This window comes from Chamaea fasciata, unplaced genomic scaffold (genome assembly GCF_029207755.1).
Source record: "Chamaea fasciata isolate MVZ Bird 193981 ecotype frontalis unplaced genomic scaffold, bChaFas1.0.hap1 SCAF_20, whole genome shotgun sequence".
NCBI classification, from domain to species: Eukaryota; Metazoa; Chordata; class Aves; order Passeriformes; family Sylviidae; genus Chamaea; species Chamaea fasciata.
In genome coordinates this window covers 4,340,883-4,484,389 of record NW_027094105.1, presented here as the reverse complement: position 1 = coordinate 4,484,389, position 143,507 = coordinate 4,340,883, and the positions used below count along the sequence as shown (strand labels likewise).

Here is a 143,507-nt window from a genome sequence, read left to right as displayed (position 1 = left end):
AGAACAACAACCCTAACGAAGGGTTAAAATAAAGTTTTGTCTTTATAGATGTTTCCTTCATTTGAAAGAATAAAAACCCCTCAAACTTGTGAGAACTTTCCTGGCATCAAATTCTTATTTGGGCACTTGGGACTTTAATGAGGGGCAGGATTTGCCTTTTCAGAGACAGGGATGCAGGAATCAGTCTCCCAGCACTGACAACATCTCTGTGACAGCCAGGGCAAGCTGGGCTTTTTCTTCTTTCCTTCACACTAATTTCAATCTGCCTTTCAAATGTTGAGAGAGGGTTTTCTTTATTATTTTTTTCCTTTCACTCTTTAGATTCTCTTCTCACCTTTCATGCTGGTTCCTTTGTCGCCTCATCCAGCTTCCACCTGCTGGTCACAACTCTTTGATTTTGGCCTTGAGCTGGTCACTTGAAACTGAAATGTGCTGCCCCACTGAGCACTTCTTCTCCCAAACAGCCTGTGAGGAGCTGAGCCTGATGCTCCTGAGCTCCCTGGGATACAATGCTGAAGCATCAGGTGACCTTAATCACATGGTGCCTCCTTATTTCTCATCCAAAATCTTGGTTTAAGTTGAAACCTTCTATGAAGTTAATTTTTTTGCTAAAGTTTTGTTTTGGAAACAGAACCTACTATGGGGAAATTGGAGAATTTAACCATGTCACACTAGCTCTTTCAGTGTTTTCACTGCCAGATTTATGTTAGAGTTTTTGAAAACCTTACCAATTCGAATTGCATTATTATTATATTACAAATAGTATATACTGCATGTTGTTGTTGTTGTTGCTGTTGTTGTTGTTGTTGTTGTTGTTGTTGTTGTTGTTGTTGTTGTTGTTGTTCTTCTTCTTCTTCTTCTTCTTCTTCTTCTTCTTCTTCTTCTTCTTCTTCTTCTTCTTCTTCTTCTTCTTCTTCTTCTTCTTCTTCTTCTTCTTCTTCCTTCTTTGTCTCTTTCTACAGTTTTGCTGATTGAAGAATAGAAACAAAGATTTTTCTGAAAATAATCCATTCATCCATCCGGCTTCTGATATGTTATTTATGTTTGTGTGGGTTTTTCTTTTGGTTTTTTAATGCCTTAGCTCCACAGAGAATTTTCAAACACTTGTTATTTTCATGTAATTTGGCACTGTGTTGAACTTTAAAGTGTAGATGTTCTTGGCAAAGCTGAGTTGTCCCAATGCTCCACCAGTGACCTGAAACATTTTCTTGCCACCCTGAGAGGACAAAATCTCTGCTCCCCCAAATGGTATTCCCTCAGCTCAACACCACTTTCTTGACTGTATCCAGAAAGCTTCGCTTTTCCACTGCTGAAACACCAGGTTTTTAAAGGAGTTGTTTTAAGGTCAAGTTTGCTCTGTTCTGTTTCTCCTGTGTAAATCGAACCAGACTCATTGGTCCTCGCATTGTTCACCACTCCCTGTTTACTCACCTCACCACCTTGGTCCCTCCTTCCTGGGCCAACCTTTTTTTCCAGAGAAGGAACTCACAAACATTTTACTGTGCATTTTTATGAGTCAGTCTTTGCTTTGATTGAATTCAACAAGTTAGAGAACAACAAGCAAGCTCTGTGGCCGGAACAGACAGTGGGGTTGGAGAGAGACAGGGCCAAACAGTGTGGCCTCCCCATCCCCTACCCACTGTGATAACCCCCAGCAGGATTACTGCAGCAAGTTTAGTCTACAATTAGAACAAACCCTGTTTTCTCCCATTGTTCCACAAAAACAAAAAGATAATTCTTTCGAAACAAAAGCATGCCTGAAACGCTTCCATTTCCATCCCATTTCCAGCAGAAGAAAATACAAACACCCAGTGTTGCTTTTCATTTTGTTAAAGTGGGATTTTTTTCCCTTTGGCTGTGGTAGAAACGTTCATTTTGATGATATTGTTGAAGTCACACTCTTTAAACACATGGCTTATGTTGAAACAATGAACAAATATTATTTGATGTTTTCTGCTATGTTCGCTTTTCATTATAATGGCTCGACAGTGCTGGAGTTGGAGATGTTCATAAAAATCAAACATCGTGATGCTTCCCGATAATATTTTGACAGTTTTGATCTGGGGGTAATTTTGCATTTGAATTTTGATGTATAACAAAAACAAGTGTTAAAATTTCAGGAAATCAGCTCTGCCTGCTCTACTCCAGGGGATGGAGTATATCCCAGTGATGATGTTTGGACAGTGACTGTGAGGAGAAACCCTCCTTCAACTGATTAAGAAAAAGAGGACTTTTTTTTTCTATAATTAAAGAGGGTTGGCATTTTAAATTTGTGATGATGAAGAACTAGAGATTAACACAAATAAAACCACTTTAGAAATCAAATAAAACATTATTTAGCAAAAAGAAGAGATTTAAGGGTGAGGGAAACCGGATTTTTCTTCCAAGCAGTTCTTTCTCCATTTAAATTGGAATGAATAGCAGGGGAAGAGCCCTACATCCATCACTCAGCATTCCTAAAAACACCGATTTAAGAAAACAACCCTGACTCGTTTCTTAAATTAAGGTATTAGAACCTGTCTCTCTGCTCATCTCTTCTTCTCCAGGCCAGGATTAAGTTTTGATTTGTAATAAAATTTGACACAAATCTGACATTATTTTGACCAGGCGTTGTGTTCAGGAGATTAAAACGAGCAGCTGAAAATGGCACTGACATCCCTGGCCTCGTCTCCTTCCCACTGCTCCCCTCTGTCTCCTGCATCCCTGAGGCCTCTGTGCATTGTCACTGCATTCTGGCCAGGTTCACTGAGTGTCCTTGGTCCCTTCCTTTTGCCTGAGTCCCTCTGGTCACCTCCAGGAGAAGGATTTTCACCCACTGCTGTGTCCCCATGTCACTGCAGCACCATGTGGGTGCCATCCCTGTCCCTTCCATTTCCTCACAAATTGAATTCATCACCGAGGCAGGAACAAATCCCCACGAGAATAAAAGTTCTCGGAGGTAATTGAATCACACAAGAGTGATGGGGCTTGGTTTTTTTTTTTTCTTTCCCCTTCCCTTGACTCATTCCCAGCCGACGTTCAATCAGCATTCATTACTCCCACCTCCCTCTCGCTGAAAGCAGCAGAAGAACCGGGGGAAGGAGGACTCTTCTTCTTCTGATTAAATCTTCCAAACATGATGGCCTATCAAGCTCAGTAATTTGGGAGCCAGGAAACACGAGATTTTAATTCAACCCAGCTAAAAAGGCACGACCCGTGGAACCAGCTGAGAAGAACACAGCAAAGGAATTGTGCCAAGCTTACGGTGCCTTAAAATTTTCTCTTCAAAGAACAGTTTGATTAAAAAGTGTTTAAAAATATTTTCAAACCTAGAGGCACTTGCAGTGTTGAAACAATTTCCAATCAAATGAAAATCTTTTGATTTGACATTTTTGCCCTCTGATTTGATTTTATTTCACATTAAGGAAAATATTAGAGAAAAAACCCTAAAATTGAATTAAAATAATAACAATATTCCACACATACATGTCACTTGATTAAACATTTAGATTGCAGCGTTCTGACATTCTCCAAATGAAACATTTTTGACGTTATGAAATGGAATTTTTCAATAAGCTTGTTTTGATCTTCCTAGATCAAAAATACCCGGAATTCTCTATCAAAACAGCGTTTCGGGGAATTCCCTTTCTGGGGCTGATTCTAAGGGAAGGCGACATGCTCCCTGCGGCTGGCGAGGCGGCGGGGTGCAGGGGCACATGCCATCCATCCCCCGGCTCGGAGGTGGCACCGGGGGATGTCACACACGGGCACAGCCGGGATGTGTGTCGGGAATGTCCCGCTGACACCGAGCCAGCCTTCACACGGCACCGGAGGGCTCGGATGTGTTCACCTGTGACCCGCAGCGCTGCCGGAGCGGGATGGAAATGTTCCGCCGCTGCCGGAGAATCCCGGGCTCGGCGGAGCTTTTCCCCACTAGAGGGAAGTGCATTCCCACGCTCAGGGGTGAGCGGCCAGGACAGCACACGCCGCGGCTCTGAGCAGCCAGTCCCCAAGCCTGGACCTGCCGGGAATGCTGCTGGAACCCTCGGCTGCACATCCCAGCATCTCTGCCCACGGCAGCTGAAGGCGAACGGGAATTGCTGAGTGCCTCCATGCACACGCCGAACTGGTGCCTTGGAAGGCTGACCTGGAACAGAGACTGGACAGAGCTGGAGAATAAAGTAGATGTTTATTGAAAGGCCTTTAGGATACACCTTGGGCAGGACAGGACCCTGACCAGGGCTACGCCCAAGGTGGACCCAAAATGGTCACAAAATGGCTGACCCGTCACAAGAACTTACATTTTTTAAAGTTTTGGTCCATTTGCATCTTGGGGTTTAATTGTCCAATTACAGCTTCAGGTTGTGAGGTTCCATCCTTCTTGTTCCTCCTGTCAGCCCACCCTTGTTTGTGCTTTTGGGGCTGAAGGTTGTCCTTGGTGTGCAGCAGGAAAAGGATTTGTTTTGTGTCCCTGCTCTGTGCAGAGCTGAGTGACACTGACTGTGAGCTCAGAGCTGCACCCCTGGGCAGCACAGAACCTGAAATACATGAAAGCTAAAGCTTAAGGCATCAAAAGCCCTTGCTCCCTTGGCAGATTTTTGTCCAGCCCTGGCACAGCTTCCCAGGCCATTGGTGGAGTCACCATCCCTGAGGGATTGAAAAGATCTGTGGATGTGTTGGGGACATGGCTCTTCCAAGAAACTTGTGATAGTGCAAGGGAAATGGCCTAAGTTACACTACGAGAGGTTCAGGTTGAATATTGGCAAAAATTTCTTCACTGGAAGAGTGGTTAAGCATTGGAAGGAGCTGCCCAGGGAAGGGGTGGAATCACCATCCCTGGAAGTGTTCAGACAATGAGTAGATGTGGCACTTCATGGTCAGGTTTAGTGGGCATGGCAGTGTTTGGTTGAAGACTGGACTTGAGGACCTTGGAGGTCTTTTTCCAACATTAACGATCCTATATTTCTGTGGTTTAGTCACTGACCTGGCACTGCTGGGTTAATGGGTGGACTCAAAGATCTGAAAGGTCTTTTGCAACCTAAATGGTTCAGTGGTTCCGTGTCCTCTTAGTGGATGAAATCATGAGCCAAACTCCAGCTCTGCAGGGAAACAAAGGGTTGAGCTGCTTGCTGACTCGAAGAACATTTTTTAAAGCTGTGCTTGAGCTGGTGGAGGTGACTGAGGATCAGGCGCTGAGCCATTTCAGCACTGTCTGCACTTGGCAAACCCCTCAGTGCACAGCTGTGATCCGTGCAGATGGGCTGGAACCCACACATCCCAGGCAGTGCAGCAAAGTGCAGGCAGTGACAGCGTGGGGATGGGAGCAACCCAACCCCGGCTGCACGGAATGATGGATATGTGACCAAATCAATGCTGGGCTGGCTGTTTGTTCAGCCGGAAGGGCTCACAGATCTTCTCCTGAGCAGACTGGCTTTTAAAACAAAGCCCCTACGTGTTAATGAAGATGTAAGAAAAGATGTGTCTCCATGAACACAAGTGCATCTGTGAGATGCAGATTTAAGTGAGCTGCACACACCCATGGATATAAACTACCTAATTACCTGGGTAAAACTGGGAATGCTGACATGTAAATACCCACAGAAACCTGGGCAGCACTCCTGGGGCCTTTATGGCTGTGCTCTATGGATGCACAGGCTGTTGTCTGCAGGAGTGCACAACCTCCCTCCCTTCACAAAACTGAGCTCCAGGTGGGAGCAGCCCTTGGGAAAGGAACAGGTAAAGCCAGTCAAATGTACCTGCAAAAATCCCAGACTTTGGGTCTGAAAAAACAATGAGCAAAGCAAGGGAGAGAGAACACAGCTGGAGAGGAGGGGATGAGGGATCATGGTAAAGAAACCTTTAAATGGTCTGAGGAGCCATGTGCCCCCAGGATGCTCAGCAGCAAGTGGACATGAGTGTCTCTTCTGGTGGCTCTGGAGCTGGGGGATGTGGTGAAATGTGTCCCTCACACCTTGAGAGGGGAAATCACTTTATCCCTGCTCCCAAGGAGCCTCTGCCTCCACATGACTTCATTTCCTGAGAAGGTCAGTGATGCTCATGGACATATTGCAGACAGAATGAGCCCAGAGGTCTCCAGCATGTAGTAGAACACCTTGCTCCTCAACTTTCAGATTAAAATAAAATTTTGGGCAAGAGTGAACATCAAAATTAACCCATTGGTTCCTCCTACTCTTCCCAAGAGTACAAACTTCTGTGGGCTTTAACACTTCAGCTGTTTTTTTCTTTCCTGCTGCCTGAAGAGCTGTCCCAGTCTCCTGGGGGAAAACCATTTCTGCTTCTGTTTTGGCATTTTTCTGCAGAACCCGATAAAATGTATAATTTTCACCTGGTCCACTCCAACGGTTCTCGAGAGCAAAGTCTTCAGCCAATTTAAATTTGTGATACCCTGTGGAAGGCAATAGAGATTTAATGGAGCTACTTTGTGTTAAAGCATCTGGCCCCAAATTCTCCAGGGAAGCAGAGTATCGTGTACCAGATCAAAGGGCCAGGTTGATGTGTGCTGCAAACAGGGAATGGGCAAATTTGTTAAGATAGAAAATGATTTTGCCACCTGCTTTCTCACCTTGAGCATGGCCTAAAACAAGGTCATGGCAGGGCTCCTAAATGGAGCTGTATTACAATAATTAACAGGAATATTATTACTCTAGTAGTAGTTTTTGTTTTACAGTTTCAGGTTTGTTCTTCACTTGTTTCATTCTTTTGCTGCTGAAAGAAAGAAGCAGCAGACTATTATGAGATGAGGCTGTCTGATGTCACGTTTTAAAAGCATTTGACAGCCAGAAATATGGAAAACCCATAAAGGAAGCCTGTCTGAATGTAGTGAAATTTCCAGGGTAATTTTTCTCTGATCTAGATGAAATGCTGAAAACTCAGCTCAGATTTAGGCTGCTCCTCCAACAAGAGCATGTTGAGTATTGGTCTTGTCTCAGATACCAAGTTGTCTCTCCCTGCTGTATCATTGATGTGGGATCACTGCACAAATCCAGAAGTGGAAGATGTTCTTATCATTGTGTTAATCCCACACAATAAGAGCAGACACCATCTGGGACATGAGGAGTGGTGCTGCTTTGTGGCCCGGAATTTTTCAATTCAGGAACAGGTACTAAAAGATAACTGAGTGTTTTCTTTGGGTACACGTTTCAAGGATGAAAAGAACAACCCTAGACACGGGCAACAAAACCTAGGCATGAGTTAAAATGTCAAACTGAGCTTTTAAAGATCAAAAGTAAAAGAGAGAATTCATCCTGGACTATTTAAAGTGACTCATGGACACTGTGAGCAGCAGGTCTGGAGTAAAAGAGATCCCATCTTGATGTAATTTTGTGGTCCAAACCCCCCTTTAGACACCTGAAACATGGCTCATCTCCTCCATCAGTTCAGCAGAACAGGTTATGTTGGCCCTGGGGGGGAATTTCGTTCTCACCTCTCTCTCAAGTCTCTTCTTCCCTGTTTTCTGTCCTGCTGTGGGAGCAGTTGCCAGGTCTCCACTCTCATTCTGTAACTGGAAGCCCTGAGGAGCAGCCTGAGGAAGAGCCACTTTATTTCCTTTTCAGATGCACTAAGCCCTGTCCAGCTGCTCTCCTTGTCTTGGTGGCAGCACAGCCAGAACTGCTGCTGTCTCCACATGGCCTCTGCCAGGGTGAGCAGCACACAGAGAATCCACCAGGGAGCAGCCAGGACAGATTCCCTGATGCTCTGTTTGGGAAAACACACCTTTACAAAGGAATGGGTGCTAGACCTGCACTGGGGTGTGTGGGCTGATATATAAATGTACACTAGCAATCTACCTGATCCTCAAAATTCTGCATTCCAAGGTTACCTATGGGAAAAACACATGAAGATGTTCCACAGGGCAGGAAATATATCTGTTTTATTTTTCTGACAAGGTCTGTATTGAAGACAACAGGACAAGCACCAGAAACGGCAGAACTTTAAGTCCTGTGCAGGGTTAACAGGCCACCAGCTGAGACTGTGGCAGAGCACAAGGTATTTCCAAAAACTCAGGGAAGCTGCCTTTTCATTAGCTTTGGGGGGTAAAGTTCTGAGGCTGCTGCTACTGGTCAGAAGATTGATCCTGGTTGGCTCCCACCCAGTGAAAACCTTTTATTGTATCTGTGCTATTACCAGAAACAAAGTCAGTAAAAAGCATTTTAGGATGTATTTTTTTTTTTCTGATCTGAGTATCTTGGGGCTTAATTCTTAACTGCTGTGTGGCCCTTGGCATGGTCAAGTCAGCTTTACAAAAGATTTCAAGTGGTAAAGAAAATAATGCCTTCAGTGGTTCTCAGGAGGTCTTGCAGAACCAAAAAAAACCCCCAAAACAACAAAAAAACCCCACATTTGGACCATTTATTTCTCTATTTATTTAACTTCCACATGTATTTTTAAAAATTCTTCCAACCATTGAACCATCTCTGTGAGTCTTATTCCATCTCCCTAATGTGGCAAATCAGACTGAAGGGCAAAAAGGGCACGATGTGGTCCAGGCTCAACTACAATGTGAAGTTTGCAAGCTGGGATCAAGCTGGCACAAAGGCTGTGGTTGGGTGAGGACTCAGCTGCTCCTGGGGGGTATCTGAGGCTTTTTTTAACTTCTAGTCCCTAATTGTTTGCCAAAATGGATGGGCAATATCAGCAGAACAGGTTTTCTTCTGAATGTTTGTCATTTTTTTTCCTCTCATCCTTCAGAAACGCTGCCAGAATCAGCTTTGTTTCTTGTATTTCAGCACATCTGCATCTGATTCCAGGAGGATTCAGAATGATTGGAAAACATTGAAATGAAGAATGAAATGTTATTTTAATGAAAAAGAAGACTCTTGAGTAGAAGTTAAAGTCTAATTTTATTTGTTCATTAATCTGAACCAAGATCCTTCGATCCTTAGATCTCAACCACCATCTTTATCCTACCCAGGAAACCTGTCCCAGTAGATCCCCACCTTGGCAATGCTTCTTACCTAAGGTCTGCCTGAAGTGGAGGAAAAGTGAGTGCATCAGTTTGGGTTTCTTTTTTCTCAGTCCTTTTTTGTTTTGTTCTTCCTGTTTACTCAGGCTAATGACAAATTAAAGGGATAAACCAAAGGCCTTGCTGGAACAGCTGTAAGCTCCGAGCAGGAAGTCATTCAAAGCCTCCAAAAGCTGGCTGTGCAATGCTGGAGGAGTTAATGATGAAGAACCAAATCCCCAGTTGGAGCAGACTGGCAGAGCAGGGTTGGAATCCCTGAGTTTCCCTGATTTACAGCAGTTGGGAACGTGGCCTGAAGTGTCTCCCTCTGCTCTGCTTTGTTTGTGTTTTGAAGTGATCTCTGCTGGTTTTTAATGGTTTTGTCTCCTGTTGATGCATTTGTGGGATGCCAGGAGCCAAGAGGGTCTCCAGCAGGCACAGATGGTAGAGAATGGAGAAGCACTCCCTTGGTTTCCTGGGAAAAGCTTTTTCTAGGAATTTCAGAGCAGCACCGAGGCTATTCCTATCCCTGCAAAGGTTTCTGTGGGCTGACAGCTGGTGCTGCCAGAAGATCGAGGATCTGAGGTTCCTCCCTGCTCTTCTAAACTTTGAGCCACGCCAAAATTAAACTCTCAAGTTTAATTTTGGCGTGGCTCAAAGATAAACTTGTGTTACAGAGGATATTTAGATTGCCCTTCTGACACTACTGAGAGTCAAGTGCTGGAAAAAATAGCCCAGGAAGGTCGTGGGATGATGAGAGTTTAAAGGCCAGATTGGAGGACACCCTTTGGGTGCTGCACTGTCAGGGCTGAGCCTCCTTTGGAGGAGTGGGATTGACTTTGAACACCAGTTGTGTTCCTTTGTGGCATCACAATTCCTAAAACTAAAATTAACCCAGCTCGAAAGAGTTCTAAATTTACCAAGAAGAAGAGGGAATAAGCAATGAGCTCTGCATTTACTCTTGAGCAGAGGCAGTGCTTTATCAACCAGCCAAACCAAAAGTTTCTTCTCTTGACCACATCACCCAACGTTTGCAGCAGCATCTGGATCTCCTCCAGTCTTCAGAGGGAAAAACTGTCAGCAGTGGCAGAAAATGTTTTCTTAACACTTATTATAAAGGGGTTTTAGAGGAGGACACGTGAGCATTCAGCTCGGGTTTTGCCTGAAAATGAAAGACTTGAAAATTGGAGGAAACAACCTTGTTGCAATTAAGCACAGGCAAAATTGCCCACAGTTACTTGCAGCTACTGAACTGGAGGCCACTCTCTGAAAGCCAGGCTATCAGAGGGAGCAGCTACTTCCAATTACATCCTACTGGAGGGGACTTCTAATCTGCCAAGATTCATGGAGTAAAGCCATTAAAAAAAAAAAAAAATCATGACAAACTTCTCCCCCTGGAAAGAAAAATAGGAAAAAAAAAACACCACAAAAATTGCTTTATTAAAGTCTAAACATTCCTTGGAAACGTTCCAAGTGCACAAATATTTCCATAAGGAAGATTTATGTGATCCAAAGACAAATTTCAAAAAGCAGGAGAGGAAGAGAGACAAACAAACAAACAAAATGACAGAGGCTGATTTAGAAAGTGTGTGGCTGGGGAATAGAGCTGGGCTGAGGAGAACAAGGCTGAATCTCCAGAGCCCAGAGAAGGAATCTGAAAATGAGGGTCCCTCACCCAAAGTAACTCTGGGCAATGCTGAAGGGTATCAGCTTTGCTGCAGATTGGATCAAAAATGTAAATACACTCTGCATTTCATCCTTCCTCCCCAGCCAGGAAAAAGGATCTGTCTGCTCTGTCTGTTAATTGGATTTGATGATCTCAGAGGTCTTTTCCAACCTAAATAATTCTGTGATTCTGTTTTCCAAGTAGGGCAGCCCCCTCAGTCTGTGTTATCTGCTGTGTCTGGGGTGTCACAGCCCAGTTGTCAAAGAGCTGGAAGGGATTACCAGAACCCCAGGCACCTCTTTAACGCGCAGATAACCAGAGGAACCCAAATATCCTCCCCTCTCCGGGGGGAAGGTGGACCAAGTGCCTAGCTGAAGCCTTTGGGATTTAAAATCTGTCAAACCACGAGAGTGACTAGCCAAGATGTGGCACCTAGATACAGAAAAGAGGGCATGCACCTGTAAAAAAAACAGGAATTTTTCATTTTGATTCTTTTTTTTAAATTTGCTAATTCAAGGAGGGCAGGAAGACAAAATTCTCAGGGTGATATGTTGTGGAGTATGGTTGGAATTTGCTGTTTTTAGTCTAATTTGGTTCAAAGAGAGTTTTAGTATCAAAAATAGGATGTCTGCGTGGATATATTGTAAAAGATGATAGCAAGAAGAGTAGGAAGCAAGAAGTCCATGGGGAGAGAAAAGAGAAGTCATTGCAACAGATTGCTTTGTACAACTTGTTCTGAGTGTTTCCCCCGAATTATTGGTTCACACTGCCCTTAACATTTAGATTTTCATCTGTTTGCTTCTTTTTGTGAGAGGAAAACTATGTTAGGCATCTCATAAATGCTTACATGGAGATGTTTCCCATCTGCTTGCAGATGCACCATGCCTGCTTTCTGCAGGGACCTGGCACTTCTCAGCGTTTAAATGAAACTGAACCCGCTCCATTTGCTGGATGGGCACAATCCAAGGAGCAAAAATGAACATTTCTCAGCGCTGATGATTCTGTTACAGTGCACTGAGCCCTGAAAATATCTCCCAACATCCGCTGCAGGTAGTTTTCTTGAGGAAGGACCCCTTCAATTAAGGCCAACAATTAAGACAGACAAAGCCATTCAAGACACACACTCTCATTTCTACTTGGTGCATGAACAGAATTATGACTTCCATTTCCTTGGCCACCTTCCAGCTCGCTCTCCTCCTTCCCTGTGTGACAGATCCATCTCCTTCTGGTCATGCAGCACCACAGAACTTCTCTGTGTGCCTCCTCCACCCCGGGGTGGTTTCATTCCAGCAGTGGGTGGGCAGCCCCTGCCTGCTGCCATCCCTGGGACTCTGCTCTTGGCTGGGCAGGGTTAGTCACTGCTTTTGGCACGCTCAGAGACGCTCAGATGTGGAGGGCTCTGCTCTACCCTCTCCTCCACAGGCAACCTAGCCAAAATCCGAGCAGCTCCATCCAAACCCTCCAAACCTTTCCTCGGTTTGCTGCTCTCACAGATCTCATCTGTCTCCTTCCAGAGGATCTGCCTGCCTCCGAGAGGTTTGTGCATTTTGCAGACAGCGTGGGGGCGGAGGGCGGGGGTGGCAGGGAAGATGAAGCGCTCGGTGATATACTGAGTATATAGAACAGTGTATAATGTACTGAGTGATGCAACAGCCAGAGAACTAAGTGGATGCTGCTGCCTTTTGATTTACTGCCTGCAAATGGCTTATCTTCTTCTGAAATACTGTTAATTTAATAGACAAACATCCCAGGATAAAGGCTCGCCAGAGACGCAGCTGATGGGATAAACATCGAGAGATTAAAGACCTGTGGGCAAAGTGTATAATTCTGTTATTAAAATCCCAAAGTGCTCCCTTAAAATTAGACCCTAGTAAAGGAAGAGGAGTGGAAAAACCTATGCTTAAAAGGGGGAGTGATTGTGTTGAGCACTTCAGAATCATTTGCTAAGCAAAGTTAAAAAGGATAATAGCATCAAGCTTGGTCTTCTGCTTGTTTTCCTCCTGCTGTCCCTAACTATCAAAGTGGTATCAAGGAAACCTACTTATTAGCCATGTGTTGAGAACATTTTCCAGAGGCAGCCAGAAAGCCATCAGTGACAGCATTTCTGTGACCTCCTAATTGCACCCCACACAATGTGTGGCTGTTAGGCCCAGGAGGCAGCTGCATTTGCAAAGTGAGTCCCAAGACATTATTTCCCAGCTCAGGAGCGAGCCTGGCGTGTGAATGATGCCCTTTAGGGCTCATTTTTGCAGTGATTGCAGCCAGGATCAGGCACACAGCACAGTCACTGCTGCCCAGGCTCTGGCACACGCTGTACCACTCTGCTGTGCTTTGAGACCACATAAAAGGATTTGTCACCACCAAACTGGACAGCTGGTTGAAGCTGAGTCCTGGGGATCCCAATTCTCTGGAAAATCCCAATATGAGCAAGTCCAGCCCTTAATTTGTTGCAAAACATCAACTGGTTTCACCATATTCCCTAAATAATGATCCGAAGTGGTTGGCTTGAGCTTCCCCAGCACTGAACTCCCTCTCTGAACAATTTCCATGACCCCAGAGCTGATGTGCAGACCATGGAGACAGCGAGTTTGGTTTTCCTGGATGAGATTCAGTGCAGACCTGAGGGAGGGGAAACGCTCAGTGACTGCAGTGACACCCAGGAGGAGCTGGGGGAGGAGCACTGCAAAGCAAGAGAGGTCTTGTCACATCCCCTAAAGGGACACTGCTGCTGTTGGTGGCCAGGGCACGGAGCCTGGGGGAACATGAGCACTGGGGACACAAAAACAAAGGCAGGGACAGCCATAGCACCTGGCTCTGCTCCTGCCTGAGAGGCTCTGACTGCTGCCCTTGGAGGAGCATCCTGAGGGTACAGGAGGCCAGTAATGGATGAGGATTTAGCTGCTTTTGTTGTTCTGGTCAGTAGAGTTGGGTAGAGAGAACTTTGTGACAGGAGGTTTCTCTGGATACAACTGCTGGTTAGCGGAGCCTTTTGCTCTGGAGGAATTGTTAATGCTCTGGTTAAAATTTGGAGTTTTTCTTTCAGCACATATTCCAGGTTTTGAACTTTTTTCCCTCCAAACTCCCAATATTTTCCCATGACCGATGATGTGAAAATTATGAAGAAAATAGTGTTTTATGAACCTCAGTCTTCCCACAACACACACGCTTGTTTGTTTTCTGTTGTTTGGGTTTTTTGCGTATGAGAATTATCGTTTACATTAAGGGGAAGAAGATTCTATAAGACTGAAAGAAATCAAATATCTTATTATCACAAACTAAATGGCTGCCTTCAACTGAAATTTTACTTAAACCAGTGTCTGTTACTGTACCACATTCTGATTCTAAGAAATGGATCTTTTCCAGTGGGAGAACATCCCATCGAGGTGCCAGCTACTTCTGTGCATGGAAGCGAAGCTTTCCATGCATTGGCATACTGTGTTTGAATCCTTGGGTGTGCAATTACTTAGGAGCTCCAACAGAATTGGCTTCTTCATGAAACCTGTGAGAACTTAATATTTCTGAGGCTGTTAATCTCTAGATCACATTTGATTACAAGTGGTCAATCAGCACAAAAGTTTATGGATGGGATTGTGCAGTGGGGTGGATGGATAAAGGAATTCTCATTACTTGGTACATTCACAGAGCATGATTTTGTTAGGCAATCTGACCAGTAGTGCAACTTTTAAAGGTTAGTTCAGCTTTCACTCCACTCAGGATGAGTTTCAGGCAACGATGTTGTGCCAGGATGTTGTTCAAGACACAACCAGGGCAGGAATCCCTCCAGACTCATCTTTTGGAGCTGCATGAGGAAGAGAACCCCCAGATTAACACTTGCCAGTGACAGATTACTCCGAAATCAACCGATTGCGACCAAATGCACTGTACTCTGTATTAGTCACATACCACTGGTGGCAATATTAGAGTCCATAAACACGCTTTTAATAGTCAAATAGTCTTTAATGTGTGCCGAGCCTCCCAGTAAGTGGAAATTAAATGGACAGTTTAGTGTATCATCTCCATGCACAGGCTCGGAAGCATTTCTCCAGCAGATAAACACTGACAGCAAAGCTGTTGTTCAACAGAGAACTACAGCTGCCAGATGTGAAAGGTTTTGGCTTTTGATTGTCCTGTCCCAAAGAAAAAGGCTGACATTTGCTGTTGTACTGATGTGTATTCTGGAATGAGATAAAAGGAATTCCAGGTCTATTCTGATGGCAGGAAGGGCTGGTGGGTAAACGGGAGGACCTGAAAGACCTAAAGGTCCCTGTTTCCAGGCCTGGTTTTGGTCAGCAGAGTGGTTCATCTGATCTTTTTCTCCCATCCTTGTCTTCTGTGCAGCACCTTACTCACTTCCATATCTGCAGGGTACACCAGCAGCTCACTCAGGTACCAGCCCTGAGATTAAAATTGATCTCCAGCAAGAGGAAAACCTATTTATTTGAGTTTTCTTGGCATGACTCTGTCCATCAGTAGTGGTATGACCCCCCCCCCCCTCCTCACCTCAGGAGAGAAAGTTTCTATGTGTTTACTCTTGTAACTTGTACCAGTCCTGCAAAGAGACACATAAAAAGTAATGAAAAGTATAAATTAATTTGGCATGCATGACAGAGCACCTGTTAACTCTCTGGTACCACACTGCATTTGCAGAGGAGGTTGTTAAGAAAATTTCTTTTTTGAATTGTAGACTGAATGAATTTAAACTGGAGTCCTTGAACACAGTCATAGACCCTCACTGTGCTTTTTTTTTTTTTTTTTTTTTTTTTTTTTTTTTTTGTTTTTTTTGTTTAAAGACCATAAAAAGAGACTCCTTTCACAAGAAAATGTTTTAAATACAATGAGTTCCCTGCAATTCTGAAGTTCTCTCAGATTCCAGCATATAAAAATGCTGTTAAATTCACATAGTCACACGATGTTGAAGATAGAGGTCTTGGTGTACCTGTTCACATTGAAATAAATCAGGGGAAAAATTGTAGGTGGGGAAGGAAATGAAAAACATACTCAGACAAAGTGCCAAGAATGTCCTTGGACAGACTCCATCCACATCTGGATTCCTGCTCCTGGAGGGGTTGGGATGGACATTTAAAACTCAACCAAATTAAGGACCTTTGGCAGGTGTCCCCTATTAAAGGAGTTTCAGTTCCCAGTCCCTTCCTTTTCTATCTGTGCTGTGATCTCAGTGTACTATCAAAGCTAGAGCTTCCAGTGGGAAAAAATCTGCAAAAGAATTCCTGCAGACACAGTGAGCAAGGCATTCTCCTCTGGGGAGAATATTTACAACCCCAAATCAAAATAACTGACTTGAACCATAAAACTCCCCAACTCAAGCTTCACCTTCAACCCTGCAAATGCTAAAGGTGGCGCATGATGCATTTCCCACTCTCTGACTTTCAGAAAATCCATTTAAGATTCTTTGAATAAATGTCCAAAGAGAGGGCACAGGAGCCACCATTAACTCCTTGTGCACCCTGGTGGCACCTGCACAGGGTGATGCCTTTAGCCCAGGCCTTATCAGAGCAGATTATTAAATCCTTCTGATAACCTGCTCTCAAATAAACTCACAGGAGTCTTCCCTCTGTTTGCACAGACTCTTTTAGGCAAATCCTCGGTTTATCCATAAAATCACAATGATGAGCTGCAGTAAAAAAAAAAAAAAAAAGAAAGAAAAAGAAAGAAAAAGAATTGAATTTTTGTGCCTCCCATCTTAATATTTCAGTTTGTCCCTCTGCACAGACTTGCCTTCATGCAGAGGAGCCATAAATCTGGCCTGTCACTGTTATGATTATTAGTGGTTAGACCTGATGAATATTGATATGTGGCAAGCGCTCTTTCGACGTTAAATACATTTGCCAATTTTCCTCCTCCAAACCCCACCCGTTAATGCTTCATCCAATATGAATCAATATTGGTTTAATAATTAACATGTTTAAACATTTTTTAATGTATATTTCATGATGAGAAGATCTATGTTTATTTTATGATGATAAAATATTTAGAGCCCAGGGAATTTTACTGTGCTGTCATCACAGCATTCATTGGGCCCTTTTCACTCTGCCTGCGGGGGCATCTCTGTCTCCTCTCAGCACAGCCCAGGCTGAAATGGTTCCAGCTCCTTCTGCAGAAGGGCTGTTTATGGGGTCTGAAGATATCTGAAATATGTGGTGGGACTGGAAGGGAAGGACAGTTGGAGGGACAGTGCCCACTGCCAGCTCCAAACAGCCATGGAGGTGTTGGGGATCTGACCTGGAGAGACTTGGAACATATTCAGCTTCTAAAGCAGGTCAGATTCCTGGAAAACATGCTCAAAAGTGGGGAAGGAAAGAGAGGGACTCGGTGCATAAGTGGGCACTCTTCTTCTTGAGGGCAGTGAGTTTGACTTCCCAGGCCTGTTTCTGTACTGGGAAAAGCAAATTGAAACAAGTTCCCTGAGTGGGAAGCTTTGGTGGGAGTTATAAACCTCCCTGGTTAAGTGAAGGGGTTATTCTTCAGTGCCTGTGAAGCATGCACAGGGTCTTGGCATCCTGACAGAGAAGAAAAACACTTGTAGGGTGGAAAAGGCTTAAGAAACAGAGATTTGGGGGTTTTGGTTGGTCTAGGAGGGGTCTGTCTCCTCAGATCCCACAGGACCTCACCACCACTTTGCTTTGCAGAGGATAAATGCAAAGAGCACAGGCTGCAGAGTCAGGCCAGTGGCATTCAGGGGATCCTTTGACTTTGCACTGGCTCTGACACGAGGGTGAGTTCTTCTCCAGCTGCCCAGGATCACCAGGGAACCAAAGCTAAGAGAATGGGCTCTGAATTCACTAAAATCCAGGTGAAGGTTTCCTGCGAGGCTGTGATTAATGCGATAAGGATGGTTATGTTTATTTCCATGTGTTTGTTCAGAATTATCCAACTGGTCACAGTCCAGTGGCTCCTGATGTTCCACTCCTGGGCAGCAGAACAAACACCTTGTAGTGCATCTGATCTGATCTGGCAGATGGGCTGGGGGAGTGCTGCAAGCAGGGCTGCTGATTGCAGGAAAACACTTTCCTTGCAAGATTTGCTGTGGAACACGTTTATTCCAGAAATGGATTTAAAAATGGAGGGAAAAAAAAAAAAAAAAAAAAAAAAAAAAAAAAAAAAAAAAAGGAAGAACGTATCAAAGTCATGATGTCTCCTGGGAAGAGATTTCCCTGTCAAGGTGTGTTTGCTTGATAGCACATCCAGAAGGTAGAAATGTAATGTGGTTTCACACTTTGCTTTTTGAACCCGTGTAAACTTCTGGCATTCACAAAAAAAAGTAGAGTTTTACAGCTTAAGCATGCATTTTGTGAAGCTGTTAGACACTTCATGGAAGAAAAAAAATCCATCAAGGGCATTAAACTGCAAGATAACACCTCTGACTCTGGCAGTGCCTGAGCTGCTGAGCACTGGAGGCTGAGAAAGACAGGGAGAGAAATAGTGCCACGTGCTCACCCGTTTTGCACAGCCTTTCCTAGTGGCAATTTTTGGCCACTATTGAATTTCTAATTCTGGATTAGGTGGACTTTTCCTTCCATCTGACCAAACTTCTTTTATTCTTATGAAATGAAACATGAAACAGAGCTGGAGGAAGGCCAGTTGGGGTGTTGCTCCCTAAAATTATCTTGTTGTTTGATTTGAGCTTAAAAACCTTTCTGAAAAAGAGGCAGGAGAAGATGAATGCTTGCACATCCTGTTTGATATCAGGGAACTTCCTGCGAGATTTACAAAATAAATACATTTAAAAGATTAAAAAAAACAAAAAACAAACAAACAAAAAAACCACAAAAAAACCAAACCAAAACAAACAAAAAAAAACCAACCAGAAAACCCACAACCATAACACGACCCTAAATCCCTAACAGTTTTCGAGCGTTTTGTTTAACTTCATTGTGATTATTTTCCACAGCTCTGGTTAGGAGTAGCAATTATATTAATCCGTCTCCTCCAGGTTGTTAATCCTAGTAAAGTAACCTGTTGCTTGGAAGATTGTATGTTGTTAAGGATCTCTCTAAGAACATTTATTCATGCTTGGGGAGTGCACTCCTGATGCTCACACAAACTGTTCATTTAGGCTGAAACTCACCCCTAGGAAGGGGGGCTGAGCTCAAAGCCAAGGTATCACTTAATTCACACTTGGACCCTTCAGATCAGAAGATAATATCAAATCCAATGAATTTCATTGGATTTCATTGAAAACTCCACTTGTGTGATTTGGAGACCTCAGCAGAGAAATCAGTGGGGCTTTGGGTGAGAGAGCAAAGATCACTGAAATTAAAATCACTTCCTCTGAATCTGATGAATCTGAGCCAGTGTGAGAGAGGCGAGACAGAAGATGTTCTCATAGTTCTATGAGCTGGGATATTTATGCTCCAGACCTGAGTGCATGGCGTAAATCGGATGAGACAAGTAAATTGCACCCAATGAGCAGTGAAAGCAGGCAGCAGCATCCATGTGGAATCTCAATTTACACCGCAGCTGGGGTCTGGAGGAGCTGCAGTGACAGAGCAGGGCTCTGAACTACAGTCTGCTTTTCCTTCCCTCTTTTTTTCTCTCCCAGTTCCAGTGGATGTGCTCCTGCAGGACACAGCGCTGTGGACTGCCAGCCACTCACCCAGGGCCCGAAAATCCCTGTCCCACACCCTGCTAATAGCCTTGGAAAGATTTACCCGGGCCGTGCTCTGACACGGATTGCTGTCATTTCCATGTTAATACTCTGCTGTTCAGCAGCCAGTAACCTTTGTCCTTGTGAAATGCTCCCGTGGCTTTGTCACTGCAGAGGGCCTTGGCCGAGCCAAGCAGAGTCACTGCCCAGAGCAAATGGTGAGCTCTTCCCTGGCTTTTCCTTTTTAACCTCCTGGAAAAAAAAAAAAATCTAATTTTGGATGCTCTGAGCCTGTCCAAAACTCTTCGTACTTGGCTGCATCCCTGCTCCTTGCAGACCTCTGCAGCACCTCTCTCCCAGGAGATGTGTGCCCTGCTGCTGGATTCTCTGGGGATGGAGCCAGGAATGGGCTCCTAGGGATGAGGGCAGACCCTGTGGGATGGTCTGTCTGCACACTGGGGATGGGCTTGGAGCAGCCTGGGCCAGTGGAAATGTCCCTGCCCATGGTAGGGGGTGGGAATAAGGTGATCTTTGAGGCCCCTTCCAACCCAAGCAATTGAGTGATTCTGCGGTTCTGTGATTTGTCTCTTCTTACTTTCAGCGGCTCAGGCACAGCTCTCCTCAGCCCAGCCAGCTGCCTCAACTCCCGCTGGAGCTGGGAAACAGAAACAACCAATTCCACAGCACAATTCATCTGACTTGTTTTAGACGTCTGCCTCAGGAGGAGATGGATTGAACCTTGGAAGTGACAGGTTCTGTGCTTTGATCACAAGGGGAGGCTCTCCAGCCTGCAGGGACGCAGACCTGGGAGCTCCACATACCTGTGCAGAGCCAGATAAATCCCAGAGCACATTCCCTGGTGTAGCCCAGGGTCCCTCCACCCTGGGGTGTGGAGCAGCACCCGCTGTTGTCCCCTCCCCATCTCCTGTGCCCTGAGAAGTGTGAGGTCCCAGCTCACAGTGCCCCAATTCTCATGGCCACGGTGGTTTGCTATGACAGATATTCCGATCTGTCCCTGTATAAATCTCTTCTGAAAAGCTGTCAGGACACGTAAGAAAGAAAGATGGAGCTCCTTCTTGCAAAGTGCTGACAGGGTGTTGCCTGTACAGCAGCAGAGCTCGGTGCATGAGACAGCCACTTCTCTTTCCCCACCTCTTGTCCCCTTCCTCATCTCCTCCTGCCCCCAGCTGAAGCACAAGAAGGATTTGTGTTTTGATCTTTTAGTTCATCAATTAAATGCCTTTTTTTCCTCCTTCTTGTCATATTTAAATCAGTGCTTGATTCAATTCTGTTCCTGACAGGTGTTTGTTTATTTTCTCAAATCCCTGACTGCAAAGATATTGTCGCTCATGGACATATTTCCAGGGGAGGTTTCATTCAGTGGCAGCAGATGTCTTCCCCTGGAAAGTGCTGGTGCAGGTATTGAGGGCAAACTGTCCTTGGGTTAGGAGGCATTTTAGACCAGCTCTCTACACCCTGCTCTTCATAACTGTCCCCAGAAAGTTCCACTCCCAGATTCTGCTGCAGCACTCCCCAGGAGTCTCAGCTGACCAGCTCACTGACCCCTTCACCAGAGCTGTCTGCCATCTGACAACACACTCCTAAAGAAAGAAGCAAGAGAAGCCCAGGAAGAGAGAAAATATTTTTAAAAATATTCTTCCCTGTGAGGGTGGGCAGGCCCTGGCACAGGGTGCCCAGAGAAGCTGTGGCTGCTCCTGGATCCCTGGAAGTGTTCAAGGCCAGGCTGGACGGGGCTTGGAGCAACCTGGGACAGTGGGAGGTGTCCCTGCCCACGGCAGGGGGTGGCACTGGATCAATTTAAAGGTCCCTCTCAGTCCAAACCATTCTGTGATTCTATCATTTGATGAAATATGTGAACATCAACCACACACACAGAGCAGGGAGACACACAAGAAGGGGAGAGCCATGCACAGAATCACAGAATTATTGGATCATGTACTCACTAGTACACACACCTACACACACACCGACATATAAATGCAGGGAGAGACATTACATGAGCAACCAGACCATAATTATTTACTGCCAAGTGGTCCTGCAAAGATCCACAGCACCCCCAGAGCCTCAGTCTCATCCCCTGCCCACCTGGGCAGGCACAACCTCCTTCCCCTGGAGCTTTGTGCTGTGCAGTCTCCAGGAGTGAATGTACCTGCTCTGTCTCCCAGATCTATCACATTCCAGGGCTTTATCCAGACCACTTCAATGAGGTTTCAAAGGTTTCTGTGCATGTTTCAATCAGTTCAGGCATGTCAGACGAGTGAGTGCTGTGGAGGTACCTGCAAATTACACCATCTGGCTGCTTCAGTGAGCCAGACAAGAGGCAGACTGCAGGCAAAGGGAGAATCCAGACCTCAGTGGAACGAGGGGAACATAAACCCAGCCATTTGCGGAGGAGGAACATTTAAAAATCACTCCAAATAATCTTGCAGTAAAGGTTTACCCATTTTATTAAGCAAATCTGATAAGCGGGACAGAATTTTCTTTGGCGTGAACTCAGTTTGCTGGAAGATTGTTTCCAGCTTTGAGTAATGCCAGAGAATGTCCTGGGTGGCAGAATCTGCAGATTCCTAGGCCTGGGCCTCTGGGGGTAAGAAATGCTTCACAATGGGATGGCAGTGGGCTCAGTTCAACTGATATAAATGCATAACTCCACAGGTAGATAACAGGCAACTGAGCCTTTTTCCTCCATTTAAGACCCATTTAAAAAGTGTATGGGTTAATTTTTATGCATGAGTCTGCATGAAACAATGACATTTCCAGCTAAAGGATGAGCTGGACAGGCTTTTTGTCTTGTGTACAGCAGTTCTAGTTCTCGTTAAAAACAAAACTCCTCACCTTTGCAAGGTGGCTTTAAATCGGAACTGGAGGATTATTATGGGAGGAAGGGGTATTTTCAGGGGAAAGAAATTATTTTCAGACGAAGTAGACTTTTACTTTCAGATAGTTTAAAAAGGGCGGGGAAAAAACAGTTTTCTGGTAGAAAAATAAAACGAGTTCAGCTGGCTCAGACTGGGAACAGGGGTCAGGGTTAGGATTGAGGACAGGAAGAGCTGGTGTCACCACAAATCCAATTGTACCTAGTCAGGAGGTAAATCAAAGATGCTCCTCTGTTGTGATGCTGATCCACCCATTCCTGATGCCTTTTTGGGACTACCTAAAAACAGAGGCCAGACAAAATTAAGGGAATAAAAAGCAGGTGTATTTATTGAAGGGACTTCAGGTACATTTCAGGCAGATGAAGCCCCCCAGAGACTACACCCAAAATGGACAAAGGGTCACAGGTTTTCACACTTTTATAAGTTTGGTCCATTTGCATATTGGGGGTTCATCTTCCAATTACAGCTTCAGCTAATTAAGTCATTTACCCCAAGTTTTCTCCCCCCAACTCACTTTTGTTTTCATCTCTCAGGGCCTGAGGCAGTGAGGTGTCCTTGATCCCCAGGCCTGGAGAGGAATTGTTGTGTCTGCCCAAAATGGGGAAGCAGCAGCTCACACTGTGTGGGGAGTTTAAAGTTCTACACTAAAGAATTACAAGATTACAAATATATGAAAAATACAGAAGCTAGAATCTTAAAGGATCATTTCCTTCAGCAGAAAGCTCCTGGTGGGAAGAGCAAGGAGGGGGAATAACAGTGTTTGTTTGTTGCAAGGGAAGCATGTTCCTGTTGACTCAGGCCCCATTAAATGGCTCTCATCATTGCCCAGGGTGAGCTGCTGGCACTGTCACCCCATCGGGGAAAGGAGGGGAAGGAAAGCAGGGCAGGAGAGCCTGGGTGTCTATCCCTCTTCCCAAACCTCCTCCCTGAGCTTGTCCCGATGTGAAGGAGCAGAGCAGTGCCGGGAGGAGCCGGGAGCCCCGTGGCTGAGCCATAAATCTCACTCAGTCAGGGGGAAGATTGATGCTCCCAACCTGGGAACGCCGCCCGTGGCGCTGGCACACACGCACCCTGACACGCACATGCATTCCCGCCCGGCAGAACCCAGCAGCTCTGCCAGAACCCGGGCTGGGGAGAAGGTGCAGTCCCAGGGACAGCTGAATTGCTTTCATGACTTTCCAGCAGCATTTGGAAGACAAATTGGGGGCTTGTGTTTTAAATGTATCCCGAATTTGCATTTTGATTGGCTAACAGGCCATGCAGATTCCACTGTGAAGTACTGATCTGTCAAAGGCATCTGACAGTTTTCAACAATTGCTGAAATGGCTTTAAAACAGACCTGGGAGAGCTGGGGAGAGAGAAAAAAAAAATCAAAAATTCTCTGCCTGATGAGTGAGTTCTTTCATCTGCTAAAAGCTCTCCAAGCCCACAAGCCTGAGGCTGACTTTAAATAGAGTCAATGGAGAAATATCTTCTAGACAGGGAGATGATGAAGCTCTCCAATAGTTGTTCTCCCTTTCATTCCCTTTGTCCCTCTCTCTCTTACACTTATTTACCTTTGCTCTCTCCCTCCCTCCCTCCCTCTGGAAAAAGTCCTGTCCAGGCTGGTGCTAGGTGCCCTCACTCCTCATGGAAGTCAGAGGTGAGTCTCACAATCTGCATCTCATGGGACTGAACTACAGGATGGTCCTGTAACCACAGGGTCATTGGATCTGGTCCAGCTGTGAGTGACGTGGATAGTTTAAGGTAATTCCTGTGATAATAAAGGGATTTGTCCACTTGTGGTATCTTTAAATGAGCCACAGGGGATTTTGCCACTGGCTTACTGTTCAGACACAACCTGTTTCTGGATTCAACCAAGAAACAAGATATTTCCTAAGGACATGTCCCAGGGAGGGATGAACAGCCCTGAAATAGCACTTGGCAGTGAGAGATGGAGTCAGTTGCATTTACAAGAATGATGGATTCTGAAAACTGGAGTTTCCAGCTACCAAGACTCCAAAGTGTTTCTGACTCCAGAGATTTAAAGATTTCACCCACTCCTTTTCCATGTGAAAGAAGCGAGCTCATCTTTGGGTGCCTTTCAATGGATCAGCCTGCTGACCTCAGCAGAGCCTTTGGGCCATCCCCGTGCAGAGTGACATAATAATGATGGATAAGCATCATTTACCATTTTGGGGGAGAGACAGAGAAAAACATGGATGTTTCCCAGGCCTGTTGCAAACTGTGGAGCCCAGCTCTGCACCGACCTGCCCCCTTTCCCAGAGCAGGGAGCAGCTTCTCAACCCTACAGCACATTCCTGTCCCTGCCCTGCAGCTCAGCCCTGATATCCCAGCACTTCTATCCTTTTGACCTCCTCGGCATTGCACAACCAGCCCACGAGCCTGTTCCTCCTTCTGCTTCAGCTCAGCGACAGCAGCATCAGCCTTAGGCAAAACTCAGCTGTGAAGAAATGATTTTGCCTTGAGGCTGCAAACCTTTGGAGACAGAGGCAGGCTCTGCAACCTCCAAAAAGACACATTAACCTGCTTGGTTTGCTTCTGCTTCTCTGAGTGGAGCTGGCCTTGGCTGGACAACAGGTGCCCACCAAGCCTCTCGACCACTCCTCAGCAGGGTGGAGGGGGGGTGGGAATAAGATGGAAAAACTAGAGGCAGTTTAATTAAACAAAAGCAAATGCCCCAAGCAGCAGCAAGGACAAAGAAAAGAATTATTCTTTACTTTCCATCAGCAGGAAGTAGGGGTTCAATAAATGTAGAGGATTCTCTGGAAGGCAAATATCACAGCAAATGATTTCTCTAAGCTTTTATTGCTGAGCAGACATCATATAATATGGACTATCCATTTGGTCAGTTTGGGTCAGTTGTTCTGGCTGTGATCCCTCCCAAAATTTTGCCCATCCCCAGCCTGCTGCTGAGGGGAAAATGTTGGAGAGGCTGCCTTGTTGCTCAGCAGAACCAATGCACCAGTGTGTTAGCAGCACCTTCCCAGTCACCAATACACAGCCCAGCACTGTGAGGGCTGCTGTGGGGAAAATGAACTCCATCTCCCAGCCAAACCCCACACACTCTTAGTCATTTCAGGTGGGGAGCACTCCCTCTGCATGGTTCCTAGCACAAATCCTGCTGGATGCTGCTATGTGTCATAAAGTGATGTCTAAAGTCATCATAATGTGGTGGCACATGGAAAGAAGGTTGGCACCGAACTCATGTGGGCTGGGAGAGAGCAGTGCTACCCCTGGGTTAGCCATAATGAGGTAATTGGCTGCAGGACATCTCAGGGTGTGAATTACAGGCTGAGAGGACAGCAGACTGTTGGTGTGACCCCCGAGTGATGCAGGACTCGGGCCCTCCGTGTGTGTGGTGAACGTTCCTTTCATGCTTGTTCCAGGAGATATCCCAGGATGAGAAGATAAATGAGCCTGGTGGAGGTGCAGAGGAGGAAGAGCTGCAGCCAAGGGGCTCCATCCCAGAGCAGATATCCCCAAAGCAGCTGATTCCAGCCCAGCTCTGCACGGTGATGCGTGCCTTTCCCAGCCTGTGTAAGCCTGGCATGAGCAGTGACTGATGAATCTCTGCACCACTTGTCTTTGCACGCTGTGGGTGAGGCCTGGGCAAATCACCCCAGTCATCCACTTCTCCTGCACACAACTCTGCTTTCTCTGCATCTGTCTGGGCAGCTCTGCCCCTCTCCTTCTCAACAAACAGTCCTGTCTTCCCTCATTCACTCCTTCCTCTGGTCTTCTTTACCACCTAACCGAGGTATAATTAGGGACTTGCTCATCTGTTTAATCCCTAGCTAAGGCCATTGCAGTTGTATCCTTGAGAGAGGAAGGTATTTTTCTCACTGATTTTCCCCTTTCCTCAGGCCTCCCTCCAGAAGGATTTTCCTTTGACCTCAGCTAATGAAATGATCCAGATCAGTAACTGGGGAAAGCAGCCTCAGGACAAAGTTCAAGCCTTTTTCTTCTCGACAGGCTCTCTGTGACAGTTCCTATTCAGCATTTAGCTGGTATTTATTATTAATTTCCCTTCTCTATCAGAGATGGATGACCTTGGGGCTCAGAGACATTTTCCACTTGGGAGCAAACTGGACATCTCCACGGGTTAAACACAGAGACGAGGAGGAGTTTGGCAGGAGAGGACAATGTGACTCACATGTGCAAGTCAGCAATTACAACTGGACTGCCCTTTTCATGTTCTTTCCCCTTCTCCCCTCATGCCTTGGTACGGTCACTGGTAGCAATTTGTGTCACGGCATCCTGGGCTCCCAGGTTCCACAAATCCATCCATTACCCGCCCCCCGCCCCGAAACAAATCCCATCAAATCACCAGCATATAAACTGTGTTTCAGACATGTTACATGAGCACTGATTGCAAATCTGAAGACATTTCCAGTTTGCCCGAGGCCAAGTTTTTTAATTTAAAAAAAAAAGAGTCCCGTCAGGGTCTGTGCAAAAGGCTCTTTAGACATTCCAACCAGCAGCGTTTATTTAAAATTCAATAAGGCAATTTTCATGGCAGCAAGGAAATAGAAACAGTGCTGGGGTCTGCACACCCAGTGAAGAGGAAGAGGCAGCCAGGATTTCATCTCCCACATCCACTCAAGCCAGTCTTTGCTGCTGCCTGGTTCTAACAGCCAAAAACTGAGGAACCCTTCCTACTTGACAATTAGATTTTCTTCAACAGCAGAACAAGGATTAGGGAGTGACGAGCAGGAATGGCCTTTTTAGAACAATCTGCTGCCCAGGAGTCCCATCAGCCAACACAGAGCAAGTGTTATCAGCCCTGTTTCTGGACTTCATGAGGATGGAGGGAACATACCTTCCTCTCTCAAGGATCCTGGGGTTTTTGAGGCACCTGAGCAGATGGGGAAGGGTCATTTGTTTGGTGAGGGAGGTGTTAACAAGGTCCCAGTGCAAGGGCTGCTCCCAAGAACAGAGCTCCACTCACGGTAGAACGTAGTAGAAGACAGAACCCCAAAATGCTGAATTCTTCCCACAGTGACTGCAGCCTCCTTCCCCTGAGAATGCTGAGAGAGCAAGAGAGGGCTAGCAGCTACCCCAGCCCTTTTTCCCAGCCCAGTTCTCAGGTATCTCTGCCTGAGAAACACTCAGATAAGGGGAGTGCAGCCCAGGGTTAACTTTGCACAGACACAGCCCTGGGAAGAAGACAGAAGGGAAGCAGGGTGAATATCAAAAGTGGTTGTTCTCTGCTTTCTGTGAACCACAAGGGCTCCTCGGGAAGCAGAGACAAAACTGAATTGCTGTTTATAGACCAGAGGTGAAAAAGCATTCCTGGCTGCTCTAGACCAGTAGCAAAGGCACTTCCTGCTGCCTTATGGCCATTGCTGTCTTCCAATCTGTCCTCAGCCAGGCACAGAGAACCATTCCATCCCCTTTCCTTGGCATGGCACCAGGACACAGCTAAGTCCAGGCTTTGGAGGTTTGGAAGGTTCCCATCTCATGGGGAAAAGGAGCAGCCAGAAATTGTCGGTGCTTGGAGGAGAGCAGAGACTTCTGTGAGCCATCCATTCCCTGGAAACCTCAGCCCCAAAACTCACCCCAGCCCAGGAGCAGAGGCACCTCTGTGACTTCCCCCACCTTAAGCATTCAGGTCCCAGCCTGAGGAGCCAAAGGACTTTCTGAGCCTGCTGCTAAGGAGATCATTAAGGCAAACACATGAACCTTTCCAGTCAGAAGGATGAGGTGGGGTTTTAATTAAGGCAATTATACTCAGCTGGATGGGCTATTTGCAGAGGCATTTAAAGTCTCTAGGAGAGTTTAAAAGCAGTAGTACTGATAGAGCACAGGAAATCTGCTGTTTGTGTGGGCTACTGGACTGGGGCTGCCAGCACTGCTGGTGTCCTGCTTGAGAAACCTGAGGAAATTGAAGAGTCAGGTGATGCTTTGCCAGTGGCAAAGTCAAGGATGTCCATTCTAGAGAGGGCACGGCCCTCTCAGGTCAGGGGAGGGAGTTTTCAGAGCGTCAGCACCTTTTTCCTCTCAAAAGAGGACAAAAACTTGTAACTTCAGAAATGTGAGGGCAGTAATTTGTGGGGAGTGGCCGCTATCTTTGTCAGGTCAGTTGGCATTTTGTGTTTGAAATTGAGTGATTTGGGTTGGGATTTTTTCCCCTTAAACTCTTACAGTACGGTAATTTACAATTTCTATATGAAAAGTCATTACAACTTGAAATTGGGAACCTAGCACTTTGATAGTGTCACACTTCTGACAATTCAGAACTTGCGACTTGTAGAAGAAGGGTCAGAGCTGACCCTAGCCTGCAAGAAGCTGGGGTTTTGACAAACCAATGCTTTCCTGTACAGCCTTCCACGCAAATTTTCTAAACAGCCCTGGTTGCATCCACTTGATTCTTTTTCACTCTTTCTGACTAAAAGTTACACCCATCACCCCTTGCTAGAAGCCTGTGCTGCCCTTCCTTTGGGGAGAGCAGCTTTGGGGAGCACTGGGGGTCCCCCAATGTTCACTCATGTCATTGTTTCTTCCTCCTCAGCCAGACACAGCGGATCAATGTGACTTTCACTTCACCCCTTCCCATTCGGTGCTGCCTCTCATTTTCTTCTCCTTTTAATACCATCTTTATTGCCAGGCTGTTCTAATGCTGTTGTTTATTTATGGCTATTACTGAGATGATGCTTTAATTGTCGGATCAGCGCCTCCAGTCCATTTTTTTTTCTTGTGCTCTGCCACATGCACACACCACACACACAATTAGGAGCAACAATGGTGCTATTCCAAATGAACCCTTGTGCAGCTCTTTGTGATTTTACCCCGTCTCAGAAAGGACAGCCTTTGAGTCTGTTTACTGTTCTTTCTGCACTGAGCATTTTGCTTTGTAGATCTGGAAAAAGGAAATTCAATTAGAGGAGTATTCAGGATGGTTTTTATATATATTTTCTACCAATTAGCATTTCATTAAGGCAGTTAAATTGCATTTGCCAGAGACAGACACAGCCCATTGCAGAGCATTATTTTAAGATCCCATTTCTTTTTTTCTTTTTTTTTTTTTTCTGCTTGCAGGCTGAAAATGAAATCAGGGAATGATTGATTAATTATTAATTCATTACTGGTGATTGGGTCGAAGCTGGTCAGAAGGGGAAAGTGCTAAGACACAATCTTGGTTTATGTCTTCACACAACTTGGCAGGAGTTACCAGTGGTGGACAGATGTTCTAAGGCCAAGTGAAGGTGCTGGGGTGCCTTGGATTCTTGGTCCCATCTGTTTTTGAGGACTGTAAAGATAATCCAGCTCCAACCCTCTGCCACGGGCAGGGAGAAACCTTTCACTAACAACCTGGCCTAGTGGGGGGTGTCCCTGCCCCTGGCAGGGGGGTTGGAGTTGCGTGATTTTTAAGTCCCTTTCAACCCAGTCCATTCTATGATTCTCTGATTTCCTCATCCTGACCTCCCTGCAGGATGCAGGTGGTTGACAGGGACTAGTGATGTCTCATCAGTATCACTCCAAAAATCTTCAGGGCAAGAATCATCCTACTCCTTGGCTAATCCCCCCCCCCTCACCGTGGTGCAGCTAAGGAGGGGGAGAGCAATTGCTGCTGATGATGGAGGGCACAGGCTGCTGGCTCTCCCCGGCTCTCCAGGCTGCGCCTTTGCCTGCCTCTAGAAGGCTAAACTCCGCTTCCCTTTCCATCCCTGCCTGCTCCGAAGGCTCCTCTCCATCACTGCCCCTGTTTGCAGTGTGGCTTTGTCTCCTCGCTGCTCTCAAGGTCACCATTGATCAGATTGTGTGCACTTTACATCTGCAGCCTTGGACGGGCAGAGAGAGGAATTGATTGCAGTCAATTCAGCTGCAGATTGAACTGTATTGACTTGTCCCCTATTCATGCAGAAGAGGAGCTTTGCTACTTTTTAATTACCACGACCAGCCCTGCCCTGCATCAATGGGATGGCTGGGGGTGTGAATGGGAGCGTGGGGGGATTATAGGGCCTTGAGAAAAATCTTTGTAGGGGGTACAGTAGGGATTTTTTTTCTGTCAGGACCACAGGAGAACTCTTGCTGGGGGAATCCCACGGAGAGAAAGTCATCTTTCCTCTGTCCACAGTGGCAGGAATCTGTCACTGGAACTGATTTATTTTCCACAGTGGGAGCCAACCATTTCCAAGAGAGGGGCACTGCTGAAGGAGCAGCAGCCACAGGTGAGGTGAGGGTGCTGCTCCTTTGAACGAGACACACTCGGCCAGGCAGGCAGATGCTCGGCTGGCATTGGTCACACTGGAGACACATTTTACCTTCCCTGTCCCTGAGTACGAAGAGGAGCTGCCACAAGCTCCCACTAATCTCTGGATGAGCCTCTCTCCTGTTCAGCAAAGTCCTTTGCCCAAATCCTGACTCCTCTTGTGGAGGAGGAAGAGCTGTTTCTGTGATCCTTGCTTATATCTGGGGATCAGAGGAGGCTGGGGTGTGCTCAGCTGGCCCTTGTGGAAAACAAGCTGTCCATGATTGATCTCCATGGAGCAGCCCAGGCTCCCCAGCCTGGATTCTGTTCCGTGGGCTCCAGGCTCTGCCTGCACCAGCACAGTAATTCCCTGCTATCACAGAAAGTGCAGTTGGCATTTCTGAAAGGTGTGGGATTGGCATCTTTAGAAGACTGAAATCCTCTGTTTGTCTGCTGAATTGATGCCAGTAGTACCAGCACTGGGAGTGAGGGAAGAGAAGCGATTCCAGCAGGGCTGGTGAATAACAGCTTTCTTAGCAAATTGAAAAGTCAAAAAAAAAAAAAAAAAAAAAAAAAAGCAACCAGAACAACAAAATGACTTCTATTTAGGGTCAGGGAAAGGATTGCACTTATTTTTTTTACCATTGGAACTATTTTGAGTAAAACAACAACATTAAAGGAAATGTCAAAAAAGAGTCATTTTCAACCAACAGCTAAAATCAACATTTTAAAGACAACTGGAGAAAAAAAAAGGGCTTTTGTTAATTTTTATTTTTTTACCTCTTGTTTTCCTTTTCCACTGTTTCTACAAAGAGATCAGAAACTCTCTGCAGTGTTCTGATGTGACCGAATACTTAATTTTCTCTCCTCCCTAGGACTGATGTCCAACACACTTTTCCTATCTCCAGGATTAAAGTCCGGACATGGCTCTTTTTGTAAGGATGCTGACCTCAGGCTGGATTTGTGCAATTCCTGCCCAGTCACGGGAAACTGAATTAAGACAAGCAATTAATTTTTACATGAACTATGAAAACACCATCAGCTGGTGACAAACACAGGCCACAGCTTTCCTCTGAACCCAGACTGATGATCTGTAGGACCCTTTCCTCTCCTTCACCATGAAGTGTGGGGTTTTTTTGAGTGACTGGGTAGGGAATGAGGTACATTCTGACTTTGTAGGCTCAGGTGAAATAGAGAAAGGGGCTTCTCCTATCCAATTACCTGACAAGAATAATAATAAAGAACAATAATAAAGGTACTCAGATGAAGTACTGAATGTGTATGTGCATGGCTATGGTTCTAGTCCCTGCTTTCCAAATGGTGTTTGGGTGGAAGCCACCTCTTGTCTTTACAAAAATCCCAAATCCTCTGGACAACACATAAATGGGCTCAGCCTTCCAGCTCCCATGCTGCAGAGATGGGCTTGTCATTGTTTGCAGACCAAGGGTATCTCCAGACTATTGCAACCCAAATTTCAAGCTGAAAGAGACACCAGCTTTCAACGACAAAACCCTTCCTCCTACCCTTGCAGAGACCCTTCCTCTCCTCTTTGCAGCATCTCAAAGGGGAGAAGTGAATTCCAGCAGTTTACAACTCCCAGGGAGAGAATGTGTTGTGCTAATCTCCCCCCGGTTTCTCGCTGTTAAAATAAATTCTTCCCAGGTTAGTAAGGCTCCCCCGAGGCCTCGGCAGAACAGGTGCTCACTTGACCCGAGTGTCACCTGCACCTCATATATCACATCAGCCCCAGGGGGGGGAAAATGCAGCCAAGGCTCCCTCCCCGCAGCCGCCCAGGGGAGGTCTGGCTCAGCACAAGCACAGATGGAGCCCGGGGTGTGTGCTGGGAGCTGCAGGGAATGCTCCTCTCCCAGGAGATGGGATTTGCTTATTGTGCCACTTGGCCGGGCTCTGTGCTGCCTGCTCCCAGTGATGGATGGCTCCCTGGGATGCTCCAAGGGGTTGCACGAGGCTCCTGGTTGTCCAGCGTGAGGTTTGAGGTGAGATGTCTGCACCAAATGTCCTTCTACCAGGTGGCTGTGCACTGGTTTTTGGAGAAGACCTCTGGATTCTTGTGGCATTAGGCTGCAAAAATAATGCTGCTGGTCTTGGCCATGGAGATGAGCAGCTTCCTGTGGCTTTGATGAATCAGTGTTTTCTTGTGCAGCTCTCTCAGAAGTGGAAGGAAGTCAAAAATTGAATGCTTTTCCCCCTAGAAATGTCCAAGGCCAGGTTAGACAGGTCTTGGAGTTGCCTGGGGTAGTGGAAGGTGTCCCTGCCCATGGCAGGGGTGAAATGAGATAAGTTTTAAAGTCCCTTCCAACCCAAACCCTTCTGTGATACTAGGTTTGAAAAATTTTCTTCAGGGAGTGCGCTCCTTCCTGCAAAACCTCCCTCTGTCATGTCCCACAGGAGATATAAGGTGTAAAAGTAGCCTCAATGATGATGAATCTGGAGAAAAACAACCCAGGAAGGGAAAGCCAGGCACAAAATGTGATTCCGAAGGTGTGAGGGGGAATATTATGGTGAAAACCATGGGGAACATCCTCTGTCCATGAGGACCTGGCTGCCCACCACTGGTTACTGGAGCTGGGTTTAAAGAAAAGTAAATCCTGCCTCTTCCACAGAAGTCCTTGGGGACAGAGATGCCCTAAAAAGAAGTTAGGGGAGGTTGCCTCAGTATTAATCAACAGGGGTGGGTAGAAGTGAGAGAGCTGTAATTTTATCTGAATAAAATCAAGACCCACATTGCATCACTCTTACAGTTTTCCCAAAGTCACCCAGCCAGGTGATGTGATGATGGCCGAAAACTTCATTGACATTCCAGGCTTGCTCACTACGACCCAAACTCAGGGGCACACGTACTTAGCCTCTCATTTTTGTTCATACCTAATTATGCTGCTAATTATTTGGCAGGTAATTAATTATTTTGCTAATTATTTAGACTCTGCATGCAACTGGTCATTCCAAGTGATGTACAGCATGGGTTGATTTCACACCTCGTGCCGTGTTCATCCCAAAGTCAAAAGGGTTTATGTTTTTATTCATGATCAGAGACACAACTGTGGAACACTTGTTCAACACAAGGATCCTGGGAACTTCAGTCGGAGTTTCTTAGGCGCCAGCTCTCATTGTGTTCCCTTCCAGGCTGTGTGAGCCTGAATGGTCCTGTTTTTCTGAATGCCACGTTGCATGAAAACTTGCATGCACTTTTTAATGAGCCCTTAATTGCAAGTGTTTGTGAGCCACCATCTAATATGGAAACAGCTTAGGAGGACCTTGTGGTTTAAGTGACCAATTCTGCCTGGTATTGATCAGCTCGTGAACATTCTCGAGCATCTGCTAGGATGGGAGTCTGGATTGTGATCCTGATGGATTTGCACAGCAAAGATGCTTCAGAAAATTAAAATCTATTCATGGAATACTCTGGCAGCAGCAAAAAGAGTTTATATATGGCTTATAAATTCTTCACCGAGCTCTGAGAATAACTGAGTGCTTGCAGGGAAAAGGATTGGGGATGCTCACACAGGAACAGGAGTGAAGAGGAATCACTGCATTTATTTGGGATGAAATGGTGAACATAAGAAGCAGATAAGAAATACACAGGTGCTCTCAAAAGCCTTCAGGATGGTTTTTCTGAGTGGCTGTTGGCAATTTACTTCTCTGCCTCACTTCCAGTGTCTTGGCTGATGTGGATACTCAGTTCAAGGATGGATGTCCAGAGGGATGAGTAGGAAAAAGAGGAAGGGCAGAAAAGGGAAGTAGCTTTGTATCTGTGCCACGTGATAGTGCACACTGGAGCACTGGAGAAGAGAGGACAGCCAGCTCCAGAGCATGGGGTTGAACAGTTATGAAAAAATTATTTTCCATGATTCTTATTTCACTCCCATTACTAAGGCACAGGAAAAACAAACTCCTCTGTTGTGGAGCTAAAAGTCTGTGTGGTGGTGTTTTTTTTTTTTTTTTTTTTTTTTTTTTTTTTTTTTTTTTTGTTTTGTTTTGTTTTGTTTTGTTTTTTTACTTGGAGCAGCTTTACAAACTTTTCCTAAGGGCCACCTGTCAGGCAAAGCCTCCTCTCTGCAGCCACTGGAGGCAGGCTCAGTATTGATATTATTTATTTCTCCCATTGCTGTAACCAATTAAACAAAAGCTTACTCAGTCCATAAAGAGCAACAGCCTGGGGAGAGTGGGAGGGAGAGGCATTCCAAACAGGCATTTTATCTCTGCCACACACTCCTGGGCAGGGGATTGAAGGTCAATGCATACACATCAGCCCGGGCTGATTGCAGCGCTGACAGCCGCTCGCTTGGTTTTATGAAATTATCAATTGATCTGTGATTGCAGAATCTATTCAAGGCTTGGGAAACACGGGCGGGTGGAGGAGCCAGTTGGGCTGGATTGTTCTCCTACCTCTGCTCTTGTGGGAGGGGCTCTCCAGGAGCCCTGGGACAGGGGTTAATGCACAACCTCTGCTATCTGCTGCCTTCTTTACAGGTCACCCTGGCCTTTTGTGGTCGTTTTTCCTTTTTTTTTGCTCACTTACTACTGAAATGACATAAAATTGTGACCATGTTCACGTAATGAAGACACTCACTGGGGTTTGGCTCTGGCTGAAAGGTTTGCATACCACAAAAGAAGTCTCTGGCAACATTTTGAAGTAATTAAAGATCACTGGATATTGGTAACTCCTATCCCCCAAAAAACAGTGTTTTCTGGAGCCTGACAGGGGAGCCAGAGAGGAGGATGAAACATCAGCAAGGAAAAATCTAAGAATTTGTATTATTTGAAAAAGGATGGAAAAGTGCGAGGTTTATCTCAAGCCATCCTTGCAAAGTATGGAAAAAGGATTTCATCAGTGATGTGCACTGATATAATTCTACGTGAGTTATTATAAATCTGATAATGCCAATTGCTTTCAGAAAAAGACCCATATCCAGGTGCCATATTATAATTTGGATTGTTCATCTTCCAGCTACCTACTTTAGGAATCAAGTTTTCATGGCAGGAGAAAAAAATAGAAAATATCTTTTGTGACCATTCCAAAGGACCAGAGAATAGAAGCTAAAATATTCTTTTCTAAGTTAATTTTGTATTTTACACAAAATACCTTGCACAGAATCTAGAGGAAAAAAAAAAAAAAAGCTGCAGTTTTTTAGTGCTTTAACATATGTGGTATAAATTCATGGACATTTTTTTTTCTGGAGCTTTCCCTTCTCAAGGCTCGACAGACCTGCTATATCACCATCCTCTTTTTAGCAGGATATAGTATTTTCTAGCCATCCACACTCTTTTCTAATCTAAATGCACAGAATTTTCCTTTCACCTCCTTTGCTCCACCACTGACAGTGCAGCAGTCAGAAGCTGGGATCAGCATTGACCGACCATTAATGAAAAGAATAATGGCAAGGATGTTATTTCTACACTTCTGTAAACATTCCTGCACACCTCAGCCCTCCAAAGCTGGGGAGCTTGACAGGACACAGTCCTCCAGGTGGGCAGATATTGATATTTTTTTCCTGCTCTGAATAACCTTCAGGAGGCAGAAAGAATATCCATTAAAGCCTTAGGAACATTCTCCATGTTTATGTAGCGACCAATGGAATTACTCCAGTGAGACAACAGGGGAAAATTGCCATTAACTGCAATAGAAGAGAAATTCAGAATCCTTGCAAAGATTCTGTTGTACCAGAAGATATTCAGACACATAAGTAAAGACATTTTTGGTCAGAGGAGCCTCATGTCTGAAAGGCAAGAAGAGCTTTTGGAATCTAGAATATCCTAAAATGAAGAGTCTGTTCTTAAAAGTAACAAAGTAACAAAAATGATTGAAGAGTGCAAGACTTTCAGTCAATAACAAAGGAATTTGGAGCAGTGGAGTGTGCTGGGCCCTCTCTTTTGCTAAATAAGACATAGATTTTTTTTTTTTAAATTTTTTCCCTCCAAACAAGGAAGCAAGAAAGCAGCTGTATTGTTTAAATCCCACCTCTTCATTTCCAGGCCCATGGATCTCCTCAGATGGCAGCAGAGAGATGGGAGAGGTTATCCCTGACCTAGCTGAGGTGGCTCCAGCAAGCACATGTAGTTCCTTTCCATGCACCTTTTAAAATGCTTTACTGTTTAATAAAACAAAGTCAAACTGCAAGGGGACAAAATGATTTTCATAAACATTGCTGTGGGCACAGGGGCCCTTTGGATAATAGAACTTTTATCTCTGTTTTTGAATCTTGAGGCTGCCCTAAACGCACACAATAACAGTAAGTCATTCCCAACTTGCACATTCTCCCAGAATTACTGTATTAAACAACTGTGTTAAACAGGTGGGGAGGGAAGGTATATCTTGTTTTATTATCCCTGCACAGAGAAGCTGCTTGGGAGGAGCTGGCCTTGCTCAGGGGTGGGGAAGATCTGAGCCTGTGGAGGTCAGCTCGGACACTCATCATTTAACACTCAAAGGCACTGTCCTCTGCTCACATAAAACTGCAGGAGCAGGGATGGGAATAATTGGTGATTTTTGGGGAGCTCTGGTGGGGGAAGGTGCTTTTTATTTTAAGGGTTTATAGAGACTTATACTAATAGGCTGCGAGAAAAACTGGGGAGTCCAGGGGATGAGGTTTCACTCTTGCTCAGAAATGCTAAAAAGAAATCCTCCATCAGCAGTCTCTGCACAAACCTGTACTGTTCATAACTAAGGTCAGGCTTTGGCTAAAGCTGAAATGGCTTTTTATCATCACAGCTGAGTCACAGAGCTGGAGAGCAGTGTGTGAGCTGGTGAGGATGGGTGGCACACTTGTCCTCAGAGCCTCTCCTTGTCCTGGCCCAAGTTCCTTCTGGGAGGGGCTGTGTGCAGGGGAAGGGGCTATGACTGCAGACATGGATGTTCTCCAGGGGTAGAACATGGACATTTCTCTGTGCCAGCCCCTGCTGGGGGTTTGTGGAGAGGGCTGGAACAGAACCACACTGCAGTCCCACCCCCTGCATCAGAGACCCCACAGGGTCACACAAGGACCCAAACTGGAGTCCCTGCGCATCTCAAGAGGCCAGACTGAAAGTTTCTTTCTCTTTGCTTTCAATGTAAGTAGAATGCCGTGATTGAGAAGTGGTATTGAAAGAAAAAGCCTTTTCCATGTAAACTTTGGGGTCAAAATATTGCCATTTTTAAATAAAATCCCATTCCATCAGGGAGTATACATCCATCTCTGTCCTGTAGATATCAGTCTCTGTGTTTAGAAGTCCTGCTGAGAAGGACCATCACATGCTGGAAATATTTCCTGCCACACTGAGAACTCTTTAGTAAAATTTTGGTGGAAAATAATTTTTAATTCTTCCTTTTCCCTTACAATGTAAAACTTTTGCTAGCAGACCCTCAAAAAACCAAAACCAACCCAAAACAAAACCAAAAAATCTCAAAAAAACCTCCAAAAAACCACTGGCAGAGTAGAGGTGAAGCAAATTGTGCAAGCAGTTTTCTCCAGGGCCTCTTCCAGACTCCCTCTATACAGAAAGCCATGGTAGTTAATTCTTCACTTATTTCTGGTGATATGAAGCCAGGGGGTTTCAGGTACTATGGACTGAAAGCTTCCATTAGAAGGAGGTTGATCCAAGGGTTAGGAAACAGGGGTGATATTTTGAAAGCAACAGTTAAATTTGCTGTCTGGACACATCATTTCTATGTTACTTTACAGGTAAGTGCCCTCAGTCTGTCAGGTTCTCATCTATAAAAATGATAAGAATATTTCCACCTCATCCTAAACGTCTTAGGAAGTAAATCTAGAAGATTGAGGCTTTCTGTCTGTGTGAGCACATATATCTACCTGCAGTTCCTCCTCCCTTTCCACAGAGGCATTACTTCATTCTCACAGCAGATTCCCTGATTGCAAGAGGTAAAAAGCGCTGGCTTTTCCCTGAACCTCCTTTATTCTTTGCTGTGTAAAATAATGTCCTAAAGATGACACAAAACTCTGCCACCAGACATCAAGTTCATGGTGCTCTCTCTGGCTGAGGCACTGCCTGGGTGAATCTGACTGTGCATAAAAGAGGAGTTTATCTGTCCACGTTGTCTGGGTCAAGTGGTGCACGGTGTAACAACGTGGGTCACACATCCTTTGGATGTATTTAGTAATTATGGTTATATATAATCATAATATATTATATTTAATACATAATTTGATTAAATTTGAGCTGTGTACAAATTATTAATTATCTATATCAACTACCTACTATCTATCTATTAAAATTATCTGTGTACTATTAATTATCAATTATAATTATTATTTGAACCTGAAGAACAATAATATATTTTGGCCTAGACAAAGGCGCTACTTCTTTTGTTCTAGAACAAGCTGATATTTATTCCTACATGGAGAACACAAAGCCTGAGATTGCAGAACTGGGCTGGGAAAGCTAAAATCTAGGCCAGTGATCCGTGGGGCAATTCTGAATAATTCTCTGACAGGTCTTGCTTGAGCTTCCCTTCCTGCTGAAGTAATACAGAAACAACGTCTCGTAAGAGTGCAGCTAAATTTATGTTTAATTGCCTCCAGAACAGAGGTGTTTGGAGGTGCACAAAGAAAAGTGTGCATCTCTGCACATTCTGAGAGCCTGGGAGAGGCTGTAATAGGATACTTTGCCCAGTCAGAGGATTTGAAACCATCTCACCTTCAGCACCAGGGTCAGAACAACCCCCTGTCCTACATGGTGCTGTTGTACCAGGCTGGGAACACCTCACCCTGTCACCCAGGGGACCCTCGGGGTGCTGTGGGGATATCAGCAGGCTCAGAGCATGCTTGGAGTTATCTTTTGCACGATTTACCCCTTATCATTTTGTTGGTGAATGCACCAATCAGGAATTTTGTCTGTGATTAGAAAGCCACTTGAAATCAATGGCAGTCTTTCCTTTCAGCAGGCAGAGTTTGAGTGCAGGAGTTTGTGCGACTGCCCCGGCCTCCCTGGATGAAAGGCACAGCACTGAAATGCGATTCAGAAAAAGTTCCTTCGTCCCCACATTCCTATTTACAGGAATGTACGTGCCTCCACCTACTTCAGCACATTGAAAGGAATCTGCTGCAGGAATAAAGCTTATCAAAGCTTAAGCACATCACAATCAGCCTTCTGTGTAGATGCAAAAACCCTCCTGAGCAGCAGCAACACGAATTAAACCCAACAGAGGAAGACAGAGACTCATTAAAAGGACTTATAACAAATCAGTTTCAGACGTTTAAAGAATAAACTTGTTAGAATAAACCTGTTAAAGGGATCCTCAGCAAAGCTAATTAGGTCGGTGTTGCAGTGGCACAATGGTTCCCTTCTTCCACACAAGCCTTAATGGCAGCATAAGCCTGTTAAAGGCATACACTAAATATACAATAAGCCAGCTATTTATAGGACACCTCAGTCGGTTCATCCTCTAAACCTGACCTACCTACAAATTGCCCCTGGTGAGAGAGCTCTCCTGGGCTCCAAACGCCTATTGAAAACCCAGGGCCGTGTGCCTTGTTGTTTGTGAAAGAGACATCCGTGGATGTGCCCCTGTTCCCAAACAAAGGGACTGGTGATGGCTCTGGAAGAGCGACGTGATGGAGGGGTTTTTGTTTTCCCTTCTCTCCGTGTTGTACTCAAGGCACAGATTAACCAACAGAACCTATTCTCGGAGCTTTAATGACAATATTGATCGAGTATTGGTGAAGCAGCAAGGAAAGAAAGAGAATAAAAATAATTACTTTGTCCCTATAGAGTGGTTTTTGTCAACACGTGTAGAGATGGATGATTTGGAGATTAAAGACATTTAACTGAGGTCTGGCACTGTGTTTTTTTCTGAGTTCTGCCTCTGGTTTTGTGTAAAACAGGTTCTTACTACATCCCTCTCATGAACAACAGGGTCAGTACTGCTTCCTTTCGACCTCACCTGTTTCCATAGGGTGGTGTGTGAGGGAAACCTTAGAACTTCTCTCAGGATGATCTACAGAGCCCAAAGATAATTTTGTAGAGGGTGTTAGAATTCCCATGGTGGTTTAGTCCTGCTGGTGTGGATAACTGCAAACCATGGTGCTCTCAGTTGTACCACTGCCCATAAATACCTCAATTTATGGCTGCATCCGTGCCTTTGTGTTGTGTAGGCAAAAAAAAAAACTGGGTGGGCAACTGCAGATAGGTCAGTCTGGCTCCCAGGTGGAAGTTACACAAACACAAATAATCCTGGCAACAGTATCATATTTGTATTTTATCGCTTGTATTACACAGATGCAAGGGGAAGTGAGGAGGAGTGAAGCGATTCCCTTGAGAATATGTGTCTATCAGCAGCAGCAGAGCTAAAAATAGATCCCAGGTGTCCAAGTTGGTCCTGAACATTTTATACAATAGATCACTCCCTCCAGAGGTGAGCTGGGTGATTTTCCTCAGGAAACACTGGAAGAGTTAAATGCTGACTGGCTGGGAGGGAACTGGTCTATAACTAACAGGGAAAGAAATGTTTATTCCTGGAGAAGGTGTCACAAGCATAAGAAGAGCTTGAAAACAAGAATTGAGCACGACAAGGAGAAACACTTGACAGCCACAGCCCTTTCAGTTGCCTTGAGTGTCTGTGTGCAGAATTCATTGCTGGCATCCAAAAAATAGTGTCAACTGCAGAGGCCGAGTCCAGGGTATGAATCTACTGGAACAGCACTGGGACACTGGGGTGACAATGCTCTCGAGAGGACATCTGGGCTAGTTCAGAGCTGCCACAGGAAAATGGATACCCAGAGAGGAAAATAGAGGAAATAAGAACCTCCAGGATTCCCCAGGCGGGATTTCTGCCTAATGTTTAACCCACAGAGAATGAAGGGGTTGATATGGAAATCTGAAACCTGCTGGTACCAGGGCGTGTATGGGAAGTGAAGAAGGATTGAGGCAAGGTTCCTTGTCAGGAATATTCTCCATTTCCATGGAAAGGCAGCAGCTGAGTTCAGGGCTGCTCAGGGAGAGGTGTGCACACACAGAGTATGTAGCAGTCTTTGCTTTGGGAAGCATCCAAATAAAATAAACAAACTGGAGTTTTTATACTCACTCTTTAACATGCTGCTTGGGAAACAGTGCCATAAAAGCTGCATCTAAACAGCTGTGTTTCACACCAAGATCTTGGTCCTAGACACCTGGATAGGGCACACACACCACGGCTCCTTCTTGGTTTACCTGACCGTGTTCCTGTAAATAGATTCCTGAATATTTTGATTTGTCCTTTTCCTGCTCCGACCACTAACCAGAACAGCCCGAGGGGCTGCGTTTATGCAGAGTTTTTGTGAAGCACTTTCAACATAGTTCCTGAAAATCGATGGCATCACTTTGTCTTAACCAGATAAAAAGTCCCTGTTGTAGGTGAGAAATAATATTGCTCAAGGCATGTGGTTACTGTGAGGTAACAACAGCTCCACTTCTCAGGGTGCTGGAATGCACCAGCCATCAACCTGGTGACTCACTGCATACCTGAGGCAAAATGCAGTTATCTCAGAGCAGCAGCACGCTCCAAGACATGGCATTCCTCACTGATTCAGATTTGCTCCCAAATAAATAACAAATAATACCCAGCAGTGAAAAAAATAAAAGCTACTTTTTATTCCTCCCCCTGTGTCCAATACTTGCCAGGTGTATTGGTCCAAAGATAATGGTGATGGCCCGTTCTGACCTGGGCTTCTGTTGTTGAAAAAAGTGCATTTAGGTTGCATGAATATGTTGGAACATGCTGGGCTCCCTGTCCTGGAGATTTGGACCCTCAGGCTCCAGAAAACAGTTTCCCTGCTGTGTTGTGTGGCAGAGGGCCAGGTGCTTTTGCTGGTATTTATAGTCCAGGGAGAAAAAGACAAAGCCACCCCTCCCAGACAGTTGGAATGGATCAGATCAACTGAACAGTCACAGTGGGATGTGTGTTCCCGGCATGACCTGGGTTTCTACTGGGGGTGGTACCACTGCTCCCTGCTAACATCCAGTGTAGGATCTTACCTGCTGGATGGGGAAATCAGAACAGAAGCACTGACCCTCTCACTCTCATCAGAATTAGCTTGGACTCTGGATGACAGTGGCTCTTCTGCAGCTCTTTTAATCAAGCTAAACCTTCTTTTTCTCATGCCTGCCTCATAATTTCCACACCTCTTGCTTTGCCACCTCCTTTGCAGTGAATTTTATGGGGGCTCTGTGAGATGTGAAACAGTTACAAGAACACAGATATGTTGGAGTGAGGAATAAGAAAAAAAAATTCCATTGAACACTCTAGTCCCTGCATTTGACTGCACATGGGTTTCATCTGCCAACTTTTTTTTTTCTTTTTTTTTTTGAGTGGTCTGAAGTGCTGAGTGATTGCAGAGAGAGGCAGAGTGAGGCTTGAAGCCTTCTGTGCAGCTCATGATGGGCTGGGAGTTACAAGTAGTTCCCTTTTGAAAGTCATAGTCCAAGTTCAGAAGGAAACCAAACCGCAGGTGATGAATACTGATGACTTGTGCTTGGTCCCACACAATAGCAACAATAGTGAAAATGAAAGACTGCTAATAAAGAATATGGATTTGTGCCTAAATGGGAAAATCAGCAGATATAGGTTCATTTACTTGCTCTTCCAGGCACCACAGCAAGCTCTAAAGGAAAGTATTCAAATCCTAAGGCTTCATCCTTCTATAATTTAGGAATTCACCTAAGCACCGATTTACTTCCCTTTAGAGTCAACACAGAGAGAGACAATTTCAGAAGGAAATTCAAGCCATGTCAGAGACACTGTCTAAGATAACAGGAAGATTACACCTGTAGAGTTAAAATTACCACTTTCTGTTAACTGCAGAGAATGTTCAGATGAACACCTGAACCCAGATGTCTGGCCTGTTCTAATTCCCCACAAATCCAATGGATCAAATCATTAATTTGTGTCCTCTAGTCTTGGCCAGAAACTGTCATATCAAAGGCAGCCAGGAAACAGTCTTTGGAGCTGGGAAACAACCAATTCCCACTGCTCTTTCTGCACACTGTTTTCCTAGATTTGACCTCAGAGTGGTTGCTGCCTTATTTTAAACTTCAATGAAAGACAAATCACTGTTACTTTCTCACAAGACATCTGCTAAGGAGCAGACCAGCAGGACAAAATACTAAAAAAGCTAATTAGAAAGCTGGATCTCAGGAAATTGAAAATTTCATTCTGCAACACCAGAAGCTCATGGTGCTCAGAACACGTGTCCTGAAAGATGGGTGTCCAGGACAGCTGGAGTTTCATTCTGAAGTTATGGCATTTCTGCCTTTGTTAGTTTGAACCTGGAAGGGGATTTATCTAAACTGATAAATTTGGGATCTGTTAATTTAGGAACAATGACAAGATGGGGAAGCATCTTTTTGGAAAGATGAGTGAGTTCCAAATTTTTAAAATATCTAAGAACTTCACTGAGGATGATTATTCATTTTAATGCAGGGGAACTAGATATCAGAAACTCCTTTTAGGAAAAAAGAAAAAAAAAAAACAAAAACAAAAAACCACAAAAACAACAACAACAACAAAAAAAAAAAAAACATGAAAACCAACCATTTCCCAACTGCTTCTTCCCACTCTGTTGGGACCTGCCAGCATTTTGTCTTGGCCTGGGATCCACTTCAGCCACTGCTGAAGACTCAGCTTAAACCTTTAATTCTGCATTTGGGGGTGATGGAAACAGGCTCTTGGCCTGACCCTCGAGCCCATTCACAGTCTTTGCTGCCATCCATTAGAACAGCCTGATGGCTGTTTGCCCACAGAGCCCTTTGTGTCATCCATCCTGCTTGGGGAACACTGGGACACTCATCCAGGAGTTCAGGGATGCCAGCAGCAGGTGAATCTGGCTGGTGCACAGGATATCTCTGCAGCCAGCACAAAGCACAGCCTGAGTAAGATCACTGCTTGCTGTGATATTGTTTGCAGAGGAGAAAGAGGAAATATATTTCACAAGAGACTGGAAGAGCACCAGAATATCAATACAATGCTCACAAAACAAGTTTAATCCATTTTTAGCCTGTAATAAACAATGGAGTCTGTGAAACCTTGACAAGAATACATTGTGCATCCTCAAGGAGGACAGCACAACAGGATATGTGGGAAAGAAAAGTTTGCCAGTAGCATGAGAAGAACACAGAGTGGAGTCTGAATATCTTCAGCAGCTCATGGGACTCTGGAGTGAGTTTTGCTGTAGAATCACAAACAGATGAAAAATTCGCTGTGTGCAGCTGGCACATACAGCTCCTTTTGCAAGAGATAATAATGGCACTTCGTGCTGGCCTGTTTGGGTAGAGTGAATTTCCTTTGTAGCAGCTCATAGGATCCTGTTGTAGGTCTGTGACCAAAACATTTGTTGTTAACACACTGATGATTTTGATAATGAACATCTTGCTCAGCAAAGAAAAGGGGGAAAAGAGGATTTCAGTGAGATTAGTCATCTTTTGTTTGAGATCCAGCTGGGTATTGCTCTACCTGTGGGACGTGGTGAGTGCTTGCCTTTGTCTCACTTCTTTTGTTTTCTTTTAGTCATATTCTACAGCTTCAATTTTGAATTTTTTCTTCTCTTGACCACCAAGTTTTCTTGGTTTTATTTGCCCTTTCCTCTTGCCCCAGGCCCCAGGAGTTTGGGCTGGAGGGCAGTGAGGGAATGACTGTGCTGTGCTGAACTGAACGCTGGGGTTAACCCACGTGGAAATCTCTTTGTCCATCATTGTAGCAGCTGTTAAATGCTCACCATGGACACTTCTCTGCTTTCTAGGTTTCTCAGTTCCATGTGATCTCTTCCTAAACTTCTTCTAAAGATTCCAAATTACTGTTTCCCCATCCTCATCACTACCATATTTTTTTTGTTTGCCCAGTGCATGCAGATTGCTCTCTCTTTTCACTCGGTGTGTTGTGGATTTCTGTTCTCCTTCATATCCTCCCCTGACAGACAGGTTTCTACTTTCATCATGGAACAATATTATAGTTTAAAGAAGTCCAAACATTGCTTTTAAGACATCTGTGGAAAGAAGGTTGAAAAAAGGCAAGAATTGGATGTGCTAAAACTGTTAAAAGCTCAAAAAAAAAAAAATATATATATATATATATATATTCCTTACTGGAAGAAGAAATAGAAATCCTTGTTCAGTGGAGCTTTGCTGATTTGGGGTGAAGATCAAGGCTTTGTTCATTGTAGGGAGAAGGTGAGTTGAAATACCCAAGACTAAAAAGAAGAGACCACTGAAAAGAGAAAGCTACTGAAGTGAAATAATTTTGTTTTTAAAAACGGCATCCAGAAGCCTTATCTTTGACACATAAGAACAGACACATAGCCAAATATGCTGTAACCTGCTTAGGTTTCCAAAGCAGCAAATTAAACCAGTGGACTATGCAGTGAGTGTCCATTCAGATGAGCAAAGCTCATTGAACACAACAATACTGTAAGAGAACATGTTGAATACTCAATGCACCAAATAATCTGCTTTCGATACAGAGACAGTCACAGCTTCAGGAAACGAGACAGCAAACAGTGTTTGTGTGATTTGGGCAGGGAGACAGGGAAAACATTCTGGACAGGGAAATTATAAACAAAACTACTCTTTTTGCATTGTTTTATGTTTTCCTCTAATTATATTTTTATTATATTGATAGAAAAAAAATCTTATTTCCAGGCAGGACGCCTGCCCCCAGTTGATTGACTTTTACTTTCTGAGTGGAGGTGTTACTTTGTAGAGAGTTTTTATCACAGAATTACAGAATCATGGAATACCCTGAGTTGGAAGGGACTCACCAGGATCACCCAGTGCAGCTCCTGGGCCTGCACAGACTGCCAACAACCCCACCCTGTCCTTTTGAGCGTTGTCCAAGTTCTCCTGGAGCTCTGGCAGCCTCAGGGCCGTGCCCATTCCCTGGGGAGCCTGGGCAGTGCCCAGCACCCACTGGGGGAAGAACCTTTCCCTGATATCCAACCTAACCCTCCCCTGACACAGCTCCAGCCCTTGAGTGGTGAAATGTTCCCTGGCTCTGTGAGACCTTTGGGTGCCTGAAGAGTATAATCTTATCTGTTTTCTCTCTCTCCCTCTGCCCAGGAATCTGAAATACCATTCTGCGTGGTGCCAAATCCTGCTAGACCAAATCACAGAAGCCAGCTCAGGCATAGTGAGGAAAGACACCCAGAACTGTTGCACTGGTTGAGTTGGCAAATCCCACATGGCTGCACTGCAAGTTCATGGAGCCTTGGCTTTAATTTCAAGCCTCATGTAGGACACAAGGGTTCCCCTTCTGTTTCTGATAAATGCCAAGAGCATCAGTGAACAAACACACTGATGATAACCCCAAGCATCATTTATTTGTTTAAACAAGGGCTTTGACCTTGTTTATATGTTCTGCGTAAGACCCAGCCCCTGAGTTTTCCCTGCTGTGGAGTTTCCTCTGTGGCCTTGCACCAAGGGGATCTGTGAGAATGATTTCAGTCTTTTATTTGAACCATGGTGACAGAATCCAAGGTGGCTCACCAGGAAGTGTGCTCTGTGGCTGAACAGTCGCTTGGAAAAGTGATTCGGAAACAGTCACTTGGAAAATCGGGAGATTTGAGTACCCAGTAACTGAGATAAGCTGAGCTTCGGCCCTCTTGGAGCAGCTTGGAGTTTAATGAAACAGCTGCTAATTCTGCTTAGGAAAGATTTGCTGAAGATTTAGCTTAAGACAATGTTCTGTAGCCACAGGGGATGGGTGAGAGAAGGACAGAGTGTCCTTGCAGGCCAGAGAAGGGACTCTCCTTGCAGGAGGGAGGGTGTCTCCCATTGCCTCCTTGCCCCACATACCCCGCTCGAGGTGACTGATGTTTTTCCCTCTGTCAGCGCAGCCCAGCCCAGGGGCAGTGTCTGGAATCCTCACATCACAACGCTGTTAAGCTCTGCTCCTGCACTGGGCTGCCTTTGCTGATCTGCTGGGGTTTATCTGGGTGGGTCATGCCCTTCAATCAGCCCCATCTCCATTGCTCACCCCAAGCCATCCCCAAGCCCAGCCGGTGGGATTTTCACCCGGAGGGCACAGCTGGGCCGGAAGCACAGCCGGCTGCCTCCAGGGTTAGTTCGGCTCGGTTCTTCTCGCCTCAGCTCAGCCCGGCTCAGCTCGGCTCGGCTCAGTCTGGCTTATACCGCCTCAGCTCAGTCTGGCTCAGCCCGACTCAGCTCGGCCCGGCCCGGCTCAGCCCGGCTCAGCTCAGCCCGGCTCAGCTTGGCCCGGCTCCGCTCTCCCGGCGCTGTCCGCGGTGCTGAACGGCTCCGCCCGGGGCTGGGGAGCGGCTCGGCCCCGGCGCAGCTCCCCGAGGAGAACTGGGATCCCTCAGTCGGGCTGGGAGCATCCTGCTCTCCCATCAGCTCCCGGGGTCGGCCCAACCAGCCGGGCGCTGTCCGGGTCCGGGAGGAAAAAATTTAAGGCAATTAAAAAAAAAATTAAATAGATGGGGTCTTCCCGGAATGGCATCCGTCCCCGCTGCAGCCTCCTCCTCCCCAAACCCCCTCGGATCCCCCCTCGGCAGACAAGTTTCAGCCGCAACCCGCGGCCCTTCCCGGTCTCACCCTCCCTTCCCACGGCCCAGGCTCCGTCTGGCCGGAGCTTAAGTCCCTCCTTTTTGCCCCCGGCCCCTCCCCTTCTCTAATTATGTACAAAACACTTAGAATAAAACGGCCAAGCTGGGGCTCCGCCCTGCTCTCTTCTTCCCCATTCATCCTCTCCAGCCCGCTCCAAGCCCCTCCCCCGGTGGCAAGCCCAGCCTCTCGCTTCCCTCCCGGAGCTCTTTTCATTTTTATTTCTAACCCCCTCTCCATTCTCCCTGCTGCCTCTGCTCTTTCCCCCGATGGCTACGAACTGAGCAGCAGAAGAGAGGGGGGGGCACAGGAAGGGGGAAAAAAAAAAGCAAGAAAAAGGAAAAGGAAGAAGGAGAGAAGCGGATTTTTTTTCCTTGCCTCTGCCCTTAATGCCCGCGATCTGGATCAAGGAAGGGGATTTTCTGTCTGAGCATGAAAAGGACTGCTAGAGCCCCAGGATTTTCACGCCTGCAGTATCAGCCCCGCACCCAGTATGCGAGCTGGACAGAGAAGCTCTCCCACAAGTTCCTACCGAGCCGAATAAAACCCGCGGGCGAGCCGATCTCCGCCACAGAGGGACATTAGCATCAGGTAAGGCAGAGCGAGCGCTGCGCTGCGGCTGCGGCGCTGCCCCTGCCCGGGGCCGGCTCCCCCGTCCTGCCGCGCGTTGTGTAACGCGGCCCCCGCTGCTGCACCCCCGCCCTGGGCAGCGCCGAGTGACTGTCGGGATGGTCGGACGGACGGACGGATGGATGGTTGGATGGATGGTTGGATGGATGGATGGATGGCCGCAGCTCCGTTAGGCGTTCTGCGTGCGCGGTGCTGAGCGAGGCGCCGAGATTCGCGCACTGGGAAGGCTGGAGCTCTGCTTTTTACTGGGGCAGCCCCCCCGCCCCGCAGGATGCCCGGAGATTTGGGGTTCAGCCCCGGCTCGGCTGGGCTGGCGGCTCGGCGGGGCTGGCGGTGGCGGTGGGAGGCAGCCAGGATCCATCTGTATTCCGGAGTATCGATACATCCCGGAGCAGGGGGGGACCGTCCCCAAGGAGATGGTGTCATCTCCACTTAATCCACTGCTCCGCTTTCGCAAGTGACAAGCAAATCGCGGAGGAAAAGGAAAGTCTGTCGCCTCGAATCCCACACTGGGCTGATTGCCTCTACTTCCAGCGGGGTTGGGAGACAGCGGCAGAGTCGGGGGAGGGTAGGGATGGCGGGGAGCTGCACCCCACGGTGCTGGAGATGGGTTTTCCCCACGTTCATTTCCCCTTTCGGTGCTGCTTGCGAGGCTGGTGTGGAGCGTAACTTTGCCTTTTTGCAGTCCTTGGGGAATGGCGGGACGGAGGGCAATCTCCGTGCCATTGCATCATCCCCCAGGTCCAGCACAGCTGGGTCTAAAGCCCCAGAGACGATCTGGAGAGAGGAGGGGGGTTATAGGTGTGCGTGTTTTGGCTTTGGAGAGTTCTCCCGTGCTGGTACCTGAGGGTGGGGAAGGGGAGGAGGTGTCGCTTCTCGGATACAGTCTCCTCTTCATGGAGGGAACCCAGCGGCAGATGAAATGCCGGCAGAATTGGTGTTTGAATTTAGCCGTGTGATTGACATCTGCACTAGGCAGGACAGAAGGGTCCTTCAAGCTTTACTCCGGCTGCTCATCTGGCTGCATAAGAATCATTTCTTAATGGCAGTAAATCTGCTTTCCCAGGAGTTGCAGAGAAGTATTTGGGAGACAGCGATAGGAGGAGGGATCGAGTGAAGAGGAGATGTGGCTTTGGTGTAAGGAACATGAAAGGTTTTTGAAAAAAAGATTCCTTATAAAGGAAAAATATCGATCAGCTCTGCTTGTGAGTAGCAGACAGCCAGCCCTGGACTCTCTCCCTCCCACACACCTCAGACAAGCCACCGCGGTCTCCCTGGAGCATGCAGTCGCCGAGCACACCCAGCACATGCCGTGGGACTCGGAGCCCAGCCCGTGCTCAGGCACAGCCCCTCGGGCTGGCTCTGCCGTGGGTGCAAACACCTCACCGGGCTCTGCGGCCCCACAGCTCCCGCACGCTCAGCCTCGCAGGCGGGATCCACACACACGGGAACGGGCAGGAAAAGCTGCATTGATATTCTTACTATGCAAATCAAACCTTCAGAAGTTCGCATGAGCACACACATGCTGTCTCCTTCACAGGGCTCGCAGTAGGTGGTTTGTTCCTCCAGTGTAGATTTCTCCCTTGTAGTTGGCTCCAGGCATTGATTTGGGGTTTGTCTGACTCCAAAGCCCTTTGCAACTCAGCAGAAAACCCTCACATTTGGTGTGTCTACGCTTGTTTTATGGCTCTTTGCAGATTCCCAGGACTCGGGAATGATTTCACTGCTGGAAAGGCAGAGGAGCAGCAGGCAGGGAAGCAGGGAAATGGCTGGGGGAGCGGTGGCAATTCCATACTCGCCATGCCTTCTCTGATCACGAGCTGGAGTCTGGGAGTATGGGAAGAGCTCTGCTGGAGTTACATGGATTTTTAATGTGTGTGAGTGTGTGTGAGCACTCTGTGGATAAAACACATCTACGGCTAAAACAACAATGCAAGGCTCCCCTTCAGTCTTACCCTGGTTCAGAGAAAAACCCTCACATCCTCAGGGGGCAGAGACTGCCTTTGCATGCCCCTTTGATCAGAAATGACAGAGTGGGCACAGGGGAGATGATGTCACTGCTGTTAGAGGTGTTTAACACCCCCCTCTGACCTTCCTCCTCTTCCCCTCTTTCCGTGGGGCCTAGTGAGGAGACAAGCCTCCAAGAGCAGGAATATAACGAGACTGACTAAAGTCCGTGTTAAAACTTTGGAGAGGGGGAACATATGGTGAATTGGTTTATTTTAGGTAAAATGCGTCCCAAAAGAAACGGCACGGAATGTGTCTCTGTTCCCTCCTAACCACCACTGTTTACTACACTGGAAGGATGTGTAAGGCGGATGCTAAACACGACGTGGGAATGGGTCTGCCAGCAGACAATAGTCATTGTTGTGTGTGTGACAGAAATAGTTCAAAGCCAAATCCTCCCATCCTCGCTCAGGCAGGAGCCCCAGCACCTTCTCCAGGTGCAATTGCTCGGGAGAGCAGGGCAGGACCTGGCTCCGGAGCCAGGGATCTGCACCCAGCTCCTCCAGGAATGGATGTGGATTTCTAGACTTGATCCAGGAACTGGTATTTACAGCTGATGCAGGGATGTTGAGAAAGCAGGAGAAATTGATTTGGGAGCGGAGGTGTACGGGATAAAACGCTGAAGAACATAAATAGGGGTGAAGAGCCCCCCGAGCACTGTGAGACAAGGTGTTTGGAGGTGGGAAATCAGGGAGGAATCAGGAAAATCCCTTCCCGGGAAGGGAACACACTCCACACCCTGCTCAGTCCGGCTCAGCCCAGCATAGCCCAGCTCAGCTCAGCTCAGCTCAGCTTAGACCAGCACAGCCCAGCACAGCACAACCCAGCCCCGCTCAGACCAGCACAGCCCAGCACAGCCCCGCTCAGTCCAGCACAGCCCCGCTCAGCCCAGCACAGCCCAGCTCAGTCCAGCATAGCCCAGCTCAGCCCCGCTCAGCCCAGCATAGCCCAGCAAAGCCCAACTCAGCCCGGCTCAGCCCCGCTCAGTCCAGCACAGCCCAGCTCAGCCCCGCTCAGCCCAGCACAGCCCAGCTCAGCCCAGCTCAGCCCCGCTCAGTCCAGCACAGCCCAGCTCAGCCCCGCTCAGCCCAGCATAGCCCAGCAAAGCCCAACTCAGCCCAACTCAGCCCAGCTCAGCCCCGCTCAGTCCCGCTCAGCCCCGCTCAGCCCCGTTCAGCCCAGCTTAGCCCCGCTCAGCCCCGCTCAGCCCCGTTCAGCCCCGCTCAGCGCAGCTCAGCCCCGCTCAGCCCAGCTCAGCCCCGCTCAGCCCAGCTCAGCCCCGCTCAGCCCAGCTCAGCCCCGTTCAGCCCCGCTCAGCCCCACTCAGCCCCGTTCAGCCCCGCTCAGCCCCGCTCAGCCCAGCTCAGCCCCGCTCAGTCCCGTTCAGCCCCGCTCAGCCCCGTTCAGCCCCGTTCAGCCCCGCTCAGCCTAGCTCAGCCCCGCTGTGCCAGCACGGCGGGCGGGCGGTGCCGCCGGGCCCCAGGAGGGGGCGCTGTGGCTCCACGCAGCGCCGGGCGCGGAGCAGCGCGGAGCGGAGCGCGGCTCGCCCGCAGCCCTGCCCGCATCATCCCTGCCCGCATCATCCCTGCCCGCATCATCCCTGCACATCGTCCCTGCGCTTCATCCCTCCATTCGATCCCTGCACATCATCCCTTCCCGCATCATCCCTGCCCGCATTCCCCGAAAACATCCCCTGCTCGCACCCCTGCCCTCAGCCCTGCCCTCAGCACTGCCCGCATCCTTGTCTTCAGCCCTGCCCGCATCCCCCGCCCCGCTCCCCAGCCGCGGGTAAGGCGGAGGGGCCGGGGGTGGGCGCTGGGAGCCGGCGGGGCTCTCCTCCCGGAGCGCAGGTGCGGGCCTCGTCCTCCCGCTCCGGAGCCGCGGGGCGAGCGGAGCCTGCGGGGAGCCGGCCCGCTGCGTGCAGGGATCGTTCACCCGGTGATGAAATGCAGCTACTTCTGGGACAGAGCCCAGCAGCTTTTCCGTGCCAGCAAATACTACAGGGGAAGTGAAAAATCACTTCATGCATTGGAAGTGCAGAGATGAACTTAGTGAGGCAGAATATAAATTACCCGGACCGAGGGAGCTCGTGCTCAGTTGTTTGATTTACACCATCCTGCTTTGCAAAAGTATCATGAGATTTTTAACAACCATAAGGACCTTGGCCCATTTCCTTCCAGGCCACACAGAGCAGCTTTTCAGAAAGGGAGAATATCCACCCCCACACACATATCTGGCCTCTAAACAGATCCATGGGCTGGGGTCTGATCCTGTGGTTCTCCCTCTTCCCTGGAAGATGGCTGCCAGAGCAGGATGCTGAGTTAGGGAATGGTGCTGAGCTGAGTCAGGGCAGAACGTCTCCTCCTGGCAATGTGTGCTACTCCAGAGTGCTCTTGGATGCCAGGGAAGGTTTTCCCCTCCTTGCTGTGCCTCTGATGTGCTGGGCCTGGAGCACGTCTGGCCAGGGCTGCAGCGGGCTTGTGGCTGCAGGTGCTGTGGGAAAGGGAAATGTTATCAAGGAGACAGACCAGGGGAAGCAGACTGGATCTATCTACTACGTACTTCTACCTGGAGAGAGGATGGACAGAGATGGACTAGACAAATGAAGTGACATTCCCAGGGTTTGGAGTGGGCACAGGACAGCTGTTGCTGGCTTGATGAGCTAAGCTATGCAGTGCCGGGGAAGGAAAAGTCCTGACTAGTGCGAGGGAGGAACGGGAGAAAGAGCAGAAATCAGAGGAGAAGCTGATTTAGGCTGAGCTGAAGGCTATTGAAGGACTTAAGTTTATTTCAGGAATGCTGGATCACATTCCAGGTGGAGGTGGCATAAACTGGGTATATGGGCATGTCATTTTGGAAAGAAAACACGAGTCAGGCCCAGGATTCCCCTGAGCCTGGGCTGGGCAGTTTAACACAACATTTACAGCCCCCTGCTCGGGGAGCTGTTTTCCTGCAGCCTTGAGGCAGGACCTGCAAGCAGCTTCACAGGAGAAAGATGCTTATTTATTTTTGCTATTTGTTCTTCTGAAGTCATGTGTTCTACATCCATTTTATTGTTGCCTGCACGGCAGCTGGCAGGGCTCAGCTCTGCACAGAGCTGCTGCTGTGTCTGCTGCAGTGCTGGCTGAGTGGGACCCACAGGGGCACCAGTGGTGGTTGCAGGTTTCTGGGTGGTGACAGATCAGTCCCCAGTGCTTGAACTCTCACACATGTGATTTCTGGCTCCTGTTCCAGAAAAACAACCAGTTGCACTGCTGATGGATCACCTCTCCCAGTGGCAACAGGAATAATAGTAAGTCATAGGGGAGTGAATAATCTAGAGAGGGTCACCTGCAGAGGAGGATGGAGTGAATTGCCTTTGCCAGGCACATACTGTTGCTCACTGGTGGAAATGCTGAGGTAGAAACTGACGTGCCAGAAGCACCAGTGCAGCTTTGCAGCCCTAGAACAGTTCTGTGTGTGTGTGTGCTAGCAATGGGCACCATTCGGGGGAGTATTTCCATCACAGAGACATCCTCCCTCCCAGAGAGTCACAAATTACAGCAAAGCCAGCTCACAGCTGACACACCAAGCTTGCAAACCAAGCTATGAGAGGTTCTCACACTAAGAGAAGCTCCAGAAAACCAACAAAAACCCAACAATTTTTTTTGGTTGGATATCAAAAGAGGATATAGGAGTAGAGGGAGCTCTCACTCCCATCCGTTCTCTTTGCTCCAAATTTCCAGTGGAGTAGCTCTGGATCCTGTAGTCTTTTCATGCCTGGGACCTGTCTCATTGCTATCCTGATAGGAAGTACATCCTTTACCCTGGTATTTAGAGAAGACACGTCGTGAAGCCTTATGACAGGTCTTCTAACAGCCTGGACTTTTATATCTTTGCATGTTACAGCTGGAATATGTTGTACAGCGAGTTCCCGTGAAAAGCTCGCAGCCTCTTGCTGTAAATCATCGCAGCCTGTCCAAGCCAGGGCTGCTAACTGGCTCTGTGGTGAGTGAGGATCTCTCTCTTAGGCTTTGATTTAGAGTGTGATTTAGAACCTGGCCTGTGCTCTGGACTCCACTGTGTCCATCATGGTTTTGGATGCAGTTTTGGCCAGAAGTCCTGAGTCAGCACAACTGATCCCATTTAGCCATTTCTTTACCCTGCCCTAGCTGCATGTGTGCCTGTCAAGATACATTGCTAACACTGGAGACCCCTGTGGTAATTTATCCTTGCAGCTGTGGATGCTGATTTGCTAAGCAGGGTGGAAGACAGGGAGTGTGAGCTTTAAAACCATCGCCTCGTGCAGGCAGCCGATTCCAGGTGAGGCTGCGGGGGAAAAAAAAAAAACAATAAAAAAACCCCAACAAAACAAATAAATGGAGTTTGTGGAAAATTACAAAGCGTCTAAAACTAACCAGGGAAGAATGAACAGAAATGAGCTGTGACCCCAGGGAGGAGGCTGGGGATTCAGAGCAGGCAGGAGGAGCGGGATGAGCAGGTGTGAATCCTTAGCTGGACTTCTGGGCTCAGTGGCACAGACACCAGCAGGGCAGGACACGGGCGCAGGAGCAGCCGGGCTGCTCTTGGCGCGTGGCTGCTCTTCAGGCAGGTACAGATGGTGAGCGGGTGAGCAGAGCCCTCAGACATATGCTGGGGTACATATGTGACTCTGGGTCCCTCCTGGCTCAGACCACCTCCCTGCCTGGAACAGGAATCTTATTCCAGCCATTTCCCACACCGCTCTGTGCTGAGGGAGCTTTGCAGTCCAAGTCAAAGGTGTGTTTCGAGGGAGCAGCGAGAGCTTAGGAGGGACAAGCTGAGACTGAAGAATGCCTGAGAAATACTGAGAAAGTCAAAGGGAAGAACTAACAAAGACAGCACAGTGTTTGTGCTAAAATTGTGAACAGAGAGAAGAAAGCAGCAACAAGGATCCCTATAACATAGCCTTAAGATGAGCAGCTATTTCTAGAATTGCTTATTGTCATGTCGTCCAAATTCGAGGTTGCTTCTGCAAAACAACTCCAGGCTTTGCTGTTTTATGCTGGAGAATGCTGATAATGTGTTTATCTGCCATTTCCACTCTCCTAAAAGAGAACTGCAAAGTATTTGAAAATGATGGACCATGTTTTAGGCCAGTGAATAGATAAATCTGGTCAACCTGGGAAAAGAGACCAATTAGGATTTTTCCACAATATTTACCTAAAGTAACCAAAGAGTGGAAATTTGAGTTCTAGAAATATTTGGATAAAACCCTTTCTGTGCAATTAGAGATACCTGTGCATCAATCCTTTTATTTGCTTTTTGGGGGAAAGAGCTAAGGTGGAAAGACTGACTGGAACTGGAAGTGTTGCTCAGGGAATTCGCTGGAGGATGAGGGATGAAGGGGAGATGTATTTTGCTGATGAGGCTGGATTGGGCCTTGTTAAGACTGGAAAAAACTGAGAAGTGTTCTAACCACAACAATGGGACACTAAAGGGATCAGAAAGACATGGATGAGCACTGTTACTCCTGGGATAACCTTTCAGCGGTGTGGGGACGTGCAAAGTCAGTGGTTGTCTGAGGACTGTCATCTGCAGTGCCAGATGGAACATCCTGTGTGTGACTATTTCTTTATTGATTCCTTTCATGCTTTCTGTTCCCATAACATTCCGCACTCATGGAGAAAGTTACGAGTCATCTGTGGAAGTATTTTTTTGGAGGGGAGGGTTTAGATCTAGTACCACATAATTTCCTTGGGTGTCTCCAGCTTTCTATGGAAAAGAGAGGGGATGAATACCCATATCTCAATTCTCTCCCCTCTTTGTGACTGGATAGATGTCAAAATCACTCCTCTTGTCTCAAAGGCCCTATTGCTGTGGGCTGTGTCACTGAGTGCTCAGATATTGCTCAAAGTTTATCAAACACAGATTTTTTTTCACACTTAGGCTCAATTGTCACCATCCCAGAGCAATCAGAACCACAAAGAGCCTGATCCTGCAATTGGAATCACACAGATAAATTTTTAATTACAGCCCCATGGACATAATGAAACTGATTTCCAAGCCCAAAGCCTAAGCAACAGCAAATCCATTCACACGCTGAGTGCAGAGTGAATCATGTTTATGGTCCATCAGTGTTCAGCTTCTTTGTTCCAAAATGCTGGTCAGGAAGGCAGAAGAAATATTCCCTGGGATATTATAAAGACTAACATATCATCAGAGGGAGAATCAATGGAGATTGATGGCAAATTAGATGGACACTTGAGACATTAAAAGGAAGGATGGAAAATAGAAGTGATATTATAATTGAACCATATTAATACATTTTAAATTGCTTTACAAATATTAACAAGTTAAATAAGGGAAGCCTGGAAATAATAGTTCATCTAGTCTGGGAAAGCTGGGAGTGAGGAGGGACATTCGGGCTCCTGTACAAAGGTATATGAAGGTTAAAATGAAAAGTGATCAGAAGTATTTTAACACTTTGATGATAGAAGAACAAGGGGACACATCAAAATTAAAGGGCACAACTTTTAAAGCAAATTAAAAGGAAATAGTCCTTTCTTCAGTGCATAGTGAAGGCACACAATTCCCTGCTGCAGGATGTGGCTGAGATGAAAGTCCGGATGGATTTGAAGTGTAAAAGGCTACATAACTTTGTAGCAATTAATAGCATTTGCAGCCCTGCAATCTGGGACAATGGTAATCAGGTCTCGGGCTTCAAAGCAAAGGATGACCATCTTCTGGGGTCAGGAAGGACATTTTCTCTGTGCATAAAAAGAACATAATATGGTTGGCCAGGTAATGTGACTGCCCGTGGTCGATCCCGCTGGAAGCTAAGTCAGCAAGAGATTAGCAAATTGCTTCTGTGGGTGCTGGATTAAGGTATTATAAAAAGGTTTTCATCAATGCTAGATGGAATATCAATCCAGCAATCTCTTCTTCTGTATCAACTCCCACAAAAATAATTTCAGTGATTAGAGCAGATATTGAAGTAGGACATAAAGCGGGTGGTTCCAGGCGGCAGCAGTGACCCTGAGCTGCACAGCTCGGTTTCCTCTATCAGCACCAGCATCTCTGGGATGGCACAGAGCTGGGATGAGCCTGGAGTCTCCCAGCAGCAGCTTCTGCAGGGATACAAGCTCCCTGTGCCCAGAGGCCTGCTGCCTGGACAGAGGAGGAGGAATAGAAACAGGGAATGCTGTCACCTCTGCTCAGTGCCAGAGGAAACGCAGCACAAGGCTTGGAGACCAATCCAAATCCTGTCAGTAGAACATTTCAGTTTGCAATTTTGCCTTGACAGATTTTGAAAGTAGTTGGTGGCAAGGTAGCAGAACATTATAGAAAACAGGAGCTTAAATACTGCCATGGGATATGGGAAACATTTTGAAAATCAGCCTGCAAGGTGTTTGTAAAGTGTCACCTTAAAGAATCTGCCCAAGCTGATGAAGGGAGGCTGTGACAGAGATAAGCAGGTACATGGAATCCTGAGACTTAACCAAAGCAGCTTGGTATGTGTGACAGGGTGGACAGAGATCAGCTATGGTCCTGTGTCCTCTCCCCATGTTTTCCCCACATTTCCATCCCCCTGAGGGTCCCAGGGTGCCTCCCCCTGTCTGCCTGGTGTTGGGCACAGTCCTGCCTCCTGCCCAGGGTCATCCATGCTGCTGGGAGGGAGGAGGAATATGCCTTTCCCCATAACTCTCCCATCAACCATCCTTTTCCTGTTGCTGAAGACAGAGGTTGGGTGAAGAGAAAACAAGGCTGTTGAGTTCAGACAGGGAAGTTCAGCTTCAGCAGGTGACACTTGCTGAGGGCCACTTCTGCAGTGGCCATGAGCATCTCCAGGTGAACAGAGAAGGAACTGCTCTGCCACAGTCAGGCAGTAAAGCAGAAAGGTGGGAGGGCTGGGCAGCTGATGGCTGTGAGGAAAACACATCAATAGATGGGATAAAGTTCCGACAGGTGTGTGACTGGGAGCAGGGAGGGGGAGGCTGGCTGGTGGGAACACAAAGTTCGCTGGTGGGGCAGGTGTCAATGGTGAGACAAATTGCCACATTGGGACAAACAATTCCTTTGCTTCCTGGATGGCAAAAAAGAGAGGGATGTGAGTGACAGGTGTAAACATACCGGTGAGCTGTTGTGGAGGTGTGATGATTACTGTGCTCATGGCCTGAGCTGGGAAGGACCAGGGAGGTTTTGTTCTGCAAAATTTACCAGAAAGATGCATGCATGCATGCATGCATGGAAAAAAAAAAAAAAAGAAAAAAAAAGCTATAAGGTAGGACTGCAATCTACCTGCATTATTGAAAGATTGATTTCTGATGAAAGGAGCAAAGAAAGGAGGGGAATAAAATTTTAAGGATTGCAAGAGTTGGGATCAGAGGTCTAAAATGGCAGCTGTTAGTATTCGTGAAGGATTGGTTCAAATGGGACTGCAGAGACCAGTGCAAGCTTCTGATTTCCAACCATCTGCATTTAGAAAAGAGAGGGAGACCAGCAGGCTGGCCTCAGTGAAATCCTGCTGGATTTCCCCCGAGAATCAGGATTGTTCCTGCATTTCAAGTACCTGAAAGCCTTAAAACACTGACAAGGCTGAAAGGTGAGGTGAGGGTCGAAAGCGAGAACGGCTGACAGGAATAAGTAGATTGTAGTCTAGGCTGGATAATTCAGGGATCTGTAATAAAACTGCCCAGTGACAGATAGTGAATAAAAGACTACTGGTATATTATGGTTTACGGAGCACAGGACAGATGTGTCTCTGAGGAGGATGAGATAAGGAGAGGAAGGCAGCAGCGGGCTGTTTGGGGATGCAGCAGCACCGTGTGAATAAAGCAGCGCTGTAGCAAGATAGTTCAATCATGGTGCTGTCACTGATATGTTATATATGACCTTGAGCAGGTCACTTAGGCTGGGAGCTTTGCAGAAGAGCTTTTCAAATGCATGTGTTTCCACGCACTGGAGCTGAACCCCTTCAGTGCTCTGGCTCCGAGCCTCCAGCTCGCACAGCGGATGGGAACTACCCAGGGAACTTGGATCCGAGTTTGGCATGAGGGAAAATCTGGATTTTTTAAAGAATTCAGCAGCCCCTGTCCTCAGGAAATATAATCCCCCAAAGACTGGTAGTCAGCTGTGCTGACTCTTTACATTTCCAGTGCTGGGCAATGGCAGTACTGGTTTGCCTCTCTCTCCCCTCCAGCCCAGTAAAATGGCTCCTTCGTCAGAAATCTGGCCTGAATTAATTTCTCTCCTCATTGCCTAAGATCACTGGCAGAGCTGGCCTTTTACTGGAATACATAAGGGACGAACACATTAATTGCATCTGTTTGCCTCCCTTGCAGACAGGAATGAGGATTTTACATACACAAAACATAAAATGAAGTTTGCAAGTGAACACACACACACAGAGACATGTGCATTGTGCTTTAAGAACGCTGAATCAAGGCTGCTGTTTCGTATTAATCCTTTTACCAACTTCAGCATTGGCAGTAAATAGCAATTAATGATACAGCTGCTTGCATTAAACAGAGGAGCAGAAGAGGCTGATAGGTCCTTCCTACCAGTGGATCCTCCTGCAGTGCTTCTCATTACTTTAAGTTTGAAGACAGAGGTTTTTGTCCGTGGCTGCAGATTTTTTTTTTCCTCACTGCTGCTCCTCTGAGGCAGCTCTTCTGTAAAGCCTTGACACCAGTGAAGTGCAGTCCCCAAACCCTCGTGTGTCACATCACAGGGACACGCCTTTGATGCTGGAGCATGACCCTCCCTGGGGTGCTGGGGCAGTGGTGGATGGAAGGGCTGGGGACAAACACACTCTGCTGCCCTTGCACAGCACTGCTCTGGTCTCCAGACCTCCATCAGTGACATTTGGGGAAAAGAAAATCAACAGGAGAGCTGAGACACACTCTGGATTTTTATTTTTAAGTGTAAGTTTAAAATTCCAGGCACTTGATGGGATATGGGGACTGATTCCCAGCTCAATAATGCAGTATTTTTATGTTCAGAGACTCAGGATGCATTTTCCATGCCCCACATGCAGAGTGTTGAAGCATGCAGCATCTGCTGGGACAGCACTGCAGGAGGATTTGTGCTTGCTCATATTGCCCAACACTGATGTTAATAAAACAAAATATACCCAGCACCGGGTTACTTCTGAGGGGAAGCTTGTTTCCTCCTGGAGAAACTCCAACTAAAACAGGGAGCTGAGATCTTTGGCAATGTGGAAATCCAGAGATATTTAGATGCTCAATTCCTACACACACACCTAATTCTCTTTAAATCCTCTGGGTGCAGGATGCTGAGCAGGTGCTGCTTCCCTAAACCCTTCCAGGACCAAGCAGGGTCCTGTGGTGGAGAAAGCAGACAGAAAAATGGGTGCAGACAGTGCCTGAGGAGCAGGATCCCTGGAACAGGCTGTTCCCATCCCTGTGTGCCTGTGTCTCATTCCGAGTGCTCTTCAGGGGTTTGAGTCAGGGCTGGCTGATGGAGGGAGCTCTGCTGCTTTTTCTTTGGCTTGATGTCACAGGCACTTGGACATCACACGTTCCAATTTTCTGTAGGGACTTTGTGCCTGTTTGGTTCTGTGGTGATTATTAAAAAAAAAAAAAAAAAAAAAAAAAAAAAGGAAAAGGAAAGCCAGGAGAAGTGAAAAGGAAGAATTCACAGAGAAACAGAGGGTGAAAAGGGATGGTGTCACTGTCTTAAAATAAACCAGCAGCATATGGCAATTTCTAATGGAAAAAGTAAATTCGCTCTCAGATTATTTCCTGGGAACTTTTCACTCGGTTTTGATACAGGGCTTTGCTCATCTATTTTGCTGTAAATCTAATTATTTCATTTTAAGTTCTCTGATGAATGCAGGTTTAGATTAGAAGACAGCAAAGGACTCTGAAAGTCGTCAGCTTAAGCAACTCTCAGAAACTCAGCCTTGCTGAGATCCCTCATGTTGTTATGAAGATCTGACAGACAGTTATTGGAATTCCTGGTAGGAATAGGTGAATAATGATTTCTCTCTCTTTTTTTTTTTCTTTTTTTTTTTTTTTTTTTTTTCCATCGGTTTAGTTCTGGAAGAAAAAATGAAGGGAAAAAATTACTTTTAGGTATTTAAATATAATTAATGTGGTGGGGAAGAATGAAAAGATTTTATATTTGAGACTAAAAGGAAAAGACCAGAAAATCACTTAGAACTTAATTTTTGCATAAATGAATAACTTTTTTTCCCATAACCATATTATTTCACTTTTGATCGGTTTTGTTTTTTTAACATTTCCTTCTAGATCCACTTTATAAACATCTCATCAGAAAGCATTCACATTAAGAAACAATGCAGTCATGTACTTTGATTATTTTGATTTTTTCCCATCCCACTTTTTGACAGTAACTATCTAATGAATTCAATCTGAATTAATAAACATTGGCAGACAATCCCCAAGCACTTTTCTAAGCCTAATTTTAGGACGTGTTAAAAACAATGTCTCGCATCCTTTAGTGCCTATGATTGCAGTTTCCTTTATGCTGCACACAGTTAAAGACAATTCCTACCTCAAATAACATATACTCAAAGGGTCCAGAGTGATGGGAGATAAAAGGAGAAAGTAAAAAGATCTGTCTGAAGTAAAACAGGAGCAGAGCCATATAGAGAAGAGTACGGGCTTGACTCCATTCCCTGCTTTCTCACCAGCCTGGGGATTAATTATAAATCTCTTTCTCACCCATTAGATTTTTCTCATACTCCTTCTACTCCTGCACTTTCTCATTCACACCTTCAAGTCTTTGCTACTCTTCCTTTAATCCAGCTTCCCCGACTCTCCAATTTTTGCACACTTTCCTCTTTCCTCGTCTGCTCCTTCTGGAGAAGATTGCTAACGAAGTGGCAAGTGTTAATAACATCTCTTGGCTGTGCCCGCTGTGGTGGAGAAAGGAGGAGCAAGGTGGGTGAAGGAAAGCTGCAAAGAAGGAGGAAGGGGGTGATCTGAGCTGGTTTCAGGCTCTGGATGAAGGTGCAGGATGGCAGAGGAAGCCCCTGCACGCTCAGAAACCTCACTGCCCTGGGAGCAGAGTCTGAACTGAATGTCTCAGGAGGAGAACAACGACAAATCTGCAAGGTGGGATTTGTCTCCTCAGGGATTCAGGGGCCAAAGCAAAGATTTCTAGGACTGGGAAATGTGCAAGGGGAAGCAGCAGCCCCCTGCCCTGTGCTGTGACAGGAGCTCTGAGCATCCTGCCTTGGTTTGTGTGGCTGGGTTTGTGCACAGGGACTTGTGGTGCTGGAGTAACATCGGCTGTGGATGTGCACATTCTGTGAGACAGGGGTGACGGTGCTGGCCGTGCTGGCAGGGCTTCCACAGCCATCTGCTCTGGGCCACGGGGCCCCACCTGAGCCCAGGATGTCACCACACCTCCTGCCAGCTCCCTCCAGCCCTGCAGGGTCCCCTGACTGTCACTGCAGCCTCTGCTTTGTGGTCGCTGGGCAGAACCTGGGGGTTTGGGGGGCTGAAGTGTTTAAGGGGGACACAGGAGAGCCCCTGGTTTGGGCTGGCGGCTGCAGCCCCCTGAGGATCACAGGCCAAGCCCACGACAGCTGGTGAGGACAAACTGTGTTGGTCCTGCGGGAACAAAGATGTTGTCTAGTCTGCAGGAGGAGGGACAAAACAGAGGTGTAAATTAGAGGGAAGTTTCCTTGAGCTGCTCTGGTCTCAGAATACTCTACCAGGAATAAAATGTCCAGGAATAGCTGTCTGTCATTGTAAACAGTCACATAAGCCATGATAGATAACTTCAGGCTATGTGTTCATGAGCACAGCAGACTCTAAATACTCTTCTTTCTTTGGAAAACTCCTTCCCAACACCTTTGATTTCACAAGGATAAGCCAGCTATATTCCTGTTCTGCATTTAATTTAACACTCATACAAAATTATGTATCCAGCCAGCTATTTATTATCTAATTTGATGTCTGCAGTTGAGGAAAGACTATTTATCCTTTCCCACAGCAGTGTCTCTTTCTCTGGCAGCTCTGACTAGCTGCTAGGTGCCCTGGGGAATGTCAAGGCAGAATTTATTAATCATGACCAGCCATGGAGGTGTTTTTCAGATTTGGATTTGGCCAGCTGATTGCACAGGATCTCCCTGCAAGTCAGGCTGTTGAAGACACAAATGTGATGCTCGCTCTGGATTGCTTTCAAAGTCACTTCGGGAAGCTGCAGGGGCGTGCAGGATCCATCCAGGGTGAGGAGTTCTAGCAGGAGAATGTGTGCAGGCTGGTGGAGAGGAACTGCTCGCTCCCTTTGGCAGGACACCATGCTAGGGGAACTTTAAAGCACCACTCAGCATGTCCTGTCCTTCCCCCAGCCCACAAAGGTGTGAATCTCTCAGCATTCCCGTGGAAGCCTTGCAGGCATCCATTCTGGATGTGTCCCTTGGAGCAGGAGGAGCTGTGATGGCACCTGGCACTTGCCAAACTGGAAGTCACCCCTCGGCCTGCCCACGAGTGATGGCAGCGCCGGCCAACTGCACAGGTTGTGCTGAAACTGCACTGTTTGCTTTACAAATAGCTCTCAGTTATCCCAGAGCTTCTTGCCTCCCTTTGTAGAGCCTGGTTGAGCATGTGCTGTTCTTCCTGGTCAGTGATTTCCTCCTGGCACTGAGGAAAGGTCAAGTGTCCACGCCAATTCTTTTGGATCTGTCAGCAGCCCTCAGACCCTCTGGCGATGGAGGGTTTGCAGAGTCTGGCATGGATGGGCGATATCTCCCTGCAGGAGCATTCCTCCTTTCCAAAAGACACTCCACAGTGTAACTTGGAGTAGTGAAGCATTTCCCTCAAGGACTCTTCCAGGGGGGAATTCCATGCTCAGCTGTACCATTGCTGTCACAGGGATGGGGCTCCAGTACTACAGATGTGCTGGTGACAAGGGGTAAGGTCAACTTTCAAGTAAATTATCCACAGTTTTCAGAATTGATCATCCTCAAACCTGCTTTCCTGCCTTTGACTTGCTCCATTGTTGTGTAACACAGAGACAAATTGAGGCACTTTGCTCCTTCCCCACCCCAGAGATGAGGCCACACCACAGAAACGTCAGCTGGGATGGGATGGAGCCATTTGTGGGGCGGGGAGGTGGAAACGTCGGCTTTTAATGGAAGTCTCAGACTCCAGCAGGGCTCACTATTAGCCAGGAGCTGTAATCCACAGTGACAGGCCAGCTGGAGCACGAGGACATTTCCAGGCAGATCTGCATTCAGAGGTGCACTCCCGGCAGCTGCGTGGGGGAATTCAGATTTCCAGCCGCGGAGCCTGGCGCACCAGGCGTGTCCCGTTCAGGGGAAAAGCAGACAGAAAAGCCCCTCTTCCACTGGAAATAAATCTGCAAAAGCTGGGGATGCTTCTTTTTATTCCTGCTGCACGAACACAGCTCTCTCTGGGAGAGGTGGTGGGGACTGATCCTTCCTTAGGAAGGAGCAGGCCTCAGCGTGTATTGGGAATTCCTTTAACCCTGATGAAAGGGAGGAGAGGAAGGAGAATGGTCCTGCACAGCCATGCTCTGCTCTCTTTCCACCACCATCAGCCTCAGGGGGGTTCCTGCCTCTCTCCACGCTTAAAATGGGCTCTGTGTCCTCCAACCACCCAGCACTGCCTCCGTCTCTGATCGAACCTGTGGCTGCACAGGGGCCCTCGGGGACATTTTCCTCCCCGAGATGAGGAATTGATGGAGTTTCCTCGTTGCAGGCTCAGCTGCGTGCTGCAGTTCCTGCCCTCCCTTTTGCCTCTTGCTTTGCCCTTCTTTCCAACCCACTTTTCCCACCACCTACACAGACGTGGCGGCAGAAGTTCACAGGGAGCGATTCCCCTCTGCTGCGTGCAGGGGAGCAGAAATGTGGTTTCAGACAGGAGAAAAAAAAAAAAATCAGGTAGACTTCCGAGAAGGAGGTGGAATATATCTTTTAAAAGTACGTAAGTGGTTTGGAAGACAGAGGTCCCAGGAGGTCAATGGTATTCAGACTTTAAAATCCCTGATGCTCATGAAAACATTGCATACAAATTCCACTCTGGGAAAATCTGCATTTGCTGCTTCTTCTTTTTTTTCTTTAACGAGCAGAGGAGTTCGTTTTCTGGTGTGCAGTGGGGAGAGGAGCTGTACTTCGCTGTCATTGAGCTGCTTGAAAAGGGGACAATTTCCTTGGGAAATTCCTTGGGAAATTCCTGCCTTTTGATATGCAGTTGGTTCTTCTTAAACTACAGTGTGAAGGAGAACCATGATCCCACAAGGCTCTTATGACCTAAAAATTTAAAAGCAATAATAATTTGAGATCATTGATATCTTCTGTTCCTGTGGTGCTGAAGCACTAAGTTGCTATGGGAAATGTTTAGCATTGTATGATAATACATAAAATAAACAGCACCAAAGATTTGATACAATATATAATGGATTCTAAATGTGTATCAATACAATACTCAATATGTAAAAATGTCAAAACAAATTAATTGAAACAACACAAAAGTAATGTGTTTATTTCCTCAAAATTAAGCATTTCAATATGAGTGAAATGAAGAGAGAAAATCCAAATGATTTGTTTTGACACTTTAAACATGAAAAAAGTTTGTCAAAATTGACACGTTCCCATGCAACGTTTCGATTTGGAGGGAACTGCGTTTTCCTGCAAAAAAACCTGTTCTGTCAAAATTTTTTGACCAGCTCCACATACAGCCTTTCTAAACAGACAAGCATCACAGCCAAGACTCTAAAACGCTCCAGGTGGTCAGGAGATGGAATAAGCACAGAGCAGAACAGTCTCAGAGAAGGAAATAAATAATGCTCACAGCGAGAGGTGGCCTCAAGCGTGGGTAACAAAGGGCTGCAATGTTTGAGGTGCTCAGACTTGAGTGGTGTTGAACTTTAATCCCAGAAAGGACTGAATGCCTTCAGTTTTTAAAATTTTTTTAGCATATCTGCATTGCTGAACTGGTGCACTGATGAGCGAGGGTGTTTGTGATGCCAGTGCAGATCCTCAGTATCCTCTGGGATTTTCTAGTTCTTGGCTTTGGTTGGAGTCTAGCTGGTACGAGCCTTCTGTGCTTGACAGATTAATACTGGTAAGGATGAGATGGCTTTATTTTCCACACATCCTTCTGTCCCAGTGGAAATTCCAGGCTTAGGGCTCGGGGAATAGGTGGAAATGCAGTGCTGCAGGTAGATTGGCTCTGGGATTCAGGGCTTCTGAGAGCAGCTTTGGGTAGGAGTTCTCCCACCTTCATGATACACAGATTTTAAATCTTCTCATTAGATAAATGCAGTTCCAGGTTAATGCGACTTTCTAATTTAATACGCTGTTCCAAATTAAGAGTTAATATGGTATTTGATTATCTTTTTGCAATGAGATCCAACCCAAGGCTCATTGACTTCAATAGACTTTCCAGAAGAACCTGCAATGGCAGAGCCTGCGCTCCAGATTTCTGACTTCTGCTGCAGAAGCAGCCCATGAAATGCTGTTATTTGGGGCTGATACTCATTCTAGCTCACATTTCTAGCCTGAGTTGAAGTGCAGTGCATCTAACCTCTCCTCTGTGGGGTGGCAGGGCTGCAGAAGGGGCTGGCCCTGGGTCTTGTCAGCCTCAGAGCAGTGCCGTGCATACCTAAAGCAGTGATTTGTGTGGCTCACTCCTAAGTCATCCCCCAGGGAGCTGCAGGGATATGGAACCCACATCAGGGACCAGCTGTGCTCACCCTGGCCCTGCCTGCAGCTCTGCTCCCCCACAGAAGCCTGAGCTGTGCCATCCTGCTTCCAGAGTGCCCTGCCAGGGCTGTGAGGCAGTGCCTGCAGGAACTGGGGGACTAAATGCACAGAGAGTTTTATGGCCACTGCAAATTCCTGATCCACTCAGTGGGATAAGGAAGGTGGAGCTGCCCAAGGCTGGAATTTGCAGCTGCCAACTCAGAGTCCCTTTTCTCTCCCCTCTTCAGCTGCCCCTGCTGCTCGTGGCTCCATCCAGCTGAGTGGTGGCGAAATAATGGTGCCCAGAGGAAGCTCCAGTGGTGCTTTTCATTCTGGCAGGCAGGCTGGCACTATCCAAGCAGCAGGAGCTGTACCAGGAGAAGGGATGGCCTGTGGATTTTAACCCCTTCTGCTCCTCCAGTAAGAGTGGAGGAACACAACAACCCAGTCAAAGGCTAAGCTCCATTTAGAGGGACAAGATAAATGGGAAGATAAACCATTTGCAAGGATTAGGTAACCTCAGCTTCCTTTAGTGAAAGAAGCAGTGGTAGTTTGCATTTGCCAAGCCCTGTGGAGTGGGATCACTCCATGTGGGGCTCAGGTGACAAAGTCTCTTCCCAGGAATGAACTTCAGAACAGAAATATTGCACAGACTGTCAGGTGTGGAATATAAGCTGGCTTTCTTGGATTGAATATTACATTATTGCTCTCCAGAGGAGTTTTGGCATCACTTTTTTTTTCCTCAGACTCTCAGCTTACAGGTCCCAATTGTTGCAATGGAATATGTTAGAAAGGCAAGACTGGCACCAGGATGGAGCAGTTGTGAAAGCGAAAACCAGGATTTCTGGACTCTGCCACAGGCCTCATTAAACTGAGCATTCATATTACTTTTTCCTAAACTTCCAGTAAAAATTGCAGGGAATAGTATGATTTTTGCTCAGTTCATAGTGTCTGGTTTGCAGGTGTTCCTTTTTCCAAACTGTAAGAAAAGTATTAAATGAATTTGGATATTTCCTCTTGAGCATAAATTACAAAATCTATTTCAGCTCAGTCAAAACACACAGCTTAAGAAAACACTTGATTTTGATTTTGAATGTATGTTACTCAACATGTAATGAAAAACAAAACACAATCTCAACCGATCCCTTCCAGGCAGAACACTCAACACATTCTGTTCCAAAGAAAAGCTGACTTTATCAAAACGCCTTTTTTTTCTTCCCCCCTTAAATCAACAAATTTCTACAAAGTGTTTTGCCTCTGATGAATTGGCATTTTCCTGACATGAAATGAGCAATCCAAAATAATTCTAAGCAGCTCTGTGGCAAGCCCCAGCTAATTCTGGAATAGTAGCATGAAGGTGCGTGGGAAGGGTACTGCAAGGAGACGTAGCACTGAGCTGAGACGTCAGAGATTTGGGTTGAATTCCTGAAGCAGTTCTAAAATGATCTGGGACAAGCCATTAATCTACCCCGTGCCTCAATTCCCATCCTGCTGAATGGAAAAAAAAGCAGCATTTCCCCATCTCCTAAACCTACTGCAAGGATAAAAATCTATTAACACCTGTAAGATTACTGGACTTTGATACGAGGTGTATAAATACTGAGGGAGCCAGAAGATAGAGCTGCATTGTTGTGTAACTTATAAAGAAATTATGGGGAAGTGCACTAGCTAGGACAACACTTTAATAATAGTAGGAATAATTTCAAGTTCAGGGCAGTGCTTAATAGAAATCACTGCTCAGCACCCGCCATATATATTTTTTTTAATAAGCAGCTCAGAAAAGTGCAATTTATCATTATTATTATTATCATCTATATTCATTCTATCTCTGCCACTTCACAAATGAGAGGAGTTCCTCACAAACATCGACAAAAGCGAGCTCATTATCCAGTCTCCCTATTTTTAACTTCCATTTGTGACAATAGCTATCAAACTCCTGCCAACAGTTGGGCTGCTGGTGTGCTGACACCGCTGCTGCGCCGCCCACTGAGCGGGATTAGCTCGCTGTTCCCTCGCCTTCCCCCATCTGTCCCCGGCCATCTGCTGGCCTTGCTCTCCTAAATAGATTGGGAGATTTTTGGGGCATGGACAGCCCTGCTGCGTTGCTGGCTGTGTAAGCACCCACTGTTCCAGTCTGGGGTTTAGCAGGATTGGCTTCAGAGTTGCTGAGTTGTGGAATGTTTTGAGTGGGGAGGGATCCACAAGGAGCAGAGTCCAGCTCCTGCCCAAAACACCCCAACAATCCCACCCTGGGCATCCCTGGCAGCGCTGTCCAAAGGCTCCTGGAGCTCTGGCAGCCTCGGGGCCGTGCCCATTCCCTGGGGAGCCTGGGCAGCGCCCAGCACCCTCTGGGGGAAGAACCTTTCCCTGATCTCCAGCCTGAGCCTGCCCCAGCTCCAGCTGTTCCCTCCCATCCCATCACTGGTCACAGAGAGAAGAGATCAGTGCCTGCCCTTCCTCCTCACTCCTGAGGAATCTGAATACCACAACTTTTCCTGAGTCTCCTCTTCTCCAGTCTGGACAAACCTCAGCAGCCTCTCCTATGGCGTCTCCTCTAGACCTTCACCATCTCCATATCCCTGTGACACTTCTCCATTAACCTGTGCATGTGCATGTGTGCACAAGCAGAAGTTCCTTTTACTTATTTTCCCAACATCTGGAGTGCAGTGGGAAGGATCTCCTTTCCACACAGAGCCCTGACCCCAGTGCCTGTGGAGCCTGGAATTCAGAGCAGTGACCTTTGTACCTTGGCCAGCAGATTTATGATCAGGATTTTTGAGGTTTGACTCCCTCTGTCCAGCACCACCTGGTTTTGTGACTTGGTGGAGTCACCTGCTACTCTTGCTTGGTTTGGGGCTGCCTCTCATCCTCCTCATCATTACACCGGAGTTTATAATTAGCTGAAGTGCAGGGACAAACTGAGAGCAGGTACAGAGCAGTTACCATTGCCATCCTTGCCTCCTCACAGGCAGAGAGTAATTGGAGTTTCTGCTCAAAAACTGCTCCCTTTTGGCTGATGGTTGAACTGCATTAATAAAAGAGAGTTTGTGGGGTGGTTTTGGTTCACTGAATATTCTGATAAGTTGTAAGCAAAGTATTGATAAACTGAAAAGAAGAAAAAAATCTTTTCTCCTATAAGTCATTCGGGGTCAAAACTGATGTTTTTATCACTGCTCCATCTTAAGGGGGTGGAAATACAAATCAAAAGGAGAAAAAGCTCCAGTGGTTTCAAATAGAGATTTGGAAACCTTTCCCCTTGGAGGTCTCACAACCCAAACACTGACATCTCCAAATCATTATTTTTTTCAGCATGAGCAATTTGGCAAAAATTAATTGAATTTGTGGACTCTGTTGGTATTTTTGGAGAAGTATTTCTCATCTTCTCTCCTTGCCTTTCCTCACCCAGAAGATATTTCGGCTGATGAGTATCCTACAGGTCTAACCACTCATGCATATTTAAAAACTGGAGTGGTTAAAGAATAATGCAAATTTAGACACTGATCAGAGCACAATTACTGAGATTTGGGGAGGGATTAGCCAATCACCGCCTGAAAGAGTGAAATCCCACTTCCCTAAAGAAATAGCTTTACAACCATTTGGGATTTTACGGCGTTGTATGCCACAGTCACCCAGAGAGTCAGAGGCACTGCTGAGTTGCAGCTCCAGCCCTGACTCAGTCAGATATCAGTGTCTGCAGTCTGAGCTATAAAGACATCTAGGTCAGAAGTGCCCAAATTCTGTTTTCCCAGAGCTCAGGTTTATCCACAGCAGTTCATATGACTTAAACTCTGACAGATTGGCTTCCCTCTCCACCCACATTGCCTGTGTTCCCGTGGCCCTGACAGAGGGAAGGTGTCCCCAGCTTGGTGGGGTTGCTGGCCAGGGTTTCCAAAGGACAAGCAGGGCTGCTCCTGGGTGTTGTCTTTCCAATATTTTCGTGGGCCATCTCTCAGTTAGGGGCAGGACAGAAATGTTACTGCTCCACATGTTAAATCCTAAAGGTGTGGGGCAGCAATTAGCTGTCCAGGAATCTGAGGGCACAAACTCAAAGCAGGCAGAGCTGAATAAAATCTAGACTAGCACATCCCATACTTAAAATTAAGGGAACACTTAATCTGTTCACTGAAATGAGGTCAGACATTCGTCACTTTCCAGGGTTGAGCTCTAAACTAACATAAGCTGTTTCATCTCTCCCCTGACACTTCAGTCTCTTACTAATTTATCAGCATCCTAAAGCCGTGTGTGAAGTTGCTGAAGAGCAGAAGTGTTTCAGATACAAATAGCAATTGTTAGCCTCTTCCCTCTGGTAAATGGCAGCAGGCAGGAACCTCTCTCAACCTGCCAAGAACCAAATGTGGGACATGAGGAAGAATTATTGGTGCATGAAGCTTAAAGAGAAAGGGGACTTATTCCTGTGCTGCAAATAATGTGTTCAGTAATTTCCCTTCCCTGAGTCTGCATTTCTGATGGAAATAGTTCACAACAACGAGCACGGGAAAGCAGAAGAGAAGTGTGTGAGATCAATTTGGGTCAAATAGAAAGGATAAATGAAAGGTACAGGGGTTAGGGGAAAGGCAGAAAATCCCAGGAGGCAGAGGAGTGTTCAGAGCAAGTGATGGAGACTCAGAGCACCTGCATCCTGTCTGCCTGCTTATAGCAGGGATCTGGGACTGCACAGCCTCCCTTGGATGAAACAGACCTTGAAAAATAATTCTGTGCAAAATCTATCACTCTGAGCTCTCCCACTGTATAAAAATTACCTTTTAAGTGGCTAAGTAGACATCCAGCTCTATTCTTTTCTTCTTATTTCAAGAAACAATGGGAGTAACAGCACTTGCCTGCCTTACTAGAGTGCTGAGAGCTTTAATTAATGTCTCTAATTCAATTTGAACTCCTTGGATAAAAGGTACTGCCTTGTGACAGCAAAGGTATTGCCGAAAATAGAATATAATTAACACACAGATATCAATCACAAAGAAATTAAGTGTACATTCAAATACAACTTGCACTTTACAGAAAATACTTGCCCATTTTTCCTCCTAGAATCCTGAAGACTCATAAGATAAGGAACATTTAATGTTCCAAGCTGAATTGGTATTAGAAAAAGGGCATCTTAAGCCACCCAGCAAACTCCAAGGGGCTTTAAGAGGGATCTCCATGTGCTCTGGGGGATGTGCCTCCATGCTGGATGGTGCTGGAAAATGACTGTACCGTGACTCAGAGTCAGCACATCCAACATTTTCTTCTCCCACTGCTTGTTTGCTGTATGTCCTGGCTCACCCACGGACCATGTTTATTAACAGATGTGATGATTGCATGATGGTGTTTGTTGACACGAGCCAGAAGGACCCAGCTCACTCACTGCTCTGCTGTGCATCTCATGGCAATGGGCTTTATGGCTGGATTTTGTTAATTGCTGCATCACAAAGCCTGCTGAAATGGTTGTCACTCACTGTGGGACAGGAACACCTTGGGAGTCAGGTGGGCAGCAGGTTTGTGTTTCGGGAGCTGCTACAGCCCAATTCTGGCCTCTCCAACAAGTTTATGGTCTGAATAATCCCACAACTACCATTGTGGCTCCATGTTGATAATTGGAAGGTGAAGCCAAGACTCCACATGTAAGGGCACTGCCCGAGGTTGTAGGGGGAGTCTGGGGGAGAGTTGAGCAAAACACTGGATTCTTGGATCACAACTCAGTGTCTGGCTCCCCCAAGCCTACCCTGTAGTCCACAGATTGCTTCTGTGCCAGATCCAGCTGTTAGTCAGCCTTGGGTCTCCCACCCAAGGGCTCTAGACTTGGAGGCATCCCTCCCTGCTTCTTCCCTGGTTCCTTTTGCCAAATCCACACAACATATTTCACATCAGTGGAGCCCCATGAAGACACCTGAAAAATTAATTTCAGATTCAAGCCTGTTAGGAGGTAGATTGAATGCACCTCACAATATTGTCTTAGACACAAGATAATCCCACTTTACTGAGCTTTATAGGTTCCACGGGGACCAGCCCTGTGGAGTGGATTAATCTTTAATGTGAAACAACATCTCTACAGCAGCTACAGGGGGGGAAAAGATACTACTAAAAAATTAAAGTTGATGATGTGATAGTAGTCTGGACCCAGTTGTGCTCCACCATCTTCCATTGCCTCGGGCACCGTTCCCTGCTCTCAGAACTCATCCAGGCAGCTTCCAGGATGGAGATGTGATCATTTCTTCAGTGGTCTCAAGGCATGTTCTCCCCATTTCTCACCTCCTGGACAAGAACATCACAGCCCCAGTCATCCTGACTCCAACTGTGCCCCAAAGGAAAGGAAGAGAGGATGAAGAGTTGTGTGGGGGGAATTAGGGACTATCTCCTCTCTTTCACAAGCTGATATGTCCCCAATGTATAATATTCACATGCAGGAGGACACACTGGGATTTCTCTGAGGCCCATTTTGTTTGGCTTTTCTCATATTTCAGTTCTCACTTGCTCTGTGCTGGAAACTGGAGGGGGGCTCTCTCCCACTTGGGTACATAAGAGCTCCCTTCCTCTCTCTGCAATAGAAATCCAACAGACAGTGAAATATTTAAGGGAAAACTGATCCAGGCTGGCAGATGAGGGGAATAGCTCTGGGTGACTTTAATGAACAGACAACCAAGGGAGCTGGGACAACACACAGAGAGCAGCTGATTGTTATCTGCACACCCATCTCACGGCAAATACGCTGAGTTTGCAGCTGCTCACCCTGATGGGACAAGAGCAACTAGGCAGGGAAGGAAGGTGGGTGGAGAAGCAGTAGAAATACATTTCTGACCTGGAATTTGGAGATCCTGAGAGTGGGGTGTAGCTGGGAGCATTCTCCAGTAATCACCTTGGGCTCGTGAGTGAGTGGAAGCAGGGATGTTCTGAGGAACATTTGGAATGTGTTCTGTTCCTCAGTGCAGGGCTAGAAACTCCCCTGTTTGGTAAGGAAAAGCAGAACCAGTCTGTGTGTGATGTGAGGGACTAAGCACTGAGAACTGCCCTGGTTAGGGATGAAATAGTGGTGAAGGCTGATGTTAAAAACACGTCTCCAGAAAAGGAAAAACCTCCTCAGTCAGGAGCTGCAGGTACCACCAGGCTTAATAACAGTAATATTCCATCTGCAATTAGAAAGAAGTTTCTATGGGACCAACAGAAAAATCAAACATCGGCTGACTTTCCCACACTTGATTTTTTTTCTCCCCATTTCTTCCTGCAATGCAACAGCTGAGTGTCGTCTTCAACCAGACTTGAACAACTCGATTCTGAGTGCTGCTGAGCTCGCTGCAGCTCCTGGAACACATGCTGTGCACACGTGCAGGCTCCCACACACTCTGGCACACAGACAGGGATCCTGAGCTCCATCCCACCTGCACAGCAGCCTCACATACTCCCTGCCATGGGTGAAGCCCTGCCTTGCTCCAGGGAAAGCTCCTGGAGCAGAGGAGATGGCTGTGCTGGTCTGTGCTCGGCTGCCCACCCCAGCAAGGCTCACACGCAGTGCTGTGGCACTCACACCTCCAGCACACCTCTCCCACACTCTGAGCAAAGGCTTCTCTTTCTGAGAATTACAAACTTTTGGAGTGCTTATAGAGGACTCGGGCTCAAAACCAGAAGGTTTTCTGGAGATGTACAAAGAAGCCTGCCATGAAACCTCACTGTGGCAAAGCTCTGAGTAGCCTCATTTCTCCTGCTTTAAGAAGTATCTGCAGTCTCTCTGTGCCGTATTTTACAGAGACAGGTGGGTATCACCTCCCCTGAGGACAGCTTGTGTTCCCAGGGCCAGGCAGCCTTAAATGCCACAGTGTTGGCATTCCCCCCACAAAACCCAGGAGGCAGGAGGAGGAACCAGTTGTGAGTGTGGACAGGATTTTTTTCAAGCAGCTCCCAGGGGCGAGGAGCACAGCCCCCGAGGTTGAGCTGCTGCAGTAGCCACCTTGTGCTGTGGGAACAGGAGGGGACCATCCTGTGTGCGGGGTGACAGCTCAGCAGGGCTCCCACCTGCCACCTGGGGCACGGTGCCAGCAGCCTGTCTCTGGGGGAGGATGAGCTAAGGGCTGGGAACAGGAGTCAGGAGAGCAGGGCTCTCTTCCAGCTGTATCCATGGCTTGCTGTGTAACCTTTGGCAAGGCACCTTACCCCCTGATTGCCTTCCCACTCATCATATGTCTTGTCACATGCCTGGGAGAGGAGCTGGCTCGGCACAGGGCTGTCCCCAGCCTTGCTTTGCCTCTCTCCCACCGTGGCAGGGAGTGTGTGCCCTGTTCCAGGTGCTGGAAAGGATCTCCCTCGCTGAATGTGCACCTTCAGGGTGTCACCCTGCAGAGCTTTGATCTCGGGAAGAGCCTCGAGGTCCCACCATAGCTGAAACAGCAGCAGACCCCATCCCCTGCACCACACACACCTCCCTAGCACCCCAGCAGGCAGGCAGGGTGAGGAGATTTTTCTGTGTCAGAGTTTGGCAGGATTTCACAGCTGTGTGTGTCTGTGTGTGTGTGCCTGTCCGTGTGTGCTCGTCGCCAAAGCCTGGGTAATTATTTTGTTTTATTTCTTTTTTTGGCAGCACTTGAAAGTGAGAGCTGGGTCTTTATAGATTGCTCAGGTTGCACAGAGTATGGATTACAGATCATCAGAGAGACATGAAAGCAGAAGACACGTTTCTCTGGCACAGCATTAAAGGGACAATAAAGGGGTAATTGTAGCCTAGGGTGCAGCCACCCCCTGCGCCCGGCCTTCACTCGCCTTTGCAGCACTGTGGAGAACTTCACGAGGGAAATGATGGAGGAGCTGGGGTGAGGATGTCTCAGGTCAGGACCTGGTTATTTCAAAGGTGATATATGCTCAGGAGGTTAAAGGCACCACTTAAATACATGAATAAAACACTGCCAAATGCTCTAAGCCGTAACACAGGCAAACCAAAGTCTTTTAAAACTTGATTTTTCACGTCTGTTTTCACCCTGAGAGAAGGTTGTCAAAAGATCAGAGCGTTTTAAATCTCTCTCTTTCTCTCCCTCCTCCCTCTCCTCCCCTCCATTTCTCTTTCTCTCCTTCCTCCTATCCCCTCTCTCTTCCAACAGGACTCCACAGAATGGAGCAAGAATGAGAGGAAAAAGGCAGACAGAAAAGCATGAACTGGAGGCTTGTTGAGTTCCTCTACCTCCTGTTTATATGGGACCATATACTCATACAGCCCTCCCACCAGGACCCAGCTGCTACCAACCAACATGTCTCCAAGGAGTTTGATTGGCTTATTTCAGACAGGGGGCCTTTCCACCACTCACGGAGCTACTTATCCTTTGTGGAAAGACATCGTCAAGGATTTACAACCAGATATAAAATATACAGGTATGTCGGGTTATTGCGGCGTGGAGGAGTTTTTGGTGGTGGGAGCTCTGCCAGTTCCCGTGGGCTCCAGGCTGGGAGTCGATGGGAGATGCACCATTGTCCCGATCCCACCTGGAAATGCAGCTTTGGTTCCCTCAGCTGGCGATGCAAATTGCTTCAAAGGCTGGCGTGGAGAGCTCTGAGAGTGAGATGAAGGCACTGCGGTGTCATGGCAATGTGCACAGCACAGGGAGAGATGAAAAGGAGCTGAGGGGGTGGGTGTTCTTCATTCGTGGTGACAGACAGTTCACAGGCAGGTTCCCAAGCAGCTTTTTTTGAATCAATGGAGCTCTGGACAGCCCAAGCCTCTGCACCAAACTCGTACATGTGAAGTGCCAATAGCTGCAGGTTCACATAAAGATGTCACCACGCGCGTCAGTGTGACAGTTCTCACACTGCTGTGTAGGAGCCTTGGCTGTGTGTTGCCTGCCACACATCTCTGAGGACTTATCTCCATGTATAAGTTGGAACTTGGCCCCAGAACTGTGATCTTGGTTTAGAAAACTACAGAGAGTTAAAAAAAGCTTACAGAGAAATAGGCAGAATTTGGATTTTATTTTGCCTTCTAGGTTTTTAAGCCTTGGTTGTTGCTTATTTCAAACTCTTCTTGCCAGCTGTGCTATCTAGAACCACACTTTTTCCTCTTCATTTTAATCTGAAAAGCTGGGGTGCTCACATGAACATCCTATTAAAGCAGCAAACACTTTGGAATGAAGGGGAATAAGCCAGCAAGTGTCAGGAGATTAGTGCTGAAACCCAAAGAGACTGAAAAACTCTCCCAGCCATGTGTGCATTTACATAATTATATGGTCCTGTTGTGCTTCAGAAAGACACTTGCAAACACAGCCATGCAAAGTGGTGGGCAGGGAAGTGCTGGTGAGCAGCCCATGGCAGTGTGCACAAGGAGACATGAGCATGGGGGAGCAGGGAAGCACAGGGATCACCTGTGTGCAGGGAGTGCTGTCCCATGGGCACGGAGCCAGAGGCACAGTAACAGAGATGTGAGAGGCACCAGCTCCGTGTGGGGAAGAAAAATGAGTTGTTTTTGTCCTGCGGCCTCCAGGGAGTGCAGCAAGGGTAGGTTAAAAATATTGTCCTGGCTTGTCCTCTCCAAAACAGCTCAGGGGGAAGACAGCCCCAAAAGCTAAAAGCTGTGCTGCCTTGCTTCCACTGGTGAGCTCTCGCTGTCTGTGCACAGAGAGCAGAGAAAATGCCTTTCCCCAAAAGCCTTTTTCCCTGGCTGTTCTCTGCCCAACTCCCCTGCTGCCCTGCCTGCCAACACACACAGTGACCCAGGCTGCAGATCCCTGCCCTGTTCCTCGCCTCTGGCACTGGCTCTGCCCTTTGCTAAAGAGCTGTGCAGCCCAGGATGCCACCACGGAGTCTGCAGGGGCTGGGGGGAGAGAGCCACACGATGGATGTGTTCAGACATATCTACCAGCTGTCACTGTGGGTGAGGCCACAGATCCATCAAGCCTGGGATCCTGTCTCTAAGCATCACGGAGAAACGGGTCTGGAAGGACCTTGAGAGGTCATTTAATCTGTGCCTCTTCCCCAAGGCAGGCTCAGACATACCTGTGTCGCGTCTGACAGAGGTTTGTGGGAAGCCCGTGAGGTCTCCTGTGATGGAGGATTCACACCCTGAGCAGGCAGTCTGTGCCATGGCTTTGCCTCCTCCACTTCTATAAAACCGCCAAAATCTTGTCTGCGTGTGCAGCCTGTGATCTGTTGTTTTCTCTGTCGGGGGCAAGGAACAAATCCCCCTTTGGTTTGTAGGAAACTCACATGAATTTGAGGTCTCACCTCAGTTCAGGATGACCTTTATGTGTGGGGAGTGGAAAGGGATCTGTTTTCTCTGTTTCTGCTAAGTATTGCTAAACCATTTATGAAAGGCACGTGGAGCAGGTGGAGAACACCACACTCCTTCCAGCAGGGGAGAAAAGAGACATCAGCATTCTGTGTGCATGGGAGGTGTCTGAGAGGGGTCTTGCAGATAATGACCATGCTGGAGAAGTCACCATTCCCAAAAGAAACCGGAGATAAGACAAAAATCCAGTGGAAGTAGTTAGGGAGAGAGTTTAGAAAGGACTGCAAAGGCACCCAGGGCATCTCATGGCCAAACACCACACACTGAGCTGGAGGAGGGAGCTGAGTGCTTGGGGAATGCCAGCCATGTGTGTGGGGATTGGAAATACAAGTCTGGGACAAACCTGCTCCCACCATGGTGGGCTGAGGAAAAGGGAAAAGCCTCACGTGGTTCTGCAGAGCACATGGAATGATCAGGTGGGAGTCTGGCTGGATGCTGGAGGGATGTTTGGTTTTAATATCTGGCCCTGTTGGCAGAACTGGCCACTTAAAAAACTGAGCCCATGCATTTTTGAAGGGATATCAGGCTCAGTCTGGCTATGGAGCATTAGTGGAGCCACAGCCAATTCTCACAGTTAAGAGCTAGACTGTGCACACGCTCCCCCCGAACATTCCGTTTTACTGAGGCCCACAGGGGTAAAATCTCATTTTGTGGGCTCCTTAAATTGACTCCGAGAATCTGTAAAGCTGCTGGGATTTTGTCAACTGTTTAATTCCAACATAGGAGCTTCTCTCCTACCAAAAATGCCTCTCAATTGCTCTTTGCACTAGACTAGCCCAAGGGAGGCACATATCCTGCATTAAGGATATCACTCCTTTCCTTAGGAAAGCAGCTGATATGGAGCATGGGAATTTTCTGTGCAATCTTCTCCTTCAATGCCCCTCTCCTCCAATACTTTTTTAGGTTGGCTGGATTTTAGTTCGTTGCTCTGTCAGGCAGTTGCTTGGGGCACTTGTGATTTTGCTGAGGGAGGTTTGGCCTGAGCCCTGCTCCAAACCAGCCACAGCGACCAAGGGTTTGGAGAGGATGTGAAATCAGGCCAGAGGACTTCACCCATCCCTAATTGAAACCCTGTTGGCTGTTTAGTGATTTCCCTGGTGTCCTGCTGTGTGGGAACATGGACACATCACATTAGGGCTGTGTCATTTACACTGGAAAACCACCAAGGCAAAGACACTGGTGGTGCTAAGAGCATCAGGAGGCAAAATGCAGAATTTTCTCCTTTCTGCCCATGATGCTAAAAAAGGAAGCAAGGTAAAATCATGGAGGAGTTGTCCTTCCATCACTACTGAAGTCCAGAGCTTGTCAGCAGCAAGCACAGAGCCTGCTGCAGTGAGCAGGGCTATTTTATATTCTGCATTAGCAGAATTGCTGTAGAACCTCAGAGCTGATGATATCTTTCACAGGAAGCCTGGATGCAGGTCTGGTATCCTAGCATGGAAATCCAGTTCACTGTTACAACCTCCTAAGTCTCGTTCCCTCTTTCCACGCATTTCATTTCCATGGATTTTGGGTCTCCTTCTTGTCAAACTTGGATCACTGGTTTTCCTGGTACCCTCGGTCAAGGCTCACACCTTGCACGTGGCATTGGGAGGAAGGCAAGCGAAGGGGGAGATGTTTTATATTAAGTCATGAGCAGTAGGAGTGGATACAATTGCATTAGGGAAGCACATTAGTCAGCATTGATTCATACTAATAAGGGTGGTTTAGGGGGGCCTCTGGCAGGAAAACGCTGCTTTGATCATTATCTGTGCACGCTGGTGCTAATGCAGATAGGACGGCAGATGCTGAGAGTGGTTTGTGGGATGTCTGAATATTCATTATCACCATCCTTGTTGTTATTCCTAGTCATGAGAGCCTTGGGTACGAGGTACTGCAGGAAGGCTGGAAAACAGATGAAGCTCAGCTTGGCTTTGGGACTGGGGTCCTGCTCAGACCAGAAAACATCCCCGTTACCACTGAACACTTAACAGCTCCAGCCCACTGCTTTGAAGTATGTTGTCATGTTGTCCTTTTTATTTTTTCCTTTTTTTTTTTTATTCTCTCAGAAGTTATTTAGCTACAAGGCAAAGCAAAAAGTGGGCTGAGCACTGGAATACTCCATGCAAACTGCCAGGCAGAGGCACTGACAGGAATTTCCCTGATGATGCTGCTCAGTTGAAGCAAGTTCTAGAAAAACGACAAAAAACCAAACCAAACCAAACCAAACCAAACCAAACCAACAAAAACCACAAAAAACTCCAAAAAACCCAACAAACACCCCCCCCAAACTCCCCCAAAACCCAAAAGAAAATAGCAAAAAAAAACCCCCAAAATAACCCCCAAACCCAACCAAACAAAACCCCCCAAAAAACAATTAAAAATATTTTCTTAAATGATTTTTTTTTTGTCTTTTATTAAAAGATGCCTTGTTTTTCAGTATCAGAGGTGGGAGGCAAAGAGGAGCAAGGTGAGATGGGCTCACCCAGCTGAGCAGAGAGGCTGCCGCTGCCAGTTCTGTGGAAACCAGGGACAGGACACAGTGCCTTGGAAAGAGGAGCCCACAGGCAGAGTGGCAGAGAGCTGACACAGGCAGGATCTGGATTTTTGCCCCCCAGGCTGGTGGTGTGGCTGTGGGTGAGCTCATTTCTGCGTGCCTCAATTCCCTCCCCACGCCCCGAGGAGGGGAGATGAGGAGATGACAGCACTTGCCTGCTCTGCATTGCTGGGCAGACTTAATTAAAAGCTGCAAGATGTTTGGACATAAGGGACAGCAGCAATATAAAATGGATGATCACACGGGGCTGCAAGTGGAATGTGCATGTGGAAGGAGAAATGCGTATTTTCCGTACGTGGGAGTTTAATTCCATTTTCTGAAGTGACAGTGGGGACGGGGAAATCTGGCTCTCTGTGTAAGAGAGCAAGGGAAACCCTGGGATATAAAAAGGAGATCTGCTCTCCTTGTAGCTTCTCCTGCAGTGGGACCAGTTAGAGGCTGCCTGTTTTTATGAAACTTGCAAATTGAGAATCCTTCTGAGACCTCTGTCAGGTCTGCTTAAAATACACCAGCGTTTGTGGGGGAGGTGACACCACGGCAGCCACTCCTGCCCCGTCCCTCCCTCTGCAGAGTGACATGACACAGCCAATTGCTCGCACACACTTGGTACAGCAAGGTCCCAGATAGATAAAAAGGAAAAGGAGCTTCCGAGACAGGAAAGTTTGGGAGTAACTGGCTGCACAATCTGGACAGAAATTGGTTGGAATGCTGCCTGGGGGGGGGGGGGGGGGGGGGGAAGCTGTTTTTGTTTTTTTTTTTTTTCCTCCCAAAATATTGTTTCTTTTAGGAGAACAGTGCAGGTCTAGGACAAGTTAGTGGAGGGGTGAGAGGTGTCTCCATCCTTGGTGGCTTTCAAGGCTTGGCTGGACAAAACCTCAGCTGATATGCTCAGGAGCTGGTCCTGCTTCAAGTGGGAGGTTGGATTAGGGACCCCCAGGGTCCTATCTGACCAACATTTCTGTTACTTCCCTGTTTCTCCAATTCAGAGTGGACACTAAACTGTGTGCTCATAAAGGGATTTGCGCTGGTGAATGCATCCAGCCACACTAGAGATTTTTATTTAGTCCTTGAAAACCCACAAATCTCAGCAGCTACGTGCTCCCTAAATGTGTCTCTGCCTTGGTGAAGAGGAAGGGAAGGATCCTGAAGCCAGGATCTTTGCTGTGCATGCAGCATGGGCTGCAACAGACTTAGAAATGCATATGCTGTTCTGCTGCTTGAATCTTCCCTTAGAGGAGAAAAAAAAATAAAGAAAGGAGGAAAAAAGATTGGTCTCACAAAACTGTCTCACAAAACTTTCAGAGTTTTATGGCACCACAAATTAAAAACAATGAGCCAGATTCTCTGTGACATAAATAAGTGTAACTGTTGACTTCAAGGTAAATTCACCAATTTATTCGCTGGAAATGTGTTCCAGCACATCCAGCAGTGCCCAGTGCCCAGAGCTGCACACACAGCACCAGGGTTTGTACGGCTGCCTGCCCTGGCTGCGAGGGCAACCAGCTTTTATTATTCCTGAACAAAAGCAAAATGTGACTCTTACATCAGGCACTGGGCTTGGCCAAGCTGGTCAGTGATTGTGAGGGTTTTATGGCTGGTTTTATATCAACATCAGATCACAGAATTGTTTTGGCTGGAAAAGACTTCCAAGGTCGAGGCCGGCCTGTGCCACATCCCCACCTTGTCCCCAGCCCAGAGCACTGAGTGCCACATCCAGGAATTCCTTGGACACCTCCAGGGATGGGCACTCCAAACCTCCCTGGGCAGCCCCTGCCAATGCCTGAACACCCTTTCCTTAAAAACATTCTTTCTGATATCCAACCTGAACCTCCCCTGGCACTGCTTGAGGCCATTTTCTCTTGTCACTCCTGTCAGGGAGTTGTAGAGAGCAAGAAGGTGCCCCCTGAGCCTCCTTTTCTCCAGGCTGAAGTTTACTCCACCCTACAGAAGTTTGGCCTTTCCTGACTGGAACTTCCAGGCAGATCTCATGCAAACCTGTGATTTCCAGAGCTGAGGAACTGAGCTGGCAGAAAAACAGTCTGACAGGTAAAAAAAACAGGGAAAAGAAAAAAATGTTAATTTTTAACTCGATCACTTTCTGGTCTCATTCATTCTGTGGTCAGGGGATAGCAAAGGGACAGGATTGTGCAGATGGAGGCAGGAGGGTGACAAAGGGCCCTTTCCAGCAGCAATGTGCATTGAAGTTCTTTTAAAGTGGCTGTGAAGTTGTTCTTGTGCTCAGTTCTGGCACAGACAAAATCTATTAGATTCCATCACCTTTTCAGGCCGTTCTTCTCTCCATTCCTCATTGACTGTTTTTGCTGTCTCTTTATTGCATTGAATTTAATCTACTGGTCACTAGAGCAGTACAAATAATTGATTTTGTGGTTCACTGGTTGTACAGAACAAAAATAACATTAAAAATGGGTTGATATGAAATGGATGTTTGTTCAACTTTTCAGGAAAATGAAAAAATTAAAACATTTCATTTCAGGCTCAGTGAAAGTTTTGAACCTTGCTGTTTATTTTCACTTTATTAACCCAGTGATTTTTTTTTTTTGCAATTTTTGAGGTGATAAAGTTCATCTCAAGATATGAAATCAAGTAGTGCCACTTCAAAAATGTCAAAAGAGGAACATTTTGATTTTGAGTGTATTGTGTTTAGCTGTTTGTTCTTCAGTTTGAATTCGCAAGGAGTTTTTATAACCTTGAGTTAGGGAAGGACTGAAAAAAAAAAAAGAAAAAAGACTGCCTGTCCTTATTCACTCTGTGACTTTGAAATCTTGAAATTCCCTAGGGTCCAACTTTGATTTTCCCTGGGTTCAGCATCTTAGGATAGAGAAAAAAAAAAACTTAATAATAATTTCCCCAGCATGGCTGGGCAAAGCAGTGAGAGCCAAGAGGAGCAGCAGGAATGCAGCAGCAGGAATGCAGCCGTGCCTGGGAAGGCTCGTGGTGCTCTCCAAAGCCAGGCTGGGTGCTGGGGCCTGGCTGCTGTGACAGTGACAAGCTGCACTGAGCCTCTCTCACACACCCTGGCAGGTTTTCAGTCCTGTTCCACTCCACTGGGTGTCTGGAGCATCCCAGGAAGCACCGTGAACGTTCTTCTCAAACAGCATTAAGGTGATGCTTAGCTCAGGTATGAATTGATGGGCAACAGTTTAGGCCTTTTAATCTTTGCTTGGGCTTTTTTAGTCGTGCCGAAGCTCTGCTGACAAGGTTTTCTTATTAGGGTTTTATGTGTTTAAAGGGGACATCAGCTCTTTTGTTTTCCAGTCAGAGGCAAGGCTTTTTAGGAGAGACAGCACAAGCGTTGAAGGAGAGAGGGAGCTGAGATGAAAGGAGGTTCTTTTCTCCGTGTGGGATGAGCAATGGAAATCCATGCAGGCAAAAATACAGAATGTCCCTAGTTTATATTGTGCCTGTAAATGAGTGATGTACACTGGTTTGTAATCAGCAAATGCCGTGTAAATAAATGTGTGCAAACCAAAACCTGAAATCCATTTCCATAGCGCATGTAAACAATGAAGCCTCCCGGTGTTGTCTTCAATGTAAATGCTCATCTAAAAATGACATTACTACTCGTTTATGCAACTTTACGAAAGCCACAATTTACATTCCTGTCTCAGCATCTCTAAAAGCAGTTGGCAAACAGGAGCCATTCAGTGATGGGCATAACCCAGACAATTCCATCAAGGCAGCATCTCCTTCAGCCCCAGCCTTCATTCCTCCTGCAGTGCAGGGGCTGCTGCTGTGACATCCCCTGCATAATGCAGCTCCCTGCATGTGTGCAGCTTCTCGTGGATTTGCATAAGCAGAATGAAGGCAGCGGTAGGGGCTGGCAGGGGTGGCTGGGGCTGAGCTTTGTCCTGGGGTGTCTGAGCAGGCACAGAGCTTGGCCCTGGCCAGGCTGGAGGAGCAGCTGCTCTGATGCCTTTGGGTTCGGATGGGGACGGCTTGGGAACATCCCTGGCAGCTGCAGGGCTTGACAGAAGGACACACCTCTTCTTCTCTTTGATTCTTGAGAGCAGAGGGGAAGAGGAAGGATAAGTGGCACCAACCTTTGATATGCCTGGAGCTGCTGGAATATGCGAGCAGAAACTCTGTCCAGGCTCAGGGAAGTACAGTCCTGTATCCAAAGGTGGGAGCACGTGCCCAGCCCATGAGGATGGCGTGGAGCAAAGCAGTTAAGATAAATTCACATTCTGATGAGGCTCCCGTGGAACACACCAGTTCCTCTGGAGAAAAGCACTCCTGTGAGCTGTGTGCCTGGAAAGGCAGATCAGTGCCTGCCTGCCCTGCCTGCTGATCCAGGGGCGCTCTTGGCTGGATTGTCCGAGTGCTAGCACAGATCTCCAGAGCTGCATCTTCCAGCAGGAGAATTCCCCTTCTCCAGCCATAATGAAATATTTTGATCTTCCTCCCAGTGAATCCCAGAAGCAGCACAGAAATATTTTAGTCACTGAACCTTTCCAAAGAGATCTGCATCCTGCTGGGCTTGGACAAGGATGTCCCCATCCTGCCCCGCTGGAGACCTCCTGCATGGTGGGGGAGTGTTCCCCTCCACATGTCAAGGGGAGCCTGTGCCCAGCAGGGCTGCTCCCAGCATGCTGTGGCAGCAATGACTCTGCACATTCATCTCAGATTCCTCCAGAGCAGCAGACTATGGTCCAGTGGCTTGGGAACATATTTTAAAGGGTAACAAGGCAAAGAGAAGCTTTCACTCTCTTTCTTAAAAAAAAAAAAATAGATATATTTTTAGCTGTTTTTAAAAATTATTTTTTAATAATCTTATTAATTCTGTTTTCAAACCAGGCAGATGCTTATTTCAGCAGAGAAGCTGTTACATTAAAATAAAAAAGTCATCCTGTTAGATAGAATAATTTTGTTCTGGCACAAGTGGCACTGGGAGGAGGCATTATAGGGTTTTTTTATATTTATTTCCAGATCCTTCCAATGTTTCCCTTGGGTTCCAGAAAGGATATTTTTTTCCCTTTCTTTTTTGCTGACTGCTACCCACCAGGCTTTGTAAGTGGAACAAGATGTGTCCCACCAGGGCAGCCTGAGCCATCCAGGCAGCTTTCCTGGGCTAAGCTGCTAAGAGCAGGTACAGAACCTGAGGACACAAAGAAACCCTGGGCTCAGCTTTGCCTGCAGCAGGGTTTGGGTCAGCCCTGTGTGCCAGGATCTCCTCTGCAGGCAGTGTGAGATCAAATATTCCTGTGCAGAGCCAGCACTTCCTTTGTGCCACTGCCCACGTGTGCCCGGGGAAGGAGCTGACACAGCATCCAGGTGTCCTGGCATAGCATCCAGGGGTCCTGGCACAGCCCAGCTGCCCCCAGGAGAGCCCTGGGCAGGTGAGACCTGCTCTGCTGCAGGGCACAGGGCTGATGGAGGCAGCATTTGGCTGTCAGGGGTGTGCACCAGGGCTCTGCTTACTGGTGGCCAAGCGTGCGAGCTCTTGTGACCAAACCCATTTCACACCTGAAGCTCTTCACCCTTCCAACACGGTGTCCACAAAGTATTTACAAGAAGCTACAGGTTTCCTTCACTAAGGAATTATTTTTTTCCTGGTCAAATACAAGGCATCAAGTGAAAAACATGGAGAGAGGGCGGAGAGGAGATGGGTCGGGATGGTGTTTACACCCACCCAGCTCTCTGGGCTGAGGCACTGCAGTGCAGGCTGCTGGCAGCTGCTGCCTCCCCCTCCTCCTCCTCCTCCTCTTCCTCCTCCTCCTTCTCCCTCCCTGCCAGACTCCTCGCAGCTGCCTGGCTGTGGAACCACTGTTCCAAGAGGACAGAGACACTCCCCATCCCCACTCTCCGTGGCGTGGGAAAGCCTCTGACCTGCTCCAGCACCTGCCTGAGAGGGAGCCTTTGAGGTCTGGCAGTGGCAGCTGCCAGCAGGGCCAGGCTGGGGCTTCCAGAGGGATGGGATCCTCTAAAGGATCTGTGATGCTTCTAAATCAAAGTCCCGCTGACAACACAGAGCACTAAATGCCTGCCTGGGGATCTGCTCCTACAGTCATGTGACGACATCAGAATTTAAGCTTTAATTAAGAGATGAGTGCAGGCAGGGAGGGAAGAGTCTCTAGTCCTTATGTCTACAAAAGAAAGCTCGGGAACATGACCTGAGTGCAACCAACATCTGCTTTAATGTGGAGATGGCTCCCAGCAGAGGGGTGAGCAGCCGGGAGAGGAAGCCGTTCCATCAAATTCTCAATCAGGTCAAGCCAGCTTGTGCTTCTGCCTGCACTGAAAGAGCTTTTTTGGGGAGAGAGTCCAGAAAAGCTGTGCTATGACAGAATTAAATAGAATTGTAGAAGCCTAGAAAGGCTTGGGTTGGGAGGGACCTTAAAGATGATTTAGTCCAGACATCCTGCCATGGGCAGGAATGCCACCCATGGGGTGAGGCTGTTCAGGGCTGTCCCACAGCTTTTCAGGGGCAGGTTTCACACTGACTCAGCCCCTCCAAAATCTCTGGAGGTGTGAGAGCTGCCTAACTGACCCTGCCAGTGCCTGCTGACCATGTCAGCACATTTTAGGCAGGAGCATGGAAATTCTCTGCTCTGGGATTGAGGTAAGAGGTGCTTTGGGAGTTCCTTAGCCCACACTGAACACCTTTAATGTACCCTTATATCAACACCTGCTGGCCCCAAACCCCACACCGTGCCTTCTCCTGCCATCAGCTTCAGCAGGGTAGGGAACAACCAGGCATTTCAGGGGCCAGTTAAGGAAAAGCCTCTGGCTACTCTCCATCTCCCAGGGATACACAAGGCTTGTTGAAGGAGAACCCCGTTTGATGGCTGTGCTCTCACCAGGGTCTGGAGGCTCCAAAATGCCTGATATTGCAACAACCTCTCATCCCCTGAGTGAGTGTCATGGAAATGCCACTGGAAGAGTTCCTCTGTTACTTACAGCTGGGACCAGTCTCTGGACTCTGACTCAGTGAAGCGTCCTGACACTTGGAGCTTGTCATTCCTGCAGTAAAAGTGTCTCTTTGCAAGCTGCAAACACAGGTTTCATGGGCTGGTAGTGACTGGCAGCTCTGCTGGAGCGTGGGCTCGGTTTGAGCACTGATTTGAGATCTGAACATCACAGAGCACTCGGGGCATTCAGGTTGGATGAGGATGCACTGACCAGTGAGGGGCACTTCCTCCCCATGGCAACCTGCAGGTGAAAGAAGCTGTGTTATGTCAGGAGAGCAAAGGCTTTTATTGCCTGTGCATCCCTGTAAAACTGTTTTCATTACCCATGCATCCCTGAAAGGTGTTTTCATTGTCCAGGCACCCCCAAAAGGTATTTTCATAGCCCATGCACCCCCACCCAACCTCACTTTGCTTTCCCTCCCCTTTCTCTCATTCTGGTTATTTCCTTTTCAACTAAGGCAAACCTGCCCAGCGAGTATTCAGCATTAAGCATTTCAGTGTTAGCTTCCAGCTCTTGAGTGAAAACCCCAGAAAGAACATTACTTTTAACTCCCCTCCAAATGTCTGGGGCTGTCCCTGGGGAGTGCAGGTGCACAGCCAGGGTTAGGCTAATCAGAGAGCTTGGTACACAGGGAAAAGCGTGTGCTGCATGGTTAAGAGCAAGCAGGAAATATAGGAATAAGACAAGAAGTTTTTTAGCTTCATCTGTGATGAAAGTGGAATGAATAGTCCCCACACTCCTTGTTCTCCTTGTTTTCCTTCCCCTGTTTTCCTCCCCTTCTCCCCCATTCATGTGCAGACTGTGAAAGTGTCAGATTCCCCCCTCCCACCCAGAAAAGACTCCTCTCTGTTCCTTGGGAGTATTTGATATTTGGAGTCTGTGCTGTACTGTTCAGCAGTGAGTGTTGCCAAGTCACATGATGAACTGTATCTCAAGACTATTTAATGTCTCTTCAAAGCCCACACTTTCAGAGTCCTGTGATTATGTAAATGTCTCAACTCAATTTTTAAAGTAAGTTTACGGCCCTCATAATTGCAGAGGAAAACTTGATAATACGACTCCTACATAGTCAGAAAGCAGAAGGCAAAAAAAAAAAAAAAAAAAAAGGAAGAAAAAAACCCCTGAAGTTTATCAGATTTTAAAAGTCTCATGAATTTTAAAACCAATCTCTTAATTCTTTTTTTGAGCTTGACTCATGATTTTCAAACTGTCACCAGTGTGGCTGTAGGGACTGTAAGGCTGGTTTGTTATCTTATTAGGTAACTTACATAAAATATCCAAGCCCATGGAGACTCAGAGCTGGAGTATTGCATCTCAGTGCTCATCTGAAGACAGCCGTGTCTTTTCTTCTGTAGAGTTGCTGAGGATCTCCTCTTAATCCAGGTCTCCAGTCACTACTGCAGCATAAATATTTCCCCAAATTATATTAATGTTAATCATATGAATGAGAATAGCCATAATATTGATCTTCATAATACTTAGGTTATTAAATTTGAGTTTGAAGGTAGTTTTGTGGTGCGACTCATAATAGCAAATCTCCTCAGCATGCATAAGCAGGGAGAGCAGGCCACAGAGCAATAGCACTGCAAAGCCAGAGAGAAATATATTCCAGAATCTTCCATCCTACCACACGATTGCACAGGGAACAGCCACTTGTGGCTAAGTTAGCGGGGCCACAACTGAAGTTTTGCTAATTGTTGGATGATCTCAGATGAACTGGATTGATCTGAAAGGAGAAAAAAGCCTTTGAATGTTGAAACTAATAGTTCCGATATTTCTATGGGTGTACACACTACAAGGGGCTCTTTATTCATCACAGAATCACGGAAGGGTTTGGGTTGGAAGGGATCTTAAAAAAAAACAAAAAAACAACCAGTTCCAACTCCCTGCCATGGGCAGGGACACCTTCCACTGTCCCAGGCTGCTCCAAGCTCCATCCAACCTGGCCTTGGGCACTTGCAGGTGTGTGGCATCCACAGCAATACTCCTGGAATGCTGGCCGACACAAAAGCAGGGATGCTGGTGTGATCAGATGGAGAGGGATCACCACTGGCACTTGCCTTCCCCACACAGGTTCACTCAGGCTGTGTCAGTTTGTTTGGGAGCCACTCACACTGAAGGGTGGGGAGGTGACAGAGCAAACAGGGCTCTGCTGGCCACCCAGAAATGGCTCTTGTGCCCACAGAACCATGGATGTTTGAGGCGCACACAGCTTTGGAGGTGTCTGCAGCATCTCGCACAGCCTAGAGTGGATTAAATGAAATCTGAGAGTGCTTCCCTGTGAAATGACTCTGTAATAAGGGACAGAAATTACCAGCTCTTCCAGCACGTAAAAAAAGAGGAACCAAGAGTGTGCAAGAGGCTGAATGCTGTATATAATAAGCTTACAGGATAATTGCCAACTGTACTTGGACTTAATTTTCTCCTGCAGAAGAGTCATAAAAATAAGTTTATTGTTTTCACTCCAGGGAACTGAGATATTTGGATCAGGTCTTTAAAAAAGACAGTACTTTATCTCCCCCTTGAACATATCAGCTCTGTTGGTGACCATCTCCTGCACGATTGTGAGTGAGCATGCAAAGGAAAAGATTTTCTATGCACAGTGGCAGTCTGTGAGCTGGCACAGAAGTATCTCAGCTCCCTGTCAAGGTCTCTCGAGTGTTTGTAACACTGAAGTAGGATTTTCACTCATAGTGGTTGGGATTGTGAACTGAAAGAGGAGCAGAACTGATGAAATTCTACGAGGGTGGACGAAAACAAATATCAGAATGGAAAGGTCTTTGTATTTTAGGTGCCATGAAATTGTCTTGGTGAGGTAGAAAAACATTTTCTCCACAGTAAGGCTGTGTCAAAATGCTTTATTTTGTTAGCAGTAGACTGTTTCAGGCTGATGAATTGGGTTCAACATATTTTTGATATCCTAGCCTCTCTGGTCACCAGTGACTACGATGAGAGCAAGAGATCTAAGGAATGAGCTATTTTGACAAAATTTTGTCTAGTGAAAACATTACAAACTGTTCCAGATTCTTCCAGCATGGAACAGAGCCAGATTCTGCAGGCCTGAAAGTAGCTGCTAAAAGGAATCCTCTCCTGGGCAGCTCCAGCCACAGCTGAAGCTGGAGCTCTCCCAAACGTGAGCGATTTAAGCTTTGTCTGGAGACACAGAACTGGTGCCCTTACCAATTACAGATGAGTTATCCTCAGGTGCCACGGGGAGAGTGCACAGGGACTGAGGAGTAAAGGATTAGCCAGCGCACACAGAAATATTGAGCAGCTCACTACTACCTCCTATTGTGCTCGTGCCAGTGGAAATCCTTCTCAGAACGGCATATTTTATTCAATTTTTAAGAGCTCTCAATTTTTCATTTAGGAAGGGAAGCTGGAGCAGCCTCTGATCCGTAATCAATCAGCCCGCCCTCACAGGAAAGCTCCGAGGAAGAGCTCTTGCTCTTTGGTCCTTTATCTTCTCCGAGAACTCACAGAAATTGTATTTCTGAATGGGACTGAGAGGGAGGATGAGGGAAAAGCACAGGCAGGGCAATTCTCAACGAAATCTCACAGACCTCCGTCCTGTAGTAAATATCCTGTAGTAACTAACCCTAGGGACAGTATCCCAAACAACATTTCTCCAGCCAGAATGTTTCAGATGTGCTTGGCCCAGACTTTAAAAAGGTATTTAAGCACACTGTGTGGGTACATAACTGCCTAAGTACCAAATTCCTGTAGATTTTAGGGGGCATTACAAAATCAGGAATTTTTAAACAGGACCTGCTTCAATCTGAAATGAGGCCATCCATAACATAAGCCATGAATTTATTCTCCCTGGTAATAAATCACTAGAAATACGCAGTGATAAAAGGAGGAATAACAGACACGGCTCATCCAGGGATCTCAAAGCTCTTTGCAGCCGTTAGAGTTCCTTAGGATAGTGGAGGAAAAGTCTGGGCTTTGTTTGTTTGTTTGGAATGAATAAATTAATCATTAGTAAAATATGCAGTTCATCAGATATATTATTCACTAGCTATTTGTCAAAATAACAAGCGAGTCATATATCATCAGAACTAAACATTTATAATGTGTGTATATCTAGTCCTGAGATGATTTATTCAGGGTGATGACATTTTAGTTATTGACCAGTTAAAGCTCCATTCTCTTGGACATCGAAGGTCAGGAGCTGTTGGTGAAATTGGACCATCTCTTTTTGCTGTGGTTTTGTTCAGGACCTGACAAAAGCAGAACACTGCATCTGAGTGTCCTTTTGGCACTGCCTCAATAGATCAGTCTCAATTCTGATTATCTCTGGCCAATTCTAGGTCCACCTCAGGTAGGAAAATCCATCCACTTACTCAAAATCAAACTGTGGTCTGAGTTCTCTGCGTTTTTGCAGGACCAGTGTCTGACCCCAGCACCAATCCCTTCTGAGTTCTCTCAACTGTTTTGTGTCTCCCCACCTCCCATTTGCTGCACAAGAGGGTTTAGGGCTCCCATCTCCCTGCTCCATGTGACAAATCACACAATTTCGGAGATTCTGGGGGAGAACGGAGCAGTCTTTTACCACGTCCCTCCCAGCTCCCTCTCCTGTGCCAGCGAGCTGGACTCCTTCCAAAAGTGCCTCAGCAAAGCAAAGCTACGTGACTGACACTGCCCAACTCCCCTTGTCATTCGTGACCAGCATCCCAGAAGGTTGCAGCTCCTTCCAGGCCTTTATTGGAGTCAAACATTGCAGTCTCTCCCCTGGGTTTTATTAGGGAAGCTGGTGCCAAATCACCCAGCTCCCTCCTACTCGATAAAAAATGTTTATAACCCAGTAAATTCTAACATATCAGCAGCTTGTTATGGAGGGAAAAGGTCACTGGGAGAGAAAGGGGAAAAAAAAAAGTTACCCTTCCATTGGAAATGCTGGCTGGGTACAGATGAAGGAGTCAGCACCAGGAAAATATCTTTTGATATGATAAGTCTCATAATAGAAAATGTTGCTGCAATACAGGCCTCGTTTCTTCAGATAAATATTTAATATAGATCACTAAAGATTAATCGAGTACAGAAAAGTGTCTCTCCTATGGCTGGTGTAAAGAAAACATCTTCTTGTTAATTTATTATGGAGCCTGAAATGAGAAAAATCCTATGGAGAGAAATGCAGGGTACGGTTTCCATAGAGAAGCAGAGCACCACACCAGAATTTATTTAGTGTGTGGGCAGAAGACTTCCCAGAGCCAGCTGCAACGTGGCGTTCGCGTGATGAAAAATCCCGGAGTAGGAAGAAGCCTCACAGAGACACTCGTTGTGTCTTGCTGCTCTGAATCCTGCACATCCCAGGGGCTTCCTGGAAATGGTGAGACCTGAGCAGCTGTGGGCATTCCAGAGCCTGGAGAGAGGCTGTGCAATGGCAGGTGGGACATCCCAGCTGCTGGCTCGGGAAAGGGCAGCCAGTGCTTTTGGAGCAGGGTGGTGCCCTGAGGTCACTGTGGGGAGAGCAGCCTGCAGGCTCCTTGCTTTTTATCCAGGACTCCTGATAACCATGTCCTTTGATGACCCCGAGGCACTGGGGCATTTCACAGTACTGGGCACTCAGCAATTCAGGGTGCTGCTGTGGAATTCCCATCTCCCACAGTGCTGGGACACGTTCAACCATGGTGTTCAGACATGTCCCTCTGTGATGTGTAAAGGACAGGATCCCTCTGCCCTCTTCCACCGTCCACAGAAACCATCACCCCAACCATTTTGCAGCATTAAATAGGACAGCCACAGAGAATAAATCATAAATAGCAGCAGATACAGTGTGAGGGGGGAAATAAGAGTCACAGGCAACGGAGGAGAGATAAAAGATCCAATTTCAGCTGAGACTGAAATGGAACAAAGAGTCAATGAGATGGAGAGATACATGGGGGTTGTTCCAGATGGCCAACTCTGCTGACGTGGAGCCTCTGGCACCACCAGCATCTTGTGATGAGCTTGTGAACAAGGGGGTACCTCTTGTTTTTAGCTGAAGTGGGCAGGAAATTCCAGCAGACCTGTCCATGCTCAGGAAATAGAGGAGCTCCCTCCTAAAAGCACATTCTAGAGAGCAGAAACAACTCTGCAGAGGAGGAGGCTGGAACATTTTTCCACCTCTCCAAGAAGCCCATCCCACCACATCCAGTTTTTTCTCCAGGTTAAACTTCCTTTTTCTCTTTGATCTTTCTCTGGAAAGGACACCATCCCTGTTTAGGGAATGTTTTTGCCAAGCTATTGGCAAAATGTGAGTCTGCATGTTTAGCTCTCCCCAGCAGAGGCTGAGGGGAGGAAGGTTGAATGCCACCAGTCACACCCTCTGTGCACGGCTGGGAGGTGAGCAGGGAATGGAGCTGGGAGGAACATGGCAAAGCCGTGACTAGGAGGGATGGTTGTCTCCATTTCTGTGCCACATGCAGCTCCAGGGGTGTCTTCTGGCTGAACTCTAAGGGCATCACGAAATCCTAAAGCTCTGGGACACTGTTCTCTTTGCAGTCTGCACCTCTCAAGTCCTGACTGCTCCCAGAACCCAAGGAACAACCAAGACCCCAAACAATTTTCTCTGCTTCTATCACGGACTGTTGGACTCCATACAGGTGCATATGAGCAGCAGCTCTAAGCTGGGACTATCTAGAAGAAAGACCAACAGACTTTAAATAGCAGTGGAGACAGTTCCAGTCATTTAACACGAAACTGTGCTGCGTTTAGAACATTTATTTGTGGCATACGGCATAGGTCTGGCCAGGAGACTTGCAGCAGCTAATTATTAACAGTTATCCCACCCCCAGGATAACCCGTGGCTGACCAAGGGGCTCTGGTTTTGTCCCCTGCCAGCACCAGGGCTGCACTGCAGCTCAGTCCTTGTCACCTTGGTCTCTGACTCTGCCTGTCGTGCTCCGCGCTCCCGCCGCAGCGAGCCACAGATATAATCTGTGGAACACAAATATGATTTTATAATAAGTTTTCTATGCAGCCAGGAGAAAATGCCAAACAGAATCAGCAAGCAATCAGTCAGTGGGACTGAGCCCCGGCGATGAGTGCGTTGCTGGGCACGGTCCAGTGCCCAGGAAGATTGAGGCTTTAAATGCAGGCACCACCTGCCCTTCCAGAGACAGGGAGAAGTGGGGCAAGGAGAGAATACCCAGTGCATCTCCTGTTTGGAATAAACTAAACCAGGAACAGTATCAGGGCTGCACAAAGACACCTCAGTATGGGGTGGCTTCTCCCTGTGTGTGGAGATGGGCTTGGGCAGCAGCTGGGCTTTGGCAGTGGCAGTGGAAGGAGCAGGGACAGGTGCAGGGACAGATCTTAGTGAGATAAAGGTGCACTTGTTGTGGAGGCCTCTGGGTGCTGCTCTTGCACAGAGCCGGATAATTCATTCCTCCCGCCGTTTTAGGAGCCTCCCTGCCCTCCATTAGGTTTTTGGGTTGGGATAAGTTTGTATCAGGGTCTATGCCCTGCCAAAGAATATGGTGTGTAGGACCCTGTGTCTGTCCTGCTCTGCATGCTGCAGGAGCTGGGGGAGAGGAAAATGGAAAGGAAGGCTGGGATTCATGAGGAGGGGAAGGAACTCTACCAAAAAGCAGGAGAAAGGAGAAAGCTGGACGCCTTTGTGTGGAGGGAAGTGCTGAAAGGCATCCCACTGGCTGGAGCATCACTCAACGACTCTGGGGATCTATCCTAGTCCAGAGAGGGCAGAACTGTATCCCAAGGATAATGACCTAGCCCAGGGCAAGGGCAGCTGCTCTCCTGTCCCCCTTCCTCCTGGCACTTGCTCAGGCACTGGGGATTGTGAGGTTTCCAGTCAGTAGGAGACAAGATCAGGACCCGCCCTCTATCAGACTGCAAAGATATGGCTTTTTATTTTCTGTTCCTCTGGTATTTGTAAGAGTTGGGGGATTCACATTAGCTTTTTTCCTGTCTTCTTTAAGCACTCCACAGGCTTGAGTCATATAATTGTATAACTCACAACTTCCATTTAAAAAATAAGAATGTGCTGTCTTTTAGGATTGCGGAGGAAAGCCAGAAAATACAAGTCTTTAAATCTCAAAACACAGAAGGCAAATAAAAAGCATTGCAGATATTGTTGTTTTGCTCAATAGATAAATATATACATTTGCATGTGCTTCTAAATTCTGGGGTTCAGTTCATTCTTTGGGACCAGAGGCTCAGCTGTGCAATAGCACACACTCCCTAACTCAGGTGTGTGTGCATCTTGAATTAGAATAGGAGCTGATAATTTCACTTTGCCCAACACTTCCCTCCTGAAATAACCACAAGGGGAGGTTTTTCATGGAATGCTGGAATGGTTTGGGTTGGAAGAGCCCTTAAAGATCACCCAGTTCCAATCCTCTGCCACAGGCGGGGACACCTTGGGGTCTCTCCTCAGCTTTTCCCCAGCATCTGATGCCCTCAGAATGAATTTTCACCCTCAGAAGGATCCTGTGTTTTAACTCAACACAAACCAAGAAGTCTGCCATGAAACAGAGCAGCAAAGGAGAGAGGGGAAGAACCAATCCTCCAGGAGTTCCCACCTGGACTCAGCAAAGGATTCCCGCAGCACTGCGTGGGAGATGATGAGTGCCAGTGGTGTGCATCTGATGCCTCTCACTTTTGGGATAGGTCAGCTCCAACACCCTCCCTGTGGCATCACTCTAGCTCGCTCCACTGCTTGCACAAGGCTTCTGTGTCCTCCGTAAAGGGCTGGGATTTGGGAATCCCTGCAGTGGTGATTTTTAACAGAAATATTTCTGACAGGATGTGGGGAAGTGGCCTCAAGTTGTACCAGGGGATGTTTTAGGTATTAGGAATTGTGGAACAGCAGGCACTGGAGGGGCTGCTCAGGAAAGTGGTGGGGTTGCCTTCCCTGGAAGAGTTCAAAAACTGTGTGGATGTGGCACTTAAGGACGTGGTTTAATGGTGAATGTGGCCCCACCACATTGCTGGTTGGTTGTTAGACTGGATAATCTTGGAGGTCTTTACCAGATTTAATGATTGCGTGATTCTGTCTCTGTTTCTGTTCTCTGTAGCTGATGTGGGGTTGTGTTTGCACATCATCAGCACCCTGAGTGAGGTGTGGAGGCAGAGATGAACTGAGCCCTGGGCAGGCAGAACAGGGCAGCAAATTCAGCCATGACCCCACCATCACTTTATTCCTTGCTGGTGGAATACTTTGTCCTGTCTCTACATCTGTGTGAATTTTCTCCATGGTTGTGCCGTATTCTGGATCTCTTCCTTGGAAAAGTTGTTCATCTCCTGCTGCTTTAGCTCCTCCATCTATAGCGACACATTTGTTTAAAGGTGCTTTGAGATCCACATATCAAAGTCACAAATAACAGCTAAAGAAAACATGACTCATGATGGGGAAATTGCCAAGCATGTGCCTGAATAACCAAGTGCCTCAGAGCTTCACAAACAGATCCCAGGAAACAAAACCATTTGCATTCACAAGTCCCTGTTCACTGGCTAGGACAGGACAAAAATAAAGCTTTTTCTTTATGAAGTGTTGCATAAAAAGCATGGTTATCTTTTCATTGCAGGCCACTTTGCAGCATGCAAAGAGATTGCCTTTCTTCATGAGTTTGTGAATTTTTATTTTATTGCAGTCTTTTTATTTCCTCCATCAAAACATGCCTGAGATTGAAATGGCATGACTAGGAATGAAAATTAAATACATCAAAACTGATTTTTGTAGAAATGAGATTTTGGAGCAACCAGGGAATATTCAAGGCTTTCTCACAGCTTGTGTGCAGTTTTTTTGCTAAAGAGGGATGTAGTCTGAGGAAATGGGTCACCTTTTTCCTAGAGAAAATTTCTTCAGTTTTACTGTAATTCTGAAATGTCATAGGCTTTTGGGGACTATTTTTTTTTTCTTTTTTAATCTTGAGTAAAGCACGAATGTCTCTGATTATATATGACTCGAAATTTGCAGCAGCTCTACTCTGCAGCCTAACTTTTTTAGCCCTTAACCTCTTATCTTACACTATTTGCTAGTAATTTCAGACCCAGTCACCATCTGAATCCTATACTGAGAGGGGACATCCTCTGCACACAGCCACTGTGGTTATTCCTGCTTGCTGGATGCCACTGCTTGAAAAGCAACTCTTGGCCCGTGGCCTGAGTGGAACAGCACAGCTTGGGAACCAAAGGGATGTGGAACCCCAGCTCTGAGGGTGAAGGCACAGAATTGAGGAGCCATGAGGAGGAACCACTCTTTTCTCCCAAACCAACCCTGAGGAAACAATGTCCCAACAGCTGTGGAAATTAAGTGGCAAGGATCAAAGTGGGAGGGAAGTGTGTCTTTGTTTTACTATTTTAACGGGGTTTTTGTTCACTTGCTCTCTCCTGCCTCTGCCATTCACTTCCAGAAGTTTCCTGCAAGACCGCTTGCAATGGCTGAGGTGATGGAGGAATGAGTCCTTATTCCATCCCCTGTGCCATTCTGAGGCTGGTGCCCATCTGTTGGACCTGGGTGTGCCTTTGTGAGCAGGCAGAGCTTGGTCTGCCTGTCCTGCTGCATCCCTGCAAGTTGTCTTCCCTGCAGCTCCCCTTTGTGCAGCCTGAGCACACCCTTCCGTGTGAAGGATGGCAGGGAAGGGGTGGACCCTCCTCTCTTCACTTCACCTGGACAAACCCCCCTCAGCTGCCCTGCAGCCAAGGATCCCTGGTGGGAACAGGTGGCTTTGCTAACTGGTTTCCTTCAGGCATCCCAGCCACCCACCAGCTCCTGCCTCGAGTGCTCAGTGGCGTCTCCATCAGCTGAGGATGACTCAGGGCCAGGGGTGGGCGACAGGGACAGTTCCCCATCACTGCCTGCTCTGCCCACAAGCCTGGCAGCTGTGCCCAAGTGGTTCTGCCAGGACTGCCTGGAGGGCTCAGCTGGGTAGAGGAGGCAGGAACAGCTTCGTATTTAAACATCATTTTTTGGTCTTTTTTTTCGCCCCTCTTAAATCAGTGAATTTGAGCCTTTGCCAAGTGAGGAGCACAACTGACCAGGGGAGGGGTGATGGCTCCATTTTCTAACTACAGCTCTAGTTTTGAAACATGGTTGCATGCTGTGTTGGAGAAAATTCAGTGGTTTTTTTTGAGGAAAAAGGGCAATCAAGGCTAAATTTCTGATATTACTTTCCCAGTATTGACAAATGCTGAGCTTAAGCTGCTGGCGGTGCAGCAGCCAGGTACCCTTGCCTGCAACGTGAGGAATTAAGGTTCAAGGAGACATTTCTCAGTTTTTTCATCTGAGCAAACTGTGAATCATGATAAGTGCAGACCAAAGTTTGGGGCTGCAGTGTCACAGGCTGAGGTTATCAGCTTGCTACAGCACAAATTAGGAAAAAAGCCTGTGGTGGGCACACATCTCTCTCTATCGTCAGGAAATGAAGCAAGTGCAATTTAATGAAATGATTTGTTCCAAACTGTGTTCCTGTTACAGCCTTTGATTGGTGCCATTGTGCTGCAGGAGCACTGACAGGCTCTGAACCCACAGGGTGAATTTTGGGGCAGGGTGGGCACCCCTTGCTGACAGAGTCTGTGGGGTAACAAGGGCTCAGCAGGACTGAACGTGGGCCAGTCAGCCCTGGGTGATTTGTGATCTGCTTTATAAATTAAACTCTCCCTGCCTGTCTTCCATTGCAAACCTGGTTACAAAAGATTTAAATATTCTCATGTGCTACTTAGCCACAAGAGGAGGGACTTCATCAAGGGTGTAATCCTCTAATCTACCAAAGTCCCAATAAACACATCAGTGTGAAAAGGTCTAGTTTGTCGGGTGTTTCTTTGTGGATTTATTGTTTGTTTTGGGGCGTGGGGTTTTATTTTGGGTTATTTTTGTGTGTTGTGCTTGTTTTGTCGGGTTGGTTTCTTGGTTTGCTCAGCTTTTTTCTTTGTTTTGTGGCATTATTTGTAGTTTTTTCTTGTTCCCTCCCCTAAACCAATTGCTGCAGCACAAGACTGCATAGTTTAGGGCATTTTTTCCATCTATGCCACATGTTCCTATAATTTGTCTCAGCATCCTGTGTCTTGGCTCCCCTTCCAGCCTGCTGTTGGCTGATGTCTGCCCTCATCCCCCTGGATTAGGATTGAGTGCAAAGGAATGTCCAAGAAGGGAATTGAAAGAAGTGTGAAGAAGAGAATTTACAATCATGCCAGCTATCCCAGTTTGCTCAATAATACCTAAAATACCTTAAATGACTCAGATGTTTCCATCCATTGCTTCAAAAATGTTCTTTGAAAGCTTCTTCTTGACAGCTCCTTGACATTCCCAGGATCAGCTTGATTGTGAATTCTGGGTCAAACTTCTAGAAACAGAGATCCAGGAGACCCTGCTATGAACAATAATATCTGTGTCATTGTATTGGTAACCAGAGAACTCAAAATGCCTCATTCACACATGAGTTTCTCTAGGCTGTGTCAGGTATTTTTGGGGAGAACTGTTCCTGCTGCCTGTCCTGTGGTTTTTATCCTAATTTACAGGGAAGGATTGGGGGTGTCTCTGTGTTGTCAGAGCACAGGACTCTGCAGCCTGTTGGAACAGCTTCCCCAGTAGCTTCATAAGCCATGTCTGGTCTGGGTGAGCTTTCAGGGAGAGAACAGCACCAGAGCAGAAGGTTTGCTGTTATTAATAATGTTTGTTAAGCTGCCGTGGCGAGAACAGCGCTGGGAGCTCTTGGAGAGATGTCACTCCTGCTTCCAGCAGCTCCCATCAACCTGATGGAAATCGCAGTGGCTCAGAAGTGCCGTCAGCCCGGTGTGGGGACAGCTGGGATGGTGTCAGCAGCATGGGAACCACTCACCAGCACATCTGCGGGGTGGCCGAGGCTGATGGAGGCTGGTGTTGGGAAGGGTCCCTGCAGTGCTCCAGGTGTGGGGTTTTTGCAAGGAAATCTGCGCAAGTAACATTGCGGGGGGAGCTGGGGGAATAAATGTCCACAAGCTGTTTGCACTGGAACTGATGGGTGAGATGGAAAGGCACAGCAGCAGCTGGCTGTGGTGGGAGATGGGAACAGATCCATAGGGGACTGATGAAGGCAGCTGTGGTGAAGAGGTTCAGAAGTTACTGTGTGTTACTGAGGATACAGAAAGCCATGACCTGGAGGGGATCCCAAGCAGGTGAAGGGGTAGAAACCTATTCTGCCAAGTTTTCATGTGTTTGGATTTGAAGCCAGGGTAAAGAATTACAGCCACATCCTGGCCATGATCATATTTAATAACAAACAAATTTAATAATGATCAAATTTGATGAGCTATCTTTTAACTTGTTCTTACCTATGCTGAATCACTCTGATTTGAGTCTCTAATAATAAATTTATTTCAGCTTTTTTTCTAAACAAAACGATCTTTTGGGCACCCAACAATTCCAGGCTGCTTCCTAAGAGACCCAAATGCAGTCCTACCCTAAGAGAGCACAAGACTTGGAATCATGTTTGTCTGACTGGATTTTAATTCAGTGCTGGAGCAACCTGTTTACCAAGGGACTTTCAAGGTCACATGAAATTTCTCTATCTTAGAAGTAATTTTATTTCATTTTGATTCTTGTAATTGTTATGTTGTTCTGGACCTCTTTTTTACCTCCCTCACCCCCCCCAAAAAACCCCCAAACAAAACAAAAACAAACCCCTCAGAGCTTTCAACTCTGGAACAATTTAATATCTTTAAGAAAATGATTAGAGAGATAAAAACTGAACTGTGGAGCAGGCTGAACTGCTTGCGCATAAAAGGGGAAGTGCTTGAGGTTTCAGCCAACTCCAAGCACACGGCCAAAGGACAGACCAAGGGGGAGAGCAACAGGGGATTCTTCCTTTGTCCTCTGGAGCTAGGTAGAGGAGGAAGTAGTCCAACAGCATTGCTTAATTTCTGCCACAGGACTCTGCTGTATGATTCAAACTCGGATTGTCCTCCCCTTGGTTCAGTCCTAGCCAGGGAAGTGCCCTTAGAGCAATAAAGCTGCTGCAGACAGCACAGCATTTATCAATAGATCAATAGTCAATTTATTTATCTCATTCACCTCCCAGCTGTCATAAGTGAGCCTGTCTGCTGGCCTGGTTGTTATGCAAAATGCTGTTGGACTTTTAGCTTAAGTGATTTTTTTTTTCCATACTTTTCTGGAATCAAATTTTTAGTGGTTTTTTGGGGGTTTTTTTTTGGTTTTGGTTTTTTTTTTCCCCTCTCTCTCTCTTTCATGGCAGAGTTTCAGCCTCTGTCTAATTTGGAACTAGTTTAAATCTACAGACTGGAGGTTTTTTAAATAGATTAGGGGGGATGAGTGCCAAACCCTCACAGGAAACTAATTCTTGCAGGTCCTTTGAAAAGCTCAGCTTTGAAGAGTGACTTCTTCATGCTGGCCTAGATAGGGAAGAGGCCAAGCTGCAGAGGAAAGTGCCGAAGGAATATTGCACTGCTCAGCCTGGGGCTGTCTGGCATTTTGAGGGCACAGACTGGAAATGAAACATCACTGACCCCACCATAATCACAGATGCCCCGCACAGGCTCCTATAAAGGCTGATCTGGCTGAACAAGATAAGCATTGCAGTGCTGTTGTCACGCTCAGCCCCTGTCCCTTGGCATTGTTTGCAGGATCCAGGGCTCTCAGGAACCTGGAGGAGCCCTCATCCTGAGGGCTGGAGATAACCAGCACTTTGTGCAGCCAGTGGCTGGGACAATTGGGCTGAAAAAAAGGAAAGGCAAAGCAAAGCAAAACAAAACCCCCAAACCAGCAGCTCTGTTCTAAGAGCATCTGGAAGGATTCTGGAAGATTTAGGGCTAACACAGAACTTGTTTCTTACCCAGACAAGGCCTAAAATCTGTCTGGTTTGGTTCACACTCATCCTGACAGCTACTAATATTTGTCTGCAGCACACACAGACACGTCCAAAAACGTCTCTCTTAATGATGGTGGAGTGCTTGAAGGAAAACAGGGGCAGAGACACCAAAATCTCAGGGAACATCCCTCTGACATCAGGGAGTCCTGATGACATCAGAGTCAAATATGTGGGCAGTGTGCCAAAGAGAGGGCATGAAATAATGTTTGTGTCCTGCTGTTACTGAAGAGCGTGCTGCCTTCAGCAAGGCCCATCACCTTTGGGAGCAGCTGATGACTTCCAAGATAAATTTTATTTAAAAATTAAAGAGCCATTGAGCAGAAAGGAGCTGGTGCCTTGTCCTTGCCCAGTTCCCAGGGAAGGCCGGGGCTGCTCCAGTTTGAGTGTGCACTGGGTGGGGTGCTCCGCCTGCCCTGAGGGATGTACACCAGCACCAGGAGGGGCTGGGGTGTTCTACTTGGGCTTTGCTCTGTGCCTTCCTCCTTCTCTGCTATTCCTTTCCTTTTTAAAACTGTGTCTGTCCTGATCATTATTTAATGAATTTAATTTCTTTTTTGTTCCAAGCACCAGCCCCCAAGGTCTGTGCTGAGCTTGTTTCCTCACTTACATGCTTTGGTTGTCTTGGCCATTTGGAGACGGGGAATTTAATTTGCTCTGAAGGCCCCTCTCCCTCAGACTTCCCTCCCTGGGTAGAGCTGCTCCTGCCCTTGGATCCTGCTGTCCTTCCTGGTGGTGCAAAGTGGGGTCTGCATGATGTACCTATTCCAGTCTCTTGACTTTTCCTCCCTCTTCAGTAGTTTTTTTCCCCTGTTTTTCTGTTTCCCTGGAGGGGTCATAGTGCTAATGAGCACTGAGACATTCCTAGTGGCTCCTTGTGCCCCTGACGTGCTGGCCTTGATGGAAGCTCATTAATGCAGGCTTGAAGGGGCAGTATTTTCTCATCCTTGTATTCCAATAAAGTGTGTCCCCTTGCTGCTACAGGGAGGAAAGCCTCCAATGTGAGCATGTGCCTCCCTGAGGCAGCCCTTCACCCCTCTTCCCTCTCCCCTCCCTTCCCCCTTCAGCACCTCCTACCCCTTTCAGCCCTTAAAGAAGCTCCTCTGTATTTTCTCCAGAGGGCAGCTGCCCTGTGCTGGCCTGGAAGGTATTTCCTGGCACCCCCCAAATTCCTTTGGGATCTCAGCCCTGTTGGGACAGCACCACCGAGTGCCTCTGCCCCACTACTCAGACCCTGGGTCAGAGTTTCTCCTTATCCCATCTCTGCCTCAGGTATTCTGACCCTTCCTTCCTCCTTGCTAAGAGGTTTCTCATCTTTCCAAAGCCATCCAAAGCTTCCCTGCTGGCAGAGGTTCAGGTCCTTGCTTGGCATTTCCCCTGAGGGTCAGAAGACTCTGTACCAATCCAAACTGTACCAATCCTACCATGGAGTGGCCCCTAATCCTGGTCGAGTCTTTGCAACTCCTTCACCTGGAAAAGAAGTGATGCAAAGGGCAGTATTCCTCTTTTTAAAGTGCCTCAGTAGCTGTAGAGGCCTCACCTCTGTGTCCCAGGTGGTGGCACAGACACTGTGGTGCCACTGGAGGCTCTGGAGTAAAGAGGAGAGGGAGCCCAGGATGGATTTGTGAGGAAAGGTTTCAGCACCCTTTTGTACCCATTATCCACGAATCCAAGGCCTTGGTAAATTCTCCCGAGATTCACAGGTGGTGACAAACAGACAAGAGTACTGTTTACCTAGCCCAGCACCCTGAATTCATTTTGGCTGATTTTCTGCTTCTGCAGAAAATGCAATTAAATCTAGAGTTGAAAGCTAATAGAAAACCTGTTCTTGGAGGTGTTTCTTCAGCGGCTTCAGGAGTTTCAGGCTGGAACATTCCCTAAGGCTGGATCTATGCTGTTCCCTGCAAATATAATTTTATTTTTATGACCTCAACATTTCTAAATGATTTCAGTGGCCATATCTATTGATGTTAAGTCTATTTTCCAAAACTGTACCATAATCTTGGCCTCAGGTGCATCTTGCAGCAGAGAGTTCTGCAGGTTGCATGGAAGATTGCTGGAATTAGAGGTTTGCTTTCCATGTAAAATATTGGAATTCAGTGAGCCAAGTTTAAAATGTGTTTTTTGTACATTAAAAAGGAAACTTAACAAGGCCATATCATTTGCTTGACCACTGAAGTTGGAGCGATGACCCCACTGGTGTTCCCTTCCAAACTTAACCCTTCTTTGATTCCAATTCCAATGAATCGACAGCACACAGGGAAATAAACCAGCCAAATGCTATGTAAAACCTATAAAAAAAGCCCGAAAAATGCCACTGTGAAAATTCAAATAATGCATAACTTAGAGGGAATTGCAACTGGTTCATGGATATTCTATGAGCAGAAGATAAACATCTAAGTTAGTTGCATAAATTATTCATCATAACATATTTGCTCAGCTTTTCTTGTCAGCTGGGAAAGCCACACATCCAAGCACAGGGAGAGCACAGATGGGCTGGGCTTTCACCTCCCTGATGTGCCCTGGGAGCACAGGAAGCCCTGGGGAGGGATGGCACCAATAGCAATTGGGTGGGAAAAGTCTCCTTCATTATCATGCCTTAAATCTGCTCAGGGCTCACCCACTGCATGAGTGGGGACTGGGATTGTCCCTTGGCAGCAGGAAAGGCTGGAGACATGGCAGTGATTTCTCTTCAATTCCTTCTTTTGCCTCCTGCCAGTGGTGTCAAAAGGTGATGTTGGACCTGATGTAAAAAATGAACCCACTTCCCCTTTGAACACATTGTTTATCAAAATGTGACTCTCCTCTCCTGCCTTCTCCTGCCTTCACTGCCCATCACTGCCCAGTTTGCCCTGTCCATCTCCACCCCCTGAATGGAGACGCTCCCGGGGTCTGGGTGTTGATGTATCATGGAATCCTGGAATGGTTTGAGGGAAGGGACCATAAAACTCATCCTGTCCCACCCCTGCCATGGGCAAGGACACCTTCCACTCCCCCAGGCTGCTTCAAGCCCCAGTGTCCAACCTGGCCTTGGACACTTCAGGGATCCAGGGGCAGCCACAGCTTCCCTGAAGGAAAATAGGGAGCAATACCTGACCAGCTGCGCATCTCAACTCTCTGGTCTTTGCTGCTAAATTATGCATTGCAAAGCAGCAAAACCAAATTCTCTGTACTTTACTGGGAACATGAAACATTCCCTCAGCCCTTTCTGAAAACCTGCTGGCTCTGGAGTGCTCTGGTCCCTCCTGACTTTATGGATACTGCAGGAAGCAGGAATCTGAGAGTGTGCTTGAGTTTTACAGGAAGCAATAATCGTCTCTTTGGAGAGGAAGCACAGATGGCATTCTTCCTATGCTTGCTAGTTATGATCTTTCTGATGGGAACACGGGCATGGCTATTTATTATAAAACCTTGCCTGTCTTTGAGCATCCAGCTCTGCCTCTTCCCATGCACTGCTACTGCTGAAGGGACCATTCCTTCCTCACAGGGGATTTCCTTGTCTAGCAAGGTCTGGAATTAAAACTCCAATCTGGAATGATTAGACAAACCTCTCTGTAGTGTCAGAGAGAAACTACTTGTCTTTTAAAGTTTTATCTATCATAAAAATCAACTTTTACACAATTCTGGGACAGCAGATAACACCCTCTGCTCCATAAAGGGAATACACTGGTGATGTATTTGTTGTCTGCAGACAACTTGGCAGTCAATGATCTGTTTCAGTCACTCCTCATGTTAAGAACCTATTCTGTGGGGTTGTTTTTTTTTTTTGCCTTTTGACTGAGGTTTTTCTAGGAAAGATGGATATTTCTTCACATTGCAAGGTTTGACACTAATGACTCTTGTAACATGGTAAGAGGTGTGTTTTGTTTTGGCATTTTCACCTGGCTTGTGAAAGCAAGGAACTACAGAGGGGGCATTAGCTCAAGTGTAAGGAGATATTTTAAAGTAAATAGCTGGCACTTTGCTGTTTTGGTGAATGTAACTGCTGTCAGGCAGCATGGAGTGTTGTGAAGGGGCACAACCAAAATAAATACCAGCAATAATTACATTGAGTCAAATAACCTAACACACTCAGAGTGGACTGAGTGCAGAGTCAACCTGGGCAGAAAAGATCTGGTTTGTGATCCTGGCTTTGCAGCTGGGCCTCCTGAACCTGCCTGTGTGTCAGGGTCTCTTCCAGCCAGGAGGGGTTCTTGTGCTGGGTGGATACTCCGTGATGGGAAGTGCTGCCTCAGGGCCAGGTGTTGTCATTCCTGCTTTGGACTGAGTGTTATGGATTGTTCCACACCAGCCACAGGGATGAGTTTGAACCCATGATCCTGCTGGGAATGCCAAGTCTGCCTGAAGGTTTCCAATGAGTCTTTGCTGGGTTTAAGTTTTAGCTGGGTGCCTGCAGAGAGGACCCCTGTCCCAGTTCACTGCTCAGAATTATACCTGTGCCATCTAATCACCCAATCCTCAAATCCAACCCCAAATCCTTCATTCTGATCAGTGGCCCCTTAACTTCTAATTGTTTTTACTGGTCTGAAGTTACTTAATCCTGTTGGAAGAGTCTCCTTGGTCCTTATATTCATTCCACTTGTATCTGCTGAATTCAGCTCATTCCTTGTTAGCAGCATTAATTTTCTCACAGTTTACTCTTGGTCAGCTCTTGCACGTGAGGGCTTCCTCTGATTTAGCTGCTACTGCTGAGACACGCTAATGCTAAACAAGGCTGTTCCCAGAGAACACTGTTATTAAATTTCTTCTCTAACACGGGGATAAAGTTAATTTTTTCCACAGAGGCTGTATGGGGCTGGGGTTTGGATTTTGCTGGAAGCAGTCCTGGTAACACAGGTGTGTTGCTGAGCAGAGTTTCCACAGGTCAGGGCTTTTCTGCCTCTCATACCACCCCTCCAGTGACAAGGTTAGGATGCACAAGGAGCTGCAGGGGGGGTCAAAGCCTGGACAGGTGACCCCCGCTGACCCCAGGGACATCCCACACCACAGCACATCAGGCTCAGCCTGTGGAGCTGAGGAAGGAGGAGGAAAGGGGGATGTGCAGTGTGAGGAAGTTTGTCTTCCCCAGTCACTCTGATGGAGTCCTGGAGATGGCTGAGCTCCAGACTGTGATGAGAAGTGGGGAATGAATTCCGTGTTTTGTTTTGCTTTGCTTGCTTGTGCAGCTTTTGCTTTATCTGCTAAACTGTTCATCTCAGCTCATAAACTCTCTCACTTTCACCCTTCTGTCTTCTTCCTCTCCAGGAGGAGTGAGTGGCTGTGTGGGGCTGAGTTCCCACCCGGGATTAAACCACAACACCTATAATCTAAATAAAATACTTGTCTTAAACCCAAGTTACAGGAATAGGAAAAGTAACAGAGAAGCCTGTGGACTGATGGTCTGGGAGGAAACTTAAGATCGAGCAGGTGCATTGTAGGAAAATGGGTATAAATAACATCCTCTCCTTTAAGGAAGGCTTTGCTCAATGTTTTTTGAAAGACATTAATATGTTTCTCATTTTTCAGGTGTTCAGCTGGTGATGTTTCAGAGGCCTGATATTTAGATTGCAGGTGTGCAAGCTTTTCTCTAGGCCTTTTCCTCTGTGTCATTTCAAAATGGATACCTGCAATAAAGAACTGCTTTTGCAAACATTAACTTTATTTTTTCCCCAGTTGCTCTCAGTTTAAAAGCATGGATTGGAGAATCACTTTTGGGTTTTTTCTAAAACATGAACAAAACCTCTGCTTTCCTCCTGGACTCTGCTTGTATCTGAATCCTTCCTTTTACATGGTTTATCTCAAAAATTGTTTTCCAAAATGCTCTTTTGCCATACTCATGGTGCGGAAAGATGAAGATGTTTGGAGAAAATGTATTTTCTCCAGCTTTGCTTTGCAAAAGTGTGCCAGGAAGGCTTGTGGGCAGCAGGGATATAATAGTGATCAGTTTGGGCTAGATTTGTGGTCTCAACCATTTGCTGACAGAGACCAGAATTTGCTGCTTTATGGAGAAGTGCAAGACCCCAAAGTGTGGGAGGGTGAAAGGACCAGCCTGCTTTTGTTTTAGGGAAGCCCAGCTTGTGAGCCTGAGAGATTTTTAGCCTGCTAGCAGCTGCTAACTTTTTCCAAAGGAAAAATTTCTCAAGAAAGTTTCTTCTCAAAACAATCTTGGCAAACAACTCTTCTTTCTCAAAACCACCTTTCTCCAGGTGGTGTTTTGCTGTTTCTCTGGTTTAACCATTGGCATTAGACAGGTGTCGTTTCTGTTCACCAGCCATGTTAAGCCTGTATGGGAACACCTTATAAAAGGTAGTAAGAATTTAGACAATGAAGCCTTCTTTTCTATACTCTTTGCCTTCTGAAATATTTGGAGTCTTTCGTGTCCTACAGTGACACAGCTCTCTGACAGACACCTCTGGTGACTCCAAGGGCATCTCCTCACCAGCCTGATCCTTGTGGTGTACAGTTATTGTGCGGTAATGTCTCGCTTTTCCTCTTCTCCTCCCCTTCCCCTCTTGTCCAGCCTTGTGGCCTCATGTGTGTATCCATGTGGGGGTGTCCAACAGGATTGGCCCCTTCCCCGCCCTCCTTTCCCTCCCCTGCTGACTCACCGTGCCCCTCCAGACCGGGAGGCTGACCCCTGTTGTGTTCCTGTGTTGTGGCACAGGGAGTTTGCCCGTTGGAAGGTGAGGAACACAGCCATCGAGAGGAGGGACCTGCTCCACAACCCACTGCCCCTGATGCCCGAGTTCCAGAGGAGCATCCGCCTGCTGGGCAGGAGACCCACCACGCAGCAGTTCATCGACACCATCATCAAAAAGTACGGCACCCATCTCCTCATCTCTGCCACCCTGGGAGGTAGGTGGCACCTGGGGGTGTCTGATGGTGTGAGGGGCTGTGGGGAGGTGGGGAAGGCACTGGGCACTGCTGGAAACGGGCCCAGTTTGGCAGGGAGCTCCTGGGGTGAGTCCAGCAGGGGCTAGTGTGGGGCTGAGAGATTTTTAGCCTGCTAGCAGCTGCTAACTTTTTCCAAAGGAAAAAATTCTCGAGAAAGTTTCTTCTCAAAAAAATCTTGGCAAACAACTCTCCTTTCTCAAAACAATCTTTCTCCAGGTGGTGTTTTGCTGTTTCTCTGGTTTAACCAATGGCATTAGAGAGGTGTTGTTCCTATTCACCAACCATGTTAAGTGTGTATTGGAGCACCTTATAAAAGGTAGTAAGAATTAGACAATGAAGCCTTCTTTTTCTACACTCTTTGCCTTCTGAAATATTTGGAGTCTTTCGTGTCCTCCAGCGACAGGCTAGGGCAGCAGTGAGGGGAGAATGAGAGAAAACTGAGGGAGTGAGGCAGCCCAGCCTCCAGAAGAGGTGGCTGAGAGGAGACCTCATTAATGAATATATTTATCTAAAGGGGGGTGCCTGGAGCATGGGCCAGGCTCATCTTGGTGGTGCCAGCCACAAGGACAAGAGGAACAGGCAGAAACTGATGTCCAGGGTGTTCCACCTGCACCTGAGGAAGAATTTCTTGGGACCACTGGGACAGACTGCTCAGAGAGGGTGTGGAGAGATATCTGGAATATCTGGAAGATATTCCAGAACTGGATGCAGTCTTGTACCGTGTGCTCTGGGATGACCCTGCTAGGGCAGGGAGGCTGGGCCAAATCCCCCACTGTGCTCCTTTCCAATGTGAACCACCCTGTGACTCTGGAAGCAATGGGGGCACAGGCCAGGCTGCAGCTCCCCCTCCCAAAGCCCATGTGTCCCTTTGCAAATGAATTCAGAGTGTGAGGTGGGAGCTGTGGCCCTGTGCTGCCCTGAGCACAGTGTGTGTCAGGAGAAACACGTCCCTCAGCTGAGGGACTGTCCTGCCAGCCCTGCACCACTGCCCTCAGCTTCACAACACAACCTGTTCATCCCTCTTCTTACAGGATGAAAACAAACACAGGGGGGGAAAAAAAATCCTTTCTTGCTGGAACTGGAGGAATTTTAAAGAGCTCCAGGAAAAGGGAGTTCAAGGAGTTGGGCAGGGAGCGTGAGCAGAGGGGAAGAGATGGCCAGGAGGCTGAATGCATTAACATGGATCAGACTTGTGGAAAAACAGCGGTTCAGTAAAATTCAAAATGTGTATGCAAGGGCTGCAGAGAGGTCTGTGTGTGCACGGAGTGTGTCAGGGATGACATCAGAGACAGCCCTGTAGGGCCGTGAACTCCTGAGCAGGCGCTGCTGGTGGTGCTGCAGGAACATTTTGAGTAGTTACTGTTGAACACTGGAGGGGTGAAAATCAGCAGCTCCTATTGATGTTTACTCCTGGTTCTTTTTTCTCCTCTCTATTATTTTCACAGTTCTTCTCCCCATTCGGGCTGTGCCTTTCTTTCATTAAAATGCTTTTCTTCCAAGAACAACTCTCTGTGAGAAGGATTCTGCAGTGGTAAAGGCTCAGTTTTACTTCAGAATTTGTTGTTGTTGTTGCTTCTTCCAAATACCTCACCTCCAGCCTTGCCACACTGACGTGTTTGTAGTGAACTTTGAGGAATTTCTGGCCATCTGTCTGTTCCCAATACATTCTACAGACGCTGGGATGAGATTAGATGTGTGCATATGATTCATGCCCAAATTAGGTGGTAGGTAAATTGGCACAGTTCCCCTGAAGTCAAATGGCCTCTGATGTGGTGATGTCCTTCAAAGATTCCCGGGCTGCTCTTCCAGCCCAGGCACCCAAACAAGTCCATTCCATCAGCAAGAAATATGAGAGAAAGGAGGTTTCCAAGCATTGAAGAGCACAACTGTCTGCTTTCTTCAGGCCTTAATGAAGTCTGGATGAAATAAATTGCTTTTTATTGAGGAATTCACTTTTCAGGACCATGTTTTACAGAGCCCAAGACAGCCTAATAAACTGAGATTTTTTTAAATTTTTTTTTTTGCGGGTTTATTTTTTTTCCATTGACATTCCTCTTATTCTTGCCACTCACATCCATGGAAATTCAAAATATGAAAGACCTTTGATGGTAAAATATATTTTTAATTTTGCCTGGGTGAGGTCGTAAATTATTCACAGGGGCTTGTTTCTTCTCCTGATTTTACAACACAACAGCTTTAAATATGCAGAGACTTGTAATGAGAACTGATATTGGAGGGGAGAGCTAAATGCCCCGGCAGCCCCGAGCACGGTGAGCAATGGTAGGGAGAAAAAAGAGGATTTATCTTGGCAATGGCAGTCCCAGGGAAAACGTAGCAGGAGCCAGGCATGCATTATGCACGGAGGACACGCTCTAATCACGGTCTGTGGGCTAAACAAGAGCTCTGGGACACAAAAGCAGACGTGTCCTGGCACACTGGCTCTCCTAGGACCTGGTGTCTCCTCAGCAGAGCTCTGTAGCCCTGGTTCCATGCCTGAGGTGTTTTGGTTTTCTCAAACTCTTCTCCCAGGGAATTTTCTGTAAACAGGAGAAATGTTTTTATAACTGTAACTTTGTTATTCATTCCTTTTCCTTGGAGGGACTTCTTCTTGATGTCCCTCTGGTCCGACCAATGTGAGTGAAGCGGTTTTGCCTTTGTTTCACCAATCAAATTGGTCTGTGTAAAACAGTATAAAAGAGAGACACATCCCAGAAATAAATGAGTCATTTTCAGCCTTCTGAATCTCGGAGTCTGTGTCGTTGTGGTGTAAAACGGCGTCAGAGCTCCGAGCACTTCTGCCCCGTGTTAGGGCTCTCTGTAGCCCAGCCTGGTGCCTGAGGAGGTGGCAGACGAGTGACAAACATGCAGGGAATTGTCTGGCTTTGAAAGGCCGGCTGCTGCACGGCCCCCAGGAGGGTGGGGCAGGGAGCAGCAGCACCTGAGCACAGCAATTTTCACACCTGGCCACAACAGCTCTGGTGCCTTCCAGCCTACAGAGCAGCCGGGTCCTCTGAGAGCCCAGTAAAACCCAGCTCTGCTCCAGTCTGGTTCTGACAATGGCACTGGAGCACGGTCACTTTGAGGGCATCCATGCTCTGGGATGGAGCATGCAGAGCTGAGAGCCAATTTTCAGGAAAATCCCTCAAGGAAAAACAACTTTGAACATATCATTTACTTAATAAAGGAGAAATTAAGACTTAATAATGCAGCAAAATTCTGTTAACCTCTCTTGATCCAAGAGTTGCTTTCCCATGTGACCTCTCCATGGGAATGCTGTGCTTTTCCAGCTCTGCACAGAGCAGAAAATAACAGCAAAAACACAAAATAGGTTTCCAGCAGCAGTGTCCCTGTTCAGCACCCCTCAATCCTCTGGTCGTTCAGGGAAAAGCATAATCACTCAGGGACTTTACTTGTCTGTTTTCTTCCTTTGGAGGAAAAAAAAATGACAGCGTTTGTGGGGAAGTCACTGATCCCCACTGCCCCAGAGCATGGATTTCTCTTCTCGGCTGTGTTTCTTAGTACCCGGTTTGTGTTGTGGAGGGAGCAAATCCAACAGGAGATCTGCTGGTGATCTGACTCCAGTGCTGCTGCCTGGTGTGATTCCACCCAGGGGTCCTGCCTGCCCTCTGGCCAAGGCATTCCAGCCCCAGCATTCCTCTAGTGAAAACAAACTAGGCTGGAATGAAAAAGTCCTGATATCTGTGCCTTGGCTAATAATATGAGGCATGATATCTTTCCAAGGAAAGTTGGTGTTTTTTTCCCAGTTATTGGTGCAACTGGTGGCTGTGAATCACAGCTAAGGGGAGAATTACCCCAGATCTTCCTTCTCCTGCCACAGCCTTACAAAATGGTGGCGAAGCACCATTTCTTATTTCTCTCTGCTGCATGTCCTTGCAGTTAAATGCTTCTGTCACATGAGAGATCCAGAGGTTCTGGCTCAAAATACACTGATCCAGTCTCTTCAGTGGCAAATGAGTTGACTCATGAAAACTGACAAAGTTCCTTCAAATCCCCCTGAAAAACACAACGAGATGAAACTTGAAAATGCATTGAGAGTGGTCAGTGCAGTGACCGCTGTTCCTCACACCAATCACGGACATTTTATTGCCTGTGCCTTGCTGGCTGTTTGTTGTATTCACCTGTAGTGTCCCATCAGGTACAGGGGGTTAAATGCTCTGGAAGATGGATTGTCTTTGTTTGTGTGGACAGAGCCTGACGTGGCAGAGCCCTGATCCCTGCCAAGGTCTCCTCACTAGCTCAGCACACAAAAATAGTAATGGTGATAAAGGAAATCAAAGCTGGTCATTTTTCCAGGGAAAGTGTTTTTTTGTGAGAGGTAACAATGACGACATTGTTACTACCACGGCTTTGATTGTGGTGGAAGGCTAGTCTGTTATTTTTAACAAAATATTAAAGACAAAGTTTTACATGCCTAACTTCTCCACTTAGGTCCTGCTAAGCTAATTAAAAGATTTCAACTGATCAATTTTTTTGATGAAAAGTTTCTTCTTTCCACAAAAAAAAAAAAAAAGTCCATTTTTCATCTCAAAGCCAAAGGCTGAATACTCAACACAACTATTGCTTGAGAAACTGAAATCTAATAAAAACTTGTTTTTCAGCCAGAATATTTTTGGTTTGTTTTCAGGCATTTGGCTTTTAGATAAAAGCTGGAAAATTTCCAGAGAAAGTGAGGGGGAGGGCTTATTGGGATTTTGGGTTATTTTTTTTTATATATGCAATAAAAGAAATAATTTGGATAAATCAAACTATTTCAGCTAATAAGAATTTTAAAGAAAAGTAAGTCCTTGTTCTCTTAAAAAAAATATGCAAACATGATGAAGAGTGAAATATTTTTTGGCCTTCAAAGTGGTGGTTCATATTTTTTGGACCATGCTATCTCTGCCAGAGGCAGTGTATTCATCAGTGGCTCATCTATCAAATCAGAACAAGCACCATTCTTCTCATTAAGAGAGTTATGTAGAAATGGCACATTCCTCCCCTACTTGTGTCTTCTCTTCATTTATTAAACCCCAAGTTTCACGTGCTAAGGGTGCAGGATGGCATTCCACCTCTTTAGACCTCTGACAGCGGCAGCCTTACATTAAGAATAAACTGGATTTTAACGTGCCTCACCCAGCACAAATTGAACTATTAGGTAAATATTCCTTTTCAGGCGTGTTTTGTTACATTCAGGTCTCTGCTGATGTTTATCTGTTCTTAACTCCTCCACTCCCAGATTCTCTGTGATTACCATTTCAAAATCACCCGCTTTTGTCCCTTACCTTCTATGGAATTTTCACTCTCTACTTAGATTCCCTGAATGAGACTCTGGGAGAGGAAAGGGTGGTTAGTTCAAATTAACTTTCTTGTTTGCTCTTTGCTCTGATTAATTCTCTTTACTCATCCCCTTTCCCCTCCCCTTTTGCAAGGCCACTGGAAGCTGAAGAGGCCCAACTAACATTTGTTTGTGCACTGTACCTACCCACAGACTGTGTTCTGTTTGCAATCATCACCTATTCCCTCTAGAAATCAGGTCAGACAGAGACTTGCCTAAAAAGGGATTTTCTCCTGTCAGGTATGCATCATTCTAGAGGCACTGCTGACAGAGAGAATGTTCCTCCAGTGGGACGGATGGGCTGAGTCCTCTCCAGCAGCTGTGGCAAAGCTCTGCTGCCTAAAAAATGTCTAAAATGTTGTCTACTCAATTCGGTGGAGCTGCTTTACTTGTCTGGTGGACTTGGCCTTGCTGCCTGAAGAGAGGAGGAGGCTTCTGTATATCCCCGTGGGGTCCTGGTGAGGAAGGGTGTTGCCCTGATTTTCAGCCTTCTGATTTGTTTTCATATTTCTACTGGAGTTTCTCACGAATTGTAAGATAAATAACGACTGATGTTTTGTAAATAGACAAATTGATAGACTTCCAAGTTGACCACTGGGGTCAGAGAGGTGTTCCTCTCGTCCCCCAATCCTTGAACAATTTCCAAACGTTATATAAACCCCAAATCATAATAAATGATCTCTTTTGCTCCTCACTTCTCAACCTGACTGGTGAGTGTAGTTCTTTCGTGTCGTGATTGCGACAGAAGGGTGGATTGAGGTGTGGGACTTTTCTCTCTTTAGGTGCAGTAGATGACACCCTTTGCTCCTGTTATGGCCCTGCCTGGCAGCCTGAAATATCCTTTTCTCTCTGCTGCAGGAGAGGAGGCCTTGACCATGTACATGGACAAAAGCCGCCTCGACAGGAAGTCAGGAAACGCCACCCAGAGCGTTGAAGCTTTGCACCAGCTCGCCTCCTCCTACTTTGTAGACCGTGATGGCACCATGAGGAGACTCCATGAGATCCAGATCTCTACCGGAGCAATCAAGGTACCACACACTGCCTGAGGAAGAGGAAAAAGATTGTCTGCCTTGTATGAGTTCTCTAGGGGTTTGGGGCAGGGCTTTGCCAGGCTGATGTCTTCTTTGATCACGAGTCGTTTTGTTCCCAGGGTTAGTTTTTCTCTTATTCAGTTGAAGAATTGATTTCCCCAGGGAGACTAATGTCTGGAAAAAGGTGGGCATTCAGTGTGGTGGTTGTGTAGGATAGGAGACCTTCACTCAGTGTGCCAGCAACTTCTGGAAGGGAGAGATGGAGCAGAGGACCCAGATCAGTGATGGAGGTTGGAAGGGAAAGGCAGGACTGTGAAATGAACAACCCTGTGCCACCTAGGAGTATTTATCTCCTGAGGGTGTAAGGCTGCAAAACATCTCTCAGCTGAATTTGCTACAAGAAAAGGTGAAAAACTCAGCGTGGCATTACTGAGGCATCTGGAATGAAACGGACTGAGAGACAGCTTGGGGGTTGCAGCAGGAAGGAAGGGAAGCTGCTCAGAGAATACAAAACAGGGAAAATGGCTCTGCAAAGGCTGCCTTCTCTGAAAGCAATCATCCTACACTGGGCAGGGATTTTATTGTTGCTGAGTTCACTCCAGGGAAGGTGATGTGGATGGAGTCGTCATTGTTAGCCATTTCTGAAAGGTTTCAGCTCTCGTTATTGTTCTGTGCTGTCTCATGGCTGAACCTGTTCCCTTCTGGATGGGAAATTGTATTGAGATATTGAAACAGTGACAGCAGATAATCACCCATGGTGAATTCCAGAAGGGCAGCTTTCCTCCATGTCTGGAAACCAGCAGCAGCAGCACTGCAGGTCATCTGTGCCTCCATCCTCAGCACAGGGCTGGTGCTCACTGCTGTTGTGAGGGCACCAGGCAGCACTGTGGGATGACAGTCCATCTCTTGCTTTCCAATAAGAGAAGCCAGGGAATAATTCCTCCACAGGCTTCTGATGTTCTCCAGTGGAGATCCTCTGTGAGAAACATCAATCTGCAGGATCCCATTGCCAAGCCCAGGATAGCCTGAGGTACCCTAAAGAAAGCAGCCACACAATTCATTCTGATTTTTCAGCTTGCCACTGCACCAAACATCAGCAGTGTCTGTGCAGGGTGGGGCTTTTTTTCCCAACGAGGGAAGAACTGTTTTGGGCTATATCAGCTGGGAACAAGGAGTCCTTGAATTAATGATTTTAAGAGCCTGGGGAAGGTGCAGAGCTGCAGACAAAGGGAACATTCTCTCTTTTCTACATCCTCTGTAGGTAACAGAAACTCGGACCGGCCCCCTGGGCTGTAACAGCTACGACAATCTGGACTCTGTGAGTTCTGTCCTTCTGCAAAGCACTGAGAGCAAACTCCACCTGCAAGGTAGGGCTCAGGAACCAGGGAGAGGGGTGGAAGTGGGAGAGGGGTGCCCTTTTCCTCAGCCTTTCCCCCTCTTCTCTTTGCTGTGATTCTGCTGTGTCTGGAAGTTCCCTGAAGCTTCTGGTGGCTTCACATGGTGCTCAGCTGAGCAGAGCCAGGGCTGACTCCAGTGAAGCGTCTGAGTGCCCTCTGCCATTGAATTTTGATGGACTTCTGTGTATGATACACACACCAACACAGGAAAAAAAAAAATGTAACCTCTTCCATCAGTAGCGAAGGAGAATTCTGCCCACGTCTCTCCATCTCTCCCGAACTGCTGATTTGTGTAAGAGGTTTGCAGATCAGCTTTCGAGACTCTCTAATGACCATAATCTTTGGGAAAAGTCACAGAGGTTTTATTTGGATGCTAGAAGCCATGGCTTCAGTCCCAGATGGGGAGCTAGTCCAGAAGTCAACAGATAGAGGTCATGGCTGAATTAATAAATAAATACATGCTGGTTAGCAAGAAGTCAACTTCAGTAGAAGGAGGAAATTCACTGGGCATGTAATTTACAGAGGTTATTCCCAAGTTTTTGACAAAATAAGGAAATGTGGGATTTAATTGCTCATTTGCCCAGATGGTTTTATTTCTTGAATCCTTGTACTTGCACAAATTTTAATTTTTCAGATGAATGGGCTACATTACATCTTCCGCTTTGAGTATAATTTGGCAAGTGCTGTTTTAATCTTTGGTTTCACAGAAACTGGGTTTCATTTACCAAGTAATGTTGTGGATATAATATTATTGTTGTTATTATTTGCCTTTAAAAATAATAGGCAGGTTGTTTTCACTACGCTGGTGATTATCCAAATCACTGAGTTCTGGTTCTTACCTAATTAACAATAAGCAGTTTGAGGGGTTTTTTACACTGTGATGATAGCTGCTGGTAATGAAAACCCCAGGATGACACATGAGATAAGCGGGGAAGCAGCTCAATCAGCAGGCAGCTCGGGTTATAGGCAGACTAGTGAGTAAATCAATAGACCTCGATTGGTTATCTGATCCTACAAGAGAGGAGATAAACCAAGGGAGGAGGGAGAAGGAGGTGGAGGAGGAGGAAGAGAGAAAAATTAGGAGAGAGGGGGATGAGGTTGTTATCTATGATGGGAGCAGACAGAGGACCTTGGGGGTCAACCACAGGTGGGTTTCATGAAGCTCCATGGCTGAAACCAGCACAGGGAGAAGCTGTAGCCAAAGGGGACAGCGAGGGAAGGGAGGAAGGCAGGAGCTCTTCCTAACAGAACAAAGCGACCTTTAAAGCTCCACCTGAGTTTCCTACCTAATCTGGAGTGTGGTTCTTGGGATAATTATGCAGGATCCTTCCTCTGCTCTGAGAAGCCTCATTAGGAATTAGTCACAGGGCTGCAGCAGGTAATGGATCGTGACCAAGTCTCCTCTGATCTGATTAGCGGCCGAGCATGTGCTGCTGACAGAAATCCATGTTCCTGCCTTTGTGTCACTCCAGCTCTGAGCCTGGCTCAATAAAAGAGCAGCTTCTTCTGACAGGGAGAATTTCTCTGCCTAAACTTGCTGCTGCCCAGCCCTGGGAGCTGGAGTTTCAAAGCTGTGCCTTTCAGGAGAGACAACGGGTGGGATGCGGCACTGACTGCCCAGCTCTGGTTGACAAGGTGGTGATCAGTCAAAGGTTGGACGATTTTGGATGATTGATTTTTGGATGATTTGGATTTGGATTATTTTGATGGTCTTTTCCAACCTAAGTGATTCCATGGACCCATGTAGTGTTTGGGCAGGTTTCGGGGGAGGATGGTGCAGGGTCTGGTGGTTATTGGGACAAAAAAGAATCATTAATTTATAAACCAGAATCCCTGTGGGCCCAGCATGCATGGCATGCACTGGGGTATTTGTGTACATATATATACACAATATATACAATATTTACACAATATTTATCACAGAAGGCTCAGAAGGACTCCCTTTTCCCCAGCATTCCCTGGAGCAGGATCCCTGTGGGGATGCAGGGTAGGATGACAGCAGCTCTACAGCAATCTCTTGGGAAAGGGGAATTTGTGTTCCCTGCACAGGTGTCCTGGACACAAATTGGAAAATTTGACTGGAAAAAAGCAACACTTTGAAAAATTTCAGGAAATTCAAATTTCAGGGGTTTGTCTTCTTGTATCAATGCTGTTCTTGACAGTAAATGTCAATATTGGAGCATAGCAGTATTTCAGTGAGGTACAATCCTTCTGTTCCAAACCATGCAACAACAAACAGGAAATGCTGCATATTAGGTCGTTTGCTACATCAAATATGGTCATATATTATAATACTATACATAATGCATGTTATATTCAATACTTATACTTATTAAATACATTATATTTCAATATTTAATATTATATTGTTATATATGTGTAAATACCCTTATATATTATCCATATATAACTACATATTATATACCTACATCGTATCTATGATAGTATAGCATTAGAATTTACATTACAATTACTATTAAAGCTTTTTCCAGGATGGGCAGAGCAGTAATGGCAAGACAAAACATTTCAGCTTTTCAGTGCAGTGAAATAAGGGAGTACGAAAAAAATACATTTATAAAGTCAAAAGTGCTTTTGGAGTCAACATGCTCTCACAAAATGCTTCAATGGAACTGCATTTTCAACAGAGAACTCTTCTGTGAAAAATGTTTCAAATAGCTCTAATTTAGAGCTGGGGAAATTTACCTCTTTTAATGCAGGAAGCCTTTTATATACAGTCTAAAGCCAAACATCTCTCTCTAATAGTTTTTCTAGGTGAATTAAGGACATGTTCCCTTGTCAGATACTTCATATTCTGCCTGTAGTTATCTAAGATAAACCTATACCAAATTTGTGCTGCTCTTCATTTTTAAAGAGGAACTTCATGCTTTACAAAGTGGCAGAATTCCTCCTCTGATCAATAAGTTACCTTCAAAACTAAGATATTCCAGTCAGCAGCAAACTTACCTTGTGCATCTGTTATCATCTCCTGAGGCTGCTGTCAGGGACGAGCCCATTCCTTGTGTCCCCTGGTTTGGATTGAGGGATTCTGCCCGTGGAAATGGTCCAATATCCCAGTTTTTCTGACCAGTTTTCCCCCTTTCTTGGTTGCTGACATGAGGTTGTTTCATCAGTAGACAACAGTGTAAGACTGAATATATATATATATCGGGGTTTTTTTGGATGTTTGCAATATCCAAATGAATGTATTAGAGAACAACACAGGATCTAGGATATTTTATTAGGGTTGTGGCTGGCAGCAGGGCTTTCCCAGCCAGCACAAGCTGCTCAGGGGCTGTTATATCCCTTGGGATTACAACTTTCCTGCCTTACAGGTAGCAACTGAATCACTCAGAGTAGTGGTCTCAAAAGATTGATGCCACCTGTGCTTTAGTGGCAGCCATGGCAAACTGAATTCCAGCAATATTTATGTTCTATCTATGGGATAGAACTACACATTAAAGAGAGGATGCCAGGGCTGGGTGAGGTGCTGCTGCTGGCACAGTACTTGTAAAATCTCTTGCTGAGATCTGATCACTGAGATGCTCAAAATTGAAGCAGGAAAAAAAAAAAGTTCATATGAATCTGCCCTTTTCTGGGGATGATGAGAAATCTGTGAATATTTATATTCACTTCTGTGGAAATAGGCACAGCTGTATTTCAGTAACACTGATTTCTTCCACAAGGAAATTCCTGGCTGGAAGATGTGAGTCACACATAATCCCAACAGCCTGTTTGGAAGTCAGGGGGCTGTGTTTGGAGTGTGCACACTGATGCTCCAATGAGTGGCTGTATTTGGGGGTCACTTGTGCAAACACAGCTCTGAGTGTGTGCTTCTTGTCAAATGCTTCAGGTAACTGCTGGGTACCAGCAAAACTGCTTTCCTGATGAAGTTAAGTATTTATATAAGTGCTTTGTTGAGTTGGTGCTAAGTGTACAGCAGTCTGATTGCCCCTTAAACATAATATTATTCCTCACAAGAGGAGGGTTTCCTGGAATTTTTTTTTTTTTCCAGAAAACCACGAGTTTTATGGGCAAAAAGCGAGTATCCACATGAAGAATTGCAGTGTTAAAACATGTTGTGCTTTGGGTTATTCATGTTTCTGCATCTGCTGGAACGCACAGTCAATGTCCCTTGCAAGGGGAGGTGCTTTCCCTGAAACTTCAGTTGCTTTTTTCACCCTCAATTCCCTCCAGGAAAAAAATATAAAATAAAAATCTCCAAAGCCAGGATCATTTGTAGCTGGGCCCAAACAGCTTGTTGTGCTTTATCCAAGCTAAAATTCAAAGAGAAACTATGGAGAACTTGGGAGCCTGAGGTAATGTGATCATATTCAAAGAGCCAGAGCAGGTTGCTCCTCCATGAAGCAGAGTGGAAAATGTATTCATGGGACTTGGACCATGAATGAAGAGTCAATGCACATCAAGAAGTCCAGCTCTGCTCTCATGTGTGCTTGAATGCTCAGTGAGTACAGCTGCCCTCAGGCTCTCCAGCCCCCTTTGTGGATCAGTTCTCCAACAGCACTGCACTTTCATTCCATCCTGAAGGAATGTTTGGGATCTTGGCAGGTGGGACCATCACTAATATCTGTGTGAGGATTTGACAAGGGACCATCCCTCAGTAGTGGTTGTTTCAGATAAATCACAGAATCTCAGAATGGGATTGGAAGGGACATTAAAGATCACTCATTCCACCCCTACCATGAGCAGGGATACCTCCCACTGTCCCAGGTTGCTCCAAGCCCTGTCCAGCCTGGCCTTGGAGACTTCCAGGGATCCAGGAGCAGCCACAGCTGCTCTGAGCACCCTCTGCCAGGGTCTGCCCACCCTCACAGGGAGGGATTTCTTCCTAATGTCAAATCTCAACCTACTCTCTTTCAGTTTAAAGTCACTCCCCCTTGTCCTATCATTACAAACCCTGGAAGAGGCTGGGGTTCAGGACTTCCTGAAGGCAGCAGGAAGAAATCTGAGGCTCTGAGAAAAGACCAAAGGGACCTCAAAATGATGATCCTCTTCAGGCCAGTTTTGAGATGTTTGCAAGGATGCTGTACTGGTCAGCTCTTTGTGTGCTCCTTCCAGTCCCCAACAGCAATGCAGGAAAGGCAGCAGGATCTGTGCAGAAACAGTGTCTCTGAATGCCAGGCTGGAAATCCTTCCCTGTGCAAGTGTCACAAATATATTCCCAGCTGGAGGGTGCTCCAAGGTCCCAAGGTCCTGCCTGGAGGTTGCCAGTGGGGTCAGGCAGAGGGGCAGCTTGCTGCCACCAGGCATGGTGCTCACCCAGAGCAGGGGAGAGGGAACAGGGCTCCCTGTGCCTCCCACAGCCTCCTGAGCCCCCAGACCTGCTCTTCCAGAGGGACCTCATTAAGGCTGAGGAGCTTCTCTGGATCCCAAAGCAAAAGGATAATGGGGGTCCCAGGGTCACCACCTGGTGTTTGTCCCTTGTCTGAGGTGAACACAACCCATCAGAGACAGGCCTGCACTCCTGAAAGGGTCACAGCCCTTTTTACCATTCCTGCACACTCTCATCCTCTGAATTATTGTCCTATTTCCATTCCGCTCCAGCGAGCTGTCAGGCAGGGATGTGTTAATTCAGCACAGCAGAAACACAAACAGATGGGTAATTGACCCACGTGCCTTCATTACACCCGCGTTCAGTGCTGCCCTTCAGGCCATAAACTCCTCTGGCTGCCTCTCCAAAGTCCCTGCCCTTTTCCAAGTGGGGTCCCCTGAAAGGCCTGCTCAGAGTTCCTGTCCTCTGCCTGCTGCACCACAGACGCTGACAGGGCCTGACAGGCAGGTCCTGCCAGGTAGAAGCAAACAGCTGTGAATCCTCAGGGAGATGCTCAGGGAGCCTGGGGGAGGACAGGATGGAAAACCACACACACTGTGCAAAGGGCACTGAAACTGTTATTGTGCCTCTGGTACCTGAGCAAGGGTGAGCTTACACCGGTGCCTGCACAGATGGATGGACACACAAACACTTGCCACGGAGAGAGGGACAAGGGGATAGATCTCCCTGCTCGTGTGAGTCTGCCAAGCAACACTGAAATCATCGGCACTAAATCCATTTGCACTTTTATAGGATTTGGCAGGTAGCCTTCCTAGCAGGGAGCGAGCTGCGAGGGCTCAGGTACCCAGCTCCTGTGTTTATGCTGTGGGAGCTGGGCACTTAACTCTGCAAGGGTCTTTTATAAACCCCCTCTCGTGTTATTTGCCTTTCTTCTGTTTTCTGTTCCTTCTTATTTTCCCTTTCAGCGTATATTTTCATTTTTTCTGTGGTGCCAAACCCACCCAGTGTCTCTCAAAACAGGTCAGAGCAGCACAATGCCCATTGCTTCTGAACCAGCACTTGGTTTTGGGACACAAAAACCGACACACCTGGGAATAAGGGAGGCTTTGCATTCAGGGCCTTTGTGTTGTGCTGGGATCTGGGAACAGGATGAAAGGGTGTTGGGGAAGGGGAAGTTTCTTGTCACCCTTCTCCCACAGAGGAGATGTTCTCAGCTCTGTTCTCAGCTAAATCACTACTTGCCCCTGGAGGGTTGCAATTTGTGCTGTCCTTATTCACGACAGCTTTTAATTCTTCACCATGACTTTCCCAAACTGTTAATGAAATGGGCTTGGAAAAGAGGAACAAATACCTGAAATGACTTTTTAATTTACTTTTTATTCCTCCCATAACCGTGCTGTTCTCTCTACAGGTCTCCAGATCATCTTCCCTCAATATTTACAAGAGAAGTTTGTCCAGTCTGCCTTGAGTTACATCATGTGCAATGGGGAGGGCGAGTACATCTGCAGGGACAGCCAGTGCGGCTGCCAGTGCTCCGAGGAGTTCCCCCAGTGCAACTGCCCCATCACTGACATCCAGATCATGGAGTACACCCTGGCAAACATGGCCAAGACCTGGACAGAAGCCTATAAAGATCTGGAGAATTCAGGTAACTGAGCAAGACTCACTTTTTTCGATTCATGGGAGGTCATATCAGGTAAAAATCTTTTATTCCCTCAGGATAATGCTCTAATTTGGTTAAAAAATAGAGGATATTGAACCCAAAGCCAGGATCTTAGCCTTGAGGGAGTGTCCTTTTTTCCTCTATTAAACACAGAGATGGGAACACACATCACACATGGAATTATGTGTACAGGGATATTTTCCATGGAAGTACATGTCTGGTTAAAAATCCGATTTTTCATACCAAACCATCTCCAAATCTCTCTTTTAATAGTTCTGTGGAGAAACTTCCACAATATGAATGATGCAGAAATTGCTTTTTAGATTTGCATGAATGCTTTATTCTGCTTTGGTGAGAGCAATTCAGAGGGAGAAGAACACACAGGCCAGATGAAACCTCCTTTGAGGCAGGGAGAAGAAGGGAAAATGACTCCTCTCTCCTGCAGGGCAATGTCTGCCTTTGGGAACATTTCTCTTTTCCACTTTCTCCCCAGGTGAGGCTGGGGGTGTCAGTGGAGTTTGTTCCATGTTGATGCTGGTAGTGTGAGTAGTTTGCCCATAGTAGGTGTGCTGTACTCACAGGATACACACTCCTCAGGGCTTGAGGTAGGAAAGAGCAGCACTTTCAGTGAATTCTATCCTTCAGCAAGTGGCCCTGGAACCACAGGCACTGAACAGAACTTCATCAGGAGCTTGTCCTTGTGCTGACTCTCATCTTTCAGTCTTAACCAGCCACTTTCTGACACGTTTTCTTCAATGATTATTGTCACAACTGCCCAGATCTCCATGTCAGGAAGGAAAACTGTGAAAAAAGGACCATCTAGCTCAATTCAAGATGAATCCTTAATATATTTTCTTTCTTTCTTCATGTTGAAAGTCACCTTAATCCCTTTAAAGGCTGAAATGCGGAGAAACCTGTGATGTTTCCGTGAAGGGCTGTTGAGGATTTGCTTCATACTTCAACACGTGGCCCCTGCTGGTGTTCGTGCTGCTGCACAGACCCTTATGTGCCACTCATGCTGTCACCCTGGTGCTCAGCTGAGCGGCCAGAGTGGGAGTTAATGGCCTGAGGCTAATGACCATCTTGACCAGACCCCCCTGTGTACCCTGGGGAGCCACAGGGCTGGGCAGCTCCAGGAGCAGGTCACCAGCTAACGAGGTCAGATGTTTTCTGAGGTTCTATGGGTTCATGGATGGGGTGGGTAGCACCAGGGCAAACCAGAAATGTGGATTTCAGGAGCTTTTGCCAGCTCAGTAGTGCACAAGTTTACAAGGATTCCTGGCAGTGGCTGCCAGCACAGCCCTGCCACTGGTTATGTGTCACCAGTTGTTAGTTCTGGCACAGGATTTTCAAAAAAGGTGCTCAAGGTTGGCCTCATCAAACCCCTTCCCTTCCCAGGGGATGTAACCCGGGCACTGAGAAGGTAGGAGCCCTGTGCAGAGGGGAGTTCCAGTCCCACGTTCTGTCCTTGCTGCGCTCCATCCCAGCACAGGCCGGGGTAGATAATTACATTCAGGCTCCCTCCCCTGGAGATTTGAATGGGGGAAGGTGTTTTTCATTTGCCATGTTAAAGTGACATATTGCAGTGCAATTTCTGCCATATTCCACCCAGGGCTGGAGGCTTTTCAGGGCTAGATGGAGTGATTATCTTTATGTCTAAAGCTGTTGCATCTGATTCATCACTTTGATGCATCATGCGTGAACTTATCCTTTGAGATGGAAGTTGCTATCACAAAAGACTGCAGTATTAGTGTTTTGCTTCTTTGTTTTAATAAATATTCCCAATAACTAGAGGATTTTCTTCATTACGAACAGCAGAGGAGAAATCTCTGATGACATCTGAAGGCTTTTCCAATAAAGTGGACTGAAAGGCACAGGAGTGCTCTGAAAGCAAATACCATTTTGTACAGGAAGCTACTGAAAGTCCAGAACATTTGTATTCTGCTTCTGGTCTGTGTTGGATCCTCTGTTAATTTGAAAAAGTCCTGCAGGGTGAATCAAGAGTTGCTGTGATTTGGAATAGTATCTTCAAAGTCAAGGAGGCTGCAGTGAACTGAAGCTGCTTTGAATCAGCTCAGGAGTTTTTTTAGCCCTCTGCTTCACTGCTTGTGGGTAAATTGAGAAAAATAACACTGCCTTATTCTTGGCATTTCAGAAGGACTGGTCAAAAATTTCTGTGATTGTGGATTAAAACAACCCCAGCTTTTAATTAAGTCATTTGGTGGGGTTTTATTTGTTAATTTGTTTGTTTATTCAAGACTATTGCTTTCTGATGTAAATGGGATTTTTTTTTTCTTCTTTTAAACACTGGCAAAAGGAAAACTGAATCTGTGAAAGAGATGTCTGCCCTGACAATTCCCTGTGGTGCCACTTGTGATGCTGAGTCATTGCCTTAGGGATGGGGTGACTTGGCAGAAAGAGGGGCCAAGCTGCATCACGGGAGGTGTAGTTCCAGCCATCAGCAAGGCTTGCTGTGCAGAGGAATAGAATAACAACAAATGCAAACAGACTTGCTAATTAATTGGAAAATCTCAGGGTTAAGAATAAAGTATTCCCAGAAACAGTGAATATCCCCATCCATACCACTGGTTTCCAGGCAGAGTAATAAATAAATATAAATAATGAAGAAACTATGCTGGTTATAAAGCACTTTTTTTTCTTTCTTTCTTTCTTCTTCACCCCAATTTTAAACAGCCCTGTCCAGCTTTTATTTTGCCAGATTTGCTGCTCATTTGTTTTTCCCCCAACGTTGCACTGCGGTAGCAAAATGTGCACACTGCACCGAAATTCCTGCCTTGCCCGTCTCGATGAAAAATGTAGCACATTCATCATCAGAGGGGAAAAAAGAGCCCGGGCTCCTGCACAAAAAGGCTTTTGAGGAAATTGATTTATAAGGGGCGGGAAGCAAATGCAAGGCTTTTACTGCTGAAAGGTACCCGGAGTAATCAGCATGGTCAACAGAAGCAATTATACGTGATGGTGGTTTCAGAGGCCCACGGAAAAAGCAGAGTCAGGCTTGGGGAGGAGAAGGGCACTGGAAGCAGAGTTAAAAACAGAGTGAAAACCTGAGAGAGGACTGAAAAAAACCTCTCATGGTTATCTTTGGGGGAGAAAGGAGACAAGCAGATGTCCCAGGGATGTTGGCAGTGCAGTGATGATGGTTATTTTTAGGAGGAGCTCGGTTGCACCATGTGATGAGTAGGATGTGAACATCCATTTACCATCCATGTCAGGATGAGACTGACTAATGTACAGATAGCCTTTGTTAGGCAGTTCAGCATGAGCTGCAAGTTGATGAATAACAGGAAATCTGTTATGCAAATATCTTTAACTTTGTGCTATAGGATGTAAATTATCTGCTCTGATTTTCTCCACTAATTCTATGGATTATTTCTTTTTATTTGAAAAGATGTCAGCCTGTACAAGCTCTCTTTTTTCTTCTGAAAATAGGATGAAGGAATTAAAAAAAAAAAAACAAAAAAGGATTGGGAAAGGATCAGAAATAATGTAGATGATGTAGAGGAAAAGATGGCTATACTTCTTCGTTGAGTTGTTTGGGAAATTTATGGCAGGGTCCTAGTCCAGCCTCCCTCTAGAAGCAGGACCACAGCCAGCACTAGGTTAGGCCAGCCTTGGTTTTGTCTAGCAGAGTCTAAAATGAGAGATTTTTATACATCTCTGATCATGTTCCAGCTCTGCATTACCTCCAAGTGATGAAGTTTTTCAGTAAATCATTTTAATTTCTCAAGCTGCAAACTGCGTATTGCTCCTTGTCATATAGCAACTGTCTCTCGAAAGAGGAGTTTTGTTTCTATCTGTAAGCACCTTTTGAGCAGTTGCTGCTGTAATTAAATATCCCTCGGCCTCCTCTTTACCAAATGAAACCAGGGCAGCTCCCCACACCTTTGCAGAACTTGTGCTCAGGCCCCAGAGCACCTCGGTGTCCCTCAGCTCTGCCCTCGCAGTCTCTGTCCATCCCTTTTGGGTGGGTGCTCCAGGTGTAGCAGTGCCAGGAAAAGGTGAATATCAACTTCCCCAGCCAGCTGGATTCAGCGCAGGATGAAGTTTTTTCCCAGGCTGTTGACCCACCTCATCCCTCAGGACCTTCCTCAGCTGATTGTGCCCAAGCCTGTGCCAACGCTTGGGGTTTTTCTCTCCCGGTACAAAACATTGCTCTTGTGGTTATTGCATTTTATGGAGTTCTTATTGTCCCGCTCACTGCATTTCTCAAGGTCTCACTGTGTCAAATATGGTTTTCTAGCATTCAAAACTGAATTATTTTCCCCCGAAAAAGTTCGAATCATCTGGTTTTTTCCCTTCTGAGGATGTCCCAGCCTGGTAATCAGAGTCTGAGCAAACCGTTCTTCTCAGGGAGGAAGGGCTGATCATAAAGAGAAACAGTATCAGAATTTCTGATTGTGATAAAAAAACCCAAAAACTCAAACCCTGCATAACAGTGGTTTTTTTTTCATTATCAAACAAAATAAAATAGAAATAAAGCGATCAAAAAAACAACAAACACAATAAACAGCAACATTGAACAATATATTTTTCGATCAATTGGATTTCTTCCCTTTGGCTAAAACTGACACCTTTTGTTCTTACCTGAGCCCTGCAGACTATTTTATTTTATTTTCCTCATTACAAAATGCAAGTCATTTAGCTTCAAATGGAGTTAAATTAGAGGTAAGAATCAGAATGCTCTTTTTAAAAAATGTGAAAGCAGGACATTTTAACAGCATCCAAACCTTTCCTCTGGGGAATTTTTAAAGCTTTGTTTTTCCCCCCTTTTTTTTTAATTACACAGCAAAATGCTTTGCCTTCAACAACAAACAACATTTCAGGAGCAGCTGAAAAACAATGTAAATGAGAACTCTTTAACTGACAATGATTACAACTCCCAGCTTTTTTGTTTATAACCTTAGACTATAACCTCATGTTCCAGGAAATTCCTCTTTTCTTTTTTTTTTTTCCTCCACCCTGTGCACATTAACTGTGCTGTTTCACCTTGATATTCACTATAGGGTTTTTTTTTTCCTATATGGGAGCAGCAACAGCCATGGAATTAGTGGCTTCCAGGGGCAGAGTGACAGAGCAGTGAGTTAATGAACATCACCTTCCCCTGGCAGAGCTGACGGCCTCGTCCATCCCTGCTCCTTCTCCACCCTGCTGACGGAAACCTTTGTAACTCTGCTACAGCCAAAAAACCCGGTATTCCTCCCCATTCCTTGTGTGTGTTCCAGATGAGTTTAAATCCTTCATGAAAAGGCTACCTAGCAACCACTTCCTGACCATTGGGAGCATCCACCAGCACTGGGGGAACGACTGGGACCTGCAGAACCGCTACAAGCTGCTGCAGAGCTCGCTGGAAGCCCAGCGCCAGAAGATCCAGCGCACCGCCCGCAAACTCTTTGGCCTCAGTGTCCGGTGTCGGCACAATCCCAACCACCAGCTGCCTAGGGAAAGGTACCTCCATCCTTCCTGGGGCACGGGGGGCTGCTGGAGCTCGGCTTGAGTTTGGGGCTAATCCCAACACAAGGCTGTGTTTGGAGGTAGGGTGTGTGCAGGGGGGAAATGGGTCAGTGAATAACAGAACTGATACGATTCCGACAGAAGCCGTTTATTGTTTACATTACATGGCAGATACAGATTCTAGGTCTGCTGTCCATGTGGGCACACATCTCTGGGTTGGCCAAGCTGCTTCTTCCTGAGGCAGGCACACATCCTTCAGGACATCCAATTGGTCAGTGTCCATCCTCATGCTGTGCTCCCCCTATCTGGGGTTTACATTTTTTTGTAGGCAGTTTCTCAGGCTCTCTTCTTATTTTTGATCCTGTTGTTTTCTCAGTAACTTTAATGAATTCTTGAAAGCTCTAATAACAAACCTACAGGTAGTTTGATGATATTACTCACAACCAGTTTGGCTGGTGCATTGAAAGGGCCTGTTATACAGATACATTGCTACAGGTGTGTTGGCATGGACACCTGCGAGAAACGGTGAAATCTGGGAGAGGGTTGAAATTCCTGGAGGTGCAGGTAGCTTTTGTCACATTCCTGACTATATTCACATCCCTTCTGTGTGGTTTTACCTACCCAGGGGAAGGGCTCACTTATTCTTTAAGCTCTGCAAGAATGTGTTTAGTCCATTCTGCAGGCTAAGCTGCTTTGTTGTGGTTTTTCCCTCAAGATCCACAGCCATGCTTTCAGCCTCCACTTGCTGTCAAAAGGGACATGTGGAGCACAAGGTGCTTCGGCCCATTTTTGCATTGTGCTCCTCAATATCTCCAGAATGAAAGGAGAAGCTTTAGTTTCACTTGGAATCCATCACATTTTTGCTGTGAGATGCAGCGTGAACCTGTAAAACCTCACTGAACAGGAGCCTTGCAAGGGTATTACAGGTGGAGAGAGCAGATTTTCCACTACTTCTACGGCAACTATTGATATCTAATAATCCCCTCCTGCTGGCTCCTTTCAGCCCTAACCTGTAGCTGAGCTTGCTTCAAGTCATTTTTGGAGATTTGCATTTCTGGGTTTTAATAAACATCTCTTCCTGTGTAGTTCTACATTGTCTGGACTGAAGCAATATTGAAAATCTTGGGGGGAAAAATGAGTCTGAGTGCCTTTTCTTCCATACTTCTCTTGGAAGGGTCAGGCCAAGTTAATATTTGAGGAGAAACTGTTTGTCCACTTCCTTCATTACCTAAATACTCAGTTTCAAGACAAAATTGACAGATTGACTGCTGTCTACTGCTCTCATCCAGCTCCCTGGCTGCTGAACACGCTGACTTCTCATTTCATCACTGCGCAGCTCAGAAAACCCTTCCAGGGCTTAACACCTCTTTAATTACCAAGAAATCTCATGTTTCTAGACAAAGATTTGATGGACTTACTAGGGATGAGGAGAAATATCTATTAAATATAAGAGATTATGAAATAAAGTCTTTGGAGAGCTTCCTAAACCTGGCCCATCCCTGCCAACTGGCTGAGCTGTTCTGACCAGGCTGAGTGCTGGAGGAGCCACAGGCATGTCCAGGGTGGAATTTTTAGTTGTGCCACAGCAACAACAACAAAGTGAAGCAGCAGTGAGGAAATCTCCGTCCAACCACGTTCCTCCAAAACATTCGGAAAAAATATGTCTTCAGCATTTATCATCTATTTAAAAAACCCAGCCAAGCAGAAAGGGAGCCTCCAACTACTACAATGAAATCTGGGGGAAGGAGGGTGGAATGGATGATGGCAGATGGGTTTTTAACTGACTGATGTGCTTGATTTGTTTAAGTCAACATCAGCAGGCATATTATCATTTCTTTTCTTGTTTGTCATTCTGCATCTGCAGCTAGGCAGGAGAGCAGTGTGGTAGGAGCTCTGTAGGAAGAGGTGCAACCCATCTTTCTCCTCACGGAGCTGGGAAATACTCTCATTTTCTAATTGTTGCTATACAGAATGACAGAGGCTTATCAAGCATGCCAGTGGCTTTGAAAGGATGGCATGGTTCTATTAAGAGCAAGCCTCTCTCTCTTTAATACACATAATTGTAAGCCTGCATTATACATTCAAAGGCAATGGGAAAAAAAGCAATGAGATTGCTGTTGATTGTCCTCAGGGAAAGGAAAAGGTGGTGTTTCCAAAAGGAAGATAAGAAAGGGAGAGGAAGGATTCTGGCAGTTAGGCTGATTCTCCATGACCCTTTGCAATGGCTAAGGAGACAGAAGTACCTATATCTATATATCTATATATCTATATATCTATATATCTATATATCTATATATCTATATATCTATATATCTGTATATCTATATCTATATATCCATATATCTATATATCATCTATATATCTATATATCTATATTTTTTCTATAGAAATATAGATATATAGATATATAGATACCTATATATTTGGTCTGTTCTTCTTCAGTCAAAACCCAGGAAAGTTTACGGGTTTGAAACAGGGGCAAATCTATTGGTTTAAAAAGGAGACCACTCCTCAGTTAATAAAACTTCCATGTCGAATGATCACCTGTAGTTTTATTTTAAAGCGCTGGATGTAAAATAGAAATAACATCCAATGGAGAGAGGGGTTATACATGTTCTGGCCTTCAGCCAAAATACATCTCACAGCTGCTGAGAATAAAAATAGCAATTTTTACTTCACTGTTCCATACAGAAAACCCAAAAGCACCCTCAGAGCAGCTAGCGCTGGTTGGAAAGTGAAAAGTGAGTTTGCAAAGGAAATTTTTTAAATCCCTGCCTTTTTTTCCTTGCAAATAAAAAAAAAAAAACTCAAAAATCTGTCTGGCTCCCTGCTCCCAGCATTGCCAGGGAACCACATGTCCAGTGAGCAGCAGTCAGAGAACCCTGCAAAGTAATTCTCACTCAGAGCTTGGCCTACAGGTCATATTTATTTTCCCTTTAGAATCATGGAACCGTTGAGGTTGGAAAAGACCTCCAAGATCATTGAGTCCAACCTGTGTGTGACCCCCATCTTGTCACCCCAACCAGAGCAGGGAGTGCCACATCCAGGTGTTCCTTGGACACCTCCAGGGGTGGAGATTACCACCACCTCCCCAGGAATACTTTAAATAAAAATCAATTTTTTGCTCTGGTACTGGTTTTCAGCTGTTAAGCAGTGGATCTTTCCAGCATTCTCTTGCTCTGACACCCCTTAGGTACAATGCCATGAGTCTGAGACATCAGAGGGGTGTGTTTTGAAAAGTTACCTCCAGTCAGCTGAAGGGCTTTGGCTGGTCCTGTGTATATTCTTAACCTGTCCCAGTTGCAAGAAAAAATGGTGTAATTTATAGCACTTTGCTTCTCTCTCACTCTCTCACACTTCCCATTGACGTGTTTGTAGTTGATGCCCAGCTCTGCCCTGGATTCTGCATTTTTATTTAATTACATCCTTTATTGCTGCCATCAGCAGATGGTGGGTAGTCTCCTGTTTCATTTTCTTCTTGTTTTTTTTAGTCCTACTTGTGTCTTTGCTGAAAGCTAAGACATACACACACACAACAAAAAACAACCTCCCTTCCATCCTCCACAAAGTTCATCTGGGGAACAGGAAATTTACTGGTGTTCATTGCAAGATATCAGCTGTGGCTTCTTTCCCATTTTTTTTTCTGCTGGCTGTTAGTATAAAGAAGGACAGGACTATCCAGTGATTTTTTCCTAGAGACAGAACACACCCCAAATGGACAGAATGTGGTCAACCTGACTCTAATTTATACTGTGTCCACTGCTATGGCTTGGCAGTCCTTGGCCCAGGAACTCAGGGGCATTATTAACACCTAAAACCTGTGTAAAGCATCAATCCTGCACTGCACAAATCAAGGTGCATTTGACTGGCTTTCCAAACAGGAATCACAAGGCTTTAGATGGGTGAAAACACATTCGTATTGGTGAAAAGTGAGCAAAAATTCCCCTGAGAAGACAGCCTCAGGCCCCTGGGATGGTTCAGAAATGCTTGTTGCTGTCAGATTGTGCCTGTGTTTTGCTGTGCTGTTCCTTCCCCTCCAAGACAGAGCTGTCCCAGGAATTATGAGGAGCCCTGTGCAGTTTTTTGAGGGAGCAGAGCTGTCACTGTCTCCCTCTACAGCAGATATTTATGGAGGTCAGTGCCTTGCTCCCAAGCTCCCCAGTCAGCAGAAGAGCTCCTTTTGGCTGGGAATAGGGGAAAGAGACCCTGGCAGCCCTGTACCACAGGAAGAATGCGAAAATCGTCCGTTCCCACATCCAACACTTAAGAATTTTTATTCTAATGCCCTCCCTTTTTTCCTCACCCTGTTTTTACCTTCTTTTTACTCATTTTCTTCCTGCTTTTCATTCCTGCTTGCTCTCTTTCAGTTGTTGCTGTTGCAGTTTCTCCCTTTCTCTACCCGTTACTCCTGCCCACTGCGTTTCTCTCTCATTTTCCCTTTTACCTGCACATTTTCCTCTCTTTCTTTCCCAACCTTTCTGCTCCTGCTCCTTGATTATTTCTTTCCTTCCAGTGCTTTCCTCTGTTTTACACTCCCATCCCTCCACTCTCTCCCTCCCCCTAATCATCCTGCTGTTCTTTGCTGCTGTATCATTTAATGCCTTCTTTGATACAGCCTACAGCTTAATGATTATTCGGAGGTCAGGCGATGCAGGTGCCATGAATTTCACTAATCCAGCTCTGAGAGCCTCTGTCCATAATCACTCCTCTCGTTCTACAGGGGCTGAATCCTAATTTGTCATTAGCCAGTCCTCTCACTGCATCACTACCAAGAACTTTTTGCCCAGAGGAGACAATGAAGTATTCATTAGCCAGGGGGGAGGCGGAGGGGAGGGAGCAGCGGCTGCACAGAGGGTTCTGCTCAGGGCTGCTGAGAAAGGAGTCGCTGTACCCAGCTTTCCTGGGGCAGTGGGAAGGGGAAAAAAGGGGGAAACGAGGCAACATGGCAAGTGGGTTGTGCAGAAAATGAATGTGGGTTGCGGTGTCGTTTTCTAGGAGTCGTTCCAGGGCTGCAGGGTGTGGGGTTGAAGGTGCTGATCCAGCTGCTATGGGAGTGGTGGAGCTTAGGGGTGGGTGAGTGGGGCTGATTTTAAGGGAGAGACTTGGAGAGGTGGTTAATTAGAAACTGTCTTTGGAGCTTTTTAAAGGAGGACTAGTTTTAGCAGCTTTGTCTCTGTGCATCCTGGCTTCCATCCTGGTTTCTACTGTTCTGAGCTCTGCACCATAAGCAGAGGCGGCTGGTGGTTTTGCCTTGTCCTGTTATGGATGTGATTTTAGAGGGTAGGGCCACTTGCCAATGACCTGAAGAGCATTGCTAGCCTGCGTGTTCTGCTGCCCTTGTGATGTCTGATAGCCCCACAGCCTCTGGCATGGCTTTATCAGCTCCATTCCCATGTCACTGTGGCACCTCTGGGATCCATGGCAGGACACAGTGCCTGTCCCAGCTCCTGGTGAAGAGAGAGAGCTCAAATGAGCATTTCTAACTGGCAGCAATTTCTTAGAAGGTTTTTGCTCATCACCAAAGGAGTAAGCAGCAGATGAAAGATTCAGTCTAGAAATAGACTGGAATAGCTCCCAGATGCCACAGCAGGGCATCGATGTTCCGAGAGCTCTGCCTCAGACACATCCCTGCAAACACTGTAGCTCCAGCAAGCTGCCAACACCGAGTCCCTGTGAGGCCCCAGAGTGCTAATTCTTCCTTCTCCCCACCTGCAGGACTATACAGGAATGGCTTACCCGAGTCCAGTCCCTGCTCTACTGCAACGAGAACGGGTTCTGGGGGACCTTTCTGGAAAGCCAACGGAGCTGTGTTTGCCACGGCGGCACCAGCCTGTGCCAGCGCCCCATCCCCTGCATCATCGGGGGCAACAACAGCTGTGCCATGTGCAGCCTTGCCAACATCTCCCTCTGCGGCTCCTGCAACAAGGGCTATAAGCTTTACCGAGGCCGCTGCGAGCCCCAGAACGTGGACTCGGAGCGGAGCGAGCAGTTCATCAGCTTTGAGACGGACCTGGACTTCCAGGACCTGGAGCTGAAGTACCTGCTGCAGAAGATGGACTCCCGCCTGTACGTGCACACCACCTTCATCAGCAACGAGATCCGCCTGGACACCTTCTTCGACCCGCGGTGGCGCAAGCGCATGTCCCTCACCTTGAAGAGCAACAAGAACCGGATGGACTTCATCCACATGGTGATCGGGATCTCCATGCGCATCTGCCAGATGCGCAACAGCAGCCTGGACCCCATGTTCTTTGTCTACGTCAACCCCTTCAGCGGGAGTCACTCGGAGGGCTGGAACATGCCCTTCGGGGAGTATGGCTACCCGCGCTGGGAGAAAACCCGCCTCCAGAACAGCCAGTGCTACAACTGGACCCTGCTGCTGGGCAACCGGTGGAAAACCTTTTTTGAGACCGTCCACATCTACCTACGCAGCCGGACTCGGCTGCCCTCCCTCCTGCGCAATGAGACTGGCCAAGGGCCCGTGGACCTTTCCGACCCCACCAAGCGCCAGTTCTACATCAAGATCTCGGACGTGCAGGTCTATGGCTACAGCCTGCGCTTCAACGCCGACCTCCTGCGCAGCGCCGTGCAGCAGGTCAACCAGTCCTACACGCAGGGCGGGCAGTTCTACTCCTCCTCCTCCGTCATGCTCTTGCTGCTGGATATTCGGGACCGAATCAACCGCCTGGCGCCTCCGGTGGCCCCGGGGAAGCCGCAGCTGGATCTGTTCTCTTGTATGCTCAAGCACCGCCTGAAGCTCACCAACAGCGAGATCATCCGGGTGAACCATGCCCTGGACCTGTACAACACTGAGATCCTCAAACAGTCCGACCAGATGACAGCCAAACTCTGCTAACCCTTGGACTTAGCAATGGACACCTTGGTGATCGAGCCTTTTGCTGTATAAAAAAAAAAAAAAAAAAAGAAATAAAACAAACAAACAACAAAGAAAAAGACAAAGCAAAAAAAAAAGAAAAAAGAAAGAAAAAAAGTAAAAAGGAAGGAGGAAAAATGGGGGGAAAGGAAAGGAAAGAAAAGGGGAAAAAATAAGATTTGTAAAATATAATTAATATACAAAAGAGGAAAAAAAAAAAAAGAGGAAATTCTTCATTTGTTGAAAACTAAACCCGTTCTAGCAGCTGTATGAAACTGTCAGGCATGTTTGTTATTTCTATAATCCGTCATAAAAGGGTAACACCGTACTCTCTCTTGACCTTGGGGGTGTTGCTTGCGAGTCCTCAGGGGCAGCAGAGGAAATAAAGGGAGGAGCAGAGAGAGGGGCAAACTTCTGTACTGAACTGTCAAGTTTTCTGCTATGCAGGTGCCAAGACAAAGAGACATACAAAAAAAAAAAAAAAAAAAAAACAACAACAAAGCAAACAAACAAACAAAGAAAGAAGAGTTATATGTAAATGTAAAAGAGCTACCATTATTCCTATAGTGGGAGTAAATGGTTAAAGATAAAAGATATTTCTTCTGTTGAGATTTATGCCAGCTTTATGTTGAGTTATTCCCACAGCCTGTGCTGAGCTTTGCTGGAGGACAGGAGGGGATAGCAGCTCTTGGGGAATAAAACTGATGCCTCCTTGGGGAGACCACACAGAAGATGTGGAGAGGGTGGGTGCAGGGCTCATGTGTACTCACTTTGGGATTTCCATCTTGGAAGACATTTCACCAGAGGCAGAGGCTCAGCAGATGCTGGAAATTGGAATGTGTTGGGTTGTTTAGCTTGACCTGCAGTTTGTGCCCTGCACTGGGCTGGTGCTGCCCTCAGTGGTGCCAGAGGAGGAGCAGCACCTGTAAATCTTCACTCACTCATCTTTCAGGCCCTTCTACATAGTCCCTACAGCAGAGAAAGCCAAAATCATAAAGGCAAAGCTGAGTTTGTCTTTCTGCCTCAGGTGCTGGGTTTGCCAGTAGTGCTGGGTAACCGCATCACCCCAAAAACTAAAGCACAATGCAAGGGAATACATTTCCAAGGAAACCTGGAGACACTGAAGGGTACATAGGTCATTTTTGTTCACTGGGAAAGGAAAAAAAAATCCTTTTTACTTTCTTATGTTTCTGTGGCTGTGAATAATATCCTTGTCTCACTTACACTTTGTCCACAAAAAAAAAATACAGCAAATATATGAGAACATTTTATTAAAATATATGCAAAAATACTAAAAGGGAGGGGTGGGAGGGAAGAGCTCAACAACCAAACCTATCCTGAGTTTGCAAGGATAAAGCCAAATTAAAAAGAATTGAGTTAAAACAAAACAAAACAGAACTAAAATAAGCAAAAGGTGGGTAAAATTTTTTGGCATGTGTGTGGACATGTGTTTGGATTTAAACAAAAAGTAGGATGTTGAATGGAGTGTGTGAATGAAGGATCAGCTGAGCTGGGTGATGAAGCCTGAACACTGTGGGAGGTGAGTAGTGAGGTGTTTCTCTTAATTTCACTGTTTTCTTTTAGCTGAAGTTGATTGAGCAGTGCTAGTGACAGACTGGAATTCCTGCCCTCCAGAAAGGGAGAAATAAATCTCTGATCTTGATGGCTTCCAGAGCTGGAGCAGCATCCTGGGGAAAACAGGTCTGAGCAAGGGGCACAGGGGCACAGTCCTGATCCAAAGACCAAGATTCAGGTTTGGCTCAAGATTTAACATGTTGATTCAACTGAGCTCAAAATAGTCTTGTAGGAGTTTTGACTTTATTTGAAGACTAGGGCTGAGATTCTGAGAGTAACATCAGTTCTGGAAAGACCAGAATGCATAGTGGTGTTGATCTTATGACACCAGCGACTTGGGCAATTAAGGCTGGTTTCAGTTCAATTTGTATGATTTAGGTTTTTCTCCTCCAAATTTCCTGAGAAGGGACTGGATACCTTAAGGAAAATATATATTCACTGATCTCTCCTGCTGAGCTACCAACTGAGGGCATAAGAGAAGCAATTTGGGTAATCAGTTAAACCCCAAAAAGGAAGATTAGTCACAAAAGCCTGTCTATCCAAGAATGGGTATCAGAAGAAGAGCTGGGTGAATTAAACAGCAAGGACGTTTTTAGGGACATTTCCTTTAGTAGGAGCTTTTTTCTCCTACCTCGTATCAAGATCTCTCTCTCCCCTGGTCAGTCCACACAAGAGGCCTCAGGTTGTCCATTTTTCCCAGTGTTTGTTTTTCATTTGCTTGGTCTTTGCTTTGTGTAGCAGAAAATCATATTAGACCTCACCATTCCAGGAGTGTTCTTTATAGATGTGACATTTCTGCCTCAGCTTTCTGATAAGAGAACATTTGGCAGCAATCGTATGCATGGAGGTGAGTTTTAAGCAAATAGTAGAGAGTATTCATGGGAAATGAATGTCAAATTTGTAATTATCAGCAGAAATAATGTTCCTGACAGTTACATCCATCTAAGCAGGGAATAGAAATGTACTGTTTAAATTACATGTATGACCCAAAGAGCTGACACTTGAAAGAGCTATGGTTATAGCTCTAAAAATACTGACTTCTGCTTCTGAGCAGCCTGAGCTGCAGCCTGCATTCAAGGATGGGATTTGCTCATGGCTGGGGATAGTGGCCGTGCCAACACGGAGTGAAATTAATTCGATAAATTCTTTCCTTTGAGATAAGGATCCAGGTCTGGAGAGTAGAAGCCAAAGAAGCTGCAATTAAATTCTCAGATCTCATGGGTAACTAGCAGCACATTACCTAAATCTCGCCTGGTGTTTGTGGCACTGGTAGGGATCAAATCCATTGCCCTCATGTATCTTTAATGATGCCTTGGGATGAGCAGCCCCCACCATTTACTGCCTTCAGCAATGGGGGCAGCTCCAGAAACCTTATGGGAGGTTTTGGGTGCCAACACAACATTAAATCCTGGCTGGCCCATCCAGAGCCAAGTGGATGCCCTGGAGCTGAGAGAGGCACATGAGGTGCCTCATCATGGCTGGGAAAGGGAAATTTGGAGTGTGAGCAGAGGGAAGGAGTTTTGGAATAGACACGCTCTCAGCATATGGAACTCACCTTGGGAGTACCTGATGGTGCACCTGGATATGATGGCACATCAACACCATAAAGTGCAGCCACGTTCCAACACGGCTACGTTAAATTTTTTGAAGGGATGAAGCAAAAATGTCACAAATAAACTCCCATGTCCTTCAAGGTAGGGAAGACGAAGTTATTTGGCAGCTCAAGCACCATTTTAGGCTCACTGAGAAAATGGACAAAAACCCAAACAAGCCAATCAAATGTTGATGATTGCTTTTGATGGTAGGAAATAAATTAAACAGGGCACATGCTCTGCTTCCACTGCTCAGTCCCTAAAGCCCTTCCCTAGGTAAGGGGCAGTCTGTGACAGCCAGATCCAGAAACATCCCCCAGGTGTGGTTTAGGGATTTTGTTCTGCAGGAATAGGAGATGTGGAGGCATCTGACATCTGTCTCAGCAGGAGAAAGAAGTTCAGATCCTCCAGAGAGGCCACACCAGTGCTGCAGTGGGGTTAACGGGCTCCTGAGGAAATGGTGGCCATAAAAATGTGTTTGACAAGACAATGACTGGAATGGAGGGTAATGGGTGGGACCCAGAGAACCCCTTTACCATGAAACTCGACCCACTAACCAGCATGATCAGTGTTCACAGAGTTTAATGATAAAAGGGATGTTCATACTCACAAGTCAGAGGAACTATTCTCTGACTGTATGAGAACAAATCCAGCTTCCTTCCCTGGCATGAGAAGGAGTTAGGGAGCAATCCGTCAGATTGTCCAGCTCAGCTAATAGAGATGCTCCTACCAATTCAGGACAAACACTTGTCCCTTGCTGTCATTAAATTAGGGACTACATGAAAGCTGGAGATTCCAAATAACCCAGAGGAAAAAAAAAAAAAAAAAAAAAAGAAAAGCCAATTCCAGGTATCCCAAAGCCAAAGCATGGAAAAAGCAGCAGGTGGGGCAGAATCCTCCCTTCAGATGCAGAAGATTTCTGGGACCATTTTCCTCCAGTCATGTGACAGAAATTCATTGGGAACTTCCTAAGAAACCTGCTCCTTTTAAATTATTCAAATTTAGACTCACCAGCCGGTGTGGCAGAAAGCAAAAGACGTCAGCAAGTCTTATTAACATGCTGATGGTATGGCTTCGGGAGTGTGCAGAATGTCCATTTGGATCAGGGCTAAGAACCCAGCATGGCGTTGCCATGGAAACATGGGGAGGCCATTAATTAGCTATCACACGGAGTCGTCAGGGAGAACCTGGACCTCAGCAGCTTTGGCCTCCTCAGGGGCAAAGGGCACAGCCCCAGAGACCCCCCAGCCAGGCCCAGTGACCCCTGCACAGCTCCAAAAACAGCCCCATTCTGGAGCAAAAATGTCCTCTTGAAGGGATGAGAAGTAGGTGGACAAGAAAGGGGAGGAGGCAACAAGCACAGAAGTAAATAAAGGATGGAGATAATTTCCCCTTTTCCTTGCCCCTTCCCTTCCAGGAAGCCTGGCTGCTCTTGCATGGAGGAACACAAGAGATCTGCTGCTTTTTGAGCTGACAAGGCTCATGCCAGTGACCTCGAAGAAGTCAAGAGTGCCCCAAGGCCCTGGCAAATCCAATTAATGGAATTTGAATCTTCTTGGGTGCAGCTGGGCTGAGGGAACTCCAACCCTCTGTAAAGCCATCCTGCTCCCTAAAGCCATCCCAGGCCACGCTAAACCAGGAATCCCTTTCCCCAAAGTGTAACACGGGCAAGTAACAGAGTCTTCTTGGCCACTTGCCCAGCCTCCCTTCAGAGCCAGAATCCTGTAAGCAAGCTGTGATGGACTTCAGCTGCCACGGATGGGATGTTCTTTTTAGCTCTTTAGCCCACTTGCTAAAACATGGCTCAGGAGGACATTTGGCAGATGGTGCCTTCTGCACAGGGGTGTAGCAAGATCCCCAGCCTGGCTGCTCAGTCCCAGTGCTGCAGGAGACACTGCCAGCTCTGTGCTCTGTCTCCTAAAGCACTTTCCTTGAGGAATTTACCCTCACTGGAAGGAAGAAATGGCACAAGGAGGAGGTGCTGCAAGTCTGAGAGCAGAAGCACAGGGGGATGGTCTGTGGTGTGTGTTCTGGGGAGACACAGCAGACAAGGCACAAGGAGGTCATGGGGGAGACACTTCCATGTTCTTTCTGCCTTGGAAGGTTTGAAATCATAGATTGGAGCCAATCAGATTATATTACTCCTGTTGGAGCCAGTCAGATTACAGACTTCTTGCCCAAAAATGCCCATATTAATTATCTCACCCTCACAATTTCTTTGCCTTAATCTAAATCTTCTCCTAATGTCACCAGAGTTATTATTCATCTGTGAATTAAATAAATATGGAATTCAGTGAGGACTAAAATAGTATATAAAAGCCTTGGTGGACACCTCAGTCCTTCCTCCTGAATTTTTAACTGGAACAAGATGGGAGCTTTGTACAAGAACATTGGTCAACCAAACCTTCCTTCATTATAACAAGGAAAAAATGGCAAATTATCCAAGTCTCTGCCCCTTGGATATTAAAGACATGTCCAGGAACAGTCCCAGGTACTGTTACCCCTCTTTGTGTCCCCATCCTGAGCAATTATCTGTAGATCTGTGCAATCTCCAGGTGGTTCCTGTCCACCTCTAGCACTTGCTTGTAAGCCAAGAAGGAAATTTGACTTTGTGTGGAGCCCTTAAAAAAACAGGCTATGGGTTTCTCCCTAGGAGAACTACAAAAGGTCTAGCTGGAAAAAATCACCACGGCAGCAGAATCTGTGGAGAACTGAGATCTGGTGAGGTGACCTTGAAGAGATACAGGCAGGAACAAAAGAAATAAGAATGCTGACCTCAGTGCTCAGGGAGGACTCCTTTCACTCCCCCAGCTCATCTTTTCTCTCATCACCTCCTCATTTCAGTTTTGGCTCAGTGATGAACTAAGCCAGCCTATTACATATACATATACATATACATATACATATACATATACATATACATATACATATACATATACATATACATACATACATATATATATATATATAAATATAATGCACATCATGCAAGCACAGCTTAAAATAATATTTTAATGCTGAAAAAGTCAAATAAATCAAACTGGAAAAAAAAAAGCAAAATTAAATGGGAAAAGCACACCAGCTCATTTTGTTTATTAGGGATGTTTTTTGCCAGTGATAAATCACTGTGAGATACCGTAATTTTTAACTACACAAGAGCTTGCAGTAGAAAACGTCCAACTGAATCTTTTTGGCTGAAATTTTAGGTATAAAAAAATAGTTTAAAGTCAAGATTTCTTGACTGACAAATGTGGGAGGGGGTATTACTTTCTGAGAATCTGAGTTAGCCCTGTGTTTTATTGCTGTCAGTCATGTTGTCTAAGACATAGAATTGTCTAAATAGGAAAGAGAAGTTCAGCTGGGGTGATTTTCCAAGATGCTTCCACATCTCCTCAAACGGGGTGTGCCAAGGGCAGCTGAAGGTCAGGAGTTCTCCAAACTGCTGCCAGGAACAGAGCCTGGATTATGGTGCTGCTGAATTTGAGGGAGGGAGCCAAGAGCCTGACTGTGACATCAGAAGGACAGAAACACAATTACACCTCCTGTGTTTCTACATGCAGGTTTCTGTGAAGTGTTGATATGTGTATATTATTGGTCTCCTAACTTATTAACAGACATCTATTAATTTATCTATTAATTCAGTGTATGCCCAGGAATAAACACAATGAGACTTGGATTGTCACATAGCCCTCAAAATGTAGATTAATAGATAAATTAATAGAGGTAAATTAATAAAAAAT

The 143,507-nt window shown here is 46.5% G+C and overlaps 1 protein-coding gene across 1 annotated transcript; it reads left to right on the top strand.

Moving 5' to 3' along the window:
* The first annotated feature begins 48,070 nt into the window (after positions 1 to 48,070).
* Positions 48,071 to 137,100, top strand: BRINP1 (BMP/retinoic acid inducible neural specific 1). The gene is made up of 8 exons (XM_066201123.1): positions 48,071 to 48,435; positions 76,222 to 76,489; positions 109,309 to 109,499; positions 115,732 to 115,901; positions 117,166 to 117,271; positions 124,003 to 124,239; positions 129,498 to 129,720; positions 135,442 to 137,100. The coding sequence occupies exons 2-8, from the start codon at positions 76,272 to 76,274 to the stop codon at positions 136,580 to 136,582; spliced, it is 2,286 nt and encodes a 761-aa protein (XP_066057220.1). The 5' UTR covers positions 48,071 to 48,435; positions 76,222 to 76,271; the 3' UTR covers positions 136,583 to 137,100.
* The last annotated feature ends 6,407 nt before the right edge of the window (positions 137,101 to 143,507 follow it).

Bases quoted from the DNA above. Each gene is read 5' to 3' on its own strand.
- BRINP1 (XM_066201123.1), top strand. From the start codon at position 76,272: ATGAACTGGAGGCTTGTTGAGTTCCTCTACCTCCTGTTTATATGGGAC. The intron at 115,902-117,165 runs GTACCACACACT...CATCCTCTGTAG, and splicing joins TCTCTACCGGAGCAATCAAG to GTAACAGAAACTCGGACCGG. The intron at 124,240-129,497 runs GTAACTGAGCAA...TGTGTGTTCCAG, and splicing joins TAAAGATCTGGAGAATTCAG to ATGAGTTTAAATCCTTCATG.